This window comes from Pseudophryne corroboree, chromosome 10 (genome assembly GCF_028390025.1).
Source record: "Pseudophryne corroboree isolate aPseCor3 chromosome 10, aPseCor3.hap2, whole genome shotgun sequence".
Taxonomy (NCBI): domain Eukaryota; kingdom Metazoa; phylum Chordata; class Amphibia; order Anura; family Myobatrachidae; genus Pseudophryne; species Pseudophryne corroboree.
Genome location: NC_086453.1, coordinates 359060740 through 359204918, shown reverse-complemented (window position 1 = coordinate 359204918; position 144179 = coordinate 359060740). Strand labels below are relative to the sequence as shown.

The window sequence follows — 144179 nt, the reverse complement described above, 5'->3', positions numbered from 1 at the left end:
GAAGAAGGGATTTAGGTGTTAGTGGACTGCTTATGCTCTTACCCAAAGTTTCTGAACTTGACAATGACTTCTGATGATTGTACTGCAGGTGACGTATAAGGGAGGATGTTCCTAGTTGGATAATGTGCTTACCCCTACTTATTATGGATTGACAAAAGCAACACACGGCTTCACACCTGTTGTCCAGATTTGTGGAGAAATAATTCCACACCGAAGAGGTGAATTTTTGGGTATTTTGCCCAGGCATCACAATGGGCTTATTCATCCCATGGACAACAACTGTCTCCCCCGGTGCCTGATTTAAACAAACCACATCACCATCCAAATCCTCATGGTCAACTTCCTCCTCAACCTCAGCAACTCCCATATCCTAATTCTGGTGTACTTCAACAGTGACATCTTCAATTTGAATATCAGAAACTGGACTGTGGGTGCTCCATCCAGAACTTACAGAGGGCATGCAAATGGTGGAAGGAACCACCTCTTCCCGTCCAGTGTTGGGAAGGTAAGGCATCACAACTGCCAACACACTTGGACTCTCCTTGGGGATTTGTGATACCATCTAAGAATGCACAGTTCTCTGCTAAGCGTTTGCCAACTTACAGTAACTTATCATTTTTCTAGCGGAGGTTGAGGGCTTCCATCATCATGTGAAGCTGAACCACTAGTCATGAACATAGGCCAGGGTCTTAGCCGTTCCTTGCCACTCCATGTCTTAAATGGCATATTGGCAAGTTTACATTACTCCTCAGACCATTTAAATTTATTTTTTGGGTTATTTTACTGAACTTTGGCTTCTTGAATTTTACATGCCATCTACTTAGACATTGGGCATCGGCCTTGGCAGACGACGTTGATGTCATTTCGTTGTCTATGCATCTTCAGCACTAGGAGAAAGTGAAAACTGAACAGGTGATCTTTCTTGCGCTTATACTAGATAGCAGCCTTTAATCCCACAAACAGGAAACCTTCACCGTGGTTTCAACATATCACACCAAACACAGAAAGTGTGAGAGAAAATGGCGCAACTAGACACTTCTAGATACGTAAAAAGGATTGCTTACACACTGGTATTTTTAGATGCGATAGGTAACGATACACCTTCCCAACATATGGACACTAAAATGATAATAGTGTTGATAGTGTCCTTTTATTATCATTTTAGTGTCCATATGTTGGGAAGGTGTATCGTTACCTATCGCATCTAAAAATACCAGTGTGTAAGCAATCCTTTTTACGTCTCTAGAAGTGTCTAGTTGCACCATTTTCTCTCACACTTTCTGTGTTTACTAGGAGAAAGTGGTTCTTGATCTTTCCCCATTTTATCCTCCAAAATTTTGTTCTCGATTATTTTTCTGGAGTTATATAACACAACACGCAGGAGAGGAGAGTGTACCCCTACACCACACAGGGAAATCCTGTAAAAAATATTTGGATTAAATATTAATGACCCCTTTATTTGGAGTAAATAATACACAGCACAGGACAGCACCGCTGGACTTATACGGCAGTACCGCTGGACTAATACGGCAGTACCACTGGACATATACGGCAGTACCACTGGACTGGACTTATATGGCAGTACAACTGGACTTATGGCATATGTACAAAGCCTGGAGATGTGATAAAGAAGTAATAAGTGTAAGGTGATAATGCAACAGCCAATCATTATGGGTTTTAAAAATTACAGTTAGTAGCTGATTGGCTGGTGCATTATCACCTTCCACTTATTATTATTAATATTATCCTTTATTTATATGTCACCACATGGAATCTGCAGCGCCCAGTTACAGAGTACATAATCAAATAGGAAAAGCAAGAAAACAGTGATTTACAGTACAAGACAATATAGGACAAGTGCAGGATATATAAACATAGCGGCATCCGCAGACAACACTGAAATAAATATCAGGGTGGCAGAAAACTAAGGGATTTGGTGCCATTGAACGGAGTATTGAAAAGAAGATAGGTTAAGTCAAAGATCTAAAACCACATGAGGGAAGAGGGTCTGTTTATGAAGGCTTACATTATAGAGGAGAGGGTCACACATACAAGGCTGACACAGAAGGGGCTGAAAGAGAGTGTGGGACAGAGGGCTTAAGATGAGAGACAGCTGGGTTTAGTGAAGAAGTGGGTATTGGGAGCCTGTTTGAAATTTTTGGGAGAGTCTGAGATGGAGTGTTAGAGAATTCCAGAGAAACTGAGGCGCACATGAAAAACTTTGGAGGTAGAGATGCATTAGCAGAATGAAGAGAACAGGCGGGAGTGTAGAGGGAGATAAGGTTAGAGATGTAAATGGGAGAGAAGTGGGTGAGGGCTTTGTAGGTGAGTGTGAAAAGCTTGAAATGGATTCTGAAGGGGAAGGGGAGCCAGTGAAGTGCTTGTAAGAGAGAGAGGGTGCATGCAGTACATTTGGTGAGGAAGATGTTACGGGCAGCAGCACTAAGGATAGATTGGAGTGGAGAGAGGCATTTGTCAGGGATGCAAGGTAGAATATTAGCGCAGTCTAGTCTGGAGATGAACAGTGAGCGGATAAGGGTCTTAGTGGTATCCTGGGTGAGAAGGGGTCAGATCCTATAAATTAGTTTGAGATAAAAATTACAGGTTTGAGAGCTGCTGAATGTGTGGTTTGAAGGAGAGGGAGAATTAAGGATTACTCAAAGAAAACATACTTAGGGGCTAGACGAGATAGTAGTGTCATCAATAGATAATGAAATTGTGGGAGGAAAGATAGTGTAAGAGGGTGCGAAGATGATCCGCTCAGTCTTAGATATGTTAAGTTTAAGAAAGTGCTGGGACATCCAGGAAGAGATAATCCCCATACACACTAGACAAGATTTTGAAAGATCTTCCTCAGAATGGCCGATCTGAGTGAGATCTTTCACAATCTTGTTCAGTGTGTACACTAAATGTCATTAACGATGCGTGCTCATTCACATCATTAACGACCCCCTCCCTTGTCTGAATATGCACAGATGAGGAAGGGCCTCATTAACATCAGCCATGCTGCAGATGCAGCACGACCATCATTCCCCAGCTGCCCCCCCCACCATCTCTGCCTGTTCTGGCCGCATCATCAAGTGTGTATGCACTTGCCGATGCTGCCCCCCTGCCGGGTCCCCACCGCTGCCAATATCGGCATAGGCAGGGATTAGCTCGTTTGTACTAGCCTATAGCAGAGAGACAATTGGATATACGAGTGAGGGGAGCAGGGTAGAGGTCAGGGGAGGAAAGGTAGACTTCTGTATTATCAACATTTAGATGCTATAGTAAGTCAAAAGAGGTAATGAGATCACCTAAAGAGGATGTATAGAGAGAGAAAAGGAGATGACCTAGAACAGACCCTTGGGGGACACCTATAATTAATGAAAATGGTGGGGAGGTGGAGTCATGAGAATAGACAGAGAAGGAATGGTCAAAGAGGAAGTAGTATAGCCAGGAGAGGACAATATCACACAGACCAAGGGTGTGAAGGATTTGCAGAAGGAGCAGGGGGTCCAGTGTCAAAAGCAGCATAGAGGTCAAGAAGAATATGCAGAGAGTAGTGGGCCTTGGATTTAGCAGAAAGGAGGACATTTCAGACATTCGAGAGTGCATTTTCAGTGGAGTGTAGAGGATGTATGCCAGACTGGAATGGGTCAAGCAGTGAGTGGGAAGTTACAAAGGCAGTAAGACGGTTGTAGACAATATGTTCAAGGAGTTTGGAGGCAAAAGGGAGGAGAGAGATGAGTCTATAGTTTGAGAGAGTGTGTGGATAAAGGGTAAGTTTTTTTAAGAATAGGGGAGATGACATGTTCATGCTTGAAGGCAGAGAGGACAGTTCCAAAGGAGAGATTGAGGAGGTGGGCAATATGGTAACAGGTGGAGGAAGCAGAGGAGGCATGAGAGTATAGGGTCAGGTGGGAGATGGAGGGGGACGAATGGATAAGGGCCATGAACTTCTCACTATATACATGGGAGAAAGATGTCAGAGTTGGTAAGTGGGAAGGGGAAGAATGGCAAGGGAGAGGAGGTGGCTGTTTGCTTATTGTTTGGTTGGATGTGATGTCCTGAAGTATGGAATCTATTTTGGAAGTGAAGTAAGTGGCAAAGTCAAGAGCAGAGATTGAGAAGGGGAGACGAGGTGGGGGATGTCAGAGGATAGAGTTGAGGGTGTCAAAGAGGCGCCAGGGGTTTGAAGACTGGGAATAGACAAGGTTCTTGAATTATGACTGTTTAGCAAGGGAAAGTGCAGCACTGAAGGATGAGAGCATACGTTTGAAATGGAGGAAGTATTTCTTAGAGCGTGACTTCCTCCACTGTTCCTCAGCAGTATTTGAGCATTTTTGCAGATATCTGGAGCATTTGGTGTGCCAGGTGTCAGGTGTTGATCTGTGAGAGTGAGTGGTGGTTTGTGGTGTGATAGAGTTAAGAGCAGAAGTAAGTGAAGCATTGTATAGGAAGTGGCTTGTTCAGGGCATGAGAGAGACAGTATAGTAAAGAGAAGGAATTCGAGCAGGGAGGATATGGAAGTGGTGTTGATGGCCTCAATGTCATTCTTTTTCACTGTTTTATCACTTGTGCAGGCTTAGTACATCTACCCCTATATTAGCCAACCAATAGCTGATTATTGGTTTTCTCACTCAGAATCTTCTACCCATGAGTTATTATTAACTTCTGCTGAGGAACTTGAAGCCATGGAGGAATTTAGAGGAGCTTCACCAACACAAAAAATTTCTGAACCCTTCACAGATCCATGACTTAAAATGCAAAAGAAAATTCCCACTGTATCCCCCCAAACAATCAACTATTCAGAAGTGAGTATATTAATTAAATTTTTACATAAACAATATTCTAATAAATAGGACTAGGAGATCTTGCACATATAAGTTTCATAATCTTAATGAGTAGAACAGAAAGCCCTTAATAAAAATCAAAGAGTGGCCTGATGTTACGATAAAACCTTCAGATAAAGGGGGCAATGTTGTATTATGGCCCAAAGAAATATATCTCAAGGAAGCCTAACATCAATTAGAGGACAAACTGTGTTACCCACCTGCTTCCACTCTCTCACACAATTATATCCTGGTTGGCATATATCTATTAGAAGAACTTAATGACAAGGTTTGGAATGGAGGGAGTTAATACTCCTGGGCTCGGGCTTGTGCGCTATGGCATGATAGGGATGTTGCTCCAATATGATGAATTAGGGGTGGTTCTTCGTGGTGCTGTCTGGTTTGTGCTGGTTGTAGTCAACCTCTTTCCCTGTTGCCTTTCGGAGGATAAGTGCCATTGTAATTGGTGCTGTTTTTTTATTTTACTGTTTTATTTGTTTTCTTCAGCCCTTGCAGTGTCTGTTGGGGGGCTTTACTCTGGCTCTCCCTCCCTGTCCTTTGCTGCATTTCATCAGCCAAATCTATGTCACATCGCAGACCCGCCCTCCTCCTTGCTGCAGATAATGGCCACCACTCCCAGTGCCTATCGCTTCCCCCGTACCCCTGCTCATTATTATCAGAGCAGGTGGGCGACAGGGTTTCTCCTGGGTCTGTGCTCCCTGCTGCCCAGTCTTCCGGTGCTGCTGTGGCTGCACCTGCGGGTGCACATGTAGCTCATGTTGGTCGGGAGGTCTCTTTCTCTCTTGCTGCCATCTGTAGAGCTGGAGGCTGTGTCCTGCTGGACATGGCGGGGAGGGTTGCTGGGGGCAAGAATAAGGGAGGGGAGAGTGGCCAGGTTTTCGACTGTCTGTACTCTCCCCTCTCATGCTGGTACCACGGGCACGTGGACGCGCGCAATGGCAGTCACTGGCTGCTGACTTTGCAACGATTGTGGGGAGCTCCCGGTTTATAAGTAGTGGCAGCAGACGAAGGTGGGTGGTTATCCGCAGCCACAGTGGGGGCAATTTGCAGGGAGAGGAGCATATGCGTACAGCAGACAGGGTCAGGGAGGGGTGCTACAAGTACTCCAGGCAGGGCTTTAGCCAATATGCTGTGGCTGCCTCCTCTTTGTCCCTCAGGCAGTTTGATGGGAGACAGGGGTGTGAGGATAATCCGGGGCCATGGCAACTAGCATACTGAATGCAGGGGCTGTTTCTGTGAAGGTTTATTCTGTTGATTTGGTGTCCGTGATGGCATCTGTAGCTGAGGTGTTAGGCCCACTAGTGTTAGGCGCCGCGGTCCGTGTTCCCTCCCGGCCCGGCGCCTAGAAACTAGGGACGCTGAGCGCGCTGAGCCGCCGGGTCCCTAGCAACGCTAGGACGGCGTGCGCACTGAGCCGCCGGGTCCCTAGCAACGCTAGGACGCCGTGTGCGCTGAGCCGCCGGGTCCCCAGCAACAATAGGATGCTGGGCACGCCGAGCCGCCGGGACCCTACAGCACTAGGACGCCGTGCGCGCTGAGCCGCCGGGTCCCCAGCAACACTAGGACGCTGGGCAAGCCGAGCCGCCGGGACCCTAGCGACGGGGACGCCACGGACGGACCGCGTTCCCCGTTGCAGGGTGTATTAAGTGTGCACACATGTTCTCTGGTCGTGCAGCAGGGCAGCTGCATGACATTTATTGTAATTAGGCTCTGGACTCTGATTGGAGGACTCCTTGCTAAATGCCTTCTCAGTGCTTCACACAGACGCCGGTGATAGCTTCCTGCATGCTGCTCATGTTTGGTGAACGTCTGTTCCTGATCTGCTGTGCCCAGTACTTCCAGTTCTCTGAGTTCCTGATTCTTGGTGTTTGGTGTCTCATTCCAAGGAGTTCTCCTGGTCCTCATTCTCCCGTGACAGTCGTTAGAGGAGCTCGCTTGGTTTCGTGAGTGGAGGCTCTGCCGCGTGTTGCGGCCTAGGCCGCTTTATATTGTTTTCTGATTTTTGGAGCATTTGCGGAGGTATCCGCTTCCACAGTCCTCTCCTGTACTCGGCGGTGCCGTGTAGGAAAGTGGACAAGTGGAGTATTTTGGTTGTTCTTTTCCCTGGCGGGAATCCGCGCATACTTTAGTTTTAGGTTTGTTAGTAGCCCCTGGCCTTGTTGTTTAGTTAGAGGGCCCCTTGTTATCACCCTGTCTCAGTTCACTCTTTGTCTCTCATTAAGACCTGAGGGGGCATCGGAGTTGGGCAGACGTAATCCGCCCTTCAAACGCGGCTGCCATGGGCTCAAGCAACCAGAGTCTTGCAAGAGTGTACTGACAGCACTGGCGAGACAACGGAGATAGGGTGCCAGGGGCTATTCCCATTCCTTTCCCCTTTCCCAGCATTACGTTCGGGTATTCAGGTCCCATCGTATAAGATCACCCCAGACCTGAGTATTAGAATCATAACAACTAGTTGCAGCTATGTCCCCTGCTGCTCCAAGGCCTTCAGTTGCACCACATGGTGAAGGGGCTTCTCCCATACCACCAGCATCGAGCAGATCTTGTGAGCTTGTAGGGATTTGGGGGCTGCAGCGGTGGAATTCAGTGGTGGGCCACCAGTACTATCCCATCAGAGAGGCGCACTTGCTGCTGTATATCCTTCCAGGTTGTCTACTCCCCGAGATTAGGCCTCGGAGCGTGTCTACTCTTACTTTTCAGAGTCTCATGGCGAAGAAGAAGATGAGGAAAATGGAGATTTTGGAGTTTCATCAGCTTTGTGAGGGTCCGGGCATTGCGAGTCGTCAGGTGAGATGTCGGGATGCTGTGACAGTGAGAGGGAGGAATTTTCCTCCTCATCAACATTATCTGACCGTTCTTCTTCATCCTCCTCTTCTTTGCTTAGGTCTAATGTTAGCAGCGCAGCAATGGTTAAGAAGCATGCTGCTAAATATGCTAAATGAGCAGCTGCTTTGCATGATAAGCGGAAGAGGCGCACGCAAGCAGGGGAGAGTTCGCAGTGACAAGAAGCGCCGCAACTAGCCGGGGGTCGTACACTTTGATTATACAGCCATGTTGAGGGGCTTTTGTGATAGTTGCTAGAAAAGATTTATAAGGGGATTTTGTTTGTGTTAACGGTTCAGACAAAAAAAAACTTTAAGGCAGCTAGAGCAAAATGGGGCATGGTTGCCGACGCATATTGGTCATATGATAACTGGCTAGCTGGCTTTTGTGCTTTTGCTTCTTGTTACCTAGAGGATAGGCCTGAGGAGCATCTCAACATCAGGTACATCCACTTTTTCCATGATATGCAGCGTAATTCTAAGGGTATGGAATGGCGGACGTATGATGAGCAGTTTTGTCGCAAATAAGACTGCCTGCGGATTATAGATTTTGGGTGTAAAGATGTTGAGGTCTGGCTTGACGTCACGCAGGCTACTCAGAATTCTAAGGACCCCCAGAGTGCCGTATTTGAGGGTACGCAGGCTGGTCCTTTTGCGCATCAGGCTGGTGCAGAGGTTGTGTCGGGTGGGAAGGCAGGTGGCGCAGGTTGTGGGTTTGCCCAGGCACCTGTGAGAGGGAAATGCTTTGCGTACAATAACTGTAATTGATCGCAAGGGTAGTTGGTTTCGACACGCATGCTTGCATTGCAGTAGTTTTCATCCAGCCTCCAATTGTTTTTCGAGGCAACAGACAAGGGCCCAAGTTTGTGATGGCTGGAGCCGGAAAACCTTCTGTAAATTGCAGCGCTAAGTAGGACTTTGACTCCAGTCCATTTGGAAGCTATGTCCAAATGGCTGAGATGGTACCCCAATAGAGAGGATTCACAGTTTTTGTTTGATAGTTTTCAGTTTGGTTTCCATCTACCTGTTGTGTGCAAAGATAGAACTGGGGCCATGAGTAATGTTCAGTCAGCTCGTGCTTTTCCAGCAGTTTTGCATGAGAAAGTTGAGAAAGAAGTTCGGATTGGTAGGATGGCAGATTAGTTTTCAGGACCCCCGCTGGAGAATCTTGTCCTTTCTCCAGTGGAGGTCATGCTGAAGATGACTCCAGGTGCATTTTGGCTCATTCAATACCTGTCTTGTCCATCGGGAATGTCAGTTAATGACGCAATCCCCGCAGAGCACTCTACAGCGTCTTATCAATCATTTGATGAGGCGCTTCGTATTGTGAATGGCTGTGGGCCGAGGGCTCTCATGGGCAAGATAGATGTTCATTCGGCAATTGATTACATCTGGACTCATTGTGGTATATGGGGTTTCGCATACGGGCAGAATACTTCATTGACAAATGCTTACCTATTTGGATGTTCTGTTTCCTGCTCGGTTTTCAAGAAGTTTAGCACATTTTTGCACTGGTGTCTGGAGTCTTCATTGGGAGGTCATGGTATAGCTCATTACCTCGATGACTTCTTAAGCGTTGGTCCTGCTAACTCTGGGCATTGTGGTAAGGTTTTGTTCAATTTGAAGGTGTTGATTTTTCATTTTGGGGTGCCTGTGGCTGAAGATAAAAATGATACTGTGGCTGGGGTTTGTCGCCTTCCCCAGGTCTAGGTAGCGAACTTGCAGTAAATCTTCTGTCAGTTTCAAGCATCTCTGAAGGTTACACTGTGTCAGGTGCAATCACTGTTAGGCTTGTTAAACTTTGCTTGTAGGATCATCCCCATGGTTCGGGTCTTTTGCCGGAAGCTGAATCGTGTCATGGTCGGTTGTGCTAGACTACACCATTTTATTCGTCTCTACTCAAAAATTAAGAGGGATTTAGCAATCTGGGTCTTGTTTCTGGAGGAATTAAATGGCGTGCAGATATGGCTGGCTCCACAAGTTGACAATGTCGATTTGCAGCTATTTACAGATGAGACAGGATCTGTGGGGTTTGGATGCTACGTCAACGGATATTGGTGCTTCGCCCCCGGAGTGGTGTAATAAGGGTTTCACCAAAGAACTCCTACTTCTAGAACTCTTTCCTGTCATGGTGGTTTTGGAGGTGTAGGGCGATCGGCTTCGCAATAGCAGCATCTTGTTCAGATGTGACAATCTGGGTGTGGTGCACGTTGTGAACAGACAGATGGCAAATTCAGTCGTCGTTTTGCGGGTTCTTGGGTAGTTAATTCTATCATGCCTGTGCTTTAGTGTGTTATTTTGGTCACAGCATGTGCCAGGCATGGACAACACAATTGCTGATGCATTGTCGAAGGGCCAGTGGGCTATATTTCGGTCCTTGGCTAAGGGGGCTGATATTGTCAGGGTTTGTTGTCGCTCTTATGTTTGGCAATTTATCGAGCCAGCATGGAGGGGTTAGCGGAGTGTTCCATTGCCCCAAGTACTCTCAGTGCCTACCGTCATGCTTGGGCTAACTGTGAGGAATTTTCTCATGGTCATGGGCATAGAGGTAAGAGTGGATATCGGCTGATGCTTTCCTTTATAGGGCAAGTTTATATCTCTGGTAGTTCTAGGGCAGTGATGTCTGGGTATCTTGCAGGAATATCCTTTTTCACCAAGCTGAGGGGGATCCTGGATTTTACCAAAGGTTTTCTCCTAGCTAAGGCGCAAAAAGGGTGGGCGCATCTAGCACCCATCCCACTTAACAGGAGGTGTCCAGTTGATGGGTCAATCCTACCAGTGTTGTTGTGTGTGGTGTCTGGCATGGCTGTCTCTTTTTTTGAGGCTCTTCTATTTCAGTGAGCCTTTTCCATTGTCTACCATGGGGCTTTTTGGGTCTCGGAGTTGGTTCTGTTGTCCAAATGGAGGGATTCGGCAATGCTCTGGGTAGATGTCGTGCTGGGTGAAAGGTCCTGGCTGTGCAGGCTGCGTCAATCTAAGACGGACCAGCTAGCTAGAGGTTGGAGGGTCATGCTGGTCTCATCATTGGATGTTCAGGTTTGCCCGGTAGCTTTGGCTTCCTGTTATGTGGATGTCCGGCTATCTTCGGAGGGTTCTTGGCTTCTGCACTATGATAGGTTGCCGCTGACGAAGTACCAGTTTGGGTGGATGTTGGGTACAGCCTGATCAGCATGGACCTTTCGCCTGTGTTAGGCGCCGGGGTCCGCTTGTCGGTGCGGCCCGGCGCCTAGCAACCAGGGACGCCGTACGCGGACAGCCGCCGGCTCCCTGGCAACGCTGGACGCCGGGCGCGCTGAGCCGCACGGACCCTAGCAACGGGGACGCCACTGGCGGACCGCGTTCCCCGTTGCTAGGCTTTAAGAGTTAATGTATTCACCTGCTCTCTGGCCGTGCAGCAAGGCAGCTGCACAGCATTTATTCTAATCAGCCTTTTGGCAGCTGATTGGAGGACTCCTTGTTAAATACACTCCCAGGGCTTCTCACAGACGCCGGTAATAGCTTCCTGCATGCTGTTTCTGTTTGCTGAGAGTCTGTTCCAGTCTTGCTGTATCCGGTCATTCCAGTATTCGGAATTCCAACTCGGAAGTTTGTCATCTTATTCCTGGAGTCCTGACTAATCACCATATAACATCCAGTGGTGTTCGTGAGTCGCGGCCTTGCCGTGTGTTGCGGCTTGTCCGCTTTATTATTTATTATTTGTGTTTTGGAGCATTTCGCGGAGGGTTCCGCTTCCACAGGTCCACTCTGGCATCCGGCGGTGCTGGGTAGGAGTATTGGACAAGTGGATTTTGGTTGTCCTTTTCCCTGGCGGGTTTCCGCACATACTTCTGTTTTTGTTAGTTAGCTTGTTGCCCCTGGCCTGTTGTCAGTCAGAGGTCCTCTTGTTATCATCCTGCCTCGGATTTCCCTTTGTCTCGCACTAAGACCGGGGGGCACCGGAGTTGGGCAGACATAATCCGCCCTTCAAACGTGGCTGCCAGGGGCTCAAGAAACCATAGTCTCGCAGGGGATTTCCGATAGCACGGGTGAGACAATAGAGTTAGGGCGCCAGGGGCAACTAGTCTTCCCTGCTCCCGTTACCTGCATTCCATTCCAGCGCTCTGGTCCTTGTCATAAAATCTCCTCCGGTCAGGAGTGCTGGAATCATAACATTATTACCGGCCATACCAAAACTTAAAATTAATTTTTTCTTATTCAGTTTTTGTAAGAAATTGTCGGCCTCATGAATCCAACAGGGTTAGGACCAAATCCTGGTCAGCTCTTAGTCAGTCAGATTCAAGAACTTACTCAGATGGTACAGGATCTTTCCCTTTGGGTGAAGTCGCAGGAAGATCTTTTACGAACTTCCCCGAGGGTAGTTCCTGAACCAAAAATGCATTTGCCTGACCGTTTTTCTGGTGATAGGAAAGAGTTTTTTAATTTTAAAGAATCCTGTAAACTTTATTTTCGTTTAAGACCGATCTGCTCGGGTACTGAATCTCAGCGGGTCGGGATTATTATTTCTTTGCTCCAGGGGGATCCCCAGACTTGGGCATTTGGTTTAAAAGCAGATGATCCGGTGTTGTTGTCAGTAGACGCTTTTTTTGGGTCTTTGGGACTGTTATATGATGACCCTGATAGAGAGGCATCCGCTGAAGGTCAGTTGCGCGCTCTCAGACAGGGTAGGAATCCCGCAGAGGTTTATTGTACGGAGTTTCGCCGGTGGTCGAATGACTGTGGCTGGAATGACCCAGCCCTGCGCAGTCAGTTTCGCCTCGGCTTATCAGAATCTATTAAAGACAGTCTCCTCCAGTATCCCGCTCCTGAGACTCTCGATAAACTCATGGAGCTTTCTATTAAGATTGATCGTCGTCTCAGAGAGTGGAAGACTGAAAAAGGAGCATCGGTCAGGTCATCTCCGTGTGTATATTCCATCCCTGAGGACATAGAGGAGCCCGTGCAGATGGGTCTCTCCCAGTTGTCTCCTGAAGAGAGAGCCAGAAGGCAAAACTCTGGTCTTTGTTTGTACTGTGGGGGTAAGGGACATTTTGCTCGAAATTGTCTGAATAAGTCGGGAAACGCCTTGACCAGGTGAATTGTGAGGGGGTTCACCTAGGTCTGCAGCTTATCTCCTCGAATAACTCCCTTTTAGTCCCAGCTAAGGTTTCCTTTGGCAGCCTCAGTTCCTCGGTGTCGGCTTTTGTCGACAGTGGAGCCGCAGGAAACTTTATGGATTTAACTTGGGCCAAGGCCTTAGGCATTCCTCAGTTATCTTTGGGTAGGAGTGTCACCATGCATGGCTTAGATGGGAGTCCACTGTCCAAAGGGGTTATTTCCCTCTGTACACCCCCTGTACTACTTACGGTAGGAGCTCTTCATTCTGAAAAAATCGAGTTCTTCCGTACCCATTGCCCAGCAGTTCCAGTGGTTCTGGGTCACCCTTGGCTGGCCTTTCACAATCCCACCATTGATTGGCGGTCAGGGGAGATTTCTCAATGGGGTGCCTTCTGTGATAAGGAATGTATTTCGTTTCTAGTCAGAATAGCTGCTGCAATTCCTGAACTCATTCCCGTGGAATACCAGGAGTTTGCTGATGTGTTCTCCAAGGGCAATGCATACATTCTGCCTCCCCATCGGCCTTATGATTGCACCATTGAGCTAATTCCTGGTGCCGCATTGCCAAAGGGAAGGTTATATGCTTTATCCGGGTCAGAAACTGCGGCCATGAATGACTATGTTAAAGAGAGCCTAGGGAAAGGATTTATTAGGTCATCTAAATCTCCTTTAAGTGCAGGCTTCTTCTTTGTGGAGAAAAAGGATGGCTCGCTCAGACCTTGCATTGACTATAGAGCCCTAAATAAAATCTCAGTTAAAAATACTTATCCTCTGCCGCTGATTTCTGTCCTCTTTGATCAGCTGCGTTCGGCTGTGATTTTCTCCAAAATCGATCTAAGAGGAGCGTATAACCTCATCCGAATCAGGTCCGGAGATGAGTGGAAGACAGCCTTCAGTACTCAGTCGGGTCACTACGAGTACCTAGTGATGCCGTTCGGCTTGTCTAACGCTCCAGCAGTTTTCCAGGACCTCATTAACGATGTGCTCCGTGACTTTCTAGGGAAATTCGTGGTCGTTTACTTAGACGACATCCTGATTTATTCTGACTCTATTGAACAACATGTTACCCAGGTGCGTCAGGTTCTTCAAAAGTTACGTGAGAATCATCTATATGCCAAACTGGAGAAATGCGAGTTTCATGTCACGGTGGTATCTTTTTTAGAATACATTATTTCCCCTCTGGGATTTTTCATGGAACCAAAGAAGCTTCAGGCCATCCTTAGTTGGGCGCAACCCACCAATTTAAAAGCAATTCAGCGCTTTTTAGGGTTTGCGAATTATTACAGGAGGTTCATTCATTCTTTTTCCGACCTGGTTGCTCCCATTGTGGCCCTGACAAAGAAAGGAGCGGATCCTACCAACTGGTCGCGTGAAGCGGAGTTGTCCTTTCGGGCCTTGAAACAAGCTTTTGTCTCGGCTCCAGTCCTTAGACATCCCAATCCAGGATTGCCCTTCGTTGTGGAGGTTGATGCCTCGGAGGTTGGAGTAGAGGCTATACTATATCAAAAGGATCCAGAGTCTCAGGAACTACATCCTTGTGCCTTTATGTCTAGGAAATTCTCCTCCGCTGAATCCAACTATGACGTTGGTAACCGGGAACTACTGGCAATAAAATGGGCTTTCGAGGAGTGGAGGCATTGGCTGGAGGGAGCAACACATACCATTTCAGTATTGACTGACCATAAGAATCTGCAATACATCGAATCAGCTAAGCGGCTGAATGCCCGGCAGGCTCGTTGGGCTTTGTTCTTTACTCGTTTCAAGTTTATTATAACTTTCAGGCCAGGTTCCAAGAATAGAACAATGGGGTTGTATCTGCACGCTCGCTATTTATTAGTACGTAATTTGGAGCACAAAGCTCCAAAAATGACCCCTATTAATTACAGATATGTACTATTAATGTCGGGGGTGCTACCAACTACAGCTGGAGTAAATGGACAAGGAAAAAAGAGAAAAGAGGCTGTATTGTTGATGCACAAAACTGAAAGTGACCTAATTGTCACTGTATTATTCAAAAAATTATCTAAAATTTAACTTTTATTGTTATCTTAATTAAAAATGGTGTGACAATAACAAACACACAAACTACGAGTATAGGCGAAACATAGAGGTTAAAATCAAGACGTATACAACATGTACCACAAGTGCAATTGAAATGATAAATGTGATTAAAGATTAAAAAATGTGTCCGCGTGTTGATTCTTATGTCCTGTTGTATAATATTACTCTCAATTTTACACCAGTCTGATAGTAGTTATGTGCAGACAATCACTATATTATTAAATGATCATTGATTGAAATATCTATGTGATGTCTACACTTATTTCACTCTTGTTTTCATATTGACAGCTGACAAAAATCTTTCAGACAGCCAGTATAATATAGTATATGAATATCAATGCTGTCTATTTATTATTCCTGTCAAAGTCAGAAAAATATCTCTATGCACACTGCCATATTTTGCACCTCATACAGGTCCGTGCTGCGCATGCGTACGCTCTCCCGTGCGTGCGCATACTCACAGTCGCGGGCACCCGCAGGCGCACGGTATGCGTATTTACGGTAGAGTTTATGTGATCGTAGCGTGCGACTCAATTGTTACATATTTTCACTATATAATGTATTTTGTAGATCATGGTCCCTTTGATAGATTCTGAAAGTTTAGTTAATATAGCATGTTCCTGGACAGAGAGATCCCTCTTTGTATTGTACGAAGGGTCTAACAGGGGTCATACAGTGGTGTTTAGTATCCATCGGAAGAACATTTAATTAGCAATATTCCGGTGTTGGTTTGGAGCGGATTAATCGCTCGTGCGAATAGTTATGGACATAAGAAGTTTATGTCCATTTACTATTATTTGTTCTTACTTAGTCATGCGGCGGGAAACCCACCCACCTGAACAGTTGGAAGTAGCCACAGCCCACCTGTATGAATCAACCTATGACCTTTTGTTATAATGCGAAGCCGAATTCCTGTGTCCAATGAACAATGAGATTGTAGGGACTATTGAATTGTATTGTGTGTGGGGCATAAATAGGCAAGCCGACCATATCCAGTTCACTCTCTTCAACGGTTCTCATTGCTGATAATCGGGAGCTGGATATCGAGGCGCATGCGATCGTTTCCCCTTGTGCGTAAGTGTTTCTCCGCAATCATATTGATCTTCTAGTTATTCTGAGCCATTTCTCTCTCTCTCTCTCTTCTCCTCTTTCTCTCTTATTTTCCCTTTAAACGTAACTGTATTGTATTGTATTTCCTGTGTAGTTATCTGGTTAGGTAGTCTATGTTATATTGTAGTGTATGACTTGTATTGTGTTCAATTCTTTTGCAAGTACATCATTCATAATATATATATCAGGCGTTGGACCCTAAGCACGGTATCTGTGTATCTCTTATTGTGTTAAGTATTCTCAGAGCGTCGGTGACGCTCAAACAGCTTTTGAGTTAATAAGGTTATACTGTGTTGCATTTACACTCTATCATTACACTAAGGTTTTACTGCATTACACACTGTTTATGGTTTAGAGATAAAGGTTTAACATTGTGAGCGTCAGCGCCGCTGGTGATCTCCTCGTGGTCCCGAGCATCCGCTACGCTATAGCGAACCATTACGTTAGTCGGCAGCCAATAGCGTGCCTGCCTGTGATCTCTTGGCCGTGAGCGAACGTGACGCTTGAGCATCTCGACTACGGCTAAGCGATCGTTACGCAACGTGCGTACCCTTACGGTATTCCATACGTAAATAGCGTACAGTGTTCTTAGACCTCATAAAGGGTTTTATATACCATAAATATTCAGCTTTATCAATTGGCGGCTCGCCCGTCCTTCACATATCTGCACTAGGTAGATACAGCAGACATTATCCATCAGCAAAGGGCGGGAGGTTATATTCCTCGTAGTGCTGTCGGGATAAGCGTCTGCTTCACTTAGTAAAGGGTGCTGAAGGAATCCGGGAACCGGAGGTAAGAACAACACGCTAGTCTCTTTTAAAACTGTTTATTTTTCTGTCTTGCGTACACACACACGCACATATATATATCTGCATTTCTTTTTCATTTGTGTATTTTCGTATATCACTCTCCTGTTTGCCAGTTTTATAGTTGATAAACGTGCTAAAAGAGATTTGCCGCTATTTCATAGTTTAAGGGTAAAGGTAATATAGTTAAAGTATAGACAAACACACAGCGAAGTCAGTGTGGTGTGCGGTAGATGATCAAGGATCATCTACATTGATAAACGTATAAATTGTGTTACGGTGGATCTTTGCTTTGCATACACGTGTCTCTAACAAAGGACTGAGACTTGCGTACGCAACCCAAAGACCGACGCACGCAGCGTATATTACGCAACGGAGCGTCTGGGTACGCCCACGTAACTCAAATCACAAGTATTTTTTTTTCAACGCGATAAATAGCGCAACGCGGTAAATAACGCAAGGCGATAAATAACGCAAATCTATTTTGGGTGTCCGAAATTTAAATTAACAGATCCTTCTCCTAATTGGTAACACATCTGGTCTAAAGAAAATTTCTGCGCAGAAATAAGAAATAGAAACAAAAGTGTATATGTGGTGAGTGAGTGTTTGTGTTTACAATTTTTGAGGTTGAACCACAAGAAAAGTCGAGTTCTCGTGAGGTACATACGTGTAAGTGACGTACATGGTGGCTAGGGAGGCATCCCTGGTTAAACATAAAATTTGAGCATTAGATTATAGCGGACCAGGAGGTCATACTGTAGCACAGACCAGGAGGTCATAGCAGACCAGGAGGTCCAGGTACAGCAGACAAGGAAGTCCGCTATAGAGTCAAGAGGCACAACACCAAGAAAGGGTTGGTGCAACACCCATATAGGCCACACAAGCTCTGGCTGAAGGAATTCGCAGCCGCAATTTTCGATTCCGTTGGTCGCTCCGTACATAAGATTAGTTGCTTATGTACTGAACGATTGTACCGCACGTAATTGTGTACATTAGTTAGTAATCTGACCTAGTACCATTTGAGTAAAGGGGTCACAAACGCTATTTGTACATTCTAACGTGATTTGTGTAATTTTTTTTTATTTTAAGGGAGGTTCGCTGCTCACTCAGGAACTATCCAACAACCAATAGTTACTGGAAAGAGTAAGTGTTCTTCGGATAACCCTCGCAGGTTCCAGTAAATAGAGGTTCAGGACGCAGGGGCCCTGGGTCGAGTACGCCAGCACTAGAGCAGTGTGTAGGTCGTATTGGTCGGCGTGGGCGAGTGAGTGGGGTACTCGGTAAACCGCCACCGTCAGCCTATTTTGAACATTTTGGTTTGCGTAAGGGTTGGCTGAATAAAGCAACACCTTCGAACTATGGGGGCCACTTGTTCAGGTAGGGGGCGATCAACCTCGGTTCGGGTTGATTCAGTGAACCGACCAGTCGGGTCGGCAAGGTACGTAATGTGTGAGAAATACGGAAGTCACACAGAAGTTTTATGTGATGAATGGGAGAGAATGACGGTACATGACGGGGAGAAATTCCCAAAAGTAGGTAGCTTCAGCCTAGAAGTGTTACAAAATTTAAGGAGGAGGATATGTCTTATTAAATCAGCAAAGAGACGAATCAAACATTATGATTATTTGCAGTTGTGGCAACAGGAGGGTGACATACAGAGAGGATTGGCTCAGGCGGCGGGATCTGGCTCTATCAGGAAACTGATCGCCACGGCCCCACCGCCACCATATATATCGGGAGAGAAATTGGTTGCGGAGAATGACGCACTAAGGTGTAACAAACAAACACTTAGCAACTGTGTAAATGTTAAAGATAATGTTAACCAATTAACCAATGCAAGTATTAACCCGTGCAAGTTGTACCCTGTTTTGAACTTTCCCCAGGAGTGTGATCAAGAGGACATTAAAACCAACATAAACCATCGAGAAGTAGCAGTATCGGTACTGATGGATTGTTTAAAAGGAACATTAAAGGCAAGGGTACAGACCACACAACCATGTTGGCGAGGTCTGTCGGTGGCTACTTTAAGAGAGGCTGCTATTGATCACGATAGGAACATCACCAGACACAGGGAACAACAAGGTGATAAATTAATGTCAGTAAGTATACAGGCCCTGACCACAAGGCAGCCTTTGTTTATATCACCAAACCCTGTGGGTAAGTCAAGTGTGGTTACTTGTTATTCTTGTCATAAACAGGGACACATGGCACGAGATTGTAGAGCGAAAAATTCACGAAACTCATACCAACCCCCTAGACAACGACACGACACACGACATTGGGATCAGGGTCCGCAGAAACGGAGTTATGAGCCACATACAGGGGAAACAAAAAGATACCCCCCGAACAGAGACTGGCACGCCTCTGGTAGTTCCCAGCTAACTCCCTCACAAGTAGTTGCTGCCAGCGGGATTCAGGGAGGTCACCATACCCAATAGGGGTGTGGCCATACCTGTAATCTGCAGCCAGTAAAATTGATTGCAAGTCTTGGAAGTGAACCCGAAATTGCAATCAATGTAGCTGGTAAAACTTTAAACTTTCTTGTAGATACGGGGGCGGCCAAATTAGTGATAAATTCGACAGTGGGCATGAGAACCACTGGTAGGACAATTCCAGCCATGGGAGTAACAGGAGTAGTCCAGCATTACCCTGTTAGCAAACCAGCAGAGATTACAATAGGGCCTTTACATACCAAGCATTCCTTTTTGCTGGCTGCATCGGCACCGACCAATCTCCTGGGTAGAGATTTACTGTGTAAAATGGGGTGCGTCATTTATTGTACTCCTGAAGGTGTATTCTTGGACATACCTGAGAATCACGCTCAGGAAGTGCGAGACATGTTAGACTCCCCATCAAAATTAATGTCACATACCATTATGACAAATAGGACTCCCTCCCAAGTAGAAGAAATGACATCTCAGATACCAGAGTCACTTTGGACTAAAGATGGGCAGGACACTGGATTAATGGCAAACGTAGCTCCGGTAGTTGTACAAGTAAAAGATGGCAGGATAGCTCCAAAAATCCCACAGTACCCTCTGAAGCCAAGAGGTGGAGTTAGGAGTTTACCCAGTAATAGAGCGCTTGCTACAACAGGGCATTCTGGTAAGAACGTCCAGCACTGCCAATAGTCCCATCTTCCCTGTGAAAAAGAGTGGGGGGAGGGGTTACAGGTTAGTGCAGGATCTAAGGGGGATTAACAAAATAGTTGAGAGTCAGTTCCCCGTAGTGCCAAATCCAGCTGTCTTCTTAATGCAAATCCCTCCCACTGCGAAATTTTTCACTGTTATTGACCTCTGCTCCGCTTTCTTTTCGGTACCTCTGCACCCTGACAGCCAATATTTGTTCGCATTTACATACAGAGGAGTCCAATACACATGGACTCGATTACCCCAAGGTTTCATAGATAGTCCAAGTATATTTTCTCAGGCTTTGCATGATTGTTTACAGTCTTTCCAACCAGTGAGTGGATCAGTATTGATACAGTATGTGGATGATTTACTACTGTGTTCTGATTAATTGGAAGCGTCCCTGAAGGATATGAAACAGCTCCTGTTTCATCTTTGAGACACAGGACACAAGGTTTCCAAAGACAAGTTACAATTATGCCAAACTAAAGTAAAATATTTGGGACACTGTCTAACACAAGGACTGAGACACCTGACCGCTGATAGAATTCAAGCAATTAGAGACATGACTCTGCCACAAACCCAGCAACAGATCAGAACGTTTTTTAGGAATGTGTGGGTATTGCCGTAATTGGATCCCAGGGTTTTCCATTCTAGCATTACCTTTGCAGGAGATGGTCTCCTCAAACAAACCTGATCGGATTTCGCATACAGACGAGTCTGAGACGGCATTTGAGAGACTTAAACAGTGCCTAACGCAGGCACCAGCATTAGGTATGCCAGACTATGGGAAACCCTTTGATCTACACGGAACAGAAAGTGCTGGTTGCGCGGCAGGCATACTAACCCAAAAGCACGGTGATGCCAGCAGGCCAGTAGCATATTACAGCGCTCAGCTAGATACAGTAGCGCGATCCCTCCCCACATGCTTGCGAAGCGTTGCTGCAATAGCATTGCTAGTAACGAAAAGCGAAGATGTAGTGCTAGGACACAACCTCACAATCCATACACCACATGCAGTGTCAGCCTTACTAAATTCTGCCCAAACCAGGCACGTCTCATCAGCGCAGTTTACAAGATGGGAATTGGCACTAATGGCCCCCGTAAACATCACCATAAGGAGATGCAGTGCATTAAATCCTGCAACATATCTCCCAGGTGTGCCTGGACAGGCACAAAGGGTGGAGGATGAGAGTGATGGGGAAGGAGGATTTAATACAAAGGAAGACACACATGATTGTATGGAATATTTGACCCAAAATTTTACCGCAAGGCCTGACATCAGTGACAACCCACTGGAAGATGTAGAACTTACGTTCTACACGGACGGTAGTTGTCATAGACAGTCAGACTCGGGAGACTTGTGTACTGGATACGCAGTCGTAGATGACCAAGGCACCATAGAAGCGGAACCGCTAGGCCCACCTCACTCAGCCCAGGTTGCTGAACTGGTCGCCCTAACCAGAGCATGTGAATTGGCTAAGGGTAAATCAGCCAATATCTACACCGATTCTAGATACGCCTTCGGGGTATGATTTCGGAGCCCTATGGCGCCTCAGAAATTTCATTGACGGCAGCTGGTACACCGGTAGCGCATGCAGCTCACATAAAAAGGCTTCTAACAGCGATACAGGAACCCGACAGAGTGGCTGTTATCAAGTGTAAAGCACATACATATAGCCAGGACCCAGTATCACTTGGTAACAGCCGAGCAGACGAAGCTGCTAAGTTAGCAGCTGCTACCCCCAGACAGACAGACACCACACAACTGATGGTATTTAATACCATCAACACACAGAAGTTGTGTGAAATGCAAAATTTGTGTTCCACACAGGAAAAGGCAGTCTGGAAGGCAAAAGGATATGGCCAGGAGTCCTCAGGACTCTGGACGGATGGACATGGTAAACCAGTGGCCCCCAGAGCATACCTTCCATGTTTAGCTGAGGCAGCTCACGGGCTGACTCATCTGGGCAAGGAAGGGATGTGCAAGTTGGTAAGAGCATATTGGTGCACCCCAGGATTTTCATCTCATGCGAGTAAGAGAGCAATGTCATGCCTTACCTGTTTGAGAAAGAACATCGGAAAGGCAATACCTACAGAACCATCTCATATCCCACCTGCCGGCGGCCCTTTCCAGGTAATACAGATTGACTTTATACAATTACCCCCTTGTCGGAATTTGAAATATGTACTTGTTTGTATAGATGTTTTCTCAAATTGGGTCGAAGCATTTCCTGCGGCCACAAATACCGCAATGTTTACTGCTAAGAAAATTGTGCAGGAATTTGTATGTAGATATGGTATCCCTAGAATAATTGAGAGCGATAGGGGTACCCATTTTACAGGTGATGTCTTTCAAGGAATGTGTAAATTGATGGGAATTGATAGCAAGCTGCACACTCCGTACCGTCCACAGGCGAGTGCGAAGGTGGAAAGAGTGAACAGCACTATTAAAAATAAACTGAGTAAAATTATGGCAGAGACGGGATATACATGGCCAGAAGCTTTACCCGTTGTATTGTACAGTATCAGAACCACTCCCAGGTCCCCTCTTAATCTGTCTCCCTTTGAAATCTTGTTTGGTCGACAACCGCATGTCATGATTAACCCTCAGGATGATTTGAAATGTAACAATGAAGTGACTGTAAAATACTTGATTAACATGAGTAAACAGTTAAGGAATCAAAATGATAATTTGAAGTTGGTGATTCCCGATTTACCAGATAGTAATTGTCATGACATTGAACCTGGGGATTATGTAATGATACGGAATTTTCTACGCTCAGGTTGCCTTATTGACAGATGGGAAGGACCATACCAGGTCTTATTGACTAGCACTACAGCATTGAAGGTTGCTGAGAGAGAGACTTGGGTTCATTCGTCCCACTGTAAGAAGGTTGCTGATCCAGAGAGGTCCCGTGATAAGGAACAGACGGTAGAGGTTGTATCACTGGAGTGTCTGTTCCAGGAGGATTGAGGCGGCACCTGAACGTTGAAAATCACAAGACCAAAAGCAGTTGTCGATCCCCTGTTCCCTTTTATTGTTTTTCTCCAACTTCCCATCCCCTCTCCCTCAAATTATTTTTTTCCCCCTTCTCATTCTTCTCCGTTTCCTCCTACAAGATGGACTTGCCCCAAGAGACTGTGATCCGGATTTTCCTGTTGACCATGATGTTGACCAGAGCAGTCTGTTCCGGCGAGAGTACCATGGAGGTCGAGGGAGGTTCTGGAATGGGTTCTGATGATAAAGATGGAGGCGTAGTTTTCCAAGAACAACTTAACCAACAAGTAAAGGCGAGTATCAGAAAACGATCCGATAGCATTGACAATAGAAGGAATTATGAAGGATTGTTAGCTGAAGAAAACTGTATCTGTAGGCTCTGTAACAATGTCATTGAGGATGGGTGCATTAAGAAATGCCAATCCAGTTTTAATATCCATATGGACCGGCATCCATTGGGTGACTATCACTCCTTAGTGGGTAGTGTGTTAAATAAAACAGATTGTTGGGTATGCTCTCAAGTACCTCAAGGTCATAGCAAATCAGGGCTAGTACCATTTCCTTTAACGTTAGGGGAGGTACTTGAGTTAAGTGGTGGGAGACCGGTGGACAGGAGGTTTAATATCTCCAGCCCTCCTAGTTTGAAGCTCCACCAATACCATGTGGATAGGTCCCTATTATGTTTTAACATCTCCAATCCCCAAAAGCCGGGAAATTGGGAAGTGTCATGGAGTAACCAAACCATGACCTTTTCGCATAGAGCAGATAGAATGCCTACAGATACAGAGCTTATACGCCACATAGCCAGTAGAGGAAAATCTTTCCGGTATAGGTATACCTTAGGAAATAGGATTACGAGAGTTGGAGAGGTATCACCAGGATACTGTGCACATATCGTACAACCTGATACGTGTACTAAGCAGATGGAAGAATTAGGGTTAGGAGATTTCACATGGAAGGTGTGTAATATGGTTATGTCCTACTCCGTCCCATATGTTCTCCCCGATGATGCATATTTCATATGCGGGAGAAAGGCGTATAAGTGGCTTGCCCCAAACTCTGAAGGATTGTGTTATATTGGAAAAGTACTGCCTGAAGTAATGACTGTATCACATGACAAAATGAAAGACATACACCGTGGTGCCCAAGCTCCTTATACTCACACCCATTACGAGCACGTGGTTAAAAGGCAACTGACAGAAAGGTCAGAGCATCCGGCCTCTGGTCTGATCCATGAATCCACCGGGATTCAGGTTCTGCTTGCGTTAGACTTCACTCGCACCGCTCGAGGAGTGATGAACTATAGATACATCTCTGCGCTTGCAAATTTGTTAGATAATATCACTGAAATGTATGATGACACGTTTAGGTATACTGGAAGGGAACTTCAAGCTTACAAAACAGAACTGGTACAGCATAGAATGGTTCTCAATTACCTCACAGCAGTGACAGGCGGATATTGTGTCACACTGGCAACACAGTACGGCGTGAAGTGTTGCACATATATCACGAATAGCACCGAGGATCCGGTCGAGGTCATAGACCAAAGGATGGATGATATTCTCCAATTGAAGTGGGAATTTCGCAGGAGACACAATCTCACTCTTGCTGCTGTAGGTAATGAGCTGACTGGTTGGGTGTCATGGTTGAACCCGCGAAATTGGTTCTCTGGTTTAGGAGAGTGGGCTCAAGGAGTCATAATGGATGTTGGGAAGTTTCTCCTATGTATCTTAGGTGTTGTCATATCGATTGGTTTGATATTTAGATGCGGTCAGGCATTAATGAAGTGCAATCGTCGTACTAGGGTAATGAGCTTGAGGAGTGAGGAAACTGTAATTCCAATGGACTTGATTTATGACCCAACAGTAGAAACAATGATGTAATGAAAATGCGATTATACGGTCCGTTTCTTTCACCTGTTTTTCCGTTTTTCTCCAAGGTAAAAAGACCCACTTGGATGAGGAATTTGATGAGCCGATATACAGACAACAGATGGATTAAAGAAGAAGTTTTGACAACCTTATACACAGATTTTGATGAACTTTGCCATAGATCCCCAGTTTCCCTAGAAATTTTCAACTTACGCTAGCCCAACATTTTTTGTAAATCTATGGACACTGACAAAGCTTTTTGCTCGCACCCTATGGGCAAAAAAAAAAAGCGCAAAGAAGACGGCTTTCAACAGACACCGAACAAAACTTCAACCGACAAATGTTCATTAACCTGACATAGAATACCACTGCATTTACCATAAGTGTTCTTTATCTTCATTTCTACAACCCTCAGGTAATGACACACATAGTCGATAGGGAATACAGGCACAGATATCAGCAACCACATACCTCCCCCATTCATGTATCATCAACTAAAATGTGCTCCCCCATTTTGTTACAACCACAGCCGAAAAGAGCTCGGTAGAGTTTGACAGCCCATCCACAGACCCTTAATACGGGATAAGAAGGAATCCAAATGTATACTTCGCAATACCTCGAAGCTTGATGTACAACACGTACGGCACGATGATACATGACCCCCCAAACATGGATTCATACACACATGCTTCTGCTATCTCACTAGGTCATACCCTCTTCACACCTACTCCTCTCTCCTCCCTTACCCAACCATGGAAATGTATTAACCCCTGACATATATTTTTCTCCTTTTTGAAATGTTTTAGAAGGTGGCAGTTATTATTGACTGCCAAAGGGTGGACTGTCAAAGTCAGAAAAATATCTCTATGCACACTGCCATATTTTGCACCTCATACAGGTCCGTGCTGCGCATGCGTACGCTCTCCCGTGCATGCGCATACTCACAGTCGCGGGCACCCGCAGGCGCACGGTATGCGTATTTACGGTAGAGTTTATGTGATCGTAGCGTGCGACTCAATCGTTACATATTTTCACTATATAATGTATTTTGTAGATCATGGTCCCTTTGATAGATTCTGAAAGTTTAGTTAATATAGCATGTTCCTGGACAGAGAGATCCCTCTTTGTATTGTACGAAGGGTCTAACAGGGGTCATACAGTGGTGTTTAGTATCCATCGGAAGAACATTTAATTAGCAATATTCCGGTGTTGGTTTGGAGCGGATTAATCGCTCGTGCGAATAGTTATGGACATAAGAAGTTTATGTCCATTTACTATTATTTGTTCTTACTTAGTCATGCGGCGGGAAACCCAGTATCCCACCCACCTGAACAGTTGGAAGTAGCCACAGCCCACCTGTATGAATCAACCTATGACCTTTTGTTATAATGCGAAGCCGAATTCCTGTGTCCAATGAACAATGAGATTGTAGGGACCATTGAATTGTATTGTGTGTGGGGCATAAATAGGCAAGCCGACCATATCCAGTTCACTCTCTTCAACGGTTCTCATTGCTGATAATCGGGAGCTGGATATCGAGGCGCATGCGATCGTTTCCCCTTGTGCGTAAGTGTTTCTCCGCAATCATATTGATCTTCTAGTTATTCTGAGCCATCTCTCTCTCTCTCTCTCTTCTCTTCTTTCTCTCTTATTTTCCCTTTAAACGTAACTGTATTGTATTGTATTTCCTGTGTAGTTATCTGGTTAGGTAGTCTATGTTATATTGTAGTGTATGACTTGTATTGTGTTCAATTATTTTGCAAGTACATCATTCATAATATATATATCAGGCGTTGGACCCTAAGCACGGTATCTGTGTATCTCTTATTGTGTTAAGTATTCTCAGAGCGTCGGTGACGCTCAAACAGCTTTTGAGTTAATAAGGTTATACTGTGTTGCATTTACACTCTATCATTACACTAAGGTTTTACTGCATTACACACTGTTTATGGTTTAGAGATAAAGGTTTATCATTGTGAGCGTCAGCGCCGCTGGTGATCTCCTCGTGGTCCCGAGCGTCCGCTACGCTATAGCGAACCATTACGTTAGTCGGCAGCCAATAGCGTGCCTGCCTGTGATCTCTTGGCCGTGAGCGAACGTGACGCTTGAGCGTCTCGACTACGGCTAAGCGATCGTTACGCAACGTGCGTACCCTTACGGTATTCCATACGTAAATAGCGTACAGTGTTCTTAGACCTCATAAAGGGTTTTATATACGATAAATATTCAGCTTTATCATTCCGTATGTAGACAAAGCCTTATTCCAAAAAATAATTATATAATTCACTGTATGTATCTCAGAGGTTTAAATACGTCCTTCATAAGCCTTCCAAGGGATGTTTGATAAATAAGAAAAACTAGATTCACCTGCCTGGCAATCAGTGCATTGCTTGCATCAAATAGTATTTATGTGCTGATTACACTAATATGTGATGCCAGTGAAATATATTGTATTGGTGTGTCATGAGGACTAGACTCAAATCAATTGTGACCTTGATGAAATATTCAGTAGTTATGTGAGGCGACTGAAAAATGGGAGAGTCAGTAGCCTCCTCCTTTCTTCGTCTCACTAATGTGGATATATAACTATGTATTCAATTCATTTGGTTGTATCAGATGTTATTATCCTCCCAGGGGAGAGCATCTTATCATGACTATAAATTGTGTCCCCTTATGATTAGGGATAGTCAGGCGGATATGAGTTATAATTTATGCCTTGTTAGCTTTATTATTACCTATGAGAATAGTGTTGCTAATAAACACACTAAATTGTGTGGACTAGTTGTTTTCAAATAGCACAGATTCAGGTTAGCATTGATACAATCACTCTGTCTGCAGTTGTACAATTTGTATCATAAATGTTTCCTCCTGACTACCAAATGACCTCAATGATTAAGTATGAAACATTGTAGCGTCCCCATATGTTTGATATCCACAATACTATTTGTCATTACCTATTCACTGGCATAAGTCTATAGCATGAATCTGCTTAAGTTGAGACAGTAAATCTCTTTTTAATAGGTATATCAGCACATGCTGATTAATATCATTAAGCATAAACAAGAGAGTACACATCTATCTCATTTGATATTCTATCTGTCTGTAACATGGAGGTAAGTATACAGCACATGTCTATTAAATTCAGGCAGTTAGAGTCTTTTCATTAGATTATATCAGAACATGCTTAAAGTAATCCTGCATTGATTGCTTTGTCCCTGAAGAAGTGGAAAGAACCTAAGTCTCTGTCATAAATTAATCCATCTGTCTGCTTGTACAATACTATAAGTGCTATCAGGTAATAGTCTCTCAACTAAATCAGAACTGGTTATACATTTGAATTTTTATGTGAGCTAGGACATAGAACACAAACGCGGACACACGCTGCCCACACGCGTGTTCCGCCGTTACTCTGACAGCTTCGAAGCTGTCAGAGTAACGGCGGAACACGCGTGTGGGCAGCGTGTGTCCGCGTTTGTGTTCTATGTCCTAGCTCACATAAAAATTCAAATGTATAACCAGTTCTGATTTAGTTGAGAGACTATTACCTGATAGCACTTATAGTATTGTACAAGCAGACAGATGGATTAATTTATGACAGAGACTTAGGTTCCTTCCACTGCTTCAGGGACAAAGCAATCAATGCAGGATTACTTTAAGCATGTTCTGATATAATCTAATGAAAAGACTCTAACTGCCTGAATTTAATAGACATGTGCTGTATACTTACCTCCATGTTACAGACAGATAGAATATCAAATGAGATAGATGTGTACTCTCTTGTTTATGCTTAATGATATTAATCAGCATGTGCTGATATACCTATTAAAAAGAGATTTACTGTCTCAACTTAAGCAGATTCATGCTATAGACTTATGCCAGTGAATAGGTAATGACAAATAGTATTGTGGATATCAAACATATGGGGACGCTACAATGTTTCATACTTAATCATTGAGGTCATTTGGTAGTCAGGAGGAAACATTTATGATACAAATTGTACAACTGCAGACAGAGTGATTGTATCAATGCTAACCTGAATCTGTGCTATTTGAAAACAACTAGTCCACACAATTTAGTGTGTTTATTAGCAACACTATTCTCATAGGTAATAATAAAGCTAACAAGGCATAAATTATAACTCATATCCGCCTGACTATCCCTAATCATAAGGGGACACAATTTATAGTCATGATAAGATGCTCTCCCCTGGGAGGATAATAACATCTGATACAACCAAATGAATTGAATACATAGTTATATATCCACATTAGTGAGACGAAGAAAGGAGGAGGCTACTGACTCTCCCATTTTTCAGTCGCCTCACATAACTACTGAATATTTCATCAAGGTCACAATTGATTTGAGTCTAGTCCTCATGACACACCAATACAATATATTTCACTGGCATCACATATTAGTGTAATCAGCACATAAATACTATTTGATGCAAGCAATGCACTGATTGCCAGGCAGGTGAATCTAGTTTTTCTTATTTATCAAACATCCCTTGGAAGGCTTATGAAGGACGTATTTAAACCTCTGAGATACATACAGTGAATTATATAATTATTTTTTGGAATAAGGCTTTGTCTACATACGGAATAATAAATAGACAGCATTGATATTCATATACTATATTATACTGGCTGTCTGAAAGATTTTTGTCAGCTGTCAATATGAAAACAAGAGTGAAATAAGTGTAGACATCACATAGATATTTCAATCAATGATCATTTAATAATATAGTGATTGTCTGCACATAACTACTATCAGACTGGTGTAAAATTGAGAGTAATATTATACAACAGGACATAAGAATCAACACGCGGACACATTTTTTAATCTTTAATCACATTTATCATTTCAATTGCACTTGTGGTACATGTTGTATACGTCTTGATTTTAACCTCTATGTTTCGCCTATACTCGTAGTTTGTGTGTTTGTTATTGTCACACCATTTTTAATTAGGATAACAATAAAAGTTAAATTTTAGATAATTTTTTGAATAATACAGTGACAATTAGGTCACTTTCAGTTTTGTGCATCAACAATGCAGCCTCTTTTCTCTTTTTTCCTTGTCCAGGTTCCAAGAATACCAAGGCAGATGCTCTGTCACGCAGTTTTCTTCCGGTTCATGATAACAGTCCTGTTACTCCCATACTTCCATCTTCAGTCATTTGGGCAGGCCTCACACAAGATTTATTTACCCAGTTAAAACAGCTTCAACACCAAGCTCCTGGAAATTCTTCTGCTGGTCGTCTTTACGTCCCTGAGTTCTTGAGAGCTAATGTTTTGACTGAGTTCCATTATAACAAAGTTTCCAGGCATCCAGGGATCTCTAAGACATTGGAGTTAGTCTCCCGCTCAATATGGTGGCCTGGTCTTTCTAAAGACGTTAAGGAGTTTGTTTCTTCATGTCAGGTTTGTGCACAGCATAAGGTTCCCCGTTCCTTGCCTATCGGGCAACTTATGCCCTTGAATGTCCCTCTCAGGCCATGGTCTCATATTTCCATGGATTTTGTGGTGGACCTTCCCCTTTTAGCTGGATGCAGAGTCATTTGGGTGGTAGTGGGCCGTTTTAGCAAGATGGCTCATTTCATTGCCCTTCCCCGACTGCCATCTGCCCAAGGATTGGCAGTGTTGTTTCTCCGCCATGTTTTTAGACTTCATGGGTTGCCCACTGATATTGTTTCTGATCGGGGTCCACAATTCATTGCACAATTCTGGTAGTGTTTTTGTGCTTCATTAAAGATGAGATTGTCATTAACATCTGGTTACCACCCACAGTCCAACGGGCAAACCGAGCGAGTTAACCAATCATTGAAACAGTATTTGCGTTTGTACTCAGCCAAACTCCAGAATGATTGGTCCGAGTTTATCCATTGGAGGAGTTTGCTTACAATAATTCTTGTCATTCCTCCACCAACGTGTCTCCATTCTTTTCAGTTTTTGGTTTTCACCCCAGAGCTAATTCTTTTTTTCAACATTCCTCAGTTTCCTCGCCATTTGGAAAAAAGTGCACCTTGCTCTCAGAAAAGCGGCCTTTCGTGAGAAAAAGTTTTCTGACCGGCTCGGACGTCCTTGCAATTTTAAGGTGGGAGATAGGGTATGGTTGTCGACTCGTAACATTAGACTTCGACAATCTTCAGCTAGGTTGGGACCCAAATTTATTGGACCATTTCATATCATTAAAAAAGTTAACCCAGTTGCTTTCCGGTTACGTTTACCAAAATCTCTTCGGATTGGTAATACGTTTCATTGCTCCCTGTTGAAGCCATACATTTCTTCCAATAAATTTCCTCGGAAGATCTCTCAGGGAAGATCTCCAGTGGATGTACAGGGACAACAAGAGTTCCTGGTGGAGAAGGTTCTCGATTCCAAGTTGTCCAGGGGCCGGCTTTATTTTCTGGTTCACTGGAAAGGTTATGGTCCAGAGGAAAGGTCCTGGGTCCTGGATAAGGATCTTCATGCCCCAAGGCTCAAGAGGGCATTTTTTCGGGAGTTTCCATGGAAGCCTGGCTTTAGGGGTTCCTTGACCCCTTCTCAAATGGGGGGTACTGTTAGGCGCCGGGGTCCGCTTGTCGGTGCGGCCCGGCGCCTAGCAACCAGGGACGCCGTACGCGGACAGCCGCCGGCTCCCTGGCAACGCTGGACGCCGGGCGCGCTGAGCCGCACGGACCCTAGCAACGGGGACGCCACTGGCGGACCGCGTTCCCCGTTGCTAGGCTTTAAGAGTTAATGTATTCACCTGCTCTCTGGCCGTGCAGCAAGGCAGCTGCACGGCATTTATTCTTATCAGCCTTTTGGCAGCTGATTGGAGGACTCCTTGTTAAATACACTCCCAGGGCTTCTCACAGACGCCGGTAATAGCTTCCTGCATGCTGTTTCTGTTTGCTAAGAGTCTGTTCCAGTCTTGCTGTATCCGGTCATTCCAGTATTCGGAAGTCCTGAACTCGGAAGTTTGTCATCTTATTCCTGGAGTCCTGACTAATCACCATATAACATCCAGTGGTGTTCGTGAGTCGCGGCCTTGCCGTGTGTTGCGGCTTGTCCGCTTTATTATTTATTATTTGTGTTTTGGAGCATTTCGCGGAGGGTTCCGCTTCCACGGGTCCACTCTGGTATCCGGCGGTGCTGGGTAGGAGTATTGAACAAGTGGATTTTGGTTGTCCTTTTCCCTGTCGGGTTTCCGCACATACTTCTGTTTTTGTTAGTTAGCTTGTTGCCCCTGGCCTGTTGTCAGTCAGAGGTCCTCTTGTTATCATCCTGCCTCGGATTTCCCTTTGTCTCTCACTAAGACCGGGGGGCACCGGAGTTGGGCAGACATAATCCGCCCTTCAAACGTGGCTGCCAGGGGCTCAAGAAACCATAGTCTCACACGGGATTTCCGATAGCACGGGTGAGACAATAGAGTTAGGGCGCCAGGGGCAACTAGTCTTCCCTGCTCCCGTTACCTGCATTCCATTCCAGCGCTCTGGTCCTTGTCATAAAATCTCCTCCGGTCAGGAGTGCTGGAATCATAACAGCCTGCTGATTTTGGGACCCGTTAATTTCAGATCAGGCCTGCGATGTCAGCAGCATTTGCAGGATTTTCAGCGGCGGAGATTAAGTCCCTGGGCCGCTGGAAATCCTCCAGTTATAAATGATACATCCAGCCTGAGTCTTTCTGTTTTATCTTGTGCATTTTATAGTTTACCTGAATTGTTGGTTGTTCATTGTTTGGTGTGCAGTGTCATGTTCATCTCCCCTGTGCTTCCTACGCAGGGACTAGCTACCCGCCACTGTTGGCTAATTGGACTTGAATTTTATGTCCCTCAGAAGGTTTTGTTTTTCCTCTGGCCGAGTTTACTTGTGTTTCCCCTTACAACCCATTATCACCCCCTCTCCCTCACACTTTTATTTTGTTTGCCTTTGCCTGCATGTGTATTACTGTTGCTTTGATTGGTCTGAAGATTTTTTCAATTGGCTTTGCCGTTGGTCAAAATGTTTCTTTCTTTTGGCAGATCCATGCAATTTCAATATTTTATTCACAAATGAAACTATTGTTCCTTCTTTTCCTACCTTATAGGATTGGTAGTTAAGTGTGCGGTGTGGTTGGTCTGTCACTCCTTTGTGTTCTGGGCATCTTGGTTCATGGCCTCGGAGGGGGCACAGTGTTTTTCGCAGGCTAGTGAGATGTGATGGTTGGGCTGGCGTGAAATGTTGTGGCAAGATCTTAAGGCAATGTTATTGACACTGGCCCAACAACACGGTGTCCCAATTGTGTTGGTTCTGCATTTGTGTGGCAAAGATTTGGGAAAGAGGACATTGTTGGATTTGCAATGTATTTTGAAAAATTTGGCTTACGTTTCCAAGGCTTTGCCTCGTTGTAGTTTGATATACTCGTTTATTGTGCCGAGGTTATGTTGGTATGCAGTGCCTAATGGATGGCCTATCAATGAGGCCAGGAAAAAGGTGAATTCAGTGGTGGCAAAGTGGGTTCCCATGGTGGTGCAGTGGTTCATCATGATTAGGATCAGGTACCATTATGATTACCTTTTTCAGTCAAACAGGGTGCATTTGTCTAAGGAAGGTTTAGTGATTTTCTTGGAGGATCTCTTTTTTGTTTTGGATTTGGTAGGTTGGGGGTATGGTAGCGGTGCAAATTCTCTGTACGCAGAGACTTCATTGTTTGCAGGAAAGAGCAGCAGGTTAATTGTTTGGAGGCATTAGTTACAGTTTCAGTCAGTTTTGGTGTTTGGGTGCGCTCACCTTTGTTGTCTGTTATATCTGCTGGACAACCCTTCAGGGAGCAGAGTCATCACCCTTTAGGGTTGGTAGTCAAGCTAGAAGGTCTGAGATGATACATATTTTTGACTGGTAGTTAGGTTGATTTTGGATATTGGGTTAGAACGAGTAACTTTGGGTTTGCTGCTGGAATTTCAGCCATTCTTTCAGCGTCCGGGGTCTTACCGGCACGCTGGGGCCACGGGGCTGGCTTCAAAGGTGGCGGCTGGGTAGCGGCGGAGGTGGGCTGTTGCACCGGGTCCGAGGGCAGCGGTAGCAGCGGTGAGAGTGTCAGCTCGTGGTTGCGGGACGCCGCTGCAGTGGGTCTCTCTTGCTGAGCTGCTTCTAGGAGACAAGGAGACAGAGAGTTTGTGGCCATGTAAAAAGGTCTGCATTACTGGGTGCTGCCATGTTGGAGACCAAGTTTGAGGCATAGTTCTTGCTTCCTGTTCCTTCCAGCCAATCCAGGGAAAATTCTTCCTATAAAAGAGTGCTGGTTTAGGGCAGGGATGCGAGTGCTTCAACTTACAACCTTGTTGTAGGTGCTTTAGCCCTGTGCTCCCAGGATTCTTGCCGTATTCTGGATACTCCTGACCTTGCTTGGCCGGTTCTCAGTGGCTGCTGCAGCCCTGCCATTCTTAACCTGCTGCTGCCTTTGGAAGCGCTCCTGGAAACCCCGATCCAGTAAGACCCTTTGGGCACGGTAGGCCCCGGGTCTCCTGCCTCATCTTTCAAGCCACAGTCCGCAGATCTTTGTCTCCAGCCATGTCTTTGTACCACCATCCACAGCCTGCAGTTCATTATCTAAAGCCTCGTCTTTCAAACCACAGTCCACAGTTCTTTGTCTCCAGCCACGTCTTTAGCCACCATTCACAGTTCTGCAGTTCATTATTTACAACTTTGTCTTTCAAGCCACAACCCGCAGTTCTTTGTCTACAACTACGTCTTTAAGTCATCGTTCACCAGCCACAGTTCTCTACCTCAGCCCTGTCCACAAGAACTACTACTCACTGACTCTTAGCTCCACCTACGTTCTTTATTGCCCCTGTCACACGAGAAGGAACTAGATCAACCCCCTCGTCTTGTTCATCCACAGACAACTACCTCGTTGGGCAAGTCTCAGATGCCGGATCCTCAAACTTTGCTAGACGTGACAGTAAGAACTTGCCCAATGGATTCGACGGGTGATCAGGCCTCAGGAGGTGACTCAACTGCAGATATCTGGTCTCGCTTGAGTAAGCAGGAGGCCACCCAATCTCAGATTGTGCAATTCATGCAGAATATGTCCGAACGTCTCGATTCTCTCTGCGCTGCCATGACACCCCCTCAAGTATCTATGGCTGCTCCCACATTAGCACCCCCAGTTTCACTTCCTCCTGTACCAGTACAACGTCCTCCTGTACCAGTACCACCACTTACATTTGCAATCAACCAGTAAGTTCGATGGAAATCCAAAACTATGCTGCAGGTTTCTTTACCAGTGCGAAATTCTGTTCGTACTACAGTCGGCCAACTTCCCATCAACTCGAACCAAGGTAGCCTATATAATTTCTTTACTTACTGGGCAGGCGTTGTAATGAGCTTTACCTTTGAGGGAGAGGACGGATCCCATCCTGTCTAACTATTCTGATTTCATGGACACCTTTTCGAAGAATCTTCGACGAACCAGTCAGGACTTCTGCGTCCTCATTGGAAATCCTGCGCCTGCGTCAGGGCACGCGTATGGTAAGTCAGTACGTGATCCAGCTTAGTACTCTCTCCTCATAACTGAACTGGAATGAGGAGGCTCTCATTGCAGCTTTCTGGAGCAGTCTCTCTGAAAAGATCAAAGATGACCTCGCAACTCAGGACATACCTGATAAGTTGGATAAATTAATTTCCTTATGCAATAAATTAGCCCTGAGGTACAGAGAATGCTGAATGGCAAGATTGTGGTCAGATCGTCCTAAGCCTCGAGTCGTTCTTCTGCCGACCCCATCGTCTCCAACTACCGAAGAACCCATGCAGGTAAATCGTTCCCATCTCTCCAACGAGGAACGTCAGAGACGGCGACAAGGGAATCTATGCCTAGTACAGTGGGGCATCTGATCATTTTGTTAAATCCTGCAGCCCACGTCCGGGAAATCCCCGCTCCTTGCTTGTGCCGGAGAGGTCAAGCTAGGAGAATTCTCAGAATTACTCGCCAAGAAAGTGTCAGTCTTGTTAACTCACCTGGAGCTCCCTTCTTCTCTTCCCATCCCTGCACTACTCGACTCCGGAGCCGCCGAAAAGTTCATTACATCAGCTCTGGTTAAACGATCCAGAATACAAACGGTCCGCTTGTATCGTACCATTTCAATTACTGCGGAGGATTCCTGAGGGAATTATATCCTTTCGTACTATTCCTCTCAAGATGAAAGTCAGAATTCTTAATTCGGAAAACATCTCCTTACTAGTAATTGCTAAAGACTCTCACGAACTGATTCCATTATTAATAAACCCACTCTGACTTCTGTCTAAGTGGGTTTCTTCAGCCAATCAGGGAGCGCCACGTTGTAGCACTCTCCTGATCGGCTGTGTGCTCCTGTCCTGACTGACAGGCGGCACACGGCAGTGTTATAATGTAGCGCCTATGCGCTCCATTGTAACCAATGGTGGGAACTTTCTGCTCAGCGGTGACGTCACTTTAGGTCAACCGCAGGGCAGAAAGTTCCCACCATTGGTTACAATGGAGCGCATTGGCGCAACATTGTAACACTGCCGTGTGCCGCCTGTCAGTCAGGACAGGAGCACACAGCCGATCAGGAGAGTGCTACAACGTGGCGCTCCCTGATTGGCTGAAGAAACCCACTAACACAGAAGTCAGAGTGGGTTTCTGGCATTCGGGGAAAGGGGACCCATGTGCAAACATGGGTCCCCTTTCAGTTCGTGGCTCGGGTCTCTGTTTTGTTATTTTATTCAAGTACCTGGATTACAAATGGATTCCCCGAGGAGCCTGGGACCCTGGATCTGGTGAGTATAATTTATTCAACAGGTACCCCTTGGATTCTACTGGAGAAGAGGACCGACCTGCGTGTGAACATAAGGTAAGTATGTATGTATGTTTGTGTGGATGTATGTAATAAATCTTTACTTTCAAGGTGTGTGTGTCTTGTCTTTTTTTGGGTATTTTTTTAGTAGTAGTACTACAGGTACCAGCGGGCCCGTTTTTCTGCCGCATGCTGGTACTTGTGGTTTTTCAAGTACCAGCATACGGGGGAGGCTTGCTGGGACTTGTAGTACTGCTACTAAAAACAATATCTTTTAATTTTCAACAAAGGCTATCAGCCCCCCATCCGCAGCCGATTGGATGGGGGGGACAGCCTCGGGCGGCGGGGGGGGGGGACCCCTTGATTAAAGGGGTCCCCACTCCCCCAGGGTACCCCGGCCAGGGGTGACTAGTTGGATTTTTGATGCCACGGCCGCAGGGCACTATATAAAAGTGACCACCGGCTGTGGCATTATCTGTCCAGCTAGTGGAGCCTGGTGCTGGTTTTAAAAATACGGGGGACCCCTACTCTTTTTGTCCCCCCGTATTTTTGGAACCAGGTCCAGGCGCAGAGCCTGATGCTGGTTGCTTAAATATGGGGGAACCCCTGTCATTTTTTTCCCCATATTTTTGCAACCAGGATCGGCTCAAAGAGCCCGAGGCTGATTATGCTGAGGAGGGGGGACCCCACGCATTTTTTATTGGTGAATTTACAGTGTTTCATGAAAAAAAAAAAAAATGAACCCCAGCACGGATCACACAGATCCGGCCGAGATTCATTTTTAAAAATTCGGCAGTGTTTTGCTAATCACTGCCGTGAAACTAAAAAAAAAAACACGAATGACATCGACATCGGAACAAAAGAAAAATCCGAATATGACAGCTTAGTAAATTAGTCGTAATAAATTCAAAAAGTTGCAGTTTTACACTTTCGATGTCATTCGTGATTGAACTTTGACCTTTTTCCGAAAATTACGAATATTAGTAAATTTACCCCTACGTCTTTAAGTCATCGTTTACCAGCCACAGTTCTCTACCTCAGCCCTGTCCACAAGAACTACTACTCACAGACTCTTAGCTCTGCCTACGTTCTTTATTGCTCCCTGTCCCATGAGAAGGAACTATATCTAACCCACTCGTCTTGTTCATCCACAGACAACTACCACCTTGGGCAAGTCTCAGCTGCCGGATCCTCAAACCTTGCTAGACATGACACATTCTTTTTCTGGCCAAAGTACTCTTATTCTTTTGCTTTATTTGCTTTATTCATCTCTTGAGTACATGTCTTCAATTTATTAGACTAATAAATAGTTAAAAATGTTCTGCCAAATATAAGTCTCTGTGTTGTAAGTTTAATAGTATAAGTTGTATTGATTATCTTAATGGTATGCAGTGTAATTCGTCCCTCAGCCGTTAGGAGGTTTATTAGTATTCTACTTTCAATGTACAAAGTTTAATTATTTTTCAAACAAATGACTATGGCTCTGAATTTTAAGTCCACTATGACAGGCCAATATCTGTATACAGTGTGTGTTTGCACTAGAAATATTTTAATAAAAATGTATAAATGTTTTACATAATTTAAATATAAATTGAAAAATAATTAGTATGATGATTTATTTTGCTTTAGGAGATGATCACACTGTCACCTGCATTCCCATGTCAGCTCCTGAGGCCGATAAACCATCATGTGATAACACGAATATCCTGGTTACTGGTGAATATAAATAACTGGATCCTAGTGAATATAAACAGAATTCCTGAGCCAGTAAATTAATAGACGTGAGCGGCAGACAGCCTGTGACACAATAATACAAGATGGATTCCAGCGCCCATAAATTCTATCCTATACATGGCTTTGATTCTAGACAACAGCTGGAAACATATTTATCTAGCAAACCAGACATGGTCTTTGGAGACGATTCAATTAAATTTCCAATGGAATGTTTCTACCGTGTATTCAGTGAAGGTATGTATATTATACTGACAGTATGTATACTATACTGACCAACTTACCCTAGTGTGAGTGATTGCATGTACATGATTGTGTGTTAGGAAATTTACACTGTATTCTCTAATGGAGCAGGGACTGATGTGCATGACAAATATATTCTCTGTACAGCGCTGTATAAAATGCTTGGACTATATAAATAAATTGTAATAATAATATTTTATGATGGATCTAAGATTAGATATTCCTATGCAGTTGTTAAAGTGAAGAATTACTTTTTTAATTTACTAAATACAATGCCTATGACTCTTTCTTTGATGACGGAACATGACTGTGTACAGTACATACTGATTGCCATTGAGTGTTAGGAATATGTATTACATCGTTATATATGTCCACTGACATGTCTATGTAACATACAGTACTGTACAGTAAAGTAGTTCTTGTGCTATAGTGTATTTCAATGGAGACCTCTCACATGTACAATGGTGATTCTTACACTATAGTATTTTATTGGACACCTCATGCATGCGCAACAGTGATTTTTAAAAGCAAAATCTGGTGGATGATCACTAGTATTACACTCACCAGTAATGCCATACGCCAAACGCCAGAGATGGATATATGACCGAGGCTCCATCTGTATGCATTATATCATTATATCTGCCCACTTACATACTATAGTTACAGTGTATTGAGTGAGGATTGCAGAACCCTGTGTAATCACACTGTCAGATGACAAGGACTAGAAGGGGCAAATTGAGCATTTGAAATGGCCTCAGACAAGACTAACTAAAAAGTAGGTGGGATTGACCAGGGCCAAAACTAGGATTTTTGTCAGCCAGGGCAAGGCAGCAATTTGGCACTCCCCCTTTTCTGACATAAAATTTATATCATTCCTCTTCCCTACCACACTTTATACAGGACAGAGTGCACTGCAAACAGAGGGATCTTACAGTAGGGTGGGAGGATCCCTGGCAGCTATGACAATCTCAGGTCTTACTCCAGGGTCACAGGATCCCCGGCTGCACAGCACCAGACCCCAAGACATGATGAAGGATCTCCTCACCTATGTGTAGCCACCAGCCCATGTGCAAGCTACTGTAACTCACCAGGTGGTTCCCTTGTCAGATGTAATTTATGGTTACACCATATGGGTCCCCCCTCAGAGCTTGAAGTCTGGGCAGAAACAGGGCCACCATGATGCTAGCAGAGCAGTAGGTGGGACTGTACCATCGCTAGGGAGTACAGAGTAGAATATTGTTTAAGTAAGAGAAGGAAAATCACGAGGGAAGAGGGCCCTGCCATGAGAGCTTACATTCTAAATGGGAGGGGCAGATAGACAAGTGTAACACAGATGGGGTAAAGGGACTAGGAGGAGAGTTTGCTGGGTTTAGTAAAGAAAAGGGTGCAGGGTGTACAGTTTAATCCCCCCTTAAGCTGCATAGTCCCCATAAAAGAATGAAAAACAAGGCTCAAAAATCTTCTTACCTAGAGTAGAACTGAGATAAGAATGGCTGGCAAAACGTATGGGGGGCCCAGAAGATACAGGGGGTGTGGCCAAGTCCTGGGGGTTTGGCCATGCACCTCTAAAAAAATGAACGAGGAACACTATGCATACACTAACAACAGAAGCATCCATCCTTCTCACCAGCTGGGCCAGGTCTTTGCCAGTACCCTCAGACAAACCTGTGCCCAGGTAATTAGTTTCTAAATCTGTTTTTGAAGTGCTACAATGCAGCAGCAACACTTTGTTTCCATGCCAAGTTCTGTTGTGCTTCACATACAGACTCATTTGCACACAGATATACAAGTGTTACATATCATATTAATCAGTACAGTCTCCTGGTACAGGCTAGGTGCATTGCATTGTAATAGACACTAGCAGAGGGAACTGGTAACTCACACACACCATGCATCAGTGATATGTAAGTGTGCATGTTTCCTAAGAGTTTACATTATGGCACATTATGGACACTTCTGAGGTGTGTAAATGTCTGTGTGTATATGCAGGAACGTGGCTCCAGTTACTGGAAATGCTGATCAGAGAAGTACTTACATACCTCATACATTACAGTGACGCAGCAACAGGTGTGCTGTGAGGAAGTGGCTTACCTGTATCTAGTGATGTGCGGGTTCTCACTTGTTTTGGATGACCAATAACATAAATCTGGATAAATCCAAACTTGAAATAAAGGTAAAAAAAAAATAATGAGTAAATCCGGACCTGCACACAGGACATTACAGAATGATGCATACTCAGTGTCGGACTGGAGCATGAAGGGCCCACCGGGGGGATGCTGTATTAGGGGCCCATGCTTAAGTTTGTGTCCAGCCACCACAGAGGTTTGACTAACCATTACAGAGTACATGTTCTGTGCCCCTTAGTAAATACATAATAATCCATATTCTTGTGAAATATAATGTAACATAAGTATAATGCAGAATTCAAGTGCACTAGGATAGAGTCTGGAACCTGATCCCTAAAGGAGGAGTAGAGCCCAGAGGCAGTGGGGCCCACCGGTGGTTTCCCCTGTTCCCCTGTGGGCCAGTCCGACCCTGTGCATACTAAAGTGCTGTAGATGCTACATAATATGTTATATTACACTCTGTAATCACTGGGATCTTTACCTGCAGGTCACATTAAGGGAGACCTTTTGATTGACATCAGTATTGGATCCCTCATCCATCATCTCTATACAGCCAGTGGATATTTCAAACAGATCCTTGTGCTGAAGGTCTCTGAGCAATGTATTATGGAGCTGAACAAATGGATTAACACACATACCGGGGCATTTGATTGGTCTCATATAATGGAATATATTAAATGTCTAGAAGGAGACAGGTAAAAAAACTTATTTTCCAAAACATTTATCAAGTGTAACCCCAGTGTCAGTACTCAGTAAACTATTCCAAATGCTTTACACTGGGAGTCATTTATCCTGGGATGAAAGAAATATCTGTTGTACAGCTCATGCCATTGGGGGTAATTCAGATCTGATCACTGCTGTGCGTTTTTGCTCAGCAGGCGATTAGATCCAAACTGTGCATGTGTATGCACTGGAATGTGGATGCGCGTCAGACAACAATAAAAGGAATCATCTGTCAGCGACAGGATGGTGCAAAAAATCCATTCACATGGGCGTTCACAAGGTGATTGAGAGGAGGAAGCAGTTTGTGGATAGTAACTACTTGCTAGGAGTGTTCTAGATAACCCAGGCATTCCCAATCATTTTCAGTGAGAGTTTCTGACGTCAGCTCTGGCCCTAATCGCACTGGAAGAGTAAGTCCTGGGCTGCGCAGAGACTGCACACACAGAATGTTAGCAGCTCGGCGTACACATAGCATCACACATTTGCACAGCAATAATACACTCCCCACTGTAGGCGGCGACAATCTGATCACAGGACAGCAATATACGCAGCCCATCGATCAGATCTTAATGACCTCCATGGTATCCTGTTATATGTATTTCACCAGACTTAGATAATATTACTAATCCCATTACTGTTTAACTCTTTCATTTGAAATAAACAACTTGCCCAAATCTTTGGGTTTCAATTTCATTCATCACCTAAATCCATATGGATTCTTCTTCTCTTCTCTCCTGAAGGAAAGCAATAGATAAAATAAAAAAAAACCTTTAGTGAGGGACATGAAGTTGCTCTTTGCAGAATATAGACATGGAATAATCAAAAGGAGCCGTATAGCACATACCCGTCGTGAGTCTGGCTGCAGTATGGGAAACCATTCTGTTGGCTGTTTGTCATTGTCCTCTTGTGGTCAATGAATGAACATCTTATTAAGTCAGATCAATTAAAGTACTGGCATCTACTTTTATAGGAGGGATGCAGCCAGTGATGGGCTGGGATGGAGGGCATGTTGCCATCCGCCATATTAGCTCCTTGGCCACATGCAGTAATGCTCTGCTTGCACATGGCCAGCTGTGGGAGACAGGAAGGAGGTAGGTAGAGAGGCTGCTCCCTGCCTGGCCGCTCTGCAGTATAACACAATAAGAGCTCCTCTCTCACTGACAGTTAGGTGTGACTATGCATGTGTATCAGGCTGCTGTGTGCAGCCACTGGGAAGCTTGCTATCCTTGGACAAGAAGAGCTGAGCAGCCATAGGAGACTAGGCAAAAGTAGAGCAGGAAAAATTTATGCTGCTGAGAGGTGGTTATTGGAGACACCAGGGAGATTGATGTGGACTGGGTCGTGGAGTGAGAAAGAGTACTGTGGGGTGGACATTTTGGGGTCCTGAGCAGGGGGTTGATGTATGGTGGTTGTTGAAGAGTCATAGTGCATTGAAGGGAGATGCTGTGAGGTGGAAACTGTAAGGGTTTGGTAGTTATGTGAGATGGACATTGTAGAAGGGTACTGTGTGGGGTGGATAGTGAAGGGGGAGTTCTGTGAGACATGGACAGAAAAATGAGAAGTACGTTGATGTTGACATAGAAGAAGGGCCAGGTGGTGTGCATTGGAGGAACAGGGGGTACTGTAACGTAGTTATTAAAGGTGGGGAGTGCTTGGGAAGGACAGTGAATGAAAACTGCTCCAAATGCCCTTTAATACATTCAGGTGATACTAAAATAATGTGAGAATGGTGTGAAAACAGAAAACACCCTTTTCACATTATTTTAGTAAAAATAATGTTAATAAACGTACCTCTAAATGAGGCAGCTATGGAGGGGACAGTCAGGAAAATATGTGGCACCGCACCAAAGGAACACTTTCCCTTTTCATATTCACTGTGGAATGTCTTATTTGTAGTCATATATTTGTCTTATGTGTTATTGTGGTTTATTTATTAATTAATATCTACAAATGCATAGAGTGCCCCTCGTACATTGGTGACAGTGGACAGGAGTGTACAATGCTGAAAGTAAGGTGGTAAGGTGTGGTACAGAGTACCATTAAGAAATATGGTGGTGGTATTCCGTACAACCAGCCCACAGCTGGGACATAATTTAAAAGAGACATTTTTGTGTGTGGGACATAAAATAGTGTCAGCGGCATAACTGTTTGTGGCATAATATGTAATAGGCATTATAGTGTGTGGTATAATATGTAAGGCATAACAGTGGGTGGCATTATGTTGAATGGGCATTACGGTGTGTGGCATAATGTTTAATGGGCATTACGGTGTGCGGCATAATGTTGTCATGCCCTATTGTCGTGTAGCCACTCTCCTAGTCTTATGTGACCACGCCCCCTCATGACACATAACCACTGCCATTTTTTACTATCAGTACCACTAAGAAAATAATTTTACTTGCAGCACTGGGAGTGTGACCCGTGTTATATGCACTGAACATTGGTGGCAGAAAAGAACATCTAAAGATACCTTGATATGTGCATACCATTCTCTATTTGTGTGAGTGGGGGTACGCTTCAATTGGATTATTCTTGTTAAATTTGCCAGCGTATTCCAGAACCTACTACACATTTTGTTCTATTTTTTTTCCTCGTTTTTTTTTTGAGCCTACATAAAGTCTTAAGGGGTGGAGACGTATGGATGGGAGGAAACAGTGTTTGAAAGAAACCTCTATAGGAGTCACCATACATCCTACTGTGTGAGTTTGGGTACGCTGTATAATTTACCCCAAAGATACCTAGATGTGCTTACCAGCTGCATTCTTTCTGTGAGTTTTGGGGTACGCATCCCACACGGCTCTTTTTTCCTTTCTGGACAAATCCCTCTTTCACATTTTCCCCACACACGTTGTGGTGTAGTCTCAATACACAAAGGAGTTAAAAGGAAGGACACATATAAATTCTTTTTGGGCACATGTTATGTTTGGTGCGTAGGTACGAGTTGGTCCGAATTGTTCTTGTTGAATTTATATATTGACCCACAAGAACGTACCACACACTATTGTATACTTTGTTTTTCACGCTAACACTGAACACACAAGACATCTGGGTGGAGAAAGGACTGACGGATCACAATTCCTGAAAGATACCTTTATGGGAGTCATCTTACGTCGTGCATTGTGAGTTTGGGTACGCAGTGCAGGGGCAAACGCAGGATTTAGTAAGCGGGGTTTCTGTGTGTATGTGTGTGCATATAAGAAAAGAGGCGGCACTCCAATGGTTAAGAAAAATTTTAGGTTTTAGTGATTCTTCATGCCCGTCATGACGAGCATGAAGAGTCCATAAAACTTCAAATTTTTTCTTAACCATTGGAGTGCCGCCTCTTTTCTTACTTGTAAGAACCAAGCAGCTATCTATTTGTATGGGAAGGCACCCTTACATTGTACAGCCATCCGTAGTGCCAAGTCACTGCTGAAGTGTGTGTGTATATATATATATATAATATACACATATACACACACCCAATGGCACTCACGGTCATAAAGGAAACGTGATATTAAATGCCTCTACGTTTTAGTTTTATTTAAAAACTGTCGTCAGGAATCCAAACATAAGAAAGGTCTTGCCTTAAATGTGAATGTACGTGAAAATACGTTAATGTATTTACCGTAAGACCTTTTTAATGTTAGGATTGCTGATGACAGTTTTTTAATAAAACCAAAACTAACTCATAATATATATATATATATATATATATATATACATACACATACATATATATACATACAAATACATATATACACACACACATATATACACACAAACACACACACACACACACACACACACACACTGATTATATATACCTACATAGAGCACACAAATTAATTTATACACACACAAACACACATGCATAAACACATACAGTACACACACACACAAACTTCATATACAGTACATACTGTATATTTTATACATACCAGGATCTGGGACTGGGAGGCGGGAGAAGATGGACAGCACTGTGATCGAGGACGGAGGGAGCTGCTGTGGCTAAGCATGGACTGCCAGCAGCTCCCCCCGGACATTTATAGCTCTCTGTTGCTCCTGCTACAGCAGCATCAGCAGCTATAGTGAGCGGCCGCGGTCGCGATCGCGGTTATTACTGAGACGGAGACACTCCTGTCACCGTCTCAAAAATAAAATCATTGTCTCATCAGGGGGGGGTTTCCAGGTACTCGGAAACCCCCCTTGCGTGCGCCACTGCAGTGCGTTATACCCAAAGGAAACCTAGATGTGTGTGCAGCTTGCATTTTTTGTGTGAGTCTGAGGGTACGCTCCTAATCAGACTATTCTTCACTTAAACATTTCATACTACCTTCACATTCTTTGGTGAATTGAACACTGGATGACTGAAAGTAAAGGATAAAGATACCTTTTTGAGCACATATTAACCTTATTTTGTGTGAGTCCTGGTACGCTGGAGTTACACTTCGATATAGAGACAATTGATATAGAGACTATTTACAAACAAGAAAATACTACACATTGGTGGTTGTTATTTTTGTTTTTTATTTTCACATTTCGGAGTTCACGGAATAGAGATAAAGCCGTCAGAAGACTTGAAAGAAGGAGTCATCAACGTCCAAGGAAGGAAACAAAGGGACGTAAATATATTTTTATGTTGCGCTAGGTGTGTAGAAAGGGCTTCAAATTCTTGTATTGTATTCTATGTGGTGACATTTATCTAAGCCTTTAACACCTTAGCTGCATTGCGCCTGTTTGGTCAGCTCTCCAGACCCAGTCGACTTTGTAAGACCCTTCTATGATGTCTAAACTGTACCATATAAAGCTACTCTAATTATTTGGGGACCCATGGCTCCCAACCTACACAGAAGATGATTCATATTTTGACATCAACTCTGAGAGAGAGTTCAAGAACAAGATGAAATGTATGTTTTGTCTCTACGCCTTAATGGATGGTTTGCAAGTGGAGGTTCTAATTGGACAACTAACGGGATCTGCATTACAAGAAGTTACTTCATGGCCACAAGAAGAATAACAGAATATTGATCAAATTCTTCAGAGAATAGCAGATAACTTCGATATTAGTACCATTTCAGATCTAAAAATAAAATTTTATGTGAGTAAACAACTGCCAGGGGAATCTCTACATGGCCATGCTCTATGCCTACAAGAGACATTACAGAAGATATAAGCGGTGGACAACACCGCAGTAAGAAATGTTGACGAAAGCTTGATTGACAAAGTCATAGAAGTTGCGAATAGTGAAAATTGGAAAACGCAGTTACTTTTTTTTTAGACTAGGGATGAGCAAGTTTTGATCTCCGAGATCCAAACCCCCCACCCCGGATTTCAGGATTCGATCCTGGATCTGAGTCCAGTTTAAGACTTCCCACCAGACTCGGATCCCAGAACAAGGCAGAATGTCATCATCCTACTGTCAGATTCTCGTGGGTTTTGGATTCCATATTAGGAGCTGTGTTTCACTGCTATATTCACTTTGGACTTAGAAAGTGAGGGTGACAGAACTCTGTCTGTCTGTGGGTGATGGTGTACAGGCGTGCTGCTGTCCTTTGCTGTTCTGGGGTGGTGTTCTGTCCTGGTGTATTGTGCTGTTAGTGGTCCTGCTGTCCTGTGCTGTTCAGGGGTGGTGTACTGTGCTTGTGTACTGTGCTTTTAGGGGTGCCACTGTCCTGTGCTGCTCTGGTATGGTTTCCTGTGCTACTGTAATGTGCTTTTAGGGGTGCTGCTGCCCTGTGCTGTACAGGTTTCCTGTTATGTCATGTCCTGTGCTGTTTGGAGTGCTGTACATGGATGCTGCAGTCCTGTGCTTTATAGAGGCACTGTTCTTTGTGCTGTAAAAATAAAGGGCACTGTGGCCCTGTCAGGTACAGTAAAATACAGGGGTGCTGTCGCCCTGTCAAGTATGCTGTAAACATACAGGGTTGCTGTGGCACTGTCCTGTATTGTTATGATTCCAGCACTCCTGGTCAGAGGAGATCTTAAGGCAAGGACCGGAGCACTGGAATAGAATGCTGGGGACGGGAGCGGGAAAGACTAATAGCCCCTGGCGCCCTAACTCTGTTGTCTCACCCGTGCTGTCAGAAATCCCTTGCGAGACTATGGTTTCTTGAGCCCTTGGCAGCCGCGTTTGAAGGGCGGATTATGTCTGCCCAACTCCGATGCCCCCCGGTCTTAGTGAGAGACAAAGGGAAATCTGAGACAGGATGATAACAAGAGGCCCTCTAACTAAACAAACCGGCCAGGGGCTAAGAGCTAACAAAAAAACCTAAAGTATGTGCGGAGAAACCGCCAGGGAAAAGAACAACCAAAAATCCACTTGTCCAATACTCCTATCCGACACCGCCGAATACCAGAGTGGACCTGTGGAAGCGGAACCCTCCGCAAATGCTCCAAACACAAAGTATAAAAAGGTAAAGTGGCCGAGCCGCTACACACGGCAGAGCCGCGACTCACGAACACCACTGGATGTTAAACGGTGATAAGTCAGGACTCCAGGGACGAGATGACAACTCCCGAGTGCAGGACTTCAGAGAACAGGAATGACCGGAATACAGCAGGACTGGAAACAGACTCTCAGCAAACACAGGCAGCATGCAGGAAGCTATTACCGGCATCTGTGAGAAGCCCTGGGAGTGTATTTAAACAGGAGTCCACCAATCAGCTGCTAACAGAGCTGCTTAGCATAAATGCCGTGCAGCTGCCTTGCTGCATGGCCCAAAGACAGGTGCACCTATTAATTCCAAGGACCCAGCAATGGGGAACGCGGTCCGCCAGTGGCGTCTCCGTTGCTAGGGTCTGTGCGGCTCAGGACGCCCGGCGTCTAGCGTTGCTAGGGAGCCGGCGGCTATACGCATACGGCGTCCCTAGTTGCTAGGCGCTGGGCCACGCAGACAAGCGGACCCCGGTGCCTAACAGTACCCCCCCCTTGAGGAGGGGTCAAGGAACCCCTAAATCCAGGTTTCCGAGGAAATTCCCGAAAAAAAAGGCCCTCTTGAGCCTCGGGGCATGAAGATCCTTATCCAGGACCCAAGACCTCTCCTCCAGACCATAGCCTCTCCAGTGTACCAGAAAATAAAGCCGGCCCCGGGACAATTTGGAATCGAGAACCTTTTCCACCAAGAACTCCTGTTGTCCCTGTACATCCACCGGAGATCTACCCAGAGAGATCCTCCAAGGAAATCTACTGGAAGAAACGTATTGTTTCAACAGGGAGCAATGAAACGTATTTCCAATCCTGAGAGATCTTGGTAAACGTAACCGGAAGACAACTGGGTTGACTCTTTTAATAATGAGAAATGGCCCAATAAATTTGGGTCCCAATCTGGCCGAGGATTGTCGAAGCCTGATGTTACGAGTCGACAACCATACCCTATCTCCCACCTTAAAAGTGCAAGGACGTCGGAGCCTGTCAGAAAATTTCTTCTCACGAAAGGCCGCTTTTCTGAGAGCAAGGTGCACTTTTTTCCAAATGGCTCTGAGATGGGAGATTAAGGTTATCGAGGAGACTGAGGAATGATGAAAAAAAGAATTAGCTCTGGGGTGAAAACCAAAAACTGAAAAGAATGGAGACACTTTAGTGGAGGAATGACAAGAATTATTGTAAGCAAATTCCGCCAACGGAAGAAACTCGGACCAATCATTCTGGAGTTTGGCGGAATACAAACGCAAATACTGTTTCAATGATTGATTAACTCGCTCGGTTTGCCCGTTGGATTGTGGGTGGTAACCGGATGTTAACGACAATTTCATCTTTAATGAGGCACAAAAACATTTCCAGAATTGTGCGATTAATTGTGGACCCCGATCAGAAACAATATCAGTGGGCAACCCATGAAGTCTGAAAACATGGCGGAGAAACAAAACTGCCAACCCTTGGGCAGATGGCAGTCGGGGAAGAGCAATGAAATGAGCCATCTTGCTAAAACGGCACACTACCACCCATATGACTCGGAATCCGGCTGAAAGCAGAAGGTCTACCACAAAATACATGGAAATATGAGACCATGGCCTGAGAGGAACATTTAAGGGCATAAGTTGCCTGATAGGCAAGGAACGGGGAACATTATGCTGTGCACAAACCTGACATGAATGAACAAACTCCTTAACGTCATTAGAAAGACCAGGCCACCATACTGAGCGGGATACTAACTCCAAAGTCTTAGAGATTCCCGGATGCCCGGAAACTTGGTTATCATGGAATTCAGTTAAAACAGTAGCTCTCAAAAACTCAGGGACGTAAAGACGACCAGCAGGAGTATTTCCCGGAGCTTGGTGTTGAAGCGGTTTTAACTGGGTAAATAAATCTTGTGTGAGGCCTGCCCAGATGACCGAAGATGGAAGTATGGGAGTAACAGGACTGTTATTGTGAACCAGAAGAAAGCTGCGTGACAGGGCATCCGCCTTGGTATTCTTGGAACCAGGCCTGAAAGTGATTATAAATTTGAAACGAGTAAAAAATAAAGCCCAACGTGCCTGCCGGGCATTAAGCCGCTTAGCCGATTCGATGTATTGCAGGTTTTTATGGTCAGTCAATACTGAAATAGTATGTTTTGCTCCCTCCAGCCAATGCCTCCACTCCTCGAAAGCCCACTTTATCGCCAGTAACTCCCGATTACCAACGTCATAGTTGGATTCAGCGGAGGAGAATTTCCTGGACATAAAGGCACAAGGATGTAATTCCAGAGACTCCGGATCCTTTTGAGAAAGGATAGCCCCCACTCCAACCTCTGAGGCATCAACCTCCACAACAAAGGGCAATTCCGGATTGGGATGTCTGAGGACTGGAGCCGAGACAAAGGCTTGTTTCAAAGCCCGAAAGGACAACTCAGCTTCACGCGACCAGTTGGTAGGATCCGCTCCTTTCTTTGTCAAAGCTACAATGGGAGCAACCAGGTCAGAAAAAGAATGAATGAACCTCCTATAATAATTCACAAACCCTAAAAAGCGCTGAATTGCTTTTAAATTGGTGGGTTGCGCCCAACTAAGGATGGCCTGGAGCTTCTTTGGTTCCATGGAAAATCCCCGAGGGGAAATAATGTACCTTAAAAAAGATACCTCCGTGACATGAAACTCACACTTCTCCAGTTTGGCATATAAATGATTCTCACGTAACTTTTGAAGAACCAGACGCACCTGGGTAACATGTTGTTCCATTGATTCAGAATAAATCAGGATGTCGTCTAAGTAAACGACCACAAATTTCCCCAGGAAGTCACGGAGCACATCGTTAATGAGGTCTTGAAAAACTGCTGGAGCATTAGACAAGCCGAACGGCATCACCAGGTACTCGTAGTGACCCGACTGAGTACTGAAGGCCGTTTTCCACTCATCTCCAGATTTGATTCGGATGAGGTTGTACGCTCCTCTAAGGTCAATTTTAGAAAAAATCACAGCTGAACGTAACTGATAAAAGAGTACAGAAATCAGCGGCAAAGGATAAGTATTTTTAACTGAGATCTTATTCAGGGCTCTAAAGTCAATGCACGGTCTAAGCGAGCCATCCTTTTTCTCCACAAAGAAGAAGCCTGCACTTAAAGGGGATTTTGATGGTCTAATAAACCCTTTCCCTAGGCTCTCCTTAACATAATCATTCATGGCCGCAGTTTCTGGCCCGGATAAAGCATATAATCTTCCCTTTGGCAATGCGGCACCAGGAATTAGCTCAATAGCACAATCATAAGGCCGATGGGGAGGCAGAATGTCCGCATTGCCTTTGGAGAAAACATCAACAAACTCCTGGTATTCCACAGGAATGAGTTCAGGAATGGCAGCTGCTACTCTGACTGGAAACATAATACATTCCTTATGACAAAAGGTACCCCATTGAGAAATCTCCCCCGACCGCCAATCAATGGTGGGATTATGAAAGGCCAGCCAAGGGTGACCCAGGACAACTGGAACTGCTGGGCAATGTGTAAGATAGAACTCGATCTTTTCGGAATGTAGAGCTCCTACAGTAAGTAGTACCGGGGGTGTACAGAGAGAGATAACCCCATTGGACAGCGGACTCCCATCTAAGCCATGCATGGTGACACACCTACCCAAAGGTAACTGAGGAATGCCTAAGGCTTTAGCCCAAGTTAAGTCCATAAAGTTTCCTGCAGCTCCACTGTCGACAAAAGCCGACACCGAAGAACTGAGGCTGCTAAAGGAAACCTTAACTGGGACTAATAGGGAGTTATTCGAGGAGATAAGCTGCAGACCTAGGTGAACCCCCTCACAATTCACCTGGTCAAAGCGTTTCCCGACTTGTTCGGACAGTTACGAGCATAATGTCCCTTACCCCCACAGTACAGACAAAGACTGGAATTTTGCCTTCTGGCTCTTTTCTCAGGAGATAGCCGGGAGAGACCCATCTGCATGGGCTCCTCTACGTCTTCAGCAATGGAATAAACACACGGACTTGACCTTACAGGTGCTTCTCTTTCAGCCCTCCGCTCTCTGAGACGACGATCAATCTTAATAGAAAGCTCCATGAGTTTATCGAGAGTCTCAGGAGCGGGGTACTGAAGGAGACTGTCTTTTATAGACTCTGATAAGCCGAGGTGAAACTGACTGAACAGGGCTGGATCATTCCAGCCACAGTCGTTCGACCAACGGTGGAACTCCGTACAATAAACCTCCGCAGGATTTCTACCTTGTTTGAGAGCGCGCAGCTGACTTTCAGCGGACGCCTCTCTATCAGGGTCATCATACAAAAGCCCTAAAGACTTAAAAAAGGCGTCTACTGACAACAACGCAAGATCCTCTGCCTTTAAACCAAATGCCCAGGTCTGAGGATCCCCTTGGAGCAAAGAAATAATAATCCCAACCCGCTGAGATTCAGTACCAGAGGCAGTTGGTCTCAAACAAATATAAAGTTTACAGGATTCTTTAAAATTAAAAAATTATTTTCTATCACCAGAAAAACGGTCAGGCAAATGCATCTTTGGTTCAAGAATTACCCTTGGGGAGGCTCGCAAAAGATCTTCCTGCGACTTCACCCGAAGAGAAAGATCCTGAACCATCTGAGTAAGTTCTTGAATCTGATTGATTATGAGCTGGCCTGGATTCGGCCCTAAACCAGTTGGATTCATGAGGCCAACAACCTAAACCAAACAGAATGAAAAATTAAAAAATTAAACCCTGTTTAATTTTAATTTTTGGTATGGCCGGTAATAATGTTATGATTCCAGCACTCCTGGTCAGAGGAGATCTTAAGGCAAGGACCGGAGCACTGGAACGGAATGCTGGGGACGGGAGCGGGAAAGACTAATAGCCCCTAGCGCCCTAACTCTGTTGTCTCACCCGTGCTGTCAGAAATCCCTTGTGAGACTATGGTTTCTTGAGCCCTTGGCAGCCGCGTTTGAAGGGCGCATTATGTCTGCCCAACTCCGATGCCCCCCGGTCTTAGTGAGAGACAAAGGGAAATCCGAGACAGGATGATAACAAGAGGCCCTCTAACTAAACAAACCGGCCAGGGGCTAAGAGCTAACAAAAAAACCTAAAGTATGTGCGGAGAAACCGCCAGGGAAAAGAACAACCAAAAATCCACTTGTCCAATACTCCTATCCGGCACCGCCGAATACCAGAGTGGACCTGTGGAAGCGGAACCCTCCGTAAATGCTCCAAACACAAAGTATAAAAAGGTAAAGCGGCAGAGCCGCTACACACGGCAGAGCCGCGACTCACGAACACCACTGGATGTTAAACGGTGATAAGTCAGGACTCCAGGGACGAGATGACAACTCCCGAGTGCAGGACTTCAGAGAACAGGAATGACTGGAATACAGCAGGACTGGAAACAGACTCTCAGCAAACACAGGCAGCATGCAGGAAGCTATTACCGGCGTCTGTGAGAAGCCCTGGGAGTGTATTTAAACAGGAGTCCACCAATCAGCTGCTAACAGAACTGCTTAGCATAAATGCCGTGCAGCTGCCTTGCTGCATGGCCCAAAGACAGGTGCACCTATTAATTCCAAGGACCCAGCAATGGGGAACGCGGTCCGCCAGTGGCGTCCCCGTTGCTAGGGTCCATGCGGCTCAGCGCGCCCGGCGTCTAGTGTTGCTAGGGAGCCGGCGGCTGTACGCGCACAGCGTCCCTAGTTGCTAGGTGCCGGGCCGCGCAGACAAGTGGACCCCGGCGCCTAACATGTATGCTGTAAAAATACAGAGGTTATGTGGCCCTGTCCTGTAAGCTGTAACAATACAGTGGTGCTGTAAAAATAAAGGGTGGCCCTCTCCTGTATACTGTAAAATGTAGGGATGCTGTAAAACTTCAGGGGTGCTTTGAAAATACAGGGGTGCTGTGGCTCTTTCCTGTATTCTGTAAAAATTCAGGGGTGTTGTAAAAATACCGGGATGCTGTAAAAATAAAGGTACACTGTGGTCCTGTCCTGTATGCTGTAAAAATATATGGGTGCTGTAAAAAATAAATTAATGCTATGGCCCTATCCTGTATTCAGTAAAAATTTAGTGGTGCTGTAAAATAAAGGAACACTGTCTCCCTGTCGTATGCTGTCAAAATAAAGGAATGCTGAGTCTCTGTCGGGTGCTATAAAAATAACAGAATGCTGTGGCTTTTTGCTGTATGCTGTAAAATTATAGGGGTGCAGTAAAAATAAAGGAACGCTGTGTCCCTATCCTGTATGTTATAAAAAATAAAGGAGTGCTGTAAAAATAAAGGAATTCTGTGGCCCAGTCCTGAATGCTGTAAAAATATAGAGGTGCTGCCTATCAGTTGTATAAGTCCAGAGATGCTGCTGTTTAATTCCAGGGGTGCCCTGTCTGAACCCGCTCATCTCTAGTAGATATATCTTCTAGTGTGCATTGTATACCCAGCATTAGAGAAAGGTTATTCTCAATTATTTCATATTAGGGGCTCAATTTAATGGATTCAATTAGTCAACCTTAATTTTGATTTAAAAAATTTCCACATTTTGGGATTATTTGCTAGATGCACCTTTTGTTGTACTGGGTTCTTTTCCTTTTATTTTGTAAAAGTTTTCTCCTTAGTAATTGTACAATGTAAGTATGTAGGGTTATCACAAGACCTTGTGGTGTTAGAAGAACAGAGTTTCAGTGATCTTGCCTTGCATCAGCTTTCAATTGCACTGCAGCACTAGATGGGCCAGGAGCTCCTGTGAGCCACAAACAGTTACTGAATAAAGCCACAGAATGGAGTCTCATGGTGGCTTAAAGCCAGGAAGCTGTCTGGTGTTCCATGCTGCGGCATTCTGGTAACACAGAGGATAGCATTGCTTCCAACCACAGTCCTACTTATAATATGAAATTAGATTGGACTGTAGAGTGGAAAGCTCCACTAGGACAGGGGCTAAATAACTAAAAACTGACTGCACAGTCCTGCTTAGTACTGTACCGAACTCACTCGAAATCAACTTGCCTGATCCGGGGATGCTGTAGGGGTTCACAAGGGGCTGCTAAAACATCTAAGGGGCTGCTTTATTTAAAAATAAAATATGAATAAGATAAACAAGATACACAGGTATGCTCACATGCATGTAACTGGGAGCTGAGGAAAATTAAAATAAGGCATCTGCCACAAAATAGGTAAATAAAAATGCAATTAAAAAATGGAAAAAAAGAAACCCATGAGATTTTCACAAAATAATTCTCTAGACTCCTTGGAGGTGGAAATATCCAATCTTGACCCTGTGGTATAAATTTTTTGCATCCCAGCGTTAAATCCAAGATTATCATAATCCCTGAAAATGGAGAAGGGGGTACAAATTCAGAGGCTTTGGCCCGTAGTTTTTCATTTTGTCCAGTAATATGGTAATTATACCTGTATATTTGCTTGGTTAAAGTATTTTCTGTTCCATACCAATATAGGAGTGGAGGTGAAAGCCTCTGTGTTGTTCCTGATTGCGTGTGCCTCTCTTATATTTCATCACCTTCTTGACACTGTCCTCTTCCTTTTGCCTCTTCTCATAATGTGAAAAGTCATCAAATATGGAGGTGGTATGTTTGTAGCTAGCTATGATTCAGATAACTTGGCAAGCTTTTTCCAGGGGGACAAGCTGTTGCTGAAATGATGGATTTATTAAACTGTGCATGTCCTGTTTAAACAACAATTCCATCTTGAGTCTCTTTTTTTTCTTTGCATTATGTGCTCTTTGGGGCCTAGTTTTTTAAACTGCCATCATGTCTGCCACTGCAGTGCTACTCCTAGCTAGAACACGTTTGTGCCGCCACTTGTGTCAATTATCTTAGTCATCCATCTACAGTACCTTGGGACAACCTTTTGGCCTGAAAACATTATTGTGAGGTGTTCAGAATAGACAGGAAATAAGTGAAAATTAGTGTTATTGAAGTTAATACTGCAGCAACAAAAATAATTCTCTGATTTTAGATGTTTGTTTTTTTAAAATCCAAAGCCAAAACCCAAAAGGGTGGTTTTGGCAAAACTAATCCAGACCCAAAACATGAACGGATATCCAGATCTAAAACATAAACACAAAACCTGAAAAGTGTCCAGTACACATCTCTAGTTAACACTTCAATTTCCTGAGAGTTACATCTTGAATTTCAAAGAGGCAGCAATTAAATTGATGGGCTCTCACCGGAGTAGCAAAGTGACCTTCCCTGAGTTGCCAGGCTTTCAGGAGTTGGGCAAGAGAAATTCTTCCCCAACAAAAGAATCTGTTTCTCAAGGAGCCCAGAAGCCATTCCCTGATCCGCTGCAAACATTGACGGGACGAATAGAGGAACTAAGGGCTGGCATGGCAGAAATGTGCAAGGAATTAAAGCATTTTGCTAGACAAGCCATGGAACCTTGAGATGCAAGGCGAGAGCCAGAATGAAGGAGAGTGAACACTGACTGGTGGGCTCCTCCATATACAATGAGTCATCGACCCACTGTCAGAGATTTGATTCACAGGGGTGCCCAATCTGCTATCAGTGCAAAAAGAGCAGACACATTGAGAGGAATTGCAGTCAAGCTGGATCTTTACCTGCCCTGAGGATGGAGGACAACCCTCGGGGGGACCAGCAATAATAGACCCAACACCAGAAGAGTGGTGGCAACAGTACATGAGACAGTGTCCAAATATAAACATCTTATTGAATGGCTTAGAAATTCCAGACATGCTTGATACTGGGTCCCAGGTCACCACTATACAGTTAAAGACTTAAAAGAAGTATTGGGGAACTGAAGCGGTTCACCTTCCACCACTAACATGGTTATAGTTAATCTCCAGTAAGGGAATGGGAATATCTTGCCATGGATACTGTGAATTTGATATTCAAATTGGCAATGTTCAGCTGCCTAAGCAAGGATGTATCATTACTAATGTAGATTATGTCAGTGCTACCCCTGTTATAATAGAGATGAACGTCCTTCAATATTGTTCCAATGAAGTGAAAAGGGCGCTAAAAATGCACTAACCAAGAGGACTACTGAGCAATGAGAATTGAAATGCAGAATAAAAATCCTTCAGGTGCACCAGAGATTTTCCAAGCAGGAGGGAGAGATAGGAAAAGTCTGGGTAGCAGATTATCGACCTTTGATTTTACAGCCTAATTCCAAAACAATTGTGTGGGTCAAGGCCCATTGTGGACCCTGGGGCACCAGATACAAAGCTATGGTGGAGCCCAATGAGATTAATTTTCAGGATGACATAGTTGTTGCGAGATCACTACAGTAGTTCAATAGAAAAATGGACAAGTCCAAATTCTAAATCCTCATACCCACCATATTCATATATTTCATAATTGCGCATTTGCTAAACTGTTAAAAAACACTTTTCAAGTCATTATTGACCTGAGTTTTAGTACAATTCAGTGCAGTGTGACGGCAAAGCCTGTTTTGAACAGAGAAACAGAGGCATGGTGGAAGAACTTACAGATTGGGGATGAAAATACCCCACTTGAACAGAGAGAAGGAGTTCTATAAATTGTCAAGGAAAAGTTCAAAGCATTCAGTAAAGACCCTTCGGATATTGGGAAGGTAACCATCATTCAACACCATGGTGGTCATTCCGAGTTGTTCGCTCGCAAGCAGCTTTTAGCAGCTTTGCACACGCTAAGCCGCCGCCTACTGGGAGTGAATCTTAGCTTATCAAAATTGCGAATGAAAGATTAGCAAAATTACGAATAGGCACTTCTTAGCAGTTTCTGAATAGCTCCACACTTTCTCGGCATCTGCGATCAGTTCAGTGCTTGTCGTTCCTGGTTTGACGTCACAAACACACCCAGCATTCGCCCAGACACTCCTCCATTTCTCCAGCCACTCCCGCGTTTTTCCCAGAAACTAGCGTTTTTCACACACACCCATAAAACGGCCAGTTTCCGCCCAGAAACACCCACTTCCTGTCAATCACATTACGATCACCAGAACGAAGAAAAAACCTTATAATGCCGTGAGTAAAATACCTAACTGCATAGCAAATTTACTTGGCGCAGTCGCACTGCGGACATTGCGCATGCGCATTAGCGACTAATCGCTCCATTGCGGGAAAGAAATAACAAGCGAACAACTCGGAATGACTCCCCATATTCCCACAGGAGATGCAGTACTGATTTAAAGAGACGCATCGACCCCTTGCACTTGCTCAATACCAACCAGTAAGGCAAATGCTGGAGGACATGAAGGCTTTGGGGTCATCAGGGAGAGCCATAGTCTATGGGCAGCTCCAGTAGTCTTGGTAAAAAAAAAAAGATCTGCAGTTAAGGTTCTGTGTGGATTATCGCAAATTAAAAAACGTCACACATAAGGATGTGTAACCATTGCTGCAGATAGAAGAGTCACTAGGAGACTTGAAATCAGCCCAGTATTTCTCTACTCTTTACTTGACTAGTGGCTACTGGCAGATTCAGATGGCTCTTGAAGGTAGAGAAAAGACTTTACTACACTAATGGGGCTATTTGAGTTTGAGCGTATGGCCTTTGGGTTATGGAATGCTCTAGGAACCTTCCAGCGAGTAATGTAGCATTGCCTAGGACACATGAACTTTGAGATGGTCTTATTGTACCTTGATGATATTATTGTCTTTTCTAAAACCTAATAGGATCACCTTCAACACCTGAGAGAAGTTTTTAAGCAGCTAATAAAGTATAGGCTAAAGATAAAACATTCAAAGCGTTAACTTCTCAAGCCAAAAGTTTCATACTTGGGCCACGTAGTGAGTGCGGATGGAGTCGCTCCTGATCCAGAGAAAAGTGGAGTCATGCAGGATTGGCCAACTATTCAGAACATCAGAGATTTCAGGATTCTGGACTTTGTGGGATATTATAGTCATTTTATTGAACACTTTGCCAAAATTGCAGCCCCAATCATTAAACATCTTTGAGGGATTCCTAACTCTGGTCATTCCAGGGTTATTTCTATTATGTGTACCCCACAGTGCCAGGAGGCATTCACTCAGTTGAAGAAGATACTTACCAAAGGTAAGATTGACATCAGAGGGAGGAGTAAGCCTAAGGGACAGCTCATCTCTGTACAGCCGAGGCAGACTGTTAGACAGGGCTGGGAGCTCCATATAAGGGCATTGCTGTATACAGGGAGAGGTAGTACAATAAGCACCACACATCACACCTGCACAGCTTAGTGGAGGAGAGAGACAGTGAGTTGTCACCTATTGACTTAAAAAAGTTATCTTAGTCAGCACTAGTACTATTGCAGACAAGAGTCTCAGCTAATAACTAGAGATGAGCGCCGGAAATTTTTCGGGTTTTGTGTTTTGGTTTTGGGTTCGGTTCCGCGGCCGTGTTTTGGGTTCGACCGCGTTTTGGCAAAACCTCACCGAATTTTTTTTGTCGGATTCGGGTGTGTTTTGGATTCGGGTGTTTTTTTCAAAAAACCCTAAAAAACAGCTTAAATCATAGAATTTGGGGGTAATTTTGATCCCAAAGTATTATTAACCTCAAAAAACATAATTTACACTCATTTTCAGCCTATTCTGAACACATCACACCTCACAATATTATTTTTAGTCCTAAAATTTGCACCGAGGTCGCTGGATGACTAAGCTAAGCGACCCTAGTGGCCGACACAAACACCGGGCCCATCTAGGAGTGGCACTGCAGTGTCACGCAGGATGTCCCTTCCAAAAAACCCTCCCCAAACAGCACATGACGCAAAGAAAAAAAGAGGCGCAATGAGGTAGCTGACTGTGTGAGAAAGATAAGCGACCCTAGTGGCCGACACAAACACCGGGCCCATCTAGGAGTGGCACTGCAGTGTCACGCAGGATGTCCCTTCCAAAAAACCCTCCCCAAACAGCACATGACGCAAAGAAAAAAAGAGGCGCAATGAGGTAGCTGACTGTGTGAGAAAGATAAGCGACCCTAGTGGCCGACACAAACACCGGGCCCATCTAGGAGTGGCACTGCAGTGTCACGCAGGATGTCCCTTCCAAAAAACCCTCCCCAAACAGCACATGACGCAAAGAAAAAAAGAGGCGCAATGAGGTAGCTGTGTGAGTAAGATTAGCGACCCTAGTGGCCGACACAAACACCGGGCCCATCTAGGAGTGGCACTGCAGTGTCACGCAGGATGTCCCTTCCAAAAAACCCTCCCCAAACAGCACATGACGCAAAGAAAAAAAGAGGCGCAATGAGGTAGCTGACTGTGTGAGAAAGATAAGCGACCCTAGTGGCCGACACAAACACCGGGCCCATCTAGGAGTGGCACTGCAGTGTCACGCAGGATGTCCCTTCCAAAAAACCCTCCCCAAACAGCACATGACGCAAAGAAAAATAAAAGAAAAAAGAGGTGCAAGATGGAATTGTCCTTGGGCCCTTCCCACCCACCCTTATGTTGTATAAACAAAACAGGACATGCACACTTTAACCAACCCATCATTTCAGTGACAGGGTCTGCCACACGACTGTGACTGAAATGACGGGTTGGTTTGGACCCCCACCAAAAAAGAAGCAATTAATTTCTCCTTGCACAAACTGGCTCTACAGAGGCAAGATGTCCACCTCATCATCATCCTCCGATATATCACCGTGTACATCCCCCTCCTCACAGATTATCAATTCGTCCCCACTGGAATCCACCATGTCAGCTCCCTGTGTACTTTGTGGAGGCAATTGCTGCTGGTCAATGTCTCCGCGGAGGAATTGATTATAATTCATTTTAATGAACATCATCTTCTCCACATTTTCTGGATGTAACCTCGTACGCCGATTGCTGACAAGGTGAGCGGCGGCACTAAACACTCTTTCGGAGTACACACTTGTGGGAGGGCAACTTAGGTAGAATAAAGCCAGTTTGTGCAAGGGCCTCCAAATTGCCTCTTTTTCCTGCCAGTATAAGTACGGACTGTGTGACGTGCCTACTTGGATGCGGTCACTCATATAATCCTCCACCATTCTATCAATGGTGATAGAATCATATGCAGTGACAGTAGACGACATGTCCGTAATGGTTGTCAGGTCCTTCAGTCCGGACCAGATGTCAGCATCAGCAGTCGCTCCAGACTGCCCTGCATCACCGCCAGCGGGTGGGCTCGGAATTCTGAGCCTTTTCCTCGCAGCCCCAGTTGCGGGAGAATGTGAAGGAGGAGATGTTGACAGGTCGCGTTCCGCTTGACTTGACAATTTTCTCACCAGCAGGTCTTTGAAACCCAGCAGACTTGTGTGCGCCGGAAAGAGAGATCCAAGGTAGGTTTTAAATCTAGGATCGAGCACGGTGGCCAAAATGTAGTGCTCTGATTTCAACAGATTGACCACCCGTGAATCCTTGTTAAGCGAATTAAGGGCTCCATCCACAAGTCCCACATGCCTAGCGGAATCGCTCTGTCTTAGCTCCTCCTTCAATGTCTCCAGCTTCTTCTGCAAAAGCCTGATGAGGGGAATGACCTGACTCAGGCTGGCAGTGTCTGAACTGACTTCACGTGTGGCAAGTTCAAAAGGTTGCAGAACCTTGCACAACGTTGAAATCATTCTCCACTGCGCTTGAGACAGGTGCATTCCACCTCCTATATCGTGGTCAGTTGTATAGGCTTGAATGGCCTTTTGCTGCTCCTCCAACCTCTGAAGCATATAGAGGGTTGAATTCCACCTCGTTACCACCTCCTGCTTCAGATGATGGCAGGGCAGGTTCAGGCGTTTTTGGTGGTGCTCCAGTCTTCTGTACGTGCTGCCTGTACGCCGAAAGTGTCCCGCAATTTTTCTGGCCACCGACAGCATCTCTTGCACGCCCCTGTCGTTTTTTAAAAAATTCTGCACCACCAAATTCAAGGTATGTGCAAAACATGGGACGTGCTGGAATTTGCCCAGATGTAATGCACGCACAATATTGCTGGCGTTGTCCGATGCCACAAATCCACAGGAGAGTCCAATTGGGGTAAGCCATTCCGCGATGATCTTCCTCAGTTGCCGTAAGAGGTTTTCAGCTGTGTGCGTATTCTGGAAACCGGTGATACAAAGCGTAGCCTGCCTAGGAACGAGTTGGCGTTTGCGAGATGCTGCTACTGGTGCCGCCGCTGCTGTTCTTGCGGCGGGAGTCCATACATCTACCCAGTGGGCTGTCACAGTCATATAGTCCTGACCCTGCCCTGCTCCACTTGTCCACATGTCCGTGGTTAAGTGGACATTGGGTACAGCTGCATTTTTTAGGACACTGGTGACTCTTTTTCTGAGGTCTGTGTACATTTTCGGTATCGCAACCCTAGAGAAATGGAACCTAGATGGTATTTGGTACCGGGGACACAGTACCTCCAACAAGTCTTTAGTTGGCTCTGCAGTAATGATGGATACCGGAACCACGTTTCTCACCACCCAGGATGTCAAGGCCTCAGTTATCCGCTTTGCAGTAGGATGACTGCTGTGATATTTAATCTTCCTCGCAAATGACTGTTGGACAGTCAATTGCTTGGTGGAAGTAGTAAAAGTGGTCTTACGACTTCCTCTCTGGGATGACCATCGACTCCCAGCAGCAACAACAGCAGCGCCAGCAGCAGTAGGCGTTACACGCAAGGATGCATCGGAGGAATCCCAGGCAGGAGAGGAATCGTCAGAATTGCCAGTGACATGGCCTGCAGGACTATTGGCATTCCTGGGGAAGGAGGAAATTGACACTGAGGGAGTTGGTGGGGTGGTTTGCGTGAGCTTGGTTACAAGAGGAAGGGATTTACTGGTCAGTGGAGTGCTTCCGCTGTCACCCAAAGTTTTTGAACTTGTCACTGACTTATTATGAATGCGCTGCAGGTGACGTATAAGGGAGGATGTTCCGAGGTGGTTAACGTCCTTACCCCTACTTATTACAGCTTGACAAAGGGAACACACGGCTTGACACCTGTTGTCCGCATTTCTGGTGAAATACCTCCACACCGAAGAGCTGATTTTTTTGGTATTTTCACCTGGCATGTCAACGGCCATATTCGTCCCACGGACAACAGGTGTCTCCCCGGGTGCCTGACTTAAACAAACCACCTCACCATCAGAATCCTCCTTGTCAATTTCCTCCCCAGCGCCAGCAACACCCATATCCTCCTCATCCTGGTGGACTTCAACACTGACATCTTCAATCTCACTATCAGGAACTGGACTGCGGGTGCTCCTTCCAGCACTTGCAGGGGGCGTGCAAATGGTGGAAGGCGCATGCTCTTCACATCCAGTGTTGGGAAGGTCAGGCATCGCAACCGACACAATTGGACTCTCCTTGTGGATTTGGGATTTCGAAGAACGCACAGTTCTTTGCTGTGCTTTTGCCAGCTTGAGTCGTTTCATTTTTCTAGCGAGAGGCTGAGTGCTTCCATCCTCATGTGAAGCTGAACCACTAGCCATGAACATAGGCCAGGGCCTCAGCCGTTCCTTGCCACTCCGTGTGGTAAATGGCATATTGGCAAGTTTACGCTTCTCCTCCGACAATTTTAGTTTAGGTTTTGGAGTCCTTTTTTTTCTGATATTTGGTGTTTTGGATTTGACATGCTCTGTACTATGACATTGGGCATCGGCCTTGGCAGACGACGTTGCTGGCATTTCATCGTCTCGGCCATGACTAGTGGCAGCAGCTTCAGCACGAGGTGGAAGTGGATCTTGATCTTTCCCTAATTTTGGAACCTCAACTTTTTTGTTCTCCATATTTAATAGGCAGAACTAAAAGGCACCTCAGGTAAACAATGGAGATGGATGGATTGGATACTAGTATACAATTATGGACGGACTGCCACGGTTAGGTGGTATAAAAAAACCACGGTTAGGTGGTATATATTATAATAATAATACAATTATGGATGGACGGACTGCCTGCCGACTGCCGACACAGAGGTAGCCACAGCCATGAACTACCGCACTGTACACTGGTTGATAAAGAGATAGTAGTATACTCGTAACAACTAGTATGACACTATGACGACGGTATAAAGAAAGAAAAAAAAATACCACGGTTAGGTGGTATATATTATAATAATAATACAATTATGGATGGACGGACTGCCTGCCGACTGCCGACACAGAGGTAGCCACAGCCGTGAACTACCGCACTGTACACTGGTTGATAAAGAGATAGTAGTATACTCGTAACAACTAGTATGACACTATGACGACGGTATAAAGAATGAAAAAAAAACCACGGTTAGGTGGTATATATTATAATAATAATACAATTATGGATGGACGGACTGCCTGCCGACTGCCGACACAGAGGTAGCCACAGCCGTGAACTACCGCACTGTACACTGGTTGATAAAGAGATAGTAGTATACTCGTAACAACTAGTATGACACTATGACGACGGTATAAAGAATGAAAAAAAAACCACGGTTAGGTGGTATATATTATAATAATAATACAATTATGGATGGACGGACTGCCTGCCGACTGCCGACACAGAGGTAGCCACAGCCGTGAACTACCGCACTGTACACTGGTTGATAAAGAGATAGTAGTATACTCGTAACAACTAGTATGACACTATGACGACGGTATAAAGAATGAAAAAAAAACCACGGTTAGGTGGTATATATTATAATAATAATACAATTATGGATGGACGGACTGCCTGCCGACTGCCGACACAGAGGTAGCCACAGCCGTGAACTACCGCACTGTACACTGGTTGATAAAGAGATAGTAGTATACTCGTAACAACTAGTATGACACTATGACGACGGTATAAAGAATGAAAAAAAAACCACGGTTAGGTGGTATATATTATAATAATAATACAATTATGGATGGACGGACTGCCTGCCGACTGCCGACACAGAGGTAGCCACAGCCGTGAACTACCGCACTGTACACTGGTTGATAAAGAGATAGTAGTATACTCGTAACAACTAGTATGACACTATGACGACGGTATAAAGAATGAAAAAAAAACCACGGTTAGGTGGTATATATTATAATAATAATACAATTATGGATGGACGGACTGCCTGCCGACTGCCGACACAGAGGTAGCCACAGCCGTGAACTACCGCACTGTACACTGGTTGATAAAGAGATAGTATACTCGTAACAACTAGTATGACACTATGACGACGGTATAAAGAAAGAAAAAAAAATACCACAGTTAGGTGGTATATATTATAATAATAATACAATTATGGATGGACGGACTGCCTGCCGACTGCCGACACAGAGGTAGCCACAGCCGTGAACTACCGCACTGTACACTGGTTGATAAAGAGATAGTAGTATACTCGTAACAACTAGTATGACACTATGACGACGGTATAAAGAAAGAAAAAAAAATACCACAGTTAGGTGGTATATATTATAATAATAATACAATTATGGATGGACGGACTGCCTGCCGACTGCCGACACAGAGGTAGCCACAGCCGTGAACTACCGCACTGTACACTGGTTGATAAAGAGATAGTAGTATACTCGTAACAACTAGTATGACACTATGACGACGGTATAAAGAATGAAAAAAAAACCACGGTTAGGTGGTATATACTATAATAATAATACAATTATGGATGGACGGACTGCCTGCCGACTGCCGACACAGAGGTAGCCACAGCCGTGAACTACCGCACTGTACACTGGTTGATAAAGAGATAGTAGTATACTCGTAACAACTAGTATGACACTATGACGACGGTATAAAGAATGAAAAAAAAACCACGGTTAGGTGGTATATATTATAATAATAATACAATTATGGATGGACGGACTGCCTGCCGACTGCCGACACAGAGGTAGCCACAGCCGTGAACTACCGCACTGTACACTGGTTGATAAAGAGATAGTAGTATACTCGTAACAACTAGTATGACACTATGACGACGGTATAAAGAATGAAAAAAAAACCACGGTTAGGTGGTATATATTATAATAATAATACAATTATGGATGGACGGACTGCCTGCCGACTGCCGACACAGAGGTAGCCACAGCCGTGAACTACCGCACTGTACACTGGTTGATAAAGAGATAGTAGTATACTCGTAACAACTAGTATGACACTATGACGACGGTATAAAGAAAGAAAAAAAAATACCACGGTTAGGTGGTATATATTGTAATACAATTATGGATGGACGGACTGCCTGCCGAGTTCCGACTGCCGACACAGAGGTAGCCACAGCCGTGAAATGAGTGACCTGCTAGACTGAGACTGCATGCAGGCCAATCTAGCACCAGCAATAGCGACGCACTGTGGAGGGTATACATGGACAGATCATGCATAAAATCTATCCAATCTAGTCAGATTGCTTTAGAATATCACTCCGTGAGTACCCCCCTAATCAATCCCAGAAAAGCTGCTCACCGCTGGCAGGGCGGGCACATCCTGAACAAGGAACACCAAAAAAATAGAAAATAAGTGGTAACGCTGGTGGGGTAAAGTATACCAACTTAATTTAAGCAGATATGTACAATACCTTAACATTTTAATAAAATTAAAATACAAGCAAATAGAAAATAATTATTAAAAATATGCAACAATGTAGCATGTATTGGAGACACAAGTGGGTGTACTAATTTACTTCCAAAGTGTTAGACTGGACACATTCTTTTGCTACTGTAGCTGCAACATATACAATGAAGCCAGGACGTGTGTAGTGTCTGATATAAGAGCAGCATTTGTAGATCTGATCACTACAGTGATCTGTAATTACTGATCAGGACTGCAGCCTGTGATGAAGTCTTACCCACTAGGTAATCCTTGAGCCATGCAGTGTGTGCTGCTGCGCCCTGCTGTATGGTCCGTTGTAGGAGTAGCAGAGGGGGTCAGACGGTGTCTGCATGCTGTGCATCCACGACAAATGTTCAGACCCGTCTCATGAGCAGATAAGGGCTCAAACCCTTTAGGGTGTATGGCAGGTGTTACCTCTGTGGGAGATTTACGCTGTAGATCACAGTTCACTATGAAATAGGGCACACACTGTGCTTGTGTGTCATCCAAAAAAGCGTTGCTCAGTCTATGTCGCTGACCATTTCCTCAGGAGGGTTAGTGAAGAAGATTACAGAAGAAGTAATTAACAGACTACAGGCTATAATAGATATATTGTCTGCAAATTCTCAAACTATTTCCTCAGCAGCCAGCACTAACAGATGTGATTTCCATCTGTCATTTACCCTCAGCTTCTTCTTCGATCTGCTTATTTACCTGAAGAGTCAGTCAGAATTATAAAGTTGCTGATAATAGGCACTGAGCTCTTAATAAACCATTCATCTTCAAATACTCCTGTGAGGAGCAGCACTTACCGGTGTTAGTCAGGAGACCGCTACTTTACTGTTCCCTTTTCTACTCTCTCAGTGAACAGGCAGAGATAGAGCAGGGTTATATTGCTACATCTGCTATTATTGCTAGAACACAATAACCCATTCAATTCCTGTGGATTTATACAAGTAAAGAGAGATTGAGGAAGCCTAGTTAGTATTGTTTAACCCTCTGCAGCCTTGTAACCGGGAACTGTTTCAGAGGAAAACAAGACTCATTTAATAGAGACATAACCTCCAAAGGATTCTTCACATGTGCACCAACAAGGGAGAAGGTGTTCCCCGATATACTGTGATATTGGTATTGTACTGTGAACTTGATGAATTTTCATATGGTCAGATAAGTCAGCGTTAATTGTTGAGGTGACCAAAGCAAACATTGTATGATAAATACGGTTCTGGGTATGATATTGTGTTATTCTAAAAGATACTGCACTAACCCTTTATGCCTGAGATACTCTAGCGGAACCAGGTAAAAGAAAATACAGTGACAAAAAGTTCCAGAACAAAAGAACTCATTTATTGTTTTTGGGTGCACAAACTTTGCTGCATTGCGGGTAATTCAGATTTGATTGCTGCTATGCATTTTCTCACAGGCTGCGATCACGTCTGAAGGCACAATGGACCACAGCAACGTGGATCACTAGTATGCGACGGGATGGTGCAAAAATTCTGAATGCACAAGCAAGCACAAGGAGATTGACAGAAAGAGGACATTTGTGGGTTGCAACTGGCCATTCACTGGGAGTGTCCGGAAAAATGCCGGAGGGCCCTGACATTTTGTGGGAGGATTTCTGTCTCTACAGCACAAGCAATCACACACCTGCACACACACGATGTCTTCCCCCTGTAGGCAGAGACTACCTGATCGCAGGAATGCAAAAAATGCACCCTCGCAATCAGGTCTGAATTATGCCCATTGTTGTAATGTAATTCTGTTTAAATGACATATTGATATTGTGAGTTCTTTATGTTGTGGAGTCCTTGGTAAATTTTCCAAGAAGTCCTTATTGTGGAAACTAACCTTGCCCCTCTGGGAAGAGTGGAGTCTTAAAGAGACCTGTAGATTTAAGAAGAGACAAGGTACTTCTGTAGATACTGAGTGCTTACCTGCAACTTATAAAAGCATACTTACCTTCCAACACCTACCTCTACTACCTGCCCGAGTGTCACAGATAAGAAGGTAAGGGCTGGTAGGAAAGCAGGGGCCTATTGGTTGCATTTGCCCCCCCCAGTCTGAGAGATGCCAGCCAGCCCCTGGATGCAGCATTCTGCATCAGTGGGAACCAGTATATAAGGGAATGATATAATGTGCACAGAACTTACAGTAAATGTCTGTCTCACTATTTTGTATTTAGTAACATCATAAATACTTTCCGGGTGGTGCCCCAAATAATGTGACTAAAGCATGTGGCAACAAAGAAAGTATTCTCAAGGGTCCTCTGGCTCTGAGGCATAAGATGACCCCAGAAGCGCCTCTTCATGTGCATCAAATATCTCTTACAGCCTCTAAGCCTTAAGAGCCACCACAGATTCCACTGTGCCTGTATAATGAGTCCTCCTATGGCCTGAGTCAGTAATGCATCACATAAATGGGTCTCAGGCATAACTTGTGGCTTCAAAGTATTGGAAAGGCATTCCACTTCCAGCCTACACCAACATCTTCTGACCTCACCATAGGGACCTTATGTATCCTGAATCATGCCAACGTCAGTCTTGTCAGTACTGTAGACTATATAGAAATCACTCAAGTACTGTTATCATATATACAATTTATTGAGGCACACTGCTTGTTGTTATCTACTGTAAATGCTGACTCCTCCTATAATTTCCTGTTTTCTACTTTGAGCAGTTACAGATGTAGCCACACTCATTGTGGCTGCACCTAGTCATGGTTGTGATTAAGTTGCTGCGTATGCGTGTATATATTCCCGCATGTGATGCATACGCATAGCATGGACTTATGCATGTGTGTGAATAGGCGTAGCCAGGCATGGCTAGTCATTGCTGTGATGTGTATGCATGTATGTATGGATTGCAGCAGTGATGAGCCTGGCTATATCTGTAAATCTCCTAATCCAGTGGTTCCCAAACTTTTTTTAATCATTAGACCCTACAGTATCAGAACTCTTTTCACAACACCCATAGACTAAAAGTTTCTTTATAGAGTTATTGAGAAAGAAATATTAAATAAAGTAAATTGTCTTTTTATGTCATCATTAGGTACAATTGTGTGGTGAGGGGCAAGATCTGCTTCTGTTTCTCCACATATATTATGATTAGCAGCCACCAGCACTGGTTTTTGCCTATTACATTGACCATAAATCATTTGAATTAGTCCTGGACCATAAATCCAAGGCTCCCCTGCACGTTCCCTGAGGCACACCAGGGAGCCACAGTTTATGAACCACTGTCATAATTGTAGAGACATCTCAAAGGATCAAATGTACCTGACTTTAGTCTAGTTCTAATGTTTCTGATAATAATAAGTGTAATGCCTGCCCAGTGCTAATGCTTCATATATAACTGATGCAATCTCTATTGTCATTTGTCTGACCTGGCCAGAGGTAGACTGGCCCACATGGATACAGGGGACACCCCCAGTGAACCACATTGCCTGTTGGTCTAGATCCTCCTCTAGGGATCATGTTCCAGACTGTGCACTTGAATTTTGTCAAAGTCACAGAGGCGCAGCACACTGAGCCGGCACGTGGGGGTAGGAGACACTATGACACAGAAGTTTGATCAAACTCTCTATGGTATAATACCAACAGCTGCAAGATGAATGTGTAGACTGCAATAAACATCTGATTAGTATATACTCACTTACTGAAGTTGTTACTGAAATACAGTGCGTATACAGCACATTATATATCATCAATAGCAGGGGATAAGTTTGGGAGGTCACCAGATTGCCGGTGAGGGGGCACAATGTAGCCCCTTGTGCTCACCATGTAGTGGGCTCGGTTGCTCGCTGCGATCACCACAGGTTCTGTTCCCTCTCTATAGGTGTTGTGGACACCCACTAGTGGGAATAGTCCTTGTTAGTATGCCAGCTGTCAGGCTGTTCAGCGCTTGGGAATCCGACGTTGATTTACTGACCGGCGTTCTCTCATGACCACATCCGAATAGCAGCAATATTTATACACAAGTCTAATGAAGTTCTCTAAGGTATAATACTGATGGCTGTGATTAGAATGTATAGACTGCAATAATTAAAAACATATGACTAGTATATACTCACTCAATAAAGTTGTTACTGAAATAAAGTGAGCTTATACAGTATTAAACTATATATCATCAAATAGCAGCTACATTAACTGATTTTGACTATAGATACTCCCAATAAAAGCCACCCATATTCTGCAGCCTATAATGATATCAGGCTTTGATAGATACATTTTGTGATAATAGAACACTTCAGGTAGAGTTCGTGCATGAATACACCAGAATTATTTGCAACAATTGTTACTCCTAATGTAAACTGAAGAACACTAATAGGCATGTGTGTGGGTTGATATATAGACAGGAGTATAAGTACTAAGATTCGTATTTCTGCCGAATTGTTGGGAGTTTAAACTCAAATTATATAGGATGTATTTTTCTGCAACTTTTTGTAATCAGAGCTGCAGAGTTTTAATTTTTCATATTTTCCGATGTCGATGTTATTTGTATTGTTGGGCAGTGTTTTACAGGTGTTATGTTTAAAACACTGCCGGACATAACACAGTGAAGCACAGCCGAATCAATGAGATGCATGCAGTGCTTCATTGTGTAGAGTGTTAAAAGAGTTAAAAGTGTTAAAAAAAATTGTGTGGGGTCCCCCTTCTTAAGCATAACCAACCTCGGGCTCTTTGAGCCAGTCCTGGTTGTTTAAATACTGGGGGGAAATTGACTGGGGTCCCCCCGAATTTAGACATCCTGCACCGGGCTCTTGGGCCAGCCCGGGATCCAAAAATACAGGGGACAAAAGATGTAGGGATCCCCCATATTTTTAAAACCATCTCCAGGCTCCTCTAGCCGAGAAGATAATGCCACAGCCGGGGGACACTTTTATACTGGTTTTGCAGCTGTGGAATTACCCCCCAACTAGTCACCCCTGGCAGGGGTTCTTTGGAGGAGTGGGGACCCCTTAAATAAAGGGGTCCCCCCACCAGGCAACCAAGGGCCAGGAATGAATCCCGAGGCTGTCCCCCACATCCCTGGGTGGTGGATGGGAGGCTGATAGCCTTTTGTGTGTAAAAAAATAATATTGTCTTTTGTTTTAGAACTACAAGTTCCAGCAAGCCTCCCCCGCTTGCTGGTACTTGGAAAACAAAAAGTACCAGCATGTGGGGAAATAACGAGCCCGCTGGTACCTGTAGTTCTACAACATAAGAAATACCCAAATAAAAACAATACACACACACACACCATGATAGTACAAAATTCAAATATACTCACCTATTATCCAGTGATGTTCTGTCCTCTTCGTTGCTGCAGTAATCCACAGCCTTGTAAAAAAAAAAACCTACGCCATTTAAGGGGTTCCATGTTTACATATAGAACCCCTTTCCCCGAATGACGGGACCCCCCGTGACTCCTGTCATGGGAGATCCTAGCAGCCAATCAGGGAGTGCCATGTCATGGTGCTCTCCTGATTGGCTGTGCGCTACTAGTCTGTCAATCAGGAGTAGTGCATCGGCTAGAATGGGGGATTGCACTCCTCCATTCTAGCCTATGATAGGAACTTTGCGGTCTGCGGTTAACCGCAAAGATAATTGAGGTCACTCACAATATTTTTAACTATTTCAGACCCTTTTACACAGATAAGCATGCACGGATCTCACTGATCTGTGCATGACTATCTGAACACACCAGCAAAAAGCAGGTTTATTTCAAAGCTCCTTTTTTATGAATTATTTGCTTTCCCGGCAGTGTTTGGCTATTGTCGGCAGTAAATGAGAATACGAATTCTTAGTAAATTACAGAGTTGTATAAAATAACAGCTGTGTTTGACCGATGGTCTATTCATTTGTATTTGTGAACTCTGCCGGGAAAAGCAATACAAATAGCCCCAACACTGCCGAGATTTGTGCTTAGTAAATTCCTGTGATCACACTCAGAAGAAAAATACAAACTCAAATAAAATCAGGACCTTAGTAAATATACCCTACAGTGTCTAGTTAGGCAGTCAATAGACAGACACCATATGTTAGACAGACATTAGGTCGACAGGGTCAAAAGTTCAACACAAAAATGGTAGACAGTATAAAAGGTCAACAGTGTCAAAAGGTTGACCTGAAGATGGTCGACACAAAATGGTAGACATCTTGTTTTTTTGCAGTTTTGTGGTTTGTGTGGATAATTCTATCATTTGGGATGGCCAGTTGTAGAAAGGCATAACCTCACGGGACTCGCTTCGCTTATCTCAGCGCGCTTTGGGCCCGGTGGCTCACTGCGCTCGCCACAAGGTTTATAACCAACTCTATGCCGACATGGATAGAGAAGATATGAAATAGTCCAAAAACATGTTAAATAAAAAAAAATTGTCTATCTTTTATATGTCGACCATTTTCATGTCCAATTTATGACCCTGTTGATCTTTTGACCCTGTTGACATTTTATACTGTTGACCTTTTAACCCTGTCGACCTAATGTCTGTCTAAAATAGAGGGCCAAATGTAACAGAGTGAGAGTTTCATAAAGTGAGAGATTTGGTAAGGTTTTGCAGTTTTTTTTTAAAGTGGCAATCATTTACACAGCAAGATCATCCTGGTTTTGCAGTGTAAATGATTGCTACTTTAAAAAAAACTGAAAAACCTGACCAAATCTCTCACTTTCTGAAACTCTCACTCTATTACATTTGGCCCATGGTGTCTATCTATTTGACTATCTAACTAGACACTGTCTATCTATCAACCGGATACCGTAGACATATGGAATTTATGTAAAAACACAAAATGGACAACAGTTAATATTGGATAATTTGATATTATGCACACTTTTCTCTTCTTTTTCACTATCCTTTATTTTATATCTCACTGTTTTAGCAATGGAATAATTAGATATTTTAATGCATACCAATAAAGTGATAAACCTTTCATAGAAATTCTTTGATTCCCAGTGCACCCTGGTAAACTACTTACTCTCTTCTTCTGTTACATCTCTCATGTATTTACCTTGGTTCTGATTTATGCTTTCAGCTATAACCAAATCTAATTTCTTCAAAAATGATTCAGAAAGTTATCCTTTGTGCCAAAAGGTATTGTTATAAATTGCTGAATCCCACCATGGCTAGTAATGTGGAAACATCTAGGGCAGAGGTTACCAAACGCAGTCCTGAAGACACCACAATGGTCCAAGTTGTAAATGTATCCATGCTTGGCCATAGGTGACTTAATTAGCACCTCAGTCAATTTGATTTAACCATTATACCTAAATCCTGGACTGTTGGGGTGCCTTTAGGACCGTGTTTGATCTAGGGTAAATAATTTGTAAGCCACTTTGATGGTCAATAATAAAATAACTCAGCCAAACATTTCAAACCCTATCTTATAAGGCAAATTCTCAAAACGATTTCATGTAAATAAATGTAATAACTCACTTTCCGGTAAGTGCTAATATAGCGTCAGTTGTCTTGTCAGATAATCCTTGTTTCTCCATGATAAGAGTCACCCTACTTGGTGACTTGATAGCTCTATAGTTTTGAAAGCTCCTTTGCAACCAATAGTTCTTGCACAAACCATTTACTGTACATGATGCACAGTATAGAGTAAACTAGGAATATAAAATGGAATTTGCTCAAGTAATTTAATAATACTTCTCAGGTGCATGAAAGGGAGGTGTTATTCTAAAAAATAAAAAGTTTTTCCCAGCACACCAAGGGGGATCAGCAATAACTTGAACACTACAGGATAATAGCAAGTTCAGAGATTATAAATATATGGTTAATCCACTAGGCCTCGGCAAGTCTTCTCTGTAGTATTCAAGTCTTATTGCTGATACTTTTTACTTTTCTCTTTTTCTTGATTAGAGAATAAAATAGACAGTACAATATACCGTCCTCTATGTCACAGTTCTTGGATGGAGATATGGACTTTCCTGTACTAGGAGTTGGTTTAACCCAGTGCAGAGGCGCGGCGTCTAATGTGCTGGTGGTGTCCGCCAGAGACCCCTGCAAGGAAGTGTTTACTGCACTGTGCCCAGCACGCAGGTTGCAGTCCTCTGCCTGGGTTCCTAGTACAGGAGCAGGTATACATTTTAAAATGGAGAGAACACTTTGACCAGACTGAAACCGGCCTCTCAGGATACTGGACTGGGACCGGAATGGGCAAAACCCAGGCTGGAACCAGATTAGCTTGATGCTGGGTATTGCTGGGCATAGTGGTGTAATGGATCAAGTAAATCTTAATTAGGATCAGAATTGCTGAGAAAGTCTATGTGCTGCGAGGTTGAACTGAACTGGGAACTGAGTAACAGACAGGAACTGGAACAGCTTGTATTAATGTGCAGGGAAATACTGGAATAATCAGAGACAGAGAAATATGAACACAGTACTGAGCTGATAAAGTCCTCTAGTGTGAGCTTACTGTAACTGGGACATGTACACAAGTTAGATTACTTGCTTACAGAAGGGCAGGATATAAAGAAGTGTCCCTGCATGGTAAACAGCCCTTCTAGTCACACCATGCCGTGGAGTGACTCATAGCGCAGAGTGTCTTTACGTGTAACTTTTCCAATAAAATGCATCTTATTTAAAACAATGTGAATATGCCGCACAAACAGCTTATGCTGAGTAAAATGATATGCAGCATTCCTACAGTATATTCTGTTTGTGACTGCAGCTGTATCTGCACATGAAATGCTGCATTACAGTGCTTTCCTAATAAAAACTGTAACATACCATTTTGTATGCAGATACAGCCACAGACACACACATATAATTCTAATCAGCAGAGTACAGAAATGTCCATATTTCCACCCAAGAACTGTGACATAGAGGATGGTATATTGTACTGCATATTTTACTGTAGTTAATGGTCCTTAATGCTCCCTAGTCATATTGGTCCTAGTTAATGGTCCTTAATGCTCCCTAGTGTTGTTATTCTAAGGTAGCGATATACTGTGAAACTGTTGCTTTAATATCTTTTGCAACTAAGTAGCATTTTTGTTGCACTAGAATTTCCAAATAAATGAATTACCTCATTGCACCCACAGGCTTTTACTGGTAACAATGTTCTGCTTAGTCAATGCTGGCTGCCGGCGTCCCGGCTAAGTTCAGACACAGAATACTGATTACCGTAGTGTGGCCGCTGTAATAGTTACCCCTGCACACGTGTAGTGATCCTTCCACTGTGATCAAGCCACCGGACTACTATCTTTAGAACAACTACTAGCAAAGAATACAGAAGGATCCTTATATATACGATCTGACTAAAAATCTGTCTGCTAGAAAATTCTAAAGTTATAAGGATATCACAATTCTTTCCTATTGATGAAAAAAGTCCACCTATAACACTGTTATATAATAAGACATTAGCTGACTTTAAAACTATATGCAAAGATACAAAAAGAGTAAGAACAAGAAGAAATACTATCCACAGGGACAGATTAACAATGGGGTGGATGGAGCTGCAGCTCCAGGCCCCCCCATTGAAAATAGGCACACAGGAGGAGACTGACAGCACTGACAGGATACAACTGTTTCCTGTCATACACTTCCAGCAGCCATCCTCCCAGGCCCCGCCTCCTGAAGCCCCGACACTCCCACCTGTCAGTGTTATCAGCAGCCGCAGAGCCGTGCAGGCAGTGCAGTGACCGCCCCTCCCCTCTCCTCCAGAGACCACTCTCTCCTCACTCGGGTCCTGACTGAGCCTGACACACACAAGCTCCGCCCCCCAGACTATTCTACATGAGGAAGGAGCTGCTACTGATGGTGTCGCATGGTGCCTGGTAGTGAGGGCTTTAGTGTCTGGATCCTGTTGCCCGGAGACTTTTTAATCCATCCCGCTGCCACACAGAGTGCTGATGAGACACACAACTGGGAACAAAGCAGATGCGTGACCGGGCAAAATGGTCCGCACCCCATGTACTGGAAGCCGAGGCGGCTGTGAGTATCTGACATACCCGTATTGCGGCTGGGACGAATAGGGGTCGTAGCATACTGCTGTGCACACGTGCATCACACAGCACTCTCCCCCTTCCGCTGACACACACAAGCGGCAACTTAGTGACTGAATCCATTTGCCTTCATTTAAAGAGACTCTTGTGTCCATTCATTATTACTACAACTTGGCTACAGTCTAATATAGTGAATGTCAACAAGTGAAGTCTGAATGGACTTTTTCAATCGAATGGACATTCATTGAATTGAGCTTAGGGCATGGGACTGTAAAATATTGCCCATGATTCAGTGGCAAACGCAGGATTTCTAGAGGGGGGTTTCCAAATGCAGTACACAATCTCCCACTCTGCGGAACATTGGAGCAATTGTGGGAGTCTGGGGGAGCGGTAGAATAAACTTGTAAAGACCCTGGACATTAATGTATACTGTATGGAATACAGTATTAATATTTAACTCTGTAGATGGTCTATAGTATAGGCTGTATCACACATTTAAATAATATAAATAAGTGGTCAGGAAAAAGATTAAACATACCATAACAAATAAATAAATACCCAAACATAATAGAACCAGTACTGCACAATCTAAGCACACATTCTCCCACTTCATGGTAAGGCTACTGTCTTTTCTTCCTGGTAACTACTCTCTTGTCCAGTGTACTGATTGAGGATTCACACAGTAAACTTGTTAGAAGAAGTTGCTAACACTGGGCACGTGCAGCAGCTCTGCTTTGTCCCTTAAACTGCATTATGTGGTGATAGCTCTAGTTATCGTATTATAGACCATTGCTATTTTCATAATTTGATCCACTTGCCAAGAGGAGGGGGGTTTCTGGGCAAACGGAAACCCCCCCTGCGTTTGCCTATGATGATTGTTTACAAAAAGCCTTCATAATATCTTTTATTCTTTTTTTACTGTTGTTTCATATGTGGAGTGTAATAAATATGCTATATATAAATTTAACCTTGTTGCAGCGCTCACTTGAATAATTTCATTGTGTTTTTAGTAATTCATTGGTGGAACAGTACCACCGGTGGGAGCTGCCGGAATCTGGTGTTTAATTTATCTAATAATCAACAGATTTTTTTGGTGGTTTTGTAAAGCGCTGTGTTTATATTCATTTTTGATATGCCTGGTAACTTCTATAATGGCTCCGTGATGAGCAGAATCAATTTATGATGTGTGTCTGTGAGATGTGTGTGTTGGGGGGGAGGGTTTGAAGTGTGTGTGTGTGTGTGTGTGTGTGTGTGTGTGTGTATAGGGGTGTGAGGTGTGTCTGTGAGGTGTATCTGTATGGGGGTGAATGTGTTACTGGGCATTGGGATGTAGAATTTTTTGGGTTACTGAGTGCTAGCTGCGGGGAAGTTAATGGAGGCTGTGTGAGTGTAGTATGGGTGCTTTGTAGTATGTGTGCTGCTGTGTGAACATAGCGTGGGTGCTGCTGTGTGAGAGTAGTATGGGTGCTGCTGTGTGACAGTAGCATGGGTGACGCTGTGTGGGCGTAGCATGTGTCTTGCTGTGTGATGTAGAATAGGTGCTTCTGTGTGATAGTATGGGTGCTGTGTGAACATAGTATAGGTGTTGCTGTGTGATTGTAACATAGTAACATAGTAATATAGTAATTGAGGTTGAAAAGAGGCAAAATGCCCATTGCGTTCAACCTGTTTATTGAATTAAGTTGAGTTGATTTTATTGTTCCTGCAGAAGAATGTTTTATGACTAGTTAACAACCCGGATTAACAACTTGGATATACTTTTCAATCAGAAATGCATCTAATCACCTTTTAAATGCATTTATAGTGTCTACCATTACCACCTTCCCTGCCAAGAGTAGTATTGTTGCCGCCGCTGTGAGAGTAGTATGGGTGCTGCTGTGTGATTGTAGTATGGGTGCCGCTGTGTGACAGTAGTATGGGTGCTGCTGTGTGAGAGTAGTATGGGTGATGCTGTGTGTGAGTAGTATGGGTGCCGCTGTGTGACAGTAGTATGCGTGCTGCTGTGTGAGAGTGGTATGGGTGACGCTGTGTGAGAGTAGTATGGGTGACGCTGTGCGAGAGTAGTATGGGTGCTGCTGTGTGATTGTAGTATGGGTGCTGCTGTGTGACAGTAGTATGTGTGCTGCTGTGTGAGAGTAGTATGGGTGCTGCTGTGTGATTGTAGTATGGGTACAGCTGTGTAATGTAGTATTGGTGCTGCTGTGTGACGTAGTATGGGTGCTGCTGTGTGATTGTAGTATGGGTACAGCTGTGTAATGTAGTATGGGTGCTGCTGTGTGAGAGTAGTATGGGTGACGCTGTGTGAGAGTAGTATGGGTGCTGCTGTGTGATTGTAGTATGGGTGCCGCTGTGTGACAGTAGTATGGGTGTTGCTGTGTGAGAGTAGTATGGGTGATGCTGTGTGTGAGTAGTATGGGTGCCGCTGTGTGACAGTAGTATGCGTGCTGCTGTGTGAGAGTGGTATGGGTGACGCTGTGTGAGAGTAGTATGGGTGACGCTGTGCGAGAGTAGTATGGGTGCTGCTGTGTGATTGTAGTATGGGTGCTGCTGTGTGACAGTAGTATGTGTGCTGCTGTGTGAGAGTAGTATGGGTGCTGCTGTGTGATTGTAGTATGGGTACAGCTGTGTAATGTAGTATTGGTGCTGCTGTGTGACGTAGTATGGGTGCTGCTGTGTGATTGTAGTATGGGTACAGCTGTGTAATGTAGTATAGGTGCTGCTGTGTGAGAGTAGTATGGGTGACGCTGTGTGAGAATAGTATGGGTGCTGCTGTGTGAGCATATTATGGTTGCCGATGTGGAAGCGTAGAATGGGTGCTGTGTGAGCATAGTATTGGTACTTTTTCAAACTGCAGGATGGATGACTGTGGCTACATCTGTATAAGTGAAGCATGCAGGGGGCGGGGCAATTGAAGGAAGGTTCTTTACACAACTGATGATGCAGGCAACACCCCCACACCACTGGTCATGCCCCCCACATCACTAGTCACATCCCCTGTGGCAGCACACAATAGGCCTTTTATAAATTTCAGCTCCAGGCCCATATGAACCTTAATCTGACATTGACTGTCCACTAGCGTTTAAGCAGAATGTATCTAAACAAGAGAGACAGGCACTAAAGGAACTGAAAAATATAATTTTGCTAGTCATTAAACCAGCTGATGGAAGTGGGGGAATCATTATACAAGATTGCATTAACTATAATGCAGAAGCAGAAAGGCAGCTACATAACAGTGACCAGTATAAATAATTATCCAGTGATCCTACCTCCCCTCATCAGATTGAATATAATGGCTTACTAATTGAGGCCCGGGCAGGGGATGCAATCACAGAGGATGAATTACATTTTTTAGTGTGTCCCCATCCTCTCTCCCATATTTTATCATTTGCCTAAAATTCACAAATCACTTAGTGCACCACCTGGTCATCCCATTATTTCTAGTATTGGGCTACTCACTTCTAATTTACCACAATTTGTAGATGCCCACTTGCAGAGTCACATCACCAAACTAAACTCTCACATTAAAGACACCAAGCATATCCTGCAGAAAGTCTCTGAAATTTGTTGGATGGAGGGTTGGGCATTTTTGACACTCGAAGTCCAAGCCCTATATACAAATATTCAGCATGAAGCAGGAATTAAGGCAATAAAATATTATTTAAATGGAGACATGAATATAACAAGAGAAAGACATGACATTGTAAATGATGCAATATTATGTATATTAACACATAATTATTTTTTGACTAATGACACATATTTAGAAAAGCAATTAGAGTGATGTTATGACAGATTGCGCAAAATAGGCAGCTCAATAAACAAATACCCAAAATCAGTGTCTCTCCAGTACACCAAATACAAACAGAGGAAAAAAAGTGAATGGTATCGGTTACCCAGAGCGCCACAAATAAAAACAAGCCAAAGAAAGGGAGTGTTATAATATGAAGAATACTCAAGTACACAGCCCTTTTTCCATATGAAGGATAATTCTTTCCAATATTTCTCCTCTACTCCCGTGTGTTCAGTATATAGGGAGAAAACCGATAGTACAGCATGTGTAGTACAGTACTTTTAATCACACAATAAACATAAAGACACAAAAATGCATAGTTTGTGCAAATAGCAAGAAAACTTCAGAGTTCTTTAATTGTCACCAGTATGTTCCTCCTAGTCAATTAACTGCCTTGAGAAAGACCTTAAGTACAGGGTTGAAACGTGTTGGCTCCTGTTTGGAACAGCACATCCTGGAGTCTTGTTGGAGGGAAGTGGAGGACGTAATTATTGCCAGGAACCGATCCCAGATTACCTACCTAGGAGGAACAAACTGGTGACAATTAAAGAACTCGTTTGAGAACTGTTTTCCACCGGTTCTCAATATTTTCTGGTAATTTTACAGCTTATCCACTCTTTCTCCAAATACTCAGGACACTACTGCTCTGAAGTTTTCTTGCTATTTGCACAAACTATGCATTTTTGTGTCTTTATGTTTGTTGTGTGATTAAAAGTACTGTACTACACATGCTGTACTATCTGTTTTCTCCCTATATACTGAACACACGGGAGTAGAGGAGAAATATTGGAAAGAATTATCCTTCATATGGAAAAAGGGCTGTGTACTTGAGTATTCTTCATATTATAACACTCCCTTTCTTTGGCTTGTTTTTATATAATGACACATATTATTTACAGAAATTGGGTATGGTCATGGGATCCATATTTGCACCAAGTTTTGCAAATCTCTATATGGGCCGCTTCAATGAACAATTTATATGGAGCGATCCATATAGAGATGATTTGGTCCTCTATGGCCATTTTATATATGATTTCTTTATAAACTGGAAGGGGGGTCAATACAGAGCACTGGAATTTGTTAATTATTTAAACACTAATGATTTTAATTTGCAATTTACTCACACATTTTGTTTAGACACTGTAGTCTTTCTGGATGTCACATTTTCTGCCAGGGATGGTATAATTTTCCATCAAATTACAGGAAGCCCGTGGGTGCTTCTAACTATCTACATTTTACTAGCAGTCACCACAGACTATGGATAAGGAGTATCCAAAAAAATCAAATAGTGCAAAATTGTGCTGGTGATGAGGAGTTTTCCACCGAAATTGGGCTAATGCTGGGACACGTAGAAAGGAGAGGATATCTGGATAAACTCCTTAATAATGTGAGAGATTATGCTAGGAAATTGTGTAGAAAAGACAGCTAATGCTACAGTGGAAGGGGAGAGCTTGAGCATCGTAAAGAAGGGGAATTTAGCTATTGATATGAAGAAGCCAATAAAATACAGGCTGCTATCTGAAAATATTATATTTTCATCAAAATATAATATCAAATCATGAAAAATCTAAAAGAATGAGATATATTGACATTATTAAAATAGAATCCTATATTGAAAAATGTTATTGAAAAAAGACCAGCTGTAATCTTAAAAAGAATCCAAACTTGGATGACATTTTAGACCGAAATATGTTAAAAACTCAGAATAATATAGAGGAAGGAGGTCAGGTAGTTGGCTAGCACATAAATTTGTAGAAAGCCGTCAATGCAATAAATATATCTGCTTGACTTACACATTTATGGTAAATAAATCAACTAGTATAACATCCAGTGTGACTGGGGAAACATTTGAAATTAAACAATTTATGAATTGTGAATCCATTGTCGAAGTTAAAAATATTAGACCCACATGCATCATGTGCAAACACCACACAGAGTGGCCACCATAAAGGTGCTTGTTCTGCCGTGCATGTGCATACTCGCGCATTGCATATTTTGGCTCACAAAGTCCTGCATATTAGCACATGGTATGAGTAAATACGGTAGCATACGCATTCGCATGGAAAAGCCACAAAGACATATCTGGTATAGTCCATATAGTACATAATTTACACATAGCCTACACGCACCACACCAGCAAGTTACATTTACTTTTGAAGTATAACAACAGAGGGATTCAACTTTACAGGATGTGAGGGGACAGAATTAGGTTAGGAGGTGGTGTTTGGAATCCAGCTGTACAGTATTTCAAGGGCAATATTCCGATTGCAGTTTGCAGAAAGAAGCACGCTCCTGCGCATAGATATGCACAGGAACATAATATTAATATTACACTGTATTTACTGTACTCTTGATATTTGGCAGGAACCCAATGGAGAACATCTGCAAGTGCACCTGGACCAGGCATCGCCCACCTATTCAAACCAACCCATGACCCCTCCTGTACTGTAAATGACCAGCCCTTTGACCTATGGGTGAAGAGATTACAGTTTCTTTTGTTACATGCTTTGGACTATTGTATAAAAGCCAAGCCTCCTGGCTGGTCTCAGACACATGCTCTGATACCTGCTTTTTGGAAGAAGACGCCCTGCTGGCGTTGAAACGCATTAAGGATACAGGTGTACCCTTTCACTTATTGAAGTCAAGCTCATCCTGAACCCACACAGGAGATCAGTTCCTGACAGCCGCTGCACTGCACAGCTTTACACCACCTCACTGATGCCCAGGTGCCGGGGCTCTGGTGCCTTTCTGACCAAGTCGGTGGTCCGTCTAAGTGAGTCCGTATTAGAGCTGGGCAAGGAGACGCAACTACGATATCACTACTCAGAGTGTGGCTGCCTTTCACATAGAGCCAGCGTAATACATCTGTGGCTCCAACAGTCCCTTTTCTACAGCAGATGAACTGCAGGGAGGCTCAGTCGGAGCTGCCTGTGGGAGGTAAGCATAGCTGCTTTTGGGTGAGAGCGCATGCACATCGTGTCACAGAGATAACAATAGCGATCCGGGTCTTATAGCCTATGCACGGCTATATTCCATTCTAACCCGACGGCCATCTCAGACACCGCTCTCCCCTCCCCTGTGCGGGGGTAAACGGCTGGCTGTACAAACATCACTCCGGGCTCTCCCTGCTAAACACCATAACAGCGGTTTGGTTTTGGTGGACATCATTCATCTGTCCATCCTTGCATCTATTTGAGTGCTTATTACCTTCCACAAGGACAACTTCTATCTATAGAAATTTGGAAACCAATATATGTCTGCACGGAATAAGGACTGTTTGGGGACTTCTACATAGCAAGTGAGTTGTTACTGACCCACTATATGGTGTTTAAAAGAGTGTAATTATTATCACTATTGCTCAATACATCATATTGTTTGTGGCCAAATTGTCACAATTACTAAATAATACTTGTATTATTATAATTCATTAGGACACAGTGATTCTGTACCGTATATATTTTATGATAACTCATCTATATTAATTGTACTCCCGGGAGAATTGCTGTTATTTTATAATTTTTATAATAAATGTTTCTATTCTGATTGTTGTGCGCAACTTGGTTTCTGTCTGTATTACATGACCCCTCCTGTACTGTAAATGACCAGCCCTTTGACCTATGGGTGAAGAGATTACAGTTTCCTTTGTTTCATGCTTTGGACTATTGTATAAAAGCCAAGCCTCCTGGTTGGTCTCAGACACATGCTCTGAAGGTCATCTTTCCAGATTGACTGAGGATGGGATCCAGGTGACACAGGTGAACAAACGTATGTATCATTGGTTGTAGCTTCTTCTCTTACGTTATTGTATTTCTGTTGTACCACCTTTTAAGTAAACATTTGTTGCTGCATTGGACAACAACATTACATATACAATGGGTGTCGCATTCCATTCCTGTTAGGGGTTATAAAGTGTATTCCACTGCATGTGTAGCTACTTTGTGCTTACAGCGTGACATCGTGCTTACGCAATGTGTACGCATTTCATAAGGGTATTACACACACGCTTAGCGGTCGCAGCAAACTGAACATTTCTGTATTTAAGGTATTGCTTTTTCTTCCTGTAAGTTAAACGAACTTAAAAATTGGGGGCTCTGTCTGGTTCACCACATACTTACAGGCTTGAAGGTCATAACAGACTTTGGTCTTCCAACAAAGGGTGGGGACGCATATTAAGTAACCTTGCATTGTGTTTGAAACTAGCTTGTGTTGTTAGGCCACGTCTGTTCTGTTTAGTCTTAGAGGTGCTGGTGTAACCCGAGGGAAAAACAGGAAAAAAGCCGTATATTATCTGTGTGTAAATTTTGGCACGAAAAGCATGTACAAAGCATACCGATACTTTGCATACATACTCACATTTTGTTGCCACAGGTTATTACAGTCATTATAGATCTGTGTGAAATCGGATACATTATTTGCTATATATATATATATATTTGAAATAGTGTGTTAAGGGAGTAATTATAAAAACACGAAACGCAGTTTCTGGACTAAACATTTAGGTATAAACTCAAAAGAGGATTGCCCCTCTGGGTGACTTCCAGTGAATGTAAGGAACAATTGTGTGTTGTGTAAGTGAGCAATAGTACTTTTGCTCACATTTATAGAGATAGTGTGGTTTATTGAGTTGCGAATGCACATTTGTACACGTGGTACAGTACGCGAGGACAGCATACAGGAGCACGCACGTGGCGCAGGGACACACACATGGCGTAAGGACACGCACGGTCGCGTGTTTACGCAAAGTTGCGTAGAGTTGTGAGCACAAGTTATGACTGCACAATGGGGGTAATTCCAAGTTGATTGCAGCAGGATTTTTGATACCAATTGGGCAAAACCATGTGCACTGCAGGGGAGGCAGATATAACATGTGCAGAGAGAGTTAGATTTGGGTGGGTTATTTTATTTCTGTGCAGGGTAAATAATGGCTGCTTTATTTTTACACTGCAAATTAGATGGCAGATTGAACACACCCCACCCGAATCTAACTGTCTCTGAACATGTTGTATCTGCCTCCCCTGCAGTGCACATGGTTTTGCCCAATTGCTAACAAAAATCCTGCTGCGATCAACTTGGAATTACCCCCAATAGCAGTTCAATTTAAGGCGGGATAGAATATATTTATACTATAGCACATAACTATCCGATTTTAAAAGCAGATTATTGTAATATTTTGTTAAAACTGTATTACCTCTGGGATAGACTATCAATCAAAAGGAGTGATATTTTTCTGTACAGAAAAACACTGTGTATTTGTGTGAGCTGAAAGAAGGAGTGGACGTATTGATCCCCAGAAGTCGGTATACTATGGAGACATTGAGTTAGCAGAGGCTTAGTGGCGTAAAGCCAGCTACTTTATGTTATAAGACAAATACGCAAGTAGTGAGTAAACTTGCACCGGAGCATGATAGAGTATAGATTGTGAATTGAAGTTTAAGGTTTTTGTGTTACGCTCCGGCTGTGGAGTGCAGCTTGTGAATTCGACTCCAGTGATCGTAGGGCGGATAGATAACAAGTATCTCTACGCTGTGCGATTGGACTGCGCATTTGTGTGTACAATGCGTGGCGCAACGTGATACCATTTTGCTTTTGTGTAAACTGCGTCATCATACGCGTCGTGTAAAGCATACGCAAATGTATTTGTGTATAATAAAAAGAAGTTTTCGCTGTTTCTCTCTCAGGAAAATCTTCCTAGGTAAGACATTCACTGAAAAAGGTGATTGGTCCTACAAAATTCCAGTGAATAGAAACCAGTTGCTGATAGGAACCTCACTGGGTACGCGGTGGTCACTATTGGAGTGAGTCATGGTATGGCCAGTGGAGGCAGAGAGGGAGTGAAAGCACTAGGTTGACTTTTACCATCTGCTTGTATTGTACATTTGGGGATTGTGTTTAAAAAAGTCAGCAATGGGAGCCAATTGAACAAGCGGGGGGTGTTTGGCAGCCAGGGTTCAGGCTGGAGACTTGCAGCCCAGGGGGTCAGCTCGGTTGATAATGTGTGGGAAGTATGATCCACACGCGGAGGATTTTTGTGACTAATGGGTATGTATGACTGTTGATGATGGGGCATCATTCCCTTGGATCGGTAGTTTTGAACCAGAGGTACTACAGAGCATAAGGATTAGGATATGTCTGATCAAATCTAGGAAACAGAGGATCACACATACCAACTGTTTAAATCTGTGGCAACAAGAAGGAGATGTGCAAAGGGAGCTTGCTCACACATCAAGTTCCAAACCTGACTTGAAGGTGATTGCGAGCGCACCACCACCTCCATATGTCGATTGGAAGAAATTGGCTACAAACAATGGTACATCGGTAAATGATAGCAATATGCATAAGCAATGTCTTAACCCTAATCCTTGCAAATTGTATCCCATTTTGAATTCTCCCCAAGGTTGTTAGGATGTCGACGAGCCTAGCACAATATCTGCACTCTCTCTAGCAGCTACCATAGAGGACACTCAGGTGGGCACAGCCCAACCGTTGAGAGCAGTAGCGATGCCCCCCAGTGGAGGGGCGAGTGATGTTGTGTCCACCGATAAGTACGGAACTGTCCATTATGCAGAGACAAAATCTCCCCATATTATAGAGACAAACAAATGAAGTGGTTGAGTTAAACCAGTCAGGCTGATTGCAGTCCCCAATGGGAAGACTGATAATCAGGGTGTAACACCCATCAGGAACATTGCAATGCATTGTCCTTGGTCCCGATCAGAACTTAGGTCAATTATGTCATAATTCCCCGATCCCAGAAAAGATCAAGTCGGATTCCAAAAATTCATTAAAGAATTGGGCAATGCCTATGAACCCACGAACAAAGATTGGCGGACAGTGCTAAGAGCGAGTCTACCCTCAAATATTGACATCCCAAAATGTATAACTAATTGTAAATTAGATGTAGAAGTGCCTCTCACTGATGAGTAAAGACAGGAGAATGTAAGGCATCTTAACATACAATTAGGATTGTATTTCCCTACTTTATTTAAGTGGAACTCATTTTTCTCCATAAAACAGAAGGAAAGTGAAATTGCATCCAAGTATTTCCATAGAGCACTGTAGGAAATGGCTAGATACACTGGGATAGCGGATATAAAGGAAAATGCCAACAACAGGGAGGTAGCTGTCTCTGTACTAATGGATGGACTGAAGGAGGCATTGAGGATCAGAGTGCAAACCTCTCTGCCAAATTGGAGAGGTTTCACGGTAGCTGAACTAAGAGAGTCTGCAATTGAGCATGACCGAAACATCAGTAAACAGGGAGTCGCAAGGGGATAGGTTGATGATGGTAAGTATACAGGCTCTTACAGGGATGTCCAATCAACCTAAACCCCAGGCCCCTGATGGTAAGAAACGGTCAACAACATGTTTCCTTTGCAAGAAAGAAAGGCATTTTAGAAGTAACGGGACACATAACGTATATAGACCCCCTAGACTTGAATACGAACCACATTACCAGACACATAGTTGGGATCAGGGAACACATAGAAGGGATTATGGGCCGCATAGAGGGGAAACAAGGATGTACCCACAGAGGAGGGACTGGCAGGCCCATGGAAACCCACTCAGAAAATGGAAAAAGGTGAACTCTGGCGCAATAGGATAGGTCAACCCAATCACATCCCTATACCTGCCCACAACACAGGTAAAAATACAATGAGAAAAAAGGGGTGAGGGAATGTGATCAAAGGCGCCCAAAATTTAGGAGGAAAGTTTGGAAATAATGTTAGTCATAAAAAATAAAAGAGTTTTGACATGAAATAAATGAAGAAATGGTGGATACAACAATACTTATGGGTTCTTCTAGATGTTCTCAATCAGCTGTCCGTTTGTGATTTAAATCCTCAGACAATCCTCAATTGATATGTGAAAACAAAAAAGTAAGAAAAAAACCAATGTGTAGTACAATTGTTGTAAAGAATGTCTTAATAAGGGTGTCCAGAAAATGAAACCCTGGTGAATGAGGGGCTTGATAGTAGAAAGGATAGATTCTCGCCACCAATATTCTCAGGGTTCAAGACGTACCGAAACTCACATAATATATTGTAGGAATAAACATATAAAGGTATCTTTGTTTGATTTTAGGTACAGCGTACCTCACTCACATGTCCAGTAGGTGTTCTCCACATATAAAGGTATCTTTAGCGGTCTTTAATAATGGTCCAAAGCGGTAAATTTATAAAAGAAAAAGTTTTTTATTTGACATGAGTCAAAAAGAGTAAAAAAATACAGGTAATTTACAATTTGACCTTATCCGTCGGGCAAAAAAATGGGGGTAACGGGAGATAAGATTGAAAAAATCTCCAAATGCTAGAAGGTAGTCCGGAATCCCCTCTGTAAGCAGAAACCCCCAAAGAGATACCTTTAAGATGGTCAAAAACCTGTTTAAAAGTGTGAATCCACGCTCAGCATGCACCAACGACGTTTCAACCGTGTCGGTATTTTTCAAGGTATCTCTTTGGGGGTTTCTGCTTACAGAGGGGATTCCGGACTACCTTCTAGCATTTGGAGATTTTTTCAATCTTATCTCCCGTTACCCCCATTTTTTTGCCCGACGGATAAGGTCAAATTGTAAATTACCTGTATTTTTTTACTCTTTTTGACTCATGTCAAATAAAAAACTTTTTCTTTTATAAATTTACCGCTTTGGACCATTATTAAAGACCGCTAAAGATACCTTTATATGTGGAGAACACCTACTGGACATGTGAGTGAGGTACGCTGTACCTAAAATCAAACAAAGATACCTTTATATGTTTATTCCTACAATATATTATGTGAGTTTCGGTACGTCTTGAACCCTGAGAATATTGGTGGCGAGAATCTATCCTTTCTACTATCAAGCCCCTCATTCACCAGGGTTTCATTTTCTGGACACCCTTATTAAGACATTCTTTACAACAATTGTACTACACATTGGTTTTTTTCTTACTTTTTTGTTTTCACATATCAATTGAGGATTGTCTGAGGATTTAAATCACAAACGGACAGCTGATTGAGAACATCTAGAAGAACCCATAAGTATTGTTGTATCCACCATTTCTTCATTTATTTCATGTCAAAACTCTTTTATTTTTTATGACTAACATTATTTCCAAACTTTCCTCCTAAATTTTGGGCGCCTTTGATCACATTCCCTCACCCCTTTTTTCCCATGGAAACCCACTGTTATCCCCCACACATATTGTAGCTGCCAATGCCCTGCGGGAGGGCCCCACTACACATTAGAGGTTAGGTCATACCTGTAGTCTGAAGCTGGTGAATTGATTGCTGGCCATGGAAGTGAACCTGAGGTCATAGTCGATGTAGCTGGCATACCACTACCTTTTCTTTTAGACACAGGGGCGGCCAGATCAGTACTAAATTCAACCACATGTGTAACAACCACGGGTAAAATGATTTTGGCAATAGGAGTAACGGGAAAGGTGCAACAGTACACTTTGAGTAGACCTGCAGAGATTACGATAGGGCAGTTGCATACCAAACATTCTTTCCTGTTGGCTGCATCGGCTCCGACTAATCTGCTTGTCAGGGATTTCTTGTGTAAAATGCGGTGTGTCATATACTGTACCCCTGAGGGAGTGTTCTTAGATATCCCCGAGAACCGTGCACAGGAAGTACAAGATATATTAGACACCCCTCAAAGGCTAATGTTACACTCCACCGTTATAGACACATGTCCACCGCAGGTAGAGGAAATTATCTTGCAAATACCGGGTTCCCTTTGGACCAAAGATGGACAGGACACTGGATTGATGGCGAATGTAGCCCCAGTAGTAATACAAATAAAAATTGGCAGGATAGCTCCAAAAATCCATCAGTACCCTCTGAAACCAGAGGTGGAATTAGGAATATACCCCATCATAGAAAGGCTGCTACAGCAGGGCATCCTAGTCAGGACGTCCAGCACAGCCAACAGTCCCATCTTCCCTGTGAAAAAGAGTGAAGGGAGGGGTTACAGGCTAGTGCAGGTTCTAAGAGGGATAAACAAGATAGTTGAGAGTCAATTTCCCACAGTAGCCAATCCAGCCATCATCCTCATGCAGATTCCCTCCACCTCCAAGTACTTCACTGTCATCAACCTCTATTCTGCATTCTTTTCTGTCCCTCTCAACCCTGACAGCTAATACCTCTTTGCTTTCACTTACAGGGGAGTACAATATACCTTTACCCGTCTTCCCGAAGGTTTCATTGACAGCCCAAGTATTTTCTCCCAGGCCCTACATGACTGTTTGAAATTATTTCAACCTGAGAGTGTGTCGGTGCTAATACAATATGTTGATGACTTGTTGTTGTGCTCTGATTCATTCGAGTCGTCCCTGGCAGACACTAAACAGCTTCTGTTTCATCTCTCCCAGACAGGACACAAAGTTTCAATGGATAAGTTGCAATTGTGTCGGACTAAGGTTAAATATTTGGGACACTGCTTGACGCAAGGACTTAGGCAACTGACCACTTACAGAATACAGGACATCCAAGACATGACTCTGCCGCAAACTCATCAACAGATCCGCACTTTCCTCGGAATGTATGGGTACTGTCGGAATTGGATTCCAGGGTTCTCTGTCCTGGCACTACCTTTGCAAGAAATGGTCTCCTCGAACAAACCAGAACGGGTCTCTCATACAGAAGAGTCCGATCTGGCATTTGAGATACTAAAACAGTGTTTATCACAAGCACCAGCATTGGGGATTCCAGATTACGATAAGCCCTTTGAATTGTACGGTACTGAAAGCACTGGGTGTGCGGCGGGAGTCTTAACACAGAATGTAGCCTACTACAGTGCAAAGTTGGATACACTATAGCACGGTCTCTCCCCACTTGCCTACGAAGTGTTGCAGCTATAGCTTTGTTGGTAAGTAAAAGCGAGGACGTAGTGTTAGGACACAACTTGACCATTCATACACCACATGCATTATCAGCCTTGCTAAATTCTGCCCAAACAAGACATGTCTCATCCGTTCGGTTTACAAAGTGGGAACTATCACTGATGCCCCCTGTAAACATCACCATAAAGAGGTGCAGCACACTAAATCTTGCAACTTACTTGCCGAGTGTGCCTAGTCATGCACAAAGGGTGGAGGATGAGAATGATGGTGAAGGAGGATTTAGTGCAGACACTTATACGCATGATTGTATGGAATACCTAAACCAGACTTTCACTGCGAGACCTGACATCAGTGACCACCCATTGGAAGGCGTAGACTTTAACTTCTACACTGACGGTAGTTGCCACAGACAGACGAAATTGGGAGACCTGTGCACCGGATACAGAGTTGTAGATGACAAAGGTATCATAGAAGCTGAACCCCTTGGTCCACCTTACTCAGCACAAGTCACTGAGCTGGTAGCACTGACCAGAGCATGTGAGTTAGCAAAGGGTAAGTCAGCTAATATATACACGGACTCTAGGTACGCTTTTGGAGTGGTGCCTGATTTTTAGGCCCTGTGGCACCTCAGAAATTTCATGACGGCAGCTGGCACACCTGTAGTGCATGCGTCACACATCAAGAGGCTTCTGACAGCCATACAGGAACCAGACAGAGTGGCTGTTATCAAGTGTAATGCACAAACTAACAACCAAGACCCAATTTCAATTGGTAACAGCTGGGCAGACGAAGTTGCAAAATCAGCAGCAAGCACCATCACACAAACTAACATGTCCAATTTCCGGAAACCAGGAAATTGGGAAGTGGCATGGAATAACCAGACAATGACCTTTTCACATAGAGCTGATAAAGTACCTATCACCTCCCAACTTCAACGTAACATGGTAAACATGCAACAGTTAATCGAAAAGTAAAATTTGTGTTCCCTATGGAGAGGGCAGTCTGGAAGGTGAAAGGATAATGGCCAGGAGTCCTCAGGACTTTGCACAGATGGACAAGATAAGCCAGTGGCCCCCAGGGCATATCTTCCGAGCCTAGCTGAGTTGGCACACGGTCTGACTCATCTGGGCAAGGAAGGTATGTGCAAATTGGTAAGAGCCTACTGGAGTGCACCAGGGTTCTCTTCTCATGCAGGTAAGAAAGCAATGACACGTCTTACTTGCTTGAGGAAGAATATTGGTAAGACAATACCAACGGGGCCATCCCATATCCCTCCTACAGATGGACCTTTCCAGGTAATACAAATCGACTTCATACAGTTACCACCCTGTAGGAATTTAAAGTATGTGTTAGTATGTACCGATGTCTTTTCAAACTAGGTAGAAGCATTCCCCACTGCCACAAGTACTTCCATGTTCACTGCAAAGAAAATCGTGCAGGAATTTGAGTGTAGATATGGTATCCCTAGAATGATTGAAAGTGATAAGGGTACCCATTTTACAGGTGAAGTCTTTCAGGTCATGTGCAAATTGATGGGTATTAATAGTAAGCTGCATACTCCAAACCGGCCACAGGCAAGTGTGAAGGTGGAGAGAATGAACAGCACTATTAAGAACAAGCTGAGCAAAGTGATGGCTGAAACTGGACTGTTGTGGCCAGAAGCACTGCCACTAGTGTTGTATAGTATCTGAACCACTCCCAGGTCACCGCTGAACTTATCACCCTTTGAAGTTCTTTTTGGATGACAACCTCATGTAATGATAGACCCCAGGATGATTTGAAGTGCAGTAATGAAATAACTGTGCAATATTTGGTTAGAATGTGCCAGCAACTGAGAAACCAGTAAAGGAATCTAAAACTAGCGATTCCTGATCTACCAAACTGTATTTGTCATGACATTGAACCTGGGGATTATGTGATGATTCAAAATTTTCTACGCTCAGGTTGCCTCATTGACAGGTGGGAAGGACCGTATCAAGTTTTGTTGACCAGCATGACAGCACTAAAGGTTGCCGAGAGAGAGACTTGGGTCCACTCGTCCCACTGCAAGAAGGTGGCTGACCTGGAGAAAACTCGTGACAAAGAGAAAGGTGAAGAGAACCTTGTATCACTAGAGAATCTATTCCGGGAAAGCTGAGAGGCAGGACTGACGGACAGCACCTGAGCGTGGAGAGCAACAAAATTAAGGACGGTTGTCGTAACATTTTTCTTTTTCACCCCCACTGCATTTTTCTTTTTTTTTCCTATTCTATTTTTGCTCCTTAACGAAATGGATCCACACCAAGGGACTGTGTTTTGGCTTTTTCTGTTGACTCTGTTTTTGATAAGGACAATCTGTTTTTGTGAGGGCCCCCGAGATGTCGAGCAAGGATCTGGAATGGGTTCTGATGGAGAGTACGGATTCGTAGGACCCCAGGATCTGCGCATCTCTTTGGTCAAAGCTGGTATCAGTAAGAGATCTGGTAGTCACGGAGCTCTGAGGCAATGTGAAGGGTTATTGTCTGATGAATACTGCATATGTAGGTATTGCGAAAACATAACTGAAGATGGGTGCATCCAGAGATGTCAGTCAAACAGTAATATCGACATGAGCGGACATCCTTTGAGTGATTACCACTCATTAGTGGGTACGGTCTTAAACCAAACAGAATGCTGGGTGTGCACACAAGTACCTCAAAGACAGAGTAAGTCGGGCTTAGTACCATACCCTTTAACAGTAGATGAGGTACTTGAATTATGGGGGGGGGGATCGGTGGACAAGTAATTCAACATATCTAGGCCCCCTAGCTTGAAGCTCCACCAGTACCACGTAGATAGGTCACTATTGTGCTTTAACGTGTCCAATTTCCGGAAACCAGGAAATTGGGAAGTGGCATGGAATAACCAGACAATGACCTTTTCACATAGAGCTGATAAAGTACCTATCAACTCCCAACTTGTACGTAAGATAGCCACAAGCAGGAAGTACTTTCGATATAGGTATACACGTGGGATCAGAACCATGTGGGCTGGAAAAGTGTCACAAGGGTATTGTGCCCACATCATCCAGCCCGATACTTGTACTGAGCAAATGGGAGAACTGGGGACTGGTTTCTTTATAAGAAAATCTGTGATATGGTTTTGTTGCTTTTTGTCCCTTATGTTCTCCCAGATGATGCCTACTTCATATGTGAAAGGAAAGCGTACAAGTGGCTTACTCCGAGCTCTGAATGGTTGTGTTATAATGGCAGAGTACTACCAGAGGATATGACCATTGCACATGACAAAATGAAAGATATTCACTGCAACGCTCAAACTCCTTATACTCATACACATTATGAACACATTTTCAAGAGACACCTCATAGATAGGACAGAGCACGCAGCCTCTGATTTGATCCATTTGATTCAAATTCTTCTCACATTAGACATTACCCATACTGCCAGAAGAATTATACATTACAGGTACATCCATGTGCTAGCGAACTTGATAGATAATATCACTGAGATGTATGATGACACCTACAGGTATACGTGCAGGGAGTTACAAGCCTAAATGAAGGAGCTGGTCCAGCATAGTATGGTCCTGAATTATGTCACGGTGGGTACTGTGTTATTCTGGCAACTGAATATGGTGTGAAGTGCTGAACGTATATTACGAATAGTACTGAAGACCCAACGAAGATCATCGATCAAAAGATGGACGAGATCTTGCAGTTGAAGTGGTAGTACAGACGGAAGCACAACCTTACCTTGACGGCTGTGGGTAATGAATTGACTGGCTTGGCCTCATGGTTGAACCCACTCAAATGGTTTTCTGGGTTAGGAGAGTGGGCGCAAAATGTAATTGCAAGTGTGGGAAAGTTTATCCTCAGTATCCTAGGTGTTATCATAATTATTGGTCTGATATTCAGATGTGTTTGAATTTTGACGCGGCACAAACACAGGACAAATTTGATGAGTCTAAGGACTGAGGGCGTTGTAACGGCAGCAGATTTGATTTATGATCCATCCATAGAAACAGTGTTATGATAAGGATTGCAAATTAATTTGATAGCCTGTTTCTTTCACCATTTTTCTGTTTTCCCCTCTATCCAGAAACATCCAACTGGAAAAGACTTCAAAATACCCAAATTTGTGTAAATGTATTTTTATATGTCTTACCCTCATCTCTGCAATCTTCAATCAATGGCACACATAGTCGATAAATGTATATCATACACGTACGTCTCTCCCACATGTATCATCAGATAAATGTGCTCCCCATTTGTTCGTATAAGAAGCCGGAAAGGAGAAGGTTAATGGCCTTTGCCTAGAAAGACCTCCAAAGTGTTTGTTTGCTCATGTACAGACCCTTAATATGGGATAAGAAGGATTTAATGTATACTTTGCAGTACCTCGAAGCTTACTTAGAACATATACGGCATATACATATATACACGGTCAATCAAACTTTGTATACAATGTATAAGTAATATTTTCAGTTTTATTAGTTATGTGTGGCATTTACTGTTTACTGCCAAAGGGTGGACTGTCGAAGTTGAAAATATTAGACCCACATGCTTCACGTGCAAACACCACACAGAGTGGCCTCCATGCGGGTGCTTCTTCAGCTGTGTAGGCGCATGCTCAAACGTTGCGTATTTTGGCTCACGAAGTCCTGCGTATTAGCTCGCGGTATGAGTAAATACGGTAGCATACGCATTCGCATGGAAAAACCACATAGACATATCTGATATTTAATTCACATAGTACATCATTTACACATAGCCTACACGCACCACACCAGCAAGTTACATTTACTTTGGAAGTATAACAACAGAGGGATTCAACTTTACATGATATGAGGGGACAGAATTAGGATAGGAGGTGGTGTTTGGTATCCAGCTGTACAGTATTTCAAGGGCAATATTCCGATTGCAGTTTGCAGAAAGCAGCACGCTCCTGCTCATAGATATGTGTAGGAACGTAATATTAATATTACACTGTATTTACTGCACTCTTGATATTTGGCGGGAACCCAGTGGAGAAAATCTGCAAGTGCACCTGGACCAGGCATCGCCCACCTATTAAAACCAACCCATGACCCCTCCTGTACTGTAAATGACTAGCCCTTTGGCCTATGGGTGAAGAGATTACAGTTTCCTTTGTTTCATGCTTTGGACTATTGTATAAAAGCCAAGCCTCATGTCCAGTCTCAGACACATGCTCTGAAGGTCATCTTTCCAGATTGACTGAGGACCGGATTCGGCTGGCGCAGGCGAACAATCGTATGTATCATTGGTTGTAGCTTCTTCTCTTGTGTTATTGTATTTCTGTGGTACCCCCTTTTAAGTAAACATTTGTTGCTGCGTTGGACCACAACATTACATATACAATGGGTGTCAAATTCCTTTCCTGTTAGGAGTTATAAAGTGTATTCTGCCGCACATGTAGCTACTTTGTGCTTACAGCGTGTACTCATTTCATAGGGGTTTTACACACACGCTTAGCGGTCGCTGCATCCTTAACCTTTCTGTATTTAAGGTATTGATTTTTCTTCCTGTAAGTTAAACAAACTTAACAATGTTACTGTGCGTATGTTCTCCGGGGTCTGTGCTCCCTACAATATGTAGGGAAAACCACTAGAACTATTAAGAGCAGGTTCAGAGAACTTAGATGCATTATCTTGATTAGAAAAGTCATGCATAGTGTGTCTCATAATTTTTCAAAATACCATGAAGGAGACCCTAAAGGTTTATCTATTGTGGCAATAGAAAAATATAATAACACAAAAGGGGGAGGTAATATGTTTAGACAGCTCTGTATAGGTGAATCATCTTAGATTTTTAAACTAGAGACTCTCACTCCTAAATGCCTCAATGATGCATTGGATTATATATGTTTAGATGGTTAATTAACCACTTAAATCATGATTTATTTTGCCAAAAACTGCTCCAAAATTGTCAGTTTTTTTATGAGTGAAAAAGGTGAAGAACATGAATTTAACCCTTTCACAAATGATTTTAGTTAAAAAAAAAAAGAAAAAGAGAAAAAAAAAGTTTTTGTTTTTACATTTTTTTTTATATTTTTAAAAACTTCGAAACATTGATCAGGAACATTGTGACCATCAGAACATTGGGAACATCGCGACCATCGCGGCTTTCATTTTGAAAGCTGGGACAGCCTGCAGGTATACAGGGGGCTCTGGGGGTGGATTGGGAGGGTTCATTTACACTTCCCAGCAGCTGCCATTGACTGCAGCTGCTGGAGGGGGGATCGTGCCATGCTGACCGATCAGCAGTGATCAGCAGCACGGCAATCAGTAGGGGAGAGTTCAGCTTCTGGTCCCTCTGACTGCAGCTGCTGGAGGGGGGGATCCTGCCATGCTGACAGATCAGCAGTGATCGACAGCACGGCAATCAGTGGGGGAGAGTGCAGGGAGGCTGCTGGACCTCCGGGTCCCTCTGACAGCAGCAGCAGAAAGGAAGTTTATCTTCCCTGCCGCTGCTAACACTCTCTATCTGACTGGTCACATCCTGGGCAACCAGGTCAGATAGAGCACTTGCAGGCATGGTCGCATCTGATGTGACCATGCCAGGCAAGTGGTTAAGTATGTGCCATCTCCTATGAGACCCAATGTAACCTATTATGTTTGGTATGGATATAGGATGAAGATGATATTGAAAAAGGAAGAGGTTGTTCTACAGTTTTATTCCACTAAACCATAATAATAGGTCTAATATACAGACTGGGGATTTCTTTGAGGGTGGAGGAAAAACTAAGGAGGGGGAAAATCATGCGAAATAGTTGAAAATATCCTTTGAAAGAACTAGTAGTTTTTTTCTGTGGATGTAGAACCCAATCTGGCAGATTGTTACTTAGAAGGGTTAATTTATGTGTAAAGTTAGAATTCTATATGGAGGACTGTAATTATTAAACATAAATGTAGATATACTCCCCTGGTTAATGCGACTCTGGAGATGTTCCACTTGTTTCTTGGAGTAACGTAGAGCATGGAAAAATTAGAAAACACAAAAAGATCCTTGTGTAATACTGTTGGGTAGGATTGCACTTTTGTCTAATAATGAATTTAGTACTCCAATAATGATATGTCACGGGGTCTCATACCCCTATATCAAATCACTCACAATCATGAATGGAAAGACAGGCTTCTTATACAAATTAATGGAAAACCACGACCATGTAGGGTCAGGGGATGCCCCCTTTAGTGAAGACTCACAGGTAGAAAGCTTGTATTCAGGCCTATATAATACTCAGTCACGTGGATCCAACACCAAGTATGAAAACCAGGGGATGACCCCTGTTATCAGAACACTCACAGACTAAAACTTGTAAAGATGCATGGTAAGTGGGTCTTTTTCCTTCTTTTTTCCTTTTTTCAATCCACAATCATCTCCCAGACATTAATCCTCAGGAGAAAATGTGTAAGTGAACCAAATCTTTTTCACTCATAAAAACACTTTATTAAAACAACTTCACCAGATAGCGTCCTCACCGTAGCACAGGTACCCCCACCTATGCGTTTCGATCCTCCAGGGATCTTTGTCACCTTGACAAAGATCCCTGGAGGATCAAAACGCGTAGGAGGGGGTACCTGTGCTACGGTATAAGAAGCCTTTCCATTCATGATTGTGAGTGATTTGATATAGGGGTATTAGACCCCGTGACATATCATTATTGGAGTACTAAATTCATTATTAGACAAAAGTTCAATCCAACCCAACAGTATTACACAAGGATCTTTTTGTGTTTTCTATTTTTTTCATGCTCTACGTTACTCCAAGAAACAAGTGGAACATCTCCAGAGTCGCATTAACCAGGGGTGTACATTAATTTCTCTCATTTGTCTTTTTTTTTATTTGTTTGGGTGCACATATTGGCCAGTGATATCTTGTGTTTGTGGCTATTGTCTGGGATCTAGAGTGTGATCCCCCCATCTCAGGGCTTATTAGAGCTGCCCAATTGTGTGCACAGGGACTATATATTCTTTTTTTCTGATACATGTAGATATGTGTTCTTATATTTATGTCACATTACAAAGAGATTTTTCATACTGTATATGTGTGTTAATATAGGTTGTATATGGATTGGCATATATTATATTGGGACCTTGAATAAAGAGTTGTTGGAAATCAGAGGAAATAACACTGTTTGTGAATATAAATTGAAAGGCGCTAGCAAGCCATAAGGTCATTTGTTATAGTTGGGAGACTTATACTTAAGTAGATATATTTTTGATTGTATTGGTATAGAATTTCCATGAGGATTTTATATGAATGTTTTATTAGTCTTACTAGTTTTGAAATCCATGAATGTGGATAACATACGTATGGACACTCATCAGTTGATACAGCTGGGATTCATTAATGAGGAATCACATGTATAAAAGAGTAAAGAACCAAGGAGTCTGCAGTCTTTAGAAAGTCCCAGTGCATTGTGGGATGAAACGTGTTGACCCTATCAGTCACTGGCTTACCTCTACTGCATCACCAGCACAGGGAGATACGCTGCTGTAAGTGACTGAAACTACCCCGGCACTGTGGTCTGCACTGGCAGCGACAAACATCCGTCAGCTAACCAAACAGAACGAAATGCTTACCAGCGCTGTTACCTGCCCCAGCCGGTGATAGCCTCACCACCGGGAGAAGAGGAATGGGGGCTTGATCACAGTGGAAGGATCGCCACACATGTGCAGGGGTAACTATTATAGCGGCCACGCTACAGTAATCAGTATTATGTGTCTGAACTTAGCCGGGATGCTGGCAGCCAGCATTGACTAAGCGGAACATTGTTACCAGTAAAAGCCTGTGGGTGCAGTGAGGTAATTCATTTATTTGTAAATTCTAGTGCTACAAAAATGCCACTTAGTTGCAAAAAATATTAAAGTAAAAGTTTCCCAGTATATTGCTACATTAGAATAACAACACTAGGGAGCATTAAGGACCATTGATGAACTGTCCATGTCCTGCAAGTCACCAGGGACACTTAATGAACAAGTCTCATGCAATTATATTTGTATTTTATTGTGTGATTTTTTTTTGTATTTTAATATGTATGTTTAAATGAATGTACAGTTATATTTTATAAAGTATCGGCCTTCCAATGTTTACTGCTGAGAATGCAGCTACTTTATTATATGTTTATTGTAGTTTACAAGAAGCGCGGTGCATTACTTTAAATTAATTGGTCTCAAATATATTTTCACCCTTTCATCAAATATTTTTTTCACCCTTTTGTGATCTTGTAACCTTATTGATTAATGGTTGAATCAAGATTTTTTAAATAGAATAAATGTTAAGTTTTAAGTTATTTACCAGAACATATTCATTCTGTTTCATAATTGACCTAATATATGTTTAAAGAGTGCGTCCAAAAAATAGTTTTTTGTCTTTCTCTCTTCTTCTTTAATATTGTAGCTTGATCTACAAAAAATATTTGTGATCACCACAAATAGGTAACTGCTGTTGATTGCCTAAATTAAGCAGTATTCATATTCATTTTTTTCACTGTTATAATAGTTTAGATATATGTGATATATGTGATCAGTTGGTGCAGAACAAATAACATTAATTGCAATTGTATGAGGATAAGCAATAAAGAAATCTGATGCTCTGATCATCTTCAGTCTTATTCTCAGCTTTATAATTGATTGTAGCTGTGTTTTAAGCAGAGAATAAAGCAGGTAGGAGCTGAGTGTTCTGGATAGAGGTATCCAATGGCCATCTGTTTCCTACCACTGCCATATAAAGTGCTCCTGAAAGATTAAAGGGGTGCCTGATTGAAAGTGTAGAATAATGCCCCATCTCTACCACTTTCAAGGAACCCTTCTAGGAAACAAACAATGCCTTCATAAATTATACATTCCCACGTATTCAATCTCCTTATAAAACCATATCTTATTTCTCATGTGGTGTCATGGCTAGTCCTAGATCCCAATGAACCTTATTGTGTTTGTATATTTCAGTGACCAGTGTCAGGACAAAGACATGACATTGAAGACGGCAATAACAAAGATCATGAAATGTGACATTGACAATGAGAATCTCACAGACCCGGAGGTGCTCCCACCAGCAGACTGTGTCATCAGTACAGGGATGTTGGATTTAATCAGCAAAGACCAAGATGATTATATAACTAATTTCAGAAAATTTGTGAAGCTACTAAAACCTGAAGGATACATGATATTGTTTGGGGTTTTAAATACAACTTATGCGATGGTTGGTCAGGACAAGGTACATGTGTTCAGATATGATGAGAAATTTGCAAGAAAAGTTCTCACTGATGAAGGGTTTGTTATTGATCACTGTGCAGTCCAGAAAAGAACATCAGATAGTGACCTTATTGACTATGAGGCAGCAATGTTTATTACAGCTCATAGAGAGTAATAAGGGCCTAATTCTGAGTCATATATTTAATACCGCACATGTGTCTAAATCGCACTGTGTATACATCCTGATTGTGTTTGTACACAGTTGAAGTAGCTTTGACACACACACATAGAAGTGTATTGAAAATGTATAAGGAGGGGGCCCGTATACAGGGCCTAATTCTGAGTTGATTGCAGCAGCATATTTTTTAGCAGATGGGCAAAACCATGTGCACTGCAGGTAGGGGGGGAAGATATAACATGTGCAGAGAGAGTTAGATTTGGGTGTGGTGTGTTCAAACTGAAATCTAAATTGCAGTGTAAAAATAAAGCAGCCAGTATTTAACCTGCACAGAAATTAAATAACCCACCCAAATCTAACTCTCTCTGCACATGTTATATCTGCCTTCCCTGCAGTGCACATGGTTTTGCCCAATTGCTAACAAACTTGCTGCTGCAATCAACTCAGAATTACCCCCATAGTTTCTGTATGGGCCACCTCCTCTCCGCTGGTGAAGTAGACTCTGGCTTCGTGACACAGTTTGCTCGGCATGCGCAGGTCTCTGAGAACTTGTCACCTGCACCTTGTTCCCAAGGAAAATCTCTACTGCACAAATCACAAGGATAATGGCCACGGCGGACACTTTCCCTGTGATTTTTGCAGTTCTGCAGCCAGTGCGGGGACAGCGGAGTGATAAGTAAACTTATATGGGTGCAGGGTGTGCGGTGTGTCGGTTTGAAAACAGGGGGCGTGGATCACAATCACATTATTCCTGTGAAGCCATGCCCCCTTTTTGCCAAGCCCATGTCCCCTTTTTGGGCGCAGGAGTCCCTACTTCACCATGGAGAGTGTTCGGTGGTATGTACAGTATGTAAGTGTCATGGAAGTGTTGCAGGTACAGATGTGACCACTTACACCTTTTCTGTACATACCACGACTAAACTTTTTCTACATGCAGCGAGTGGATGGATTTAAAAAAAATTGTTTCCGATAATAGAATATGTATAAAGTATCATAATAAAGCATGGCTAATCTCAGACTCTATGGCATGCTAAACCGTGCCACACATGGCAGGATATAGGAAAGGTGTATGAGGACACATCTGTATGTCGGTGAAGTGGCTGTGTATAGAGACGTTTAGACACTCACATTGGAGGTCACACTCAGATAGAAACTCTGCACCTAGCATGGGGCTGGGGTAAGTGTCTATGGTGTGACTGATGGTGACATGTAAAGATGTACTGAGCGGTGTTACAGTGTCTACAGATGCTGGAGGTCAGCGTCTCAGTCCTGGCACAGTCAGACGCAGCTTGTACACCAGGGGAAGGGCTATTACCCGCATTATCATATAGTCACAGACACAACTACACCAACAGAAGCGGCCGCAGCGTGTGACTCAGATCAGCCCCTACTGTAAGTCTGAGATACAAATAGACATAAATACACCAGATCTTCCTGACAATGTGCAAATGATAAACCTTAATAATAAATAATCACATATGTTACTGTATATTTATATTGATCTGATGTTAAAACCTGATCAACAGATAAAGTAATTGTGATGTTTTGCAGGTTACTGTTGAATAAAGAGTCTGAGATTCATGTGTGATCTGTGAGTGGTTCTGTCACCCACCAGGGATCATTGATGTCATTCACTCAGCAGACTCGTAGTTACTATAATGACCCACATATCATTTTATTATCCCACTGATATCTGACATTGGGGGTAATTCAGACTTGATTGTAGCTGTGGTAAATTTAGCACAACTATGATCAGGAACACAGACATGCTGAGGTACGCCCAGCACAGGGCTAGCCTGCCCCGTATGTCAGTCCCTGCCCCGTCACAGAAGGGCAAAAGCATCGCACAGCAGCAATTCTTTTGCACTTCAGGAGTAGCTCCTGGCCAGTACAGGTCCTGAGTGCTGCCCAGGAGCTACTTATCGCTGCCCAGGTCACAGCGGCTGCGTGTGATGTCACACAGCCGCCGTGGCTTGGCACAGTCCGGCCACGTCTGTGCTGGCAGGACCATGTCCCCTAAAGGGCGCCATAATGCCGCCATCCCTCCCCCTCCCACTGCCTCTGCCTGTCAATGAGGCAGAGGCCATCTCTGGGCTCTGACAGACATCGGCTGTCTGCCATGTGCTGGAGCACTGCGGCACCGGAGCATGTGCAGTTTAGGCGTGTTCAGCTACTGTGCAAACATGCACAGCAGCAATCAGGTATGGATTAGCCCCATAGAGACAAGGAATAGATGAGGATTTATGTCACAGAGAACAAGAGACTTTGGGGGTCACTGTGACCCGATCGCTCGCTGCAGTTTATCGCAGCATAGCGGTCAGATCAGAACTGCGCATGCACCGGTGCCGCTGTGTGCCAGCGCATGCGAGTTGGCCGAAGGTCATCGTTGCCTAGCAATCGCCTCTGCCTGATTGACAAGCAGAGGCGGTTGCTGGGTGGGAGGGTGCTGGACAGTGGCATGGCTGGACCAATGGGGGGGCGAGCCGCTGCGACCCGGGCAGCAAAGAGGTTCTCCCGGCCAGCCACAGGAGCTGTGCTGGCTGGGAGTTACTCCTCAAATGCAAAAGCATTGCTGGTGTGTGATGCTTTTGCATTTTGGTGTGTGGGGGAGGGGCTGGCACTGACATACGGGATGGACTAGCCCTGTGCTGGGCGTTCCCCGGCATGTCTGAGTGCCTGATCGCAGCTGTGCTAAACGATCAACTCAGAATGAACCCCTTTGTGATTTACTTTAATGTAACCTTATAAAATTTTCGATTGAAATGTTATTAAATTACTGTAGAGCTTTGATTCTTTTAAGTAACTCCCTGATTCTTCCATCCAACATACATTTACAGCAAGACCCCACATCTTTCTAATAAGACCCACCCTGCTAGGCAGCTGGAAGTAGGACTGTCCCAAGAGACATGAGACTGTAATTTACCACATGTATGTCATCCATCAGCAACTTTACTGGCACAGTTTAAGTGGGGAATTCAATTGTGCCCGCTAATTATTAACATGAAAAAATGGGCTTTAACCACAATTTTTGCCCGTTGGTCTGTATTAGGCAACAAAATTTACGCCCTGTTTTTGTCATATAAAAACTGACCCATTTTCATGCAAAAACACGTGGATCTGGGATAAGTTGCCAGATCTATGCATTTTCAAGGGGTCGATTGTGAATATGGATCAGTTCTCAAGGTTTTTCTCACATCAGTTTTCAGGGTTTTTCTCAGGCCAGATCTCAGGAATTTTCTTTCCCTGCCTCCATTCAGGTCAAAAAAAATCCTCAATAGCACTGGCTTTAGGGGCTACTTAGATAAACCCTCGGGGGATACATTAGCCATGGTAAGTTACCGCAGTTAATTTGAATTCCCCTGCAAGTTATTTTTATTATCAATAATTTTTATTAAGAGTAAAACATGCTAGTTTTTATGGTGAATAGAATACAGAAAAGAAAAAGAGAGGGGGAGGGCCACACGATCCATACAAATCAAACATACAAACACAGCGAGCATGTTAATTGGAGAGTACATACACAATAAGAAATAATTCTACACAATAAGAAATAATTATACAAGTAAGCATTAGGCATACTATAAAACTGAACAGTAGGTAATAACCCCATAAACTCGGTGAGACATAGAGAAAAAGGGGTCTAGGGACATATAAGATGGAGAGGAGGCTCCTGCACCACCCGACACATATTCATGCCAAGCCATCCATTTCACCATATATGAGGATGCCAGAGATGAATAGGGCATAAATTCAGTTTCCATAGTATCATGAAATTGAATCTTTTTAACAACCAGAGAAAGGGAGGGAGGAGATTGTTGCTTCCAACACTGAACTAATGCAGCTCTAGCAGCTATATAATATACAGTATGTCCCAACAGATATCTCTGATGAGGCAATACTTTGGCAGGGAAAACACAAAGCTTGCGGGTTAGCATCCTACACAACACATTACCAGACAAATAAAATTTCTGCTGCAACATATTTAGAGCGCACTGATGACCTAATTCAGACCTGATAATAGCCGTGCAACATTTCGCATGGACCACGTCACCTAAACGATGGCCAAAAGCCACCCGGCCTGCCACCTTCTGCTCAGCAACCTTCTCTGACTGTCAATCAGGCAGAGGCGATTGCGGGGCCAGCGCATGCGTAGTTCAGACCTGACCGGCTGCTATGCGATAATGCACAGCACTGACCAGGTCTGAATTAGGCCCCGCATGCCGCATGAGGAGTTTCTGCAGTTGGCCACTAATAGCAGTCAGTTCTCTACGAAGGGAACTAGAGGGGCGAAGCTTATTTTTATCCCCAACTTCCTTAAGGAAGCTTCTAAATATTTTTTTTGTTGTGATGCCTGTCTTTTAAGCCTGGCCCCTGCCTGGATTGCAGCAACCCATACTACTGCCTTAAGCACACACCAAAAAGTGGACGAGGAGGTATCTGAGGGGGAATTAGTGGTCAAATAAGTTAAAACACAAACAGTTATCGCCTTCTTAGATAGAGGATCTGAAAGAAGGTGGGGATATAAGTGCCAAGATCTTGGGGGAACAAACTTATGGGAAACATTCCAGGACCAGAGGAGAGGGACATGGTCAGACCATGATATGGTAGAATATCCACTTGGTTTGGATGTTGTAACATCTTTTTATCACACAAAATAATGTCTATGCGGGAGTAAGAATTGTGGATGGGTGAAAAATATGTATAGTCCCGTCTGGATGGATACTGAACCCTTTATGGACCATATACTGTAGATTGTACTCAGACAACAATTTATGAAAAGCTAAAGATGACCTATTGAGGGACTTGGCAGACTGTGTAGTGGGATGGTTAGATCTATCCAATTTTATTTCTACCACTAAATTAAAATTGCACAAAAGAATCAATGTACCATAGCGGACCTTCATGACAGCAGAGCAAACTTTAGTTAAGTAGGGGAGCCAATTTGAATTTGGGTCATAAAGAAAGATTAATGTTACTGGCCTATCCTCCAGTACTCCAGTTAATATAAGGTAACAGCCATTCTTATCTGCTCTATGGGATTTCAATTCAAAAGAGACTGAATTTCAGAAGAGGATGGCCACTCCATTGTGTTTATTAGAGTCTTGGGGCCCAATGCTGAGAAATGGGTTTCCTGCAATGCCACTATATCAGCCCTATGCTGGAAGTCAGGGTTAACCTACGTTTATGAGGAGAATTAATTCCTTTAACATTTAAGTAATAAACTCGTACCATTCAAAAAGTAAAAGTAGGATAACAACTAACATTCCATAGAGGTGTGGGGACAAAACACAGGGAAGGAAAGCACAGGACAAGGAAAAAAACAAAACAAAAGGACCCAGGAAATTGGGTCAGCATCACTACCACAGGGGAGAGGAGTGTGGTAGGGAAAAAAAGGGAGGGCAGCGGCAATAGCTTTACGACCCGGTGCTCCAAAAAAAAAAATATATATATATACATGTTAAGTACAGAAATATACCCTATCAAAAAGCAGCATTGAGGGTAGGACTGGACTACAAACACAGTTTGAAATATAGCCTACAATATACCTCAATCTTCCACTGTCAATACACAAATAAATGGTATATCAGGGAATAAACACACATATATACACACGGTCACTTATATAGCAACTAAAGGAACCAACTGTGTACTTAAATGCAGCAAAAAAACTCACATATCAGGAGCATAACTCTGATATCGCTGGAAACTCAGCTGAAAACAGAAAAAATATGAAAAACCACATAAAAAAAGTGAGGAATACAGTCAAGTAGTCAACCATACAATTGAAGGTGAAATCTGCGTCTTGGATATAGAATGTAGTGTGACAGGGATATCCCAGTCAGCAAGCAAATGGACGCACATGTCCATGTTGGATACCACAAAAGAGGAGTTCTTGTAGGGGATCAGCAATTTCACCAGAAAACTCCATCTATATCTGATTTCCTGAAGCATAATACTGCCGTGATAGGGGCTAAATGCCTGCATTTGGAGATAGTGAACGCAGAAAAGTCCAGAAATAATTGTAGACCTTCCAGATCATCAGAGTTGGAAGCAGATCTCGCAGCATGGATGATTTGCTCTTTAACAGAGTAGAAGTTGATCCAAAGGAGTGTATCCAGGGAGTATGAGGAAGAAACTGACTGAGGTCTGGGGAGCCGATGAATTCGGTAGATGAGAAGATCCTTGCACTCCACCTTTGACAGCACTTTATGGAATAAACACATAGCATAGTCCTGCAGTTCCGAATTAGCCACTGATTCCTGGATCCCAAGGATATTAATATTATTCCTCCTTGACCTATCCTCCATATCGGACATTTTGTCTTCAAACACCTCCATCTCGGTATGCTGCAAGTCTTGGGATGAAATAAGCTCATTATGGGAGGCCACCAGATCCTACATTTTACACTACAAGTGGTCCATTCGGTCCACGATAGCAGTTAGCTCCACTTTAACCTCACGAACAGTGGCAAAGATATCTTGAGTAAGCTCAGATTTAAGGCCGCTAGAACCTGTCACAGTGTCTTTACCGTAAGATACTCCTTCGAGTTGGGGTCCTCGCCAGGGACCGCTACAGGAGGGGCCACACCAGCCAGACCTACCAGATTGAGCATGATCTTTTGCCGATGATGAGGATGCATGGGTGGGCTTTTGGGTAGGTAAGGACACCGGTGGAGGTACTGACCCTTTAACTTTCTTAGTAGGCATTTCCAAAAGAATTATAATATCAATGCAAGTATGCAGGAAGATAAGGTATCAATATATCAGGAGTCCAGCAGACACAAAGGTATGCCAGTTCCAATTTAAACTAAGATTCATACACAGAAACCCCTGGTGGGTGCATGGAGAGGATGTATTACACCAGACACACATCCAAATATGAGCACATGAGATAGACAGCACTAACGCAACCAGCAGGCCGGGCACACACAGAACAGAGGAAAGTCTCAAACTGATACCTTACAATGGAATAAGAGAGTCCAAAATCCAGGGTTGACTCCAGCTGATATTGACTGTTGCAAGGAGGAATGGACAGGTGGAGCAGCACCATAGAGGAGACCCTTTGTCACAGTCCTGCCTAGGGCTGAGGCTCAGGGGAAGAGATACACACTGCTGTATAGGAATCCAAGATGTCCGCTGCCAGCTGTCAACTACCCTTCAGGCAGAGCACCCCACACAGCACTCCCGGCCTGTGAGCAGCCATGGAGGTAGGAAGCAGAGGGCATAGACTCAGTAGGCCACTGGGAACACTCCAGGGATATCAGCAAGCAGTAGTAACACGCTAGAGCTGACGCAGCGCAGCCACCCCGATCCCAGAAGTCAGGTCCATATCAACCACACACTTTAGTCCAGGCTTTGGCTTATGAGTAGTCCGCAATCCGCGGAATGTACACAAACACTCCCCGATTCCACAGACCTCTGAAAGCGGTACCTGCTAGCAGCCTGAGGGTATGGGAAGGATATGGAGCAACAGATGCTACAAATTGAGAGGTGTGCAGAGAGAAAGGAGCTAGATTCTCAGGAACTCCAGATCTGCATGTTCTTTCTCAGCAGCAGCCAGGCCACATCCCTTGGTAAGTTTTTTTTTTAAACTAAGCTCCTAATCATTGACATGGTGTCTACCATGTTAATGATGGTGAAACAGGGTCCCTAGGAATAGTGAAGTGAGTGCACTCAGGTTACACAAGGAGAAATAAACACCCTTTATTCCAAGTCAGTGTATAAAAATCTTTGATAGCCTAGCTGAGCGAGGTCATTCAGTCACATCTTCCAAGGAAGAAAGAACCCATGTTTTTCACTGAAATCAAGCGGTGAATGCAATCCCTAGGCTGAAGTGCAGACTTCCTTGTGCAGAGGTCAAACGATAAACATATATAAACATACATGTGTAGTTGTATGTAGTATATGTGCTGGCATGTGTCCTGCATTTCCAGTTTATCTGACTTTGCCACAAGGCCATATAGTGATCATCTCACACTGACATAATGCCATCTCCGGATCATCTCACACTGACATAAGGCCATCTCCGGATCATCTCACACTGACATAAGGCCATCTCTGTCATCTCATACTGACACAATCCATCTCTATATCATCTCACACTAAAACAAGGGCATCTCCAGATCATTTCACACTGACACAAGGCCATCTCTTGATGTTCTCACACTGACACATTGCCATCTCTTGATGTTCTCACACTGACACAAGGTCATCTCTTGATGTTCTCACACTGACACAAGGTCATCTCTGTCATCTCACACTGTTACAAGGCCATCTCTGTCATCTCACACTGACACAAGGCCATCTCCAGATAATCTCACACTGACTAATGCCCATCTCCTGATCATCTTGCACTGATACAAGGACACCTCCAGATACTCTCACGTTCACACAAGACCATCTCCTCATAATCTCATACTGACACAAGAACATGGGCTTAACTCATTTTTGTTTAAAGAAATTATCTAGCTGTGGAACTGATAATAGCAAGTGAAGCTGCCACCTAGAAATCAATAGAGTCACCCACTGGAGCCATTGCAAACTCACTCACAATTAGGTTCGCATTTGTGATTTACAATCCACAAATAAAAGGCACAACAATGCTAAGGGTTTTCCTATAGCTAAGATCACAATATTTTTATGTTCATCACCTTCTGGGTTTAAAGGATAATCTAAAACCAGTTCTTTCAGACTGTCAAGGTTAACGTTCTGCGCATTATCAACATTTAGCGTTATACCTTTTACTTTTAAACTGGTCTTCCTGTTGTTTATGTGATAACTGTATGACTTGGGTCCAGCTGGGACAAACTCTGTTATATGTGTACCTGAGGGGAGTTCGCTTGTCAACTCACTTAAATAATAACCCAATGGTGGATTCTAATCACCAGGACTGCTGACAAAGATTAATGGAAGTGGCTAGTAATAATTCTAAGGTTGATAAAGCTTTCCCAAAGTATGTATATCATTGTAATCTCATACCTTGTCCAAAACATATTTATGATGTGGCTTATTCCCACCCACACACTTGTTACTTTTGTCATTAAGAAGTGCAGTTCTATAAAGCTATAACCCAGGGGTGTCCAAACGTTTTGCAAAGATGGCCAGATTTGGTGAGGGGAAAATGTGTGTGGGCTGGCTAGATACACAAATGCCCCATGCAGTGCTGCCAGATACACAAATGCCCCCAGTGCTGCTAGATACACAAATTCCCCCAGTGCCAGACACACATTATATGCCCCCAGCAGTGCTGACAGATAAACAGTATATGCCCCCACAGTGCTGTCAGATACACAAATGCCCCCATGGTGCTGCCAGATACACATTATATGCCCCCAGCATTGCTGCCAGATACACATTATATGGCCCACAGTGCTGCCAGATACACAATATATGCCCCCCACAGTGCAGCCAGATACACATTATATGCCCCCAGCAGTGCTGCCAGATACACAAGTGCCCCCACAGTGCTGTCAGATACACAATATAAGCCCTCAGCAGTGCTGCCAGATACAAATTATATGCCCCCACAGTGCTTCCAGATACACATTATATGCCACCAGCAGTACTGCCTGATACACAAATGCCCCCACAGTGCTGCCAGACACACATTATATGCCCCCAGCAGTGCTGCCAGATACACAAATGCCCCCACAGTGCTGTCAGATACACAATATAAGCCCTCAGCAGTGCTGCCAGATACACATTATATGCCCCCACAGTGCTCCCAGATACACACTATATGCCCCAAGCAGATCTGCCCAATACACAAATGCCCCCAGCAGTGCTGCCAGATACACATTATATGCCCCCACAGTGCTGCCAGATACATATTATATGCCCCCACAGTGCTGCCAGATACACAATATATGCCCCCAACAGGGCTGCCAGATATACAAATGCCCCCACAGTGCTGCCAGATATACAAATGCCCCCACAGTGCTGCCAGATATACTTTTTATATGCCCCCACAGTACTGCCAGATACACATTATATGCCAACAGCAGTTCTTCCAGATACACATTACATGCCTCCACAGTGCTGCCAGATACACAATATATGCCCCCAACAGGGCTGCCAGATATACAAATGCCCCCACAGTGCTGCCAGATACACTTTTTATATGCCCCCACAGTACTGCCAGATACACATTATATGCCAACAGCAGTTCTTCCAGATACACATTACATGCCCCCAGCAGTGCTGCCAGATACACAAATGCCCCCACAGTGCTGTCAGATACACACTATATGCCCCACAGTACTGCCAGATACACAATATATGCCCCCACAGTACTGCCAGATACACAATATATGCCCCCACAGTACTGCCAGATACACATTATATGTCCCTAGCTGTGCTGCCAGATACATATTAAATGCCCCCAGCAGTGCTGCCAGATACACATTGGAGAACTACTTACAAGTGGAAATTCTTTAGCCCATCACACCTTTGAGGGGGTGAAGCACTGAACTTATTGAGACTACTAATCACCGCACACTGTTGCGGAGCTGCAGTAAAGATGGCCACCGTGATCATCCTCCCTGGTGTCTCCTATTATAGATTTATACACAGGAGAGATGGATTTTTCTCAGCAGGAGAGGCAACCCCAGCCCTCCTGTCTCACCAGATTATCAGCATACCAGCCTATAGTCTGCACGCAGAGGAGAGGAAGATAGTTGTCTGTCACCATGTAGCATGGCTGACAGCAACGGTCGGGTAGTGTCAGTGTGGCGGGGTGCAGCGGTCTGCAAAGGCAGTGTGTCCGAGAGCTGAGGGCTGCACTGGAACAGAGGGCTGGTGGAAATGTGAGCACGGGCTGCAATCGGCCCCCGGGCCGGACTTTGGACATGCCTGCTATAACTGAACAAGTTTTAGTAATTCATTGTCATTCTAACAACGGTGAACATGTCAGTACGGATAAGACATATTTGGGCCCTTTTAAAAATGTTAATTAAAGCAAATCCATCCCAAATAAATGCTATTTTATCCAACTCTTCAAGCGCTTTGGTCACGGCTATTTGTGAAAAAGCACACAACACACTTAAAGGTAGAATACTGTTGTCACAATGACAGTTGAACTACCTTAAAAAGAAGCAAGACCTTAAAAAATTGCTTTAATAAGAAATCTGCCATTGGAAAAAAGAAGAGGTTGGTAAAACAGTCGGGTATATTTATCGTATCATTGCTTGGGTTTGCTATTTCATTAATTACCGGACTATTGTCTAATCGTTGATGGAGTATGCTGAGGAAATGTATCTGGTGCCTCAGCATCAGATAGACCATTTACATAAGAAGCTGAGTAGCGTTGACATATGTAAAACAGTCAAGCAGGGTATAGATGTAGAGATCGTATACATACTACAATATAATGGTTTATCAGAATATGAAAAGGCAGAGGTACCTGGTGTTGAGTAAACATACTGATAGAGAAATCTCAACTTTAACATTTATTGCCCGGTGCAAATGCTGCTGATGACGCAACTAACCCTATACAAACTGATGCTACTGACGCTGTTTATCATGATGTCTTGAACAGTGTTAATGCGAGGTATAAAAAAACCTGTTAAATACTAAGGAGTAAAATGTCTTACTCTAAACACATCACCAACTGGAACGGCCAATGTTTTTTTTTATATAAAGTTGTTGTTGTACCTGGATCCAAAGTACTAGACTTGATAAGGAGCAATACTCAAAATCACATGTCAAGTCATAAGATGCCTAATGGTTGGCCTGAATTTATGCGCACTATGGCTGAATTGAATATACCATCCACGGTCGTTGGGAATGCTATAAATAGATTGCAGCTAGAGTGTTTAAAAGTAGAGATCTAAGATGATGCAGTTGCAGCTGTAGATGCAGACATCCCAATACAAACCCTTAAAAAAAGTTGTAGAAATATTTTAAGTTCCCACAACACCACATGGCTACTTACTACCAAGGAAAAGATCCATGAATTTATTTCAGGAATTACAATGGCTGAAACAATAACATATAACTAATTTATGCTGTTTTTAAACATTGTATTTTGTGTGGATATTTTGTACTACAATGTTTAACTTGTATTGTGTCAAGAATATTTTCTGTAATGTTTTATATGTAAAGCTTTACCGTTGTATTCAATGATTATATTTCTGTAACGATAATTTGCATATACCAATAAAATATGCTTATGATTTATAAAACACTGTTTTGTTCTTTGATTATAATTGGTGTACATGGAAGAAACACACAATCACATAATATAAAGTTTAATAAACAATGTTGTTCATAAGAAAATCATCATAGTTATGACGCATTGTACATAAAATGCTTCAAACACAACGTTGATTACAAGTTACACAAACAATGCCGCATTGTACATAAAATGCTACAAACACAAAGTTGTATTGGAAACATGAGCTCTGATTGGCTAACGGACAGGCACCACAGTTGAGAAGATACACACTGGAGTCAAACTGAGCAGTGAGCAATGAGAGACCACGCTGTGCTCTATTCTCCTCCCCTGTTACAGCAGCATCTGCAAGCTTGGAAGTCAGCCAGACAGTACTGCGTACTGGCTGGCAATTTCTTACCAATACACAGGAGGTCACTGGAGATGCTGTGAGGATGCTGGACGGAAGCCGGAAACTGGAAGTTAACCACACCACGTGATCAGAGTGGATCAGAGTGGAGCGGAGCACCAGGGAGAGGAGCAGGGGGAACACTGCCACACCGTATGCAAGGGAGGAGTGAGGAGTGAGTGCGGGAAGACACTGAGCAACAGCAGTGCCAGCCAATGAGTGTGGCTAGTGAGAGCACTGCTGCTGCTGATCGGAAGAGTGTAGCAGCAGCAGCATCCAGCAGGAGTGAGCTCCAGGATGTATTGTGTTGCAATTTACATCTTTTTACATCATACAAGGTGGCAAGTGCAATTGGAGCCTAGATGCTGCATGGACACTGTTCCATTTTTAAGTACCGGGTGAAAGCTGCTGTTGCTGTGAAGGTGCCAGGAATAAGCGGCTAAGACAAGTCCAGATTCGAGGATGGAGCCTTTACAAGGGAAGCAGTAACTAGTAAATCAGTGAGTGGGTACTGCAGCAGGAGGTCCAGAATCCCGCCGGTCACGCGAATATCATTATCGTTATTGTATTGACTGTTTTGCACTGATTCATCTTTACACATTGTATTATTAATAACTGTTCTGTTGGTAACAAGGAGTTAGTACTTATCCAAAATGGGTGGGGCCGAGATTGAAAATCTCACTCAGTGCGTGTTGTGCATGATGTATGTGCATCTGGTACAATAGTCTGAGTGAGGGTACATCTGTTTGAGATGTGAGTGAACGGCTACCCTGGAGGCCCAGGTAAGTGATCTAGAGTGGAACATTATGCAACTGAGGAGTATTCACAATCTTGAGCAAAGCTTATATAGAACAGTGGAGAAGTTGCAGGGGGATCACTGATAGATGATGATGAGCAGGTAGACAGCTGGGTCATGGTTAGAAGAAAGAAGAAGAGGGTGAGGGGGAGACAGGACATCTCCGATCTTCCAAACCCTAATAAATTTTCCTGACTGTACCAGGATTCTAAGGATGGCAGTGAGGAAATGATGGAGCTTGAGGAGGCTGTTCCCTCTAGCATCCGGAGCAGTAGTCCCTCCAGAACAGGGGTTTCTATTATAAGGAAGACACCGGGACCATGATCGCTGTACAGTCTATTGTATCCCGGGTGCTCGGTAATGGCACAGCAGCCCGGGTAGATAGATTATTGGGAGGGGTTAGTAAAGACCCGGCGGTCTTGGTGCATATCGGCACCAATGACAAAGTTAGTGGTAGGTGGGCTTTCCTTAAGAAAGACTATAGGGAATTAGGTAAGAAACTTAAGGCAAGGACATCTAGGGTAATATTCTCTGAAATATTACCAGTGCCACATGCTAGCCCAGGGAGACAGAGGGATATTAGGGAGGTAAATGTGCAGCTTAGAGACTGGTGTAGGAAGGAGGGGTTTGAGTTCTTGGAACACTGGGTGGACTTCTCAGTCAGGTGCCATCTTTTTTATCGAGATGGATTGCACCTGAATGAAGATGGGGCTGCAGTGCAGGGGGGCAGGATGGATAGAAGGTTGGAGTAGCTTTTATACTAGGAGCCTGAGGGGAGGGTTTAAGCTAGAAGTTTCGAGTCAAACATTGAGAACAGTAAGGATGGGGTAGCGAACAAAATGGGGGTGGTGAAGAGGGGAAGGAAAGATCAGCCAACAAGGGTATTTGCAGGGGAATTGACACAGGAATTACTGACATGGTAGTCCCAAATTATTAACTCATGATGACTAGGGTTCAGCAGTACGGTATATAGAAAATGATGTCCATAGTATAAGGGAAAATATCTAAATCTGGTGGGGTGGTTTAGAAAGACCTAATAGGTTAAACAGGGATAGTAGTAAAAATGGCTGTATTAAGTATGAGGGAGTGGTAAGGGAGGGAAGAGAATAACAGTCGGTCGGAGTTATTCTAGAGGGCCACTTATAAATAATGGTAAATCACCATTAAAACAAACAGGCAAAGGAAATATTAAGCTAAAATGTATGCTTGCGAACGTAAGAAGCATATCAGGTAAAATGGGGGAATTGGAATTGCTTATTTCAAAAAAACAGTTTGATATTATAGGTATTACGGAAACAAAGTGGGGTGACTCTCACGACGGGGTTGCAAATTTGGAGGGATATTCACTTTTCAGGAGGGATAGGGCTACCAAAGAGGGAGGTGGGGTATGTGTTTATGTTATGTTTATGTATGTGTTTGTGTTTAATCTTATCAAGAATTGTTGCACTGGGGTCCTTAGTTAATTGCATATATGTTGTATCATCATTTAATAGATGTGATGCTTTCTCTAGATAATATGATTTATCTAAAACCACAATACCTCCTCCTTTATCCGCCATTTTAATGACAATATTATGATTATTCTTCAATCTTTTATTGCTTTTCTTTCATTCTGGCCTAGATTATCCCTCATTTTTCTTTCATTTCTACATAATTCCTCAAAATCTCTAATAATCACTCTAGAATATGTCTCAACATTACTCCCCTGAGATTCTATTGGATAATATGAAGAAGGGTATTTTAAACCTCTTTTAATAATAACTTCTTTATTCATCACTATGGGAGGGTTCTCATTATTTTTAGCAAAATGTCTCTTTAGAGTCAATGATCTTGTGAACTTATTTGCATCAATAAAAAGTTCACATTTTTAGGACCTACATTAGGTGCATAGGACAAACCTCGTGTAATTTCTCTTCATTAGGTTTCAGTATATGGCTGGATAGATTGAAAATATATACAGTAGTTCTCAATTTCCTCTCCGTGTTTTTGACCCTCTTACTTCCTCTCTTTCCTCTCTTAGTTCTTCCTGAATGTTCTATTTTATTTCTATCCTGGGACTGATCTATTTTCTCTACATATTCTTTTTTTTCCTTCCAACTTTGACCCTGTCCAAAAAAATCCTGATTACCTTCCTTTCTTGGAGTGTGAAGTGCATTGCACCTACTGGACAAAGGAATCTTCCACTTCTCTATCTCATTATATCTTCTCCTACTCTTATACGGTACATTTACTCATAAATGTATGAGTAAACAAGAAAGGGACTATGTGTTCAATGAGTTTAAAAAGATAGCAATATTTTATTTTTTGTCAAAAATCCATATGCACTTAGAAAAACCTCCGGGACACCGGATCATTGCAGGGATTGATTCTACCACATGTAGGTTATGAGAATTTGTTGACTATTTTTTGAAAATATTTGTCCTAACTCTTTGTTCATTTGTAAAAGACTATACACAGATATTAATTATAGTAGACTAGATCGAATGGCAGGAATCGTATTGTTGGTGCACAGTGGATATGGAGTCACTGTATACCAGCATACCACATGACAAAGGTCTTGAAACAGTTCATCATTCTCTTTCTAAAGAAGAAAAAATAACTGAAGATATGAGATCCTTTTTAGTTGAGTGTATTGAATATATTCTTAAAAATAACGATTTCAAGTTTCAAGGAGAGTTTTATAACCAAGTTTGTGGGTGTACGATGGGGATCCCTTATGCACCGAGCCTGGCAAATCTTTATTTAGGACAATGTGAAGAGGAAAATATTTTTGTGGAAAATGAATTTATGGACAAAATTGTTAGTTTTAATAGATATATAGATGATATCCTGATAGTTTGGAGGGGTGATCTTCCTATTTTTGAAAAATGTATGTTACATATTAATATAAATAATTGGAATCTTAGATTCACCTCAACTTATTAGGATACTAAAATTGAATTTCTCTACTTGGTTCTTGATGTGAGTGGCTGGAGACCAGGAAAGAAAATGAATACCTATACCAGTATTAAGAAAGTAATAGTTACTGTACATATATTTTGAAAGTTGTCACTCAAAAAATTGGCTGAAAAATATTCCCTACTCCGAATTTCTTAGACCAAAGAGAAATTGGGGAGAAGAAGAAATGTATGAAGAACGAGCAGCAGTTTATATAGATAGATTCACTGAGAAACGATACCCCACAGATATAATCCAAAAGTGTAAAAACAAAGTTGACACATTGGATAGAAAAAAAATTCTGAAATATAACTAAAAGTGACATGGGTAAAAAAGTAATTGTCCCTTTTGTAACAAATTGTAACACTAAGAGTAAACAAATTGAGAATGTACTATATAAACTCTGGGATGTTCTGATGTTGGATCCGTTCTGAACAAAATACTCCCTGAAAGACCAAAAGTTATTTTCAAACGGGCTAGAACATTAAAAGCAGTACGTGCTCTGAGTAATTTAAGAAAAGTAGAAGAGAATAAATGGTTAAAAGAGCTTAATGGGTGTGCACCTTGCAGCCATTGTAAAGTATGTAAATACTAGTGACGTGCACCGGACATTTTTCGGGTTTTGTGTTTTGGTTTTGGATTCGGTTCCGCAGCCGTGTTTTGGATTCGGACGCATTTTGGCAAAACCTCACCAAATTTTTTTTGTCAGATTCGGGTGTGTTTTGGATTCGGGTGTTTTTTTAAAAAAACCCTAAAAACAGCTTAAATCACAGAATTTGGAGGTATTTTTGATCCAATGGTATTATTAAACTCAATAACATTAATTTCCACTAATTTCCAGTGTATTCAGAACATCTCACAAAATAGTTTTTAGCCCAAAAAGTTGCAACAAGGTCATTGGATGACTAAGCTAAGCAACCCAAGTGGGAGGCACAAACACCTGGCCCATCTAGGAGTAGCACTGCAGTGGCAGACAGGATGGCAGTTTTAAAAACTAGGCTCCAAACAGCACATATTGCAAAGAACAAAAAGAGTTGCAAGATGGAATTGTCTTTAGGCCCTTCAACCCACCATTATGTTGTATAAACAGGACATGCACATGTTAACAAACCAATCATTTCTGCGGCAGGGTCTGACACATGACTGTGGCTGAAATTATTGGTTTGTTTGGGTCCCCACAAAAAAGATCAATTAATCCCCCCACCAAAAAAAGAAGCAATTCATCTCTCCCTGCACAAACTGGCTCTACAGAGGCAAGATGTCATCCTCATCCTCCGATTCCTCACCCCTTTCAGTGTGAACATCCTCCTCCTCACAGAGTATTAAGTCATCCCCACTGGAATCCACCATCATAGGTCCCAGTGTACTTTCTGGAGGCAATTGCCGGTAAAGTTCTTCCTGGAGGAAATTATGATTAATTTTGATGAACATCATCATCTAGTAACCTCCTACACTGATTGCTCACAAGGTGACTGGCTGCACTAAACACTTTTTCAGAGTACACACTGGAAGGGGGGCAATTTAGGTAAAATAAAGCCAGTTTGTGCAAGTGCCTCCAAATTGCCTCTTTTTCCTGCCAGAATACATACAGTCCGTACATGCCTACATGGATGCTGTCACCCATATAATCCTCCACCATATTTTCAATGGTGAGAGCATCATATGCAGTGACAGTAGACATGTCAGTAATCATTGGCAGGTCCTTCAGTCTGAACCAGATGTCAGAACTTGCTCCTGACTGCTCTGCACCACCGCCAGTGGGTTGGATCAGAAATGTTATCCTTTTCCTCACAGACCCAGTTGCCGGATAAAATGAAGGAGGTGTTGTTGACATGTCACGTTCCACTTGAGTTGACAAATGTGTCACCAGCAGGTCTTTGAAACTCTGCATCCTCTGAAGAATATAAAGTGTTGAATTCCACCTCATTACCACCTCTTGCTTCAGGTGATGGCAGGGCAGGTTCAGGAGTGTTTCCTGGTGCTCCAGTCTTCGGCACGCGGTGGCTGTATGCTGAAAGTGGCCCACAACTTTGCAGGCCACTGACAGCATCTCCTGCACATGCCTGTCATTTTTTTTTTAAATCCGCAACACCAAATTAATTGTATGAGCAAAACATGGGACATGCTGGAATTTGCCCACATGTAATGCACGCACAATATTGGTGGCGTTGTCCGATATCACAAATCCCAAGGGAGAGTCTAAGTGGGGTAAGCCATGATGCCTCTTAGTTTACTTAAGAGGTTTTTAGCGGTGTGCCTGTTACAGAAATCAGTGACACACAGAGTAGCCTGCTTAGGAATGAGCTGGCGTGTGTGAGATGCTGCTACTGGTGCCACTGCTGTTGTTGCTGCGGGAGGCAATTCATCTACCTAGTGGGCTGTCACAGTCATGTAGTCCTTAATGTGCCCTGCTCCACTTTTCCACAGGTCCGTGGTAAAGTGGATACTGGGTACAGTCCATTTTTCAGGACAATGAGGACACTTTTCTTAATGTCCCTGCACAATATGGGAATGGCTTTCCTAGTGAAGTGGAAATTAGATAGGATTTGGTACTGGGGACACACAGCCTCCATCAATTGTCTAAAGCCCACTGCACCAATGGCGGATACTAGATGCACGTCTAATACCAACATAGCTGTAAATGCCTCACTTATCCGCTTTGCAACAGTATGACTGCTGTCATATTTCATCTTCCTCTCAAAGGACTGTTGGACAGTCAATTATTTCTTTGCAGTAATACAAGCGGTCTTACGACAACCCCTCTGGGATGATGATTGACTCCCAGCAGAAACAACAGTAGTGGCAGCAGCAGCAGCAGTAGGCATACAACTCAAGGATCGTTCGTAGGAATACCGGTTAGGAGCGGACTCGAAAATCAGGCCAGTGACATGGCCTGCAGGACTACTGATGTTCCTGACTGCGATTGGAAATTGACGTTGAGGGAGTTGGTGGTGTGGCTTGCAGGAGAATGGGTAAAAGAGTAAAAGACGAAGTAGGGATTTAGGTGTCAGTGGACTGCTTATGCTCTTACCCAAAGTTTCTGAACTTGACAATGACTTCTGATGAAGTGCTGCAGGTGACATATAAGGGAGAAAGTTCCTAGGTGGTTAACGTCCTTAACCCTACTTATTATGGATTGACAAATGCAACACACGGCTTGACACCTGTTGTCCGGATTTGTGAAGAAATAATTCCACACTGAAGAAGTGGATTTTCCTGTATTTTGCCCAGGTATGACAATGGGCTTTTTCATCCCATGGACAACAACTGTCTGCCCAGGTGCCTGATTTATGCAAACCACATCACCATCAGATTCCTCCTTGTCAACTTCCTACTTGGCACCAGCAACTCCCATAACCTCATCCTGGTGTACTTCAATAGTGACATCTTCAATTTGACTATCAAAAACTGGACTGTGGGTGCTCCATCCAGCACTTGTTGAGGGCATGCAAATGGTGGAAGGAGAAACATCTTCCTGTCCAGTGTTGGGAAGGTCAGGCATCGCAACCGTCGAGACACTTCGACTCACCTTGGGGATTGTCATAGCATTTTAGAACACACAGTTCTTTGCTGTGCTTTTGCCAGCTTAACCATTATCATTTTTCTAGTGGTAGGGTAAGGGCTTCCATCGTCATGCGAAGTTGAACCACTAGTCATGAACATAGGCCAGAGCCTTAGCCTTTCCTTGCCACTCCGTGTTGTAAATGGCATATTGGCAAGTTTACATTTCTCTTCAGACCATTTAAATCTATTTTTGGGGTTATTTTACTGAATGTTGGCTTTCTGGATTCTACATGCCCTCTACTATGACATTGGGCATTGGCCTTGGCTGATGACATTGATGGCATTTCATCATCTATGTCATGACTAGTGGCTGTACCTTCAGCACTAAGAGGATGTGGTTCATGATCTTTCCCTATTTTATCCTACAATATTTTGTTCTCCATTATTTTTCTGGAGTTATAAAACACAATATGCGGCACAGGAGAACGTACCCCTACACCACGCAGGGAAAACCCTGTAATAATTATTTGGTTTAAATATTAATAACCCCATTATTTGTAGTAAATAATATACAGCACAGGACAAAACCACTAGAGTAATACGGCAGTACTACTGCACTTATACGGCAGTACCACTGGCCTTATACGGCAGAACCACTGGACAGGAATTATACGGCAGTACCACTGGACTTATACGGCAGTACCACTGGACTTGACTTATATGGCAGTACCACTGGACTTATATGGCAGTTTCCCTGGACTTATACGACAGCACTACTAGACTTATGACAGCACAGGGACACAACCACTGGACTGATTCAGGACATCACAGCACCACTGCAATGGACTGGACTTATACAGCAGCACTGGAGATATAGCAGAGGACACCACCACTGTGACTGGACTGATGAAGCACAAGACAACACCACTGGACTGGTACAGCACAAGACAGCACCACTAGACTTATACAGCAGCACTGGACTTATGGCAGCATAGGACACCACCACTGTGACTGGAATGATGCAGCACAGGGACACCACCAGTGGACTGATGCAGTACAACACAGCACCACTGCAATGGACTGGACTTATACAGCAGCACTGGACCTATGGTAGCAGAGGACACCACCACTGTGACTGGACTAATGCAGCACAAGACACCAACCCTGGACTAATGCAGCACAAAACAACACTGGATTGACACATAAGACAGAGCAGGTTGCCACACCACTTTCCTGCACAGACAGACACTAAAGAGAGAGACACGTCCTCTCGATACATTCTCCAGGACTGGAGTGAAAATGGCAGCAATGCGTGACTCTTTATATGGAATCCATAACCTGCTAGAATCTGACTGCAAGATGATGACGTTTTGCCTCATTCTGGTTTCCGAGTCTGGCGGGAAAACCTGAGCCGAGCTCAGATCTCAGCTCGGGATGTGATGTTTGGTAGGGTTCGGTTCTTGGAGAACCGAAACCACTCATCCCTATGTACAATGGTGGTATTTGATATCCCATCTTGATGCTACCATGCTGGAGAGTCAGGTACTGTGCGGAACACTAACGCCGGGTGAAAGCTTTCACTGCTACACTGTCAGCAAAAAGATTAAGCCCGGATTTTCAACCACGGGCAAGAAAATCGGGAAAGAAGGAATTGCTGTTTTAGTGGGTGGGTCCTTAGACTGTAGCTGTAGCAGGAGAGAAAACTATTCCTGTGTACATCAGCGCAGCGTAGCAGACGCCCTGGGCCAATTTTGATGGGGTGGCCTGGAGCTGCTGCTTGATCCGCCCCATTGTTAATCCAGACCTGCACACCTTCCCAACCAATGAAAAATGACAGATCCCCAGTGAAACACACACACATACGAACAAACACACTTTCCCCACAAGTGAAACACACTCCACCCTCCTCCCCTGCATTAAATATTTTCCACACATGCACACACCACACACATCTCTCCCTACCACCAGTTAAACAAACAACATCAGCATAGATCCTCACCTGGCCAGCATGATAAGTAAGCCCCCAGCATCTGACACACACTACGGACATTTATTTAATGGTAGCGTCTAGTTACCCTTCTTGGAGAGAACCTTTCCAATAAGCCCCTGGGTCCATGTCACCAACTGTTTGGAATAGTAACCTGTGGCGAGCGAAGCGGAGCGGAGCGAGCCCGAGAGGATACAATTTTGCATAGTTAAAACAAAAAAACCTCACACAAATGGAGAATGTATAAAACATTAAGGTGCTTTAAGGGTGGAAGCTCTCTTCTGCCCACTCGTGCTGTCATTTCCTGGTCCTGATCATGAAGGGAATATAGACACAACCATTTGTTCACTGGAACATCTGGCCAACTCTCTTGCAAAGCATCACTGGGAGATCAGCCTAGAGCGTGCCTAAGGCTCCGTGAAGATGTATAAAAAAATTGGTCTGCAGCTCCTATGGATTGTCAGCCAAGGGTGTTTCTAGGTACTCGGAAAAACCCTGGAGTCTGCATATGTCCTCAAAGGAGACAGATCCGTGAAGTATCTGTGGACTATGGGGCAGATGTACTAAGCCTGTAGAAGTGATAAAGCAGTGATAAAGAAGTGATAATGCACCAGTTAATCATTATGGGTTTGAAAAACAGTTAGTAGCTGATTGGCTAGTGCATTATCACCTTCCACTTATTATTATTATTATTATTATTATTATTATTATTATTATTATCCTTTATTTATATTGTACCACATGGGATATGCAGCGCCCAGTTACAGAGGACATAAACAAATAGGAAAAGAAAGAAAACAGTGTCTTACAGTTCAAGACAATATAGGACAAGTACAGGGTATATTGACATAACTGCGTCAGCAGATGACACTGAAATAAATGTCAGGGCGACAGAAAACTGAGGAATTTTGTTCCATTGAATGGAGTATTAAAAAGAAGATAGGTTAAGTCAAAGATGGAAAATCACATGAGGGAAGAGGGCCCTGCTCATGAAAGCTTACATTATACCGGGGAGGCGCACACATACAAGGGTGACACAGATGGGGCTGAAAGGGTTTAGTGAAAAAGTGGGTTTTTAGAGCCCGTTTGAAGTTTGGCACTCCATCTCCCATCTTGAGAGACACTTCCGCATTCAGTTTGCTCACTTCCTAGCCACTTAATTTCGTTCCTAGCTAATCTATTGTCTTTTTTGTTATTCCGCCATTGATCTTTGATTAACTCGATACACCAAAAAGACAAATTATGATTAGTGGAACAGTTATGCATATCTTTGAAATGAAGTGAAAAAGGATGGGTAACCAACCCCTTGCGTATATTATGTACGTGTTCAGTCCAGCGAATTTTTAATGTTCTGCTGGTTTTACCTATATATATTTTTTTGCAAGAACACTGAATCCCATAAATGGCATATTTACTGTTGCAGGTAATACATTGTCGGATTTTATACTCTTTTTCATTCCAATCAAAGGTATTCACTTTTCTAATATTTGACGGGCAGCTTTTGCACATACTGCAGTCACCGCACCTATGAAAACCTTGATTCCTTGCAACACCTCCTATTGGTTTCTCCATATACGCACTAGTAGTATGTTTATCTCTAAGGTTGGGTGCCCTCTTATATATAAACTTAGGTTTTTCAGATAAGATTGATGCCAAAACAGCGTCCCTTTTGAGAAGATGCCAGTTTTTATGAAACACCTTCTCAATCTGTTTATGATAACCATTAAATTGAGTAATAACAGCTAAGTTATGATGTGACTTCGACTGAGATCTTACTATTTTAGTACTAAGCAAAGTTTCTCTATCTACTTCAGCAATTTTTTCTAACAATTTTTGTAAGTAATGAGGTTTATAACCTTTTTGGATACATTTATTTTTTAATGACCTGTGCTTCTTCATTATAATTGTGATTCTCAGAACAATTCTGTCTCAGGCGGGTAGATTGCTCTTCTAGGATATTGTTCAACCACTGTGGTAAGTGATTACTCTGTGTACTGATGTAAGTATTCAAATCTGTTGGTTTAATATACACCATGGATTCGACAATATTCCCCACAATATATATCTTAAGATCCAAAAAGTTGACCTCAACATTACTTTGGTTAAAGGTCAAATTAATTCCTAAGGCATTATCATTTAGATAAATGCAAAAATCTTGTAGGGCACTATATTCACCTTTCCAAATGAACAGGACATCATCTATGTACCGCCACCAGGACACCAGGCTCGACCCCCAGCTATGTCCACCCAAGACAGAGGCATCCTCCATCTGGACATGAACAAATTAGCATAGCTGGCAGCGAACCTGGTTCCCATGGCGGTACCGACCTCCTGATTATAATTCTCCCCTTCAAAGTTAAAATAATTGTTCTTTAAAATAAAGGTAATTCAATTAATAATGAAGTCACAAAGATTATTCTGTATATCTGTAATGGCTAAAGTCTGTTTTACTGCCTCTATACCATCAGTGTGTTTTATAATCATATAGAGGGATGTGACGTTACCCGTTACCAGCCACATATCACTTTCCCATTTAACCTCTTTAAGTTTGTTCAAAATGTCCCTCGTATCCTTCAAATGTGAACGACCCTTCAACACAGAGGGCTGCAACTGTAAATCAATGAAATGTGCCAAATTAGCCATGATAGAGTTGGTCCCTGCCACTATGGGACGTCCAGGGTGATGGTGTTTATCCTTATGCACCTTGGTCAAAATGTTTAACACCAGGACCATATACTCTTCATTAATTAGAAACTTTGAAGTAGTTTTCTCAAGGGTGCCATTTTCAAAATATTCTTTAACCAATTCCTTTAAGCCATTTAAAATCCTCACATAGGGGTCTTCTCTTAATCTTCTATAGGTAGTGCCATCTTTTAATTGGCGCATAGCTTCTTTCGCATAAAAGATCCTACTCATTATCACATCCCCACCCCCCTTGTTGGCGGGTTTAATGATAATCGACACATTTTTACTGAGTCTATCAAGGGCCGCCCACTCATCTTTAGTCAACTTATGCCTGTGAGCAGACAGATTGCCTTGTAAGGCATTAATCTCCTCATTCACTATTTTGTGGAATGCATCCACAAAACAGCCCTTTGCATGGCTAGGATTAAAGTGTGATGGTTTCTTAAAATTAGTTTCACTCACACTCTGAGTCGACTGATTATCTTTAGCGGCAAAAAACTTTTTAGAGACAATTTGCGCACAAACTTTTGAATATCAATAAAAAGATTTAAAAAGTTTATCTCATTGGATGGGCAAAATTTTAGACCCTTTTTCAGTACTGAGGTCTCATCCTCATCCAAAACATGATTGCTCAGATTGAAAATCTTTGTGAATTTGCCCAATTAACTTTTCGGTTCCTAGATTTACGTTCCCTTTTTCACTTCCCCCCTCTATTCCCACATCTCGTCTTAATGTGCGGTTTATTGAGAGGCACGGCACCTTGGCTTGCCATCAATTTCTCCAATTTTCCCATCTGTTGCCTAAAAAATCCCTCAAGTGAGTTTGTTCTGTTAGTACATCATATCTAATACTTGTCCGTAAAGGATTAGACTGTATTTCATCCTGATGGTATCGATTGGGGTTATACCCACCTCTCATCCAATCAGATTCTGATGGCTGGGTGTGGTTTTATCGCCTACCCCTCTGGACGAAACCGTTCTGTCTCTGATTCGGATATATGGATCTCGATGGACTAGTCTCCACATGAGTGGCACGATCTTTTTCCTCCATTTTTGTGTGGACAATGGTGTGGCAATAAGATCTGATGATCTAGGTGCAGGTCTCTTATGCTCAGCAATCGGCTTATCCCTAGTGTGCCCAGAAATGGACTCTATATTATTTTTATCACGTGCTAATTTTTTCATTTTACGCTGTATGATATCTTTCTAATTTTTCTTAATTCTTTTAGTGATAGTGTCCTCCATGATTTTATATTCCTACAAATCTTTAAACGGTACAAGGAGGGGTTCAAGAGACTTAATCTGAGCATCCAGTGAATCAGCCTCCTTTCGCCTTTCCTGGATAATCAGAGTGAGAAAGAACATACTTTCAAAATACTATCCCACTTAGTGGAAAAATATTCATTCATGTCTGTGAAGGAAGGCTGTTTTTGGATTTGTAAACCCTTGGGGATCAGTTTTAGCATTAGATACTTTTCAGGTGTCAGAACCTCCCACCAGATACGGTTTTCTTTATGGAGTATTTTTTCCAATTTCCCCATAATATTTTCAAGGGTTTCATCTTCTAAATCTAAAACAGGATTCTCTTCAAAAATAGTATTGACCAAGCCGTTACGTTTGGTCCTATGGTGAAACATATTGCCGCCTAGGTATCTGATACAAGTGTAAACAATAAAACCAGAAAAAATCTAATCAGGTACCCAAGGCGCAAACACACATGTGCAGCCACTTAAGAATGAAAGCGCCACTTAAACCTTAATGTAAATACGATGCACAGAAATACTACTTAAGAAGAAGTTTTATTGCTTTAAATGGTTGATGGGCTAGGGGTGGGTCCAATCAATCAATGTGTTCACAAACACATGTTTGTTGCTCTTTATATTAGTGTGTAGTCTAGCTGAATCAGTGTGGGTTGAAAGATTTCAAAGGGAGAAAATTTCTAAGGGTGTCATCTGTGACTTATACTGGACTTCTACTGGATGGAAACTGAAAGGAAACACCAATCAATTGCAAAAAAAGAAAATAACCATCACAAACCACCAATACTTGGACTGCAGCTACAAATGTTTGTTTCCTCCTAATATTCTCCAAACCTCACTTACTCTGGAAACTATACATTTACTTTCTGCACAAACACCTGCAATGCAACTTCTACTCTGACCCTGCAAATACCTGGAAAACAAATGTTGCACTGAGAAGCAAATTTAATGAAGTAACACTGACTGTGTAATTTTCCATCTAACATCAGCAAATATTTGAGTTACTGTTAACCTGTAGATATTAACGACAGTTTAAAATTGAATTTATTTCTGCAAACGTCACTGCTCTCTTATTCAGCCACCACTCCTCGCCCTACTCTCATTTTGCTCCTACTATTTATCCCATCCACACTATGGCCAGGCTGGAAACATCCACCATTAATCCTTGTCTTCCTATTCCTTTTTTCTGTCCCCTGTTACCACCTCTATCCCTCTCTCCCAGTCTCCTACATCTCATGCTCTCTCCTCCCCTCTGTCTGCCTCCCTTCCCCTTCTCTTCTGTTTCCCCACTGCAATTCACTTCTGCCCCTTCACACCATTTATACCTCACCACGCAACCCTGCTCTCTTCCTCCTTTGCCTGTCACCTCACCTCTCCTCCACCAGTATCATACTACACTCCCTCCCTGCCACACTCCTGCAGTCTCCTTTCCTAGCCAAGGCCCCAGCACCATCAATACACCCTCTTTATCCCTTACTTCCACATCAATCTTACCTCAATGCTACAGCAATGCTACAGCAACCCTGATAATCTCATTCACATCTCTCCCACAAACTCGTACCCCCTATCCTGTGCCCTCTGGAATGCCAGATCTGTTTGCAACAACCTTTGATAAAGCTGCAGTGCCTTGCAGTGAAACGCATCAGGAGGCTTGTCAGGCCATCATTCCTTGGAACTTGAACTGCCTTGGTGTGTCCGGACCAGGACTGGAGTGCGACCATTTTTAAGAACTTGAGGTGAACTAAAAACCATCGGGAATACCATCTACTTCCTCCATAACAGGAGGATACCGCATTGCAGTGAGGATCCCTCTAAACCCTTGCTTGGGTTGAATCCAACAAAAGGATAACTTCAAGGGACTACACCTCCAGCGGCTCATTATGGTAACAACCCTTGTGGGACTTCATCTTTGGTTTATTTCCAGTGTTGCATCACCAAAATCCATACCAGTCCTTTACAATAGGAACGGACTACACCAGATAAGCAGTAGTTTCATTGAGCAATCAATTATATGAATGGCCAGACCATGTTTTTTTAAGTGTTCTTAATTATATGTAAAATTAAATTGTTATTAATTTTCACTCAATCCTTCATTTTTTTCATTTATTCCATTAGCGCTGCTATCTTATTTTGTTTATATGTATGTACATTGGGTTTGACTACCCCAATTTTTAGCAGCAGCTTTAGAAACGCAACACCCTCGTAGCGCCCGAACCTTTTTCTATCTTGATAGAAGAAATTCCATTTCTGTTTGCAACAAACTGGCACCCACTCACGACCTTTTCATATCCAACTCCCTGCACCTCCTGGCCATTACTGAAACCTGGATTACTCCCTATGACACCACTTCTCCTGCTTCTCTCTCTGCTGGGGGCCTCACATTCTCACACACCCCCTGGCCTGGGGTTCGTCATGGGGGTGGTGCTGGGATCATTTTACCCTTAAGCTACACATACCAACTTTTACCTCCAGAACCATCTCTTACATTCTCTACATTTGAGGTCCATGCAATACGCCTCTACCAACCTACTAATCTTTGAGTTGCTGTCATTTACCGTCCACCTGGCATTTCCTCCAAATTCCTCAACAACTTTGCTTCCTGGCTACCTCACTTCCTCTCTTCTGACATTCCCTCCATTATCCTAGGTGATTTCAACATCCCTATCGATAACCCCACAAAATCACCTGCCTCTAAACTCCTTAACCTCACCTCTTCACTTCCGGGAGCTCACTGGATCTGGTTTTCACTCACCGCTGTGATATTTCTGATTTCTCCAATTCCCCTTTTCCCCTCTCTGACCACCACTTGCTCTCATTCAACTTATCTATCTCTGCTCTCCCATCTCTCCCTCCTAAGGCTACCATCACTAAACGTAACATTGAGGCTATTGACACCTCATCCCTATCCTCCCTGTTTGACTCACTTCTCTCTCCTCTTCTCTCTCTCACATGCCCAGAACAAGCCACATCTCTATACAATGCTTCTCTTACTTCAGCCCTTGACTCTGTTGCTCCGCCAACCACTATTCACCGTTGCAGATCAACAACTCAACCCTGGCACACCAAATGCACCAGATATCTACAAAAATGCTCACGTACTGCCGAGCGACAGTGGAGGAAATCCCGCTCTCAAGCAGACTTCCTCCATTTCAAATTCATGCTCTCATCCTTCAGCGCTGTCCTTTCCCTCGCTAAACAATCATACTTCAAAATCCTCATCTCTACCCAGTCTTCCAACCCCGGTGCCTCTTTGCCACTGTTAACTCCCTCCTCTGCCCACCACCACCTCCTCTCCCTTCCTCATTGTCTGCTCTTGACTTTGCCACTTATTTCACATCCAAGATTGACTCCATACGTCAGGACATCCCATCCCACCAGTCCAGCAACCAGCCGCCACCCATCATTTGCCACCCCTGCCCTACCCTCTTACCAACTCTGACATCTTTCTCCCATGTATCTGGCGAGGAAGTCATGGCCCTCATACATTCCTCCCACCACAACCTCCCCACTCGACCCTATCCCCTCCCACCTCCTCCGCTACCTCTCTCCTTCTGCCTGTTCCCACCTTGCCCACCTTCTCAATTTCTCCCTCTCATCAGGCACTGTCCCCTGTGCCTTCATGCATGCTCTTGTCTCCCCAATTCTTAAAAAACCTACCCTTGATCCTAACACTCTCTCCAACTATCGACCCATATCTCTCCTCCCCTTTGCCTCCAAACTTCTTGAGTTGTCTATAATCGCCTCACTTCCTTTCTTTCCTCTCACTCACTGCTTGACACATTCCAGTCTGTTTTCCGCTCTCTCCACTCCACTGAAACTGCCCTCACAAAAGTCTGCAATGACCTCCATGCCGCCAAATCTAAGGGCCACTACTCTCTACTTATACTTCTTGACCTCTCTGCTGCTTTTGACACTATGGACCACCCTCTCCTTCGGCAAATCCTTCACTCTCTTGGTCTACGCGATACTGCCCTCTCCTGGCTGTCCTCCAACCTCTCTGATCGTTCCTTCTCTGTCTCCTCTCATGATGCTACCTCGCCCCCACTTCCACTAACTGTTGGTGTCCCCAAGGTTCTGTTCTTGGTCCTCTCCTTTTCTCTCTCAATACGTCCTCTTTAGGCGAACTCATTACTTCTTTTAATTTCCAGTATCACCTCTATGCTGATGACACTCAAGTCTACTTCTCCTCCCCTGATCTTTCCATGGCTCTCCTCACTCGTGCCTCTAACTGCCTTTCTGCTATCTCTTCCTTGATGTCCCAGCGCTTTCTTAAACTCAACATGTCTAAGACTGAGCTGATCATCTTCCCACCCTCCCGCACAACCTCACCTCCCACAATCTCATTATCCATTGATGGCACGACTATCTCCTCTAGCCCCCAAGTACGCTGTCTTGGTGTAATCCTTGACTCCTCCCTCTCCTTCAAACCACACATTCAGCACCTCTCACAAACCTGTCATTTTCATCTCAAAAACATTTCCAGGATCAGACCTTTTCTCACCCAGGATGCCACTAATTATTCACTCACTGATTATTTCCAGACTGGACTAATGTAATCTCCTCCTAACTGGCCACCCTGATAATTACCTCTCTCCACTCCAATCTATCCTCAATGCTGCTGCCCGGCTTATCTTCCTCACCAAACGCACTACGTCAACCTACCCTCTCCTACAAGCCCTTCACTGGCTTCCCTTCCCTTTCAGAATCCAATTCAAACTTCTCACACTCACTTACAAAGCACTCACTCACTCATCTCGCATCTACATCTCTGACCTTATCTCCCTTTACTCTCCCACCCGTCCTCTTCGCTCTGCTAACGCACGTCAGCTCTCCTGTCTTCTGATTACTTCCTCCCACTCCTATCTCCAAGATTTTTCACGTGCTGCTCCCTTCCTCTGGAATTCTTTACCTCTCCCCCTCAGAATCTCCACCTCTCTACAAAACTTCAAACGGGCTCTTAGGACCCATTTCTTCACCAAACCCAGCCAAATCTTATCCTAACCCTCTGTTCCACACTCTCTATATACCCCATCTGTGTCACCCCTATCTGTCTACCCCTCCCCTTAGAATGTAAGCTCTCACGAGTAGGGCCCTCTTCTCTCATGTGCTTATCCCTTTCTTACTTTTTTTTGTATAATCTGTTTTTATTGAAGGGAATACAGACATGTACTAGTATGTAAAACACATATAAACATTAATTTACGGCGTAATGTAGTGTCGCATAAAAACATAAACCAGTTAGTAGCCATTTTTCCAATATGTCCGAAGTCTGCATTAACATTTTTTAGAATAAAAAACCATAAAGAACATAGATATAGAATGAGAAAAAGAGAATAATAAGGAGGAAAGGTGACCTAGACGAGAATGCTGAGCACAGAAAAATATGTAAAATACACCGAAAAAGGTTCAAACCGGTTGGTCCGGGGTAGGAGTCTATTAATATACCGCAACTTGGCTCCCCTCTCTCGTCTTATCTTATAGAAGATATATAAGACTTGTATGACTCAGAGGCCTTGTATTCTATCCAGGGCAACCACGTGGCGATAAACTCAGACCATCTATCCCCAGCACTCAGTAATATATCTTCCATATTCATGTAGTAGTCTAATCTAGTAAACCAGGTGTACCGTGTAGGAGGACTAGAGGATCTCCACATAGTGGGAATTGCTGCCCGTGCAGCGTTGCCTAGGTGCCGTAGTAGTGAGGACTTATAGTTAGCGAGTGGGGTCATGGAATAATTTAGTAACCAGTAGGCCGGGTCAGATAAAACAGGGACATTTAGGATCTCGCCGGAAATAGATATTACATCTTCCCAGAAAGTTTTAATCAGGGGACAGGTCCACCAGATACGCAGCAGAGAGCCCAGGTCTCCATGACATCTCCAGCAGGAGGGAGATATGGACTGGGAGATGGTGTGGAGGAGGGTAGGGTGCCTATACCATCTCATCAGAATCTTATATTGTGTTTCTCTGATCTGTATGCACATGGAGCTTTTGTGGGTTTTAAGAAAAATAGCATCCCAATCCCTGTCCGAGAGCGAGATGTTCAAATCTCTCTCCCATTTCTGAGTAAAAAGAGGAGGGGGCAAGGAATCAGACGCACATAGGAGTCTATACAGGGTGGACACAGTATGTAAGGGATTCAGGGGCGCAACACACATTTTTTCAAATGCCGTCAGCTCCCAGGACGCCCGAAGGTACTTATTGTCCGTGTATAGAAAGTGTCGAACCTGCAAGAACTTCCAGAAGTCTGCCTGCGGGATCTCCCATTTCGCCCGAATCTCAGAGAATTGCTTAATTCCAGACGGTTGGACTAACTGACCTACCCTAAAAAGTCCCTCCAGCGCCCAGTTTTGGTAATACTCTAGGGAGAGACCAGGTGGGAACGTCGAGTTGCTCAAAAAGGAGGTAAGAGGGCCAAAAACCGAGGAAATGTATGAATGTCGTCTTATCCCTTTCCAGAAGGATAGCGTGGGAGAAACAGTCGGGTGAGGGTGCGGGAGTTTGGGCAAAGTCGGGAGCCAAGGGAAAATTTCTGGGTACATCTGAACACACAGGCCCTCCCCCTTTCTTACTTTAATAATCCTTCACTGCCCAAATCACGTATTTTTTTTGGCCACCTGGAACTTATCTCTGTCATTTACTGGTGTAGTTATGCTTAGTTACCCTGTACTTGTCCTAAATTGTCTTCAAATGTAAGTCACTGTTTTCCTGTTTTGATTATGTGCATATGTACTCTGTAATTGGGTGCTGTGGAACCCTTGTGGCACCATATAAATAATGGATAATAATAATAATATGCATAACTGTTCCACTGATCATATTTTGTCTTTTTGGTGTATCGAGTTAATCAAAGATCAATGGCGGAAAACACAATAAAGATATTAGATTAGCTAGGAACGAAATGAAGTGGATTTTTAATTTTAAACTTTGGTACCAGACGGCCTGAATCATGAATTTGAATTGAGGTGGTTCTTATAATGTTTTATTATGCGTTTGGTTCTGTTGTTACACAATTGCAGCCTCAAGTGCAGTTGAATTCCCCTTTTTTAGTTCAGTATTTTTTTTATTTAGACGGGTTGCCATGGTAATCATATATTTATTATCTAAGTTATACTCCATCATTATGATATGGGTAATGGAGGAGACAAGTTGGTGTAACCTCATTGGTTGCTTGGGGGATGTGGCCAGGAAGTGTGTAGGCCCATCTTATGTGTTGTTATCGGTTGCCGTGGAGATGCGGCTGCTTAATGAGGAGGCACGCTGTTGTGACCTCATGCGTTACCATGGGGATACGTCTGATGCGTACGGAGAATCGTCCTTGGTGTTTTGATGGTTGCCATGGAGACGCGGCTGACAAGTGAGGAGGGCCATCCGGATGAGCTCATTGGTCGCTATGAAACACGACTGGGCAATGAGGAAGCCCACCTGTGTCAGCATATAGGCGCGGCTTGGAAGTGAGCAAACTGAGGGCGGAAGTGTCTCCCAAGATAGGAGACGGAGCGCCCATACACTTTATAGGAAGTTCAATTAGATCCTTTGGCATTATGGGTACACGTGTAGACGCGTTACCTTGGTAATCCGACTGTTCTAATTAAAATGTAATTTACTATAATTTCTGGTGTTTTTTTTTAAATAGCATTAATTTTTTAGCACTCTTGTTCCTTGAAAAGAAATATCATTAGGGAGAAAAACGTTGGAAGGGTGCAGGCAGTTGTATATTCACATACTCCTCTTGAGGCTGGATTTGTGTTTACATCTTGCTGGTCAGTGCCATTTTCGGCCAACAGCCATACCAGTCATTACAATTCCACTCTTGAGGTTTGTGGATGTGTCTTTACACTGCCCATGTACATATTTTAGCAAATAAAAGTTTTATATTTCCACCTCCTTGCTTCTCATTTGGAAAAGAAAGGTGACAGCATTGAAGCAGCTTACAAAGAAACCGTTATGCGAGGAACCATGCTTATCCCTGTGTGAGTATGGTACGCATTTATTTTCGTCAACATTTTTACAGATAAAGATACCTTTATATGTGGAAATCGTATTTTTCCATTGTGAGTGGGGTATGCCATCTACTCCGAGTGGATTTGTTTTAGTTTGAGAAAAATATTATGGAACATATTACACTATGATGTGTTTTATTATGTTTTATTACATTTCATCATGAGACTATGTGTGGAATAGAAGAGCTATCTGCATCACCACAGGAGGAGACACATTGAATTTGGATACTCTCCTTTTAACACATAAGGACATTAAGTATCATTTGTTTTGAAACTGCACTGAGCACCTTGTTCTTGAGTATTATTTCTGTGCATCGTATTTCCATTCTCAAGTGAATGCACAAGTGTGTTTGTGCCTTGGGTACCTGATTAGATTTTTTCTGGTTTTATTGTTTACACTTGTATCATATCTCTGGGCGGCAATATGTTTCACCATAGGACCAAACGTAACGGCTTGGTCAATACTATTTTTAAAGAGAATCCTGTTTTAGATTTAGAAGATGAAACCCTTGAAAATATTATGGGGAAATTGGAAAAAATACTCCATAAAGAAAACCGTATCTGGTGGGAGGTTGTGACATATGAAAAGTATCTAATGCTAAAATTGATCCCCAAGGGTTTACAAATCCAAAAACAGCCTTCCTTCACAGACATGAATGAATATTTTTCCACTAAGTGGTATAGTATTTCGGAAGTATGTTCTTTCTCACTCATGGAATTGATTATCCAGGAAAGGCGATAGGAGGCTGATTCACTGGATGCTCAGATTAAGTCTCTTGAACCCCTCCTTGTACCGTTTAAAGATTTGTAGGAATATAAAATCATGGAGGAGACTATCACTAATAGAATTAAGAAAAATTAGAAAGATATCATACAGCATAAAATGAAAAAAATGAGCACGTGATAAAAATAATATAGAGTCAATTTCTGGGCACACTAGGGATAAGCCGATTGTTGAGCATATTAGACCTGCACCTAGATCATCAGATCTTATTGCCACACCACTGTCAACACAAAAATGGAGGAAAAAGAGAGATAGAGTTACTCAAATCAATGGGCAAGATTCTATCCCTTATGGAAAAAATTACCATAAAAAAATAGGGACTATCGTGCCACTCATGTGGAGACTAATCCATCGAGATCCATATATCCAAATCAGAGACAGAATGGTTTCATCCAGATGGGTAGGCGATAAAACCACACCCAGCCATCAGAATCTGATTGGATGAGAGGTGGGTATAACCCCAATCGATACCATCAGGATGAAATACAGTCTAATCCTTTACGGACAAGTATTAGGTATGATGTACTTACAGAACAAACTCACTCGAGGGATTTTTTAGGCAACAGATGGGACAATTGGAGAAATCGATGGCAAGCCAAGGTGCCGTGCCTCTCAATAATCCGCACATTAAGACGAGATGTGGGAATAGAGGGGGGAAGTGAAAAAGGGAACGTAAATCTAGGAACCGAAAAGTTAATTTGGCAAATTCACAAATATGTGATGATGATACCCGAATTACAAAGATTTTCAATATGAGCGATCATGTTTTGGATGAGGATGAGAACTCAATACTGAAAAAGGGTCTTAAATTTTGCCCATCCAATGAGATAAACTTTTTAAATCTTTTTATTGATATTCAAAAGTTTGTGCGCAAATTGTCTCTAAAAAGTTTTTTGCAGCTAAAGATAATTAGTTGACTCAGAGTGTGAGTGAAACTAATTTTAAGAAACCATCACACTTTAATCCTAGCCAGGCAAAGGGCTATTTTGTGGATGCATTCCACAAAATAGTGAATGAGGAGATTAATGCCTTACAAGGCAATCTGTCTGCTCACAGGCATAAGTTAACTAAAGATGAGTGGGCGGCCCTTGATAGACTCAGTAAAAATGAGTCGATTATCATTAAACCCGCCAACAAGGGGGGTGGGGTTGTGATAATGAGTAGGATCTTATATGTGAAAGAAACTATGCGCCAATTAAAAGAAGAAACTACATATAGATTAAGAGCAGACCCCTCTGTGATGATTTTAAATGGCTTAAAGGAATTGGTTAAAGGATATTCTGAAAATGGCACCCTTGAGAAAACTACTTCAGAGTTTCTAATTAATGAAGAGTATACGGTCCCGGTGTTAAACATTTTGACAAAGGTGCATAAGGATAAACACCATCCCCCGGGACGTCCCATAGTGGCAGGGACCAACACTATTACAGCTAATTTGTCACATTTCATCGATTTCCAGTTGCAACCCTCTGTGTTGAAGGGTCGTTCACATTTGAAGGATACGAGGGACATTTTGAACAAACTTAAAGAGGTTAAATGGGAAAGTGATATGTGGCTGGTAACAGGTGATGTCACATCCCTCTATATGATTATAAAACACACTGATGGTATAGAGGCAGTAAAACAGACTTTAGCCATTACAGATATACAGAATAATCTTTGTGACTTCATTATTAAGGGAATTACCTTTATTTTACAGAACAATTATTTTAACTTTGATGGGGAGAATTATAATCAGGAGGTCGGTACAACCATGGGAACCAGGTTCGCCCCCAGCTATGCTAATTTGTTCATGTCCAGATGGGAGGATGCCTCTGTCTGGGGTGTACATAGCTGGGGGTCGAGCCTGGTGTCCTGGTGGCGGTACATAGATGATGTCCTGTTCATTTGGAAAGGTGAATACAGTGCCCTACAAGATTTTTGCATTTATCTAAATGATAATGCCTTAGGAATTCATTTGACCTTTAACCAAAGTAATGTTGAGGTCAACTTTTTAGATCTTAAGATAAATATTGTGGGGAATATTGTTGAATCCACGATGTATATTAAACCAACAGATTCGAATACTTACATCAGTACACAGAGTAATCACTTACCACAGTGGTTGAACAATATCCCAGAAGGGCAATTTACCCGCCTCAGATGGAATTGTTCTGAGAATCACAATTACAATGAAAAAGCACAGGTCATGAAAATGAAATTTATCCAAAAAGGTTATAAACTTCATCACTTACAAAAATCGTTAGAAAAAATTGCTGAAGTAGATAGAGAAAATTTGCTTAGTACTAAAATAGTAAGATCTCAGTCGGAGTCACATCATAACTTAGCTTTAATTACTCAATTTAATGGTTATCATAAACAGATTGAGAAGGTGTTTCATAAAAACAGGCATCTTCTCAAAAGCGACCCTGTTTTGGCATCAATCTTATCGGAGAAATCTAAGTTTATATATAAGAGGGCACCCAACCTTAGAGATAAACTTACTACTAGTGCGTATATGGAGAAACCAATAGGAGGTGTTGCAAGGAATCAAGGTTTTCATAGGTGCGGTGACTGCAGTATGTGCAAGAGCAGCCCCTCAAATATTAGAAAAGTGAATACCTTTGATTGGAATGGAAAAGAGTATAAAATCCGACAATTTATTACCTGCAACAGTAAATATGCCATTTATGGGATTCAGTGTTCTTGCAAAAAATTATATATAGGTAAAACCAGCAGAACATAAAAAATTTGCTGGGCAGAACACATACGTAATATATGCAAGGGGTTGGTTACCCATCCTTTTTCACTTCATTTCAAAGATATATATACTGTAACTGTTCCACTGATCATATTTTGTCTTTTTGGTGTAACGAGTTAATCAAAGATCAATGGCGGAATAACAGTAAAGACAATAGATTATTAGGAACGAAATGAAGTGGATTTTTAATTTGAAACTTTGGAACCAGACGGCCTGAATCATGATTTTGAATTGAGGTGGTTCTTATAATGTTTTATTATGCATTTGGTTCTGTTGTTACACAATTGCAGCCTCAATTGCAGTTGAATTCCCCTTTTTAAGTTCAGTATTTTTTTTTTAGATGGGTTGCCATGGTAATCGTATATTTATTATCTTAGTTATGATCCATCATTATGATATGGGTCATGGAGGAGACAAGTTGGTGTAACCTCATTGGTTGCTTGGGGGATGTGGCCGGGAAGTGTGTAGGCCCATCTTATGTGTTGTTATCGGTTGACGTGGAGACGAGGCTGCTTAATGAGGAGGCACGCTGTTGTAACCTCATGCGTTACCATGGGGCTACGTCTGATGCGTACGGAGACTCGTCCTTGGTGTTTTGATGGTTGCCGTGGAGATGAGGCTGACCAGTGAGGAGGGCCGTCCGGTTGAGCTCATTGGTCGCTATGGAAACACGGCTAGGAAGTAAGCAAACTGAGGGCGGAAGTGTCTCCCAAGATGGGAGATGGAGTGCCCATACACTTTATAGGAAGTTCAATTAGATCCTTTGGCATTATGGGTACATGTGTAGACGGGTGGTCTTCATGTGACTGCCGGTCAGCTGACCGACAGTCACATGACCTCCTCAGTGAGCCCGACGGCTCACTATCCCGATGGTCGGCATGCCGACCAACAGGGACTATTTCCACTCGTGGGTTTCCACGACAGCCATAGAGTGGGAATAGAACCTGTGGTGACAGCAGGCCGCCACCGAGCCCGCAGCGTGGCGAGCGCAGCGAGCCCGCAAAGGGCTTGCTGCACTCGCCCCTCCCCGCCGGGATCCCGGCGTCGGTATGCTGCCGGGATCCCGGCGTCGGTAAGGTGACCGGCGGTCAGGAGACTGCCGGTTACCCGTACTACACCCGTGTAGACACGTTACCATGGTAACTCGGCTGTTCTAATTAAAATGTAATTTACAGTCATTTCCGGTGTTTTCATTTAAATAGCATTTATTTTTTAGCACTCTTGTTCTTTGAAAAAGCCCTATCATTGGGAGAAACACGTTGGAAGGGTGCAGGCAATTGTTTTTTCACATACTCCTCTTGAGGCTGGATTTATGTTTACATCTTGCTGGTCAGTGCCGTTTTCGGCCAACAGCCATACCAGTCATTACAAATCCACTCTTGAGGTTTGTGGATGTGTCTTTACACTGCCCATGTACATATTTTAGCAAATAAAAGTTTTATATTTCCACCTCCTTGCTTCTCATTTGGAAAAGAAAGGTGACAGCATTGAAGCAGCTTACAAAGAAACCGTTATGCGAGGAACCATGCTTATCCCTGTGTGAGTATGGTACGCATTTATGTTTGTCAACATTTTTACAGATAAAGATACCTTTATATGTGGAAATCGTATTTTTCCATTGTGAGTGCGGTATGCCATCTACTCCGAGTGGATTTGTTTTAGTTTTAGAAAAATATTATGTTACATATTACACTATGATGTGTTTTATTATGTTTTATTACATATCATCATGAGACTATGTGTGGAATAAAAGAGTCATCTGCATCACCACAGGAGGAGACACATTGAATTTGGATCCTCTCCTTTTAACACATAAGGACATTAAGTACCATTTGTTTTGAAACTGCACTGAGCGCCTTGTTCTTGAGTATTATTTCTGTGTACCTAGAGGATATTCCTGAGGAGCATCTCAACATCAGGTACATATACCTTATACTTGATATGCAGCACAAGTATAAGGGTACGGAATGGCAGACGTACAACGAGCAGTTTCATCACAAACATGTATGCCTGCGGATTATCAAATTTGGGTGTAAAGACGTTGAGGTTTGGCTTCACGTAATGCTGGCTACTCAGGATCCTAGAGACCCCCAGAGTGTCGTATTTGAGGATACGTACAAAAAAAGGAAAAACAAGATTGCCTCTATTGGTGCACACTACTTATGATAAAATATAACTTTTAATTAGAATTATTAAAAAACACTTGTGAAATATAGGGTAAAATATAGAAGTGGAAAGATAAGGAAATTATTTAAAATAGATGTCTTCCTGCATACAGGGTGCCCGCAAACTATAAAGTCTATATGCCTTAACAGTATCCAATTCTTTGTATGTTATATTTATGTTTATTAATAAAAGTTCTACAATTTTCAACCAATATCCGTGTCTTATTCCTTGTTGCCCTATACATATATATCGTAAATTTCTAACAGTTGTTTATATATTGTTTCTTGTTATTGATATAACAGATATATATGTTGTAGAATATATCTATGCTTGGTCCCTCTGACTGGGAATCACTATAAAAATCCCTAGTGGGTCAATCTCATTTGTTATACAGCAGCAGATCTAAACAGCCACACTACAGTATCCAATTCTCTATGTGTTAACAGTTATTTGTATATTGTTTCTTGTTATTGATATAATAGATATATATGTTGTAGAATATATCTATGTTTGATCCCTATAAATGGGGATCACTATAGAAATCCCTAATGGGTCAATCTCATTTGTTATATAGCAGCAGATCTAAGCAGTCACACTATTTCTGTATTATGTATCCCTCCTGATAGGTTATATACGTAGTGTGTATCTCATTAAGTTTGTATGTCTCATCAGCACAAATAGCTATCTTAATATATATTTCTGTTGGAATTCAGAATAAGATCTATTTTTCATGTGGATTGCCAGTATATTCTACCTGAACCTGCCTATAAGGATATCTGAGTGTAATAACTTGCTTGAGGTCTGTCACTATTGTTGTGCCCTATATCCTCTTTGTTAATAACACTGTTGTATGGTCTCCCTATAGATCACAGGTTGCTCTCCATGTTTCAATGCTGTGGCTATATCATTAGCATTGATTTCATTCACACCGATGAATGTTATTAAATATCGTTACACAGTGTCTCTGTTCTTCATATAGCAGCACAGTTATGTTATCTAACTCTGACTCATATGTTGCTACGAAATTTTCAATCATATATCTATTTCAATGAGATCCATCAATATCAGTAATTATTGTATTATGTATTCTGGCAGTCTCAGTTTTCATCAGTACAAACAGCTGTCTAGATATTTATTCTGTTATGATTCAGAATATAATCTGTTCTTTATATATATGGCTCATGTGGACTGTCAGTGTATTTCTTTTTGCGGTATTGTGAATCTGCCTGCAAGGCTACCTGTCCAGGTTTCAATACTGTGGTTATACCATTGATGTTGATTTCCATCCACACATACAACTGTTATTAAGTATCGTTACACAGTGTCTGTGTTCTTTTATCTAGCAACACAGTTATGCTGTCTGGCTATGACTCATATGCTGCTACAGATGTTTCAATATTGTATCTGTTTCCATGAGGTTCATTTCAATCAACACCAGTCACTGTTCTGGTATATACTCTATTCAGATTTGAAGTGTATATTTCATAGAGATTGCTATTATATTGTTTGTTTTGATGGGATATTCCACCTAGGTACTTAGCATAATGCGCTCCTCCTGCAAAATAAAGCTGTCTGATAGACATATATTTTCTGCATTTCAAGCACATTAGATCATTATGTACAGGGCTGCCTAGATCCACACTTTCTATCTATATTATTATACCCTTCAGGGGGGGTGTGGTGTTAGGAAAGTATTTAAGTCGTAACCACGTAATTTGGCTGTAATATGCAAAACTCGTTACATACACTCTTACTATCTAACTTATTGTTCCCTCTCGGGAGTGCATATACGGTGAGTTTACTACATTACTACAACAACATGGTTATACTGTGATATACAAGGCTATCTAATTGCACATATGCTATCTAAATAATTGTTCCCTCCCGGGAGTGCATATGAGGTGATTTTACTGCATCGGCATTTGCGTAATGGCGGACACCACGGGCGCAGGGAGGCCTGACGCACGTTTCGCAATCGCTTCTTCTGAGCCTCAGAAGAAGCAATTGCGAATCGTGACTGGTGTTGATAGAAATGAACCTCATGGAAACAGATACAATATTGAAACATCTGTAGCAGCATATGAGTCATAGCCAGACAGCATAACTGTGTTGCTAGATAAAAGAACACAGACACTGTGTAACGATACTTAATAACAGTTTTATGTGTGTATGGAAATCAACATCAATGGTGTAACCACAGTATTGAAACCTGGACAGGTAGCCTTGCAGGCAGATTCACAATACCGCAAAAAGAAATACACTGACAGTCCACATGAGCCATATATATAAAGAACAGATTCTATTCTGAATCATAACAGAATATATATCTAGACAGCTGTTTGTACTGATGAAAACTGAGACTGCCAGAATACATAATCAATAATTACTGATATTGATGAATCTCATTGAGATAGATATATGATTGAAAATTTCGTAGCAACATATGAGTCAGAGTTAGATAACATAACTGTGCTGCTATATGAAGAACAGAGACACTGTGTAACGATATTTAATAACATTCATCGGTGTGAATGAAATCAATGCTAATGATATAGCCACAGCATTGAAACATGGAGAGCAACATGTGATCTATAGGGAGACCATACAACAGTGTTATTAACAAAGAGGATATAGGGCACAACAATAGTGACAAACCTCAAGCAAGTTATTACACTCAGATATCCTTATAGGCAGGTTCAGGTAGAATATACTGGCAATCCACATGAAAAATAGATCTTATTCTGAATTCCAACAGAAATATATATTAAGATAGCTATTTGTGCTGATGAGACATACAAACTTAATGAGATACACACTACATATATAACCTATCAGGAGGGATACATAATACAGAAATAGTGTGACTGCTTAGATCTGCTGCTATATAACAAATGAGATTGACCCATTAGGGATTTCTATAGTGATCCCCATTTATAGGGATCAAACATAGATATATTCTACAACATATATATCTACTATATCAATAACAAGAAACAATATACAAATAACTGTTAACACATAGAGAATTGGATACTGTAGTGTGGCTGTTTAGATCTGCTGCTGTATAACAAATGAGATTGACCCACTAGGGATTTTTATAGTGATTCCCAGTCACAGGGACCAAGCATAGATATATTCTACAACATATATATCTGTTATATCAATAACAAGAAACAATATATAAACAACTGTTAAAAATCTACGATATATATGTATAGGGCAACAAAGATTAAGACACAGATATTGGTTGAAAATTGTAGAACTTTTATTAATAAACATAAATATAACATACAAAGAATTGGATACTGTTAAGGCATATAGACTTATTAGTTTGCGGGTACCCTGTGTGCAGGAAGACATCTATTTTAAATAATTTCCTTATCTTTCCACTTCTATATTTTATCCTATATTTCACAAGTGTTTTTTAATAATTCTAATTAAAAGTTATATTTTATCATAAGTAGTGTGCACCAATAGAGGCAATCTTGTTTTTCCTTTTTTTGTACATATCACTCTATCTTGCCTGTGGTAGCACCCCCCAATAAAGACTAGCTATATAAATGGATTAGGAAGTACTTAAGGGGGCCGATTCTAAAGAATAGACGACTTGTGCGACCTCCTTTTCCTTTATTTAATTGTATTTGAGGATACCGAGCGGGTCCTTTGGAGTGTTGGCCTGGTGCAGAGGTTGCGTCGGGTAGGCAGGCAGGTGGCACAGGCCAAGGGTTTGTGCA

The 144179-nt window shown here is 43.1% G+C and overlaps 1 protein-coding gene across 1 annotated transcript; it reads left to right on the top strand.

Moving 5' to 3' along the window:
* The first annotated feature begins 38320 nt into the window (after positions 1 to 38320).
* Positions 38321 to 101021, top strand: LOC134965649 (nicotinamide N-methyltransferase-like). Its single transcript, XM_063941982.1, has 3 exons — positions 38321 to 38471; positions 41091 to 41298; positions 100601 to 101021. Exons 1-3 carry the CDS (start codon positions 38321 to 38323, stop codon positions 101019 to 101021), a joined length of 780 nt encoding a protein of 259 aa, XP_063798052.1.
* Positions 101022 to 144179: the final 43158 nt, after the last annotated feature.

What these genes read in the sequence shown, in the direction of transcription:
- LOC134965649 (XM_063941982.1), top strand. Translation starts at nt 38,321, where the DNA reads ATGGATTCCAGCGCCCATAAATTCTATCCTATACATGGCTTTGATTCT. An exon ending in CTACCGTGTATTCAGTGAAG is followed by an intron (nt 38,472 to 41,090) that starts GTATGTATATTA and finishes CTTTACCTGCAG; the next exon opens with GTCACATTAAGGGAGACCTT. An exon ending in AAATGTCTAGAAGGAGACAG is followed by an intron (nt 41,299 to 100,600) that starts GTAAAAAAACTT and finishes TGTATATTTCAG; the next exon opens with TGACCAGTGTCAGGACAAAG.